This window comes from Cupressus sempervirens, chromosome 7 (genome assembly GCF_028749045.1).
Source record: "Cupressus sempervirens isolate cs-2001-9-10 chromosome 7, ASM2874904v1, whole genome shotgun sequence".
NCBI classification, from domain to species: domain Eukaryota; kingdom Viridiplantae; phylum Streptophyta; class Pinopsida; order Cupressales; family Cupressaceae; genus Cupressus; species Cupressus sempervirens.
The window spans coordinates 515129477-515273655 of record NC_143124.1 but is presented as its reverse complement, the minus strand read 5'-3'; the positions used below and the strand labels follow the sequence as shown (position 1 = coordinate 515273655).

The following is a 144179-nucleotide window of genomic DNA, read 5'->3' as shown; positions in this document are numbered from 1 at the left end:
CTTTAGCTGATAACTCCATCATATGATCAGAAATAGAAAAGATGTTGTCATGGATTAATGTCTTTCCATGAACAATGTGTTTCAAGATTACATCCAGGTTTGGAATTATCATACTCTGTATTTCTACCAATGTACCCCTAATTATTGTTTCTTCTCTCAATACCTCTACCTGCAATCTGTCAGATACTTGATCTTGATGAAATGTGTTGAGCTAGTGCTAGGGTCAAGTGACAACTAGTTTGCACTTGCCTTCAAATTAGTATCATTTTTTTACAACTTATCCTTAGTTTCCTTGGTAAATTTTGTAATATCACTTAATTTTATATTAAACAAGGAAACAATATTATTTTTAGTGCTCTTAAAAGAAATAAGAATAGTGGATAGTTCCACTTGATCAATGAAAATTTGTTGTAATGTGGAGCCTAATTAGACTCAGAGGTTTATTCAACATGGTTTCCCTCAAGATTATTTCTACAGGGATTGCCCAGGTGAGCTCCCTATCATAGAATAGGGTGGGATTGAGGGGCAATGCCCCCAAGGGGTTTCAAGGAAAGTGCCCTTGAAGACAAAAATGACCTTATATTGTAAAAGGCATTGGCTACTATTTTTCTATTATTCTAGCCCTAATTTTGTAAGAAACAAAAAGCTTGTATAAAAAAGGCTTAGGGTTAGGGATTTTTATAATGTGTGATGTAAAAATTGGTTCTTGTGATGGTATTGAGTTATAAGGTATTACAGATTGTAATCAGGTTGTAATCACTGGATCATAATAATATTGGACTTCTTGTTGGTGGATGTAGCGGGTGAACCATGTTAAATCTTAGTGTCTTGTGTTCTCTTATGTGCGATCTACTATTTTTTGATATTGGTTATATTTGCATGTAATTGTTATTTTTTTCTAAGGTTATTCATAACAAGTGGCACCAAAGCTAGATCGTCATCATTTTGTTATTTTTTTAGCCAAACCATCATTGTTTTTTTTTTTTTTTAGCAATCTTCTACAAGGTCTCATGGTTGAGTGGGAGTCTCACAGTTGAGTGGGGGCTATAGTAGATGAGGGTAAGCTAAAGGTGAAGAAGTTTAATGGGTAGAACTTTCAATTATTGAAGATGCAAATAGAAGACTATCTTTATCAAAAGGACTTATGGAAGCCATTGGAAGGAAAATCCAAGAAATGGGAAACTATGTCAGATGAGGACTGGGAGATTTTAGACATAAAGGAAATTGGAAGCATTTAATTATCCTTGGCACCATCAGTGACATTTAACATTACAAAAGAAAAGATGATAGAAGAGTTGATGGAAACCCTAGCAAAATTGTATGAAAAGCCCTCTACCTCAAATAAGGTATTTCTCATGAAGTATTTATTTAATATGAAAATGGTAGAAGGTAGATCTATTGTAGATCATGTAAATGTGTTTAATATTATTGCTAGTCAGTTATCTTTTATGAGTATTAAATTTGATGAATAAATTAGGGCTCTCTTAATTTTGTGTTCTTTGCGTGAAAGCTAGAATGGCTTGGTAATGGCTGTGAGTAACTCTATTTCTAGATCTAATACCCTAAAATTTGATGATGTGATCGGTGTTATTTTGAGTGAGGAAACTCATAGGAAATTCGTAGAGGCGTCTACATTAGGAAGTTCTTAGAATGCACAAGGCAGAGGTAGAATGGCTAAGAGAGGAAATAATTCCATAAATCATGAGAAACCAAGAGGAAAGTCAAAGGGGAAGAGGTCTCAATCCAAAGGACTGAGAGATTGTTGGTACTGTGGTGAAATAGGGCATAAGAAGATTTCAAAAGGTTCCCATGTAGTAGAAAAAGGTGTGAAATTAGGCACCTTATATCTTGTATAGATTATATTCTTCCTTTTACTTTGATTGTTTCAAAGAAAAATGAATGTTCAAGAACAGTTGCTACAGCTGAGCCAAGAGAACAAATAGTTGTTGTAGATTCGGATACAGTACTATGGGACAATAGACTTGGGCACATGAGTGAGAAAGGTATAAAAGTACTTCATTCAAAGAAATTTTTACCAAGTTTGAAATGTGTCAATATGAATTTTTATGAAAGTTTTGTGTATGAAAAACAAAAGAGAGTGAGTTTTGTGAAGATTGGGAAGGAAAAGAGAAGTGAGAGATTAGAGCTTGTGCATACATATGTATGGGGACTAGCTTAGGTATCTTCCCTTGGTGACTCTCATTATTATGTAACATCTATTAATGATGCAACTAGAAAAGTATGGGTTTATTTCCTTAGACAAAAATTTGATATATTTCAAACTTTTAAGAAATGGAAATGCTTGGTTGAAAATGAGACTAGAAAGAAATTAAAATGTCTTAGATCTGATAATGGTGGTGAGTATTGTAGTCATGAATTTAAAGATTATTGTGCTACTAATGGTATTCATAGACAAAAAACTATTCCAAGGACTCCACAGGAAAATGGAGTGGCTATATGCATGAAGAGGATTATAATGGAGTGTGCAAGAAGCATGAGGTTGAATGCAAGGTTGTCCTTAAACATCTGGGCAAAGGCTATCAATACTACTGTATATTTGATTAATAGAGGTCCCTCTACTCCTTTGGGTTGTGGTATTCTGGAGGTAGCATGGACTGGTAAGAAGGTGAGTTATTCTTTTCTCAAAACCTTTGGTTGTGAAACATTTGCTCACATAGATTTTGGAAATAGAACCAAGTTGGAAGCTAACTCAAAGAAATGTGTATTTGTTGGATATGGAATTAATGAATTTGGTTATAGGCTTTGAGATTTTGAAAATCATTTTATTTTAAGAAGCAAGGATGTCATATTCAATGAGAAAGTGTTGTACAAAGATCTATTGTAGCAATATGAGAAGAAAGAAAATGATTATGTAGTGTTGGATGATACTCCAAAAGCTGATGTTCTAGTAGTTCCTCATGATCTGCAACAACGACAACAAATACCACACACCCCAGTGAATGTTAGATGATCAAGAAGGATAAGTAGACCACTACAAAGATTTTCTCCTTCCTTGTATTCTATTTTACTTACTGATGCTAGTGAACTTGAATGTTATGATGAATTTGTGCAGGTGGATACTAAGATTCAATGGGAGTTTGCAATGAAAGATGAAATGGACTCATAAGACATGGGATTTATGCAAGTTGGCTGTAAGTAAAAAGGCTTTATAGAATAAATGGGTTTATAGCTTAAAAGAAGAGGATGGAGGTAAGAAATGATTTAAAGCCAGGTTAGTTGTAAAAGGGTTTGCACAGAAAAAAGGAATTGATTTTGATAAGATATTCTCTCTTGTTGTTAAAATGACTTCTATTCACACTATTTTATATATTGTGGCTACTGAAGATTTTCATTTAGAGCAACTTGATGTTAAAATAGCCTTCCTTCATGGTGATTTGGATGAAGAGATATATATGGAACAACCATAGGGATTTGAGGTCAAAGGTAAGGAGAACTTAGTGTGCAGATTGAAGAAAAGTTTATATGGCTTAAAACAAACACCTTAGTAATGGTATCTAAAATTTGATAGGTTTATGCATGAGCATGGATATAGAAAGCATATTATGTTTATTTTAAGAGGTTGGATGATGACAGTTACATTATTTTATGTTTATATGTTGATGATATGCTTGTAGCTGAGTCTAACATGGATCATATTAAAGGACTGAAATGCCAATTAGCACATGCATTTTCTATGAAGGATTTAGGGGCTACAAAACAAATACTTGGTATGAAGATTTTTAGAAATAGGAAGAATAGAAAATTGACATTATCTCAGGCTGATTATATTGAGAAGGTGTTGCAACATTTCTCTAGGGAGAATGCTAAAGTTGTTAGCACACATTTACTTGGTCATTTGAAGTTCACTAAGGAGATGTGTCCCAAGACACAAGAAGAGGAGGACAAGATGTCTAAGGTACCCTATTCTTTAGTTGTAGGAAGTTTAATGTATTCTATGGTATGTACTAGACCAAATATTGCACATGTAGTGGGAGTTGTTAGCAAGTATATGAGTCATCTAGGAACTAAGCATTAGAATGCAATTAAATAAATTCTTAGATATTTTAGAGGAACATCCATAAGTGTTTACACTTTTGGGGCTCTACTACTACTATACAGGGATACGTTGACTCAGATTTGATAGGGGATATTGATACTAGGTAGAGTACTATAAGTAGTGTATTTATTGTTGGTCGAGCAACAATGAGCTAGGTTTCTCGATTATAGTAGGTTAATGCTTTATCCATTATGTGTTAGGAATAAGGTGTCTCAACCTTAGATGATTCCTATTCTTTTTTTTTTTTGTAAATGTATTTTTCACAAATAATGTAATTAAGTGTGAGTGTACATGTCTAGTTGGCATGTTAATGTGTCACTCCACTTGCATCTGTTAGCATCTTGAATTATGCTATATTCCTATGACGCGTAAGAGCTATATTTGGAATATTTAATTATGTGTAAGGAAATCGTGACTAAAATGGTTATGATAGATTCCTATGACATGTAAGAACTATTTTTGGAATATTTAATTGTGTGTAAGGAAATCATGACTGAAATGGTTATGGCAGATTCCTATGACGTATAAGAGCTATCTTTGGAAGATACCCTAAGCACATTATATAAGCACTTTGAGGGCCAGATAGTTATGGGTGAGTGTGTGAGTTGTGTATTTTTGGTCGCTACTAGATGAGTCTTCCATGTCCTAAAAGAGCTTGCACTACAAGTGTATTGTAACCTTTGAGTTGAAGATAATACATTGTGCAAGTTTTGGAGGGGTGTGGTTGTTTTACCGAAAGGTTTTTCCCCACCAACATATCTCTGTGTTTGTGTTTTCTTTCTCTATCTATTTTTGTATTCATGGTTGGTTGTAGTATTGTTGTTTACATAATATTGAATCAGTAGTTGTAAGGATTTTAAATAGGAATTTTCACAATACTTTCCTGAAGAGATTAGTGTAGGAAGTTGTAGATCCAAATCTCATGGAAAATCAAAGACTCCTAGAAAGTCCAAGGCAAAATGATGGAGCTGTGATAAGACTAGGGACTTCCATAAAGACTGTAAAGAGCCAAAGAAGAAGAAGAAGGCCATAGATTTAGGTTCAAAAAAATTTCAAGAAGATGGCGATGCTTTCATTACAACCTTGGCAGCACATGCATCTGATGATGTGTCGTAGATAGACTTGGGTGCTTCTTTCCACATGACCTCTGATCAAAGCTGAATCTCAAAGTATGAAGTTTTTGATGGTGGAAAGGTGTACTTGGGTGATGATTCTCACCTAAATATAGTTGGATGAGGATGGGTCACTATCAAATTCCCTGATGGATAAGTAAAGAGGATCAATGAGGTAATGCACATCCCTAGTTTGGGACGAAACCTATTATATATAAGTATACTAAATGATGTAGGTGTGCAATTTGTTTTTTCTAAAGATGGATGTAAGATGATGAGAGGAGTTATGGTGCTTGCTAAGGGTACTAGGAGAGGTACCATGTTTCAACTTGATGCGTACATTTCTTAGTGCAATAGTTCTTCTATGTCAAAGAAGAGAGCAACTATCATTTCATCCCCACCATCTGAATGAGCAATAAAGAAGATTATGGTTATTGGTTCTGATGGCAGTGCAACATGTGTACTTAAGGGTACAAACACATTGGAAGGAAAGCTTCTTGTAGAAAAGACAATGTTGTGGCATATGAGATTTGACCACATTGGTGAGAAGGGTCTTAGAACCCTAAAGAACAAGAACCTTGTTGAGGGGTTAAATGATTGTAATCTCAAGTTCAACTTCTATGAACATTGTGTCTATGGTAAAAAAAATTGTGTTCAATTTTACTCTAGTTCTCACAAATCTTCTAATGTTTTGGATCTTATTCATTCTGATATATTTGGTCCTGTAAAAGTTCCTTCAATCTCCAAGTCTATATTTTTTGTATCTTTCATAGAGGATTATAGTAGAAGGACATGGATTTATTTCCTAAAAAGTAAGACATGAGTCTTTGCTTAGTTCAAGGAATTTAAAGCCCTTGTAGAGAATTAGACTAGCAAGAAGATTAAGTGTGTGAGAATTGACAATGGTGGTGAGTTTTTCTTAGCAAATTTTGAATAGTTCTATAAAGAATGAGGTATTGAGAGGCATAAGACAATGCCTTATACCCCACAAAAAAATGGAGTTGTAGAAAGAATGAATAGGACACTGATGGAGAAGGATAGGAGAATACTTAGTGGAGCTGGTCTTGAACAACAATTTTGGACTGAAGCTATGGCCACTACTTGCTATCTAGTTACATTAGATCTTTTTGGTAAGACACCCATAGAGGTGTGGTCTAGTAATAAGTCTTCAATTAGAGATCTTCATGTTTTTGGTTGTGAAGCTTATGGACATGTTCCAAAGGAGAAAAGATCTAAGTTGGAAAACAAAGTTGTCAAATATATTTTCATCAGATACAATGTTGGTATGAAAGGAATACAAGCTTTGGGACCATGTGACTAGTAAGGTGTTGTATAGTAGAAATGTTATTTTTAGAGAGCTAACATCTTCTCCTATTGTGCTACAACTAGATGAAAAAGAAAAGAAGGAAGATATTGTTCAATTGCCTCCTACCCCTGAGAAGACTGAGTAGAAAGACCATGTTGGGTCTAGTGATGAGGAGAGCTCTAGTTGCTCTGACAGTTCAGAAGAAGAGGAAGAACAACCTCAACCTTAGCCCTTGAGGGTATCCATGAGAGTAAGAAAAGGTTTGGTTATTCTATGTTAGATTCCAGTTGTGCCTTTGCTTTGATTACTAACACTGATGATCCTAGATCTGTAAAAGAGGCTTTGGATATGGAAGATGTAGTTTCCTAGATTGAGGCCATGGATGATGAGATGGCTTCATTGGATAAAACCAAAACTTGGGACCTTATACCTTTGCCTAAAGGACATAAACTTATTGGTATAAAATGGGTGTTCAAGAAGAAATTATGTGTAGATGGTAGTGTTGAAAGGTACAAAACAATATTGGTTGCAAAGGGGTACTCACAGGTAGAGGGAATAGATTATGGTGAATTATTCTCTCTTCTTGCAAAGTTGACATCCATTAGATTTCTATTATCTCTTGCTGCATCATATGATTTAGAGATAGAATAGATGGATGTAAAGACAACTTTCATTCATGGTGATTTGGAGGAAGATATTTATATGTCACAACCTGAGCACTACTTTGTTAAAGGTAAAGAATCTTTCTTTTGCAAATTAAAGAAGTCTCTATATGATTTCAAAAAATCTCCTAGGATGTGGTACCTTAAGTTTGATGCCTTTGTATTGTCAATTGGATTTGTAAGATCAAAATTAGATCATTGTGTTTACTTCAGAGTTGAAAATGATCTCCTTCTTATTATTGCATTATATGTTGATGATATGTTGCTATTTGGGAAGCCTAAGGGTATGATTTCTGATTTTAAATCTCAGTTGTTAGCACAGTTTGAGATGAAAGATTTTGGGGCAGCAAGGTACATCCTAGGTATGAAAATCAATAGAGATAGGTCTAATAGAAAACTTTGGTTAAGTCAGAGTAAGTATATGAAGTCTATGTTGGACAGGTTCAACATAGAAGATTGTAGACCTTTGTGTGTTCCTATTTCTATGGGAACAAAGTTATCTGTAGATGATTGTCCAAAATATCCTAGTAAGGTGGAGGACATGAGTAGAGTACCTTATGCTAGTGCAGTTGGTAGTCTTATGTATGCTATGGTCTATACTAGATTAGACATTTCCCAAGTAGTGGGAGTTCTAAGCCAGTTTATGGCTAATCTTGGACAAGTACATTGGGATGCAGTTTAGCAAGTATTCAAATATTTGAGGGGTACATCAAATTACTCCATTTGTTATCATGGTAACTCTTCTAGAGCTCTACATTTAGTTTGTATTCGTGGGTTTGTGGATTCAAATTAAGCAGGTGATATTGACAGCAGGAAATCCACCAATGCTTATGTGTTCACTATGTTTGGTGGTGCCATCAATTGTATGAGTAAGCGACAACCTGTGGTTGCTTTGTCCACTATAGAAGCTGAGTACATGGCTACTACTCATGCTTGTAAGAAAGCCATTTGGCTTAGGATATTGTGTTCTGATATTGGTGTTGATGTAAGATAGATTACTATTTGTTGTGATAGTCAGAGTGCTATTTTCCTTGCAAAGAATATGACTTTCCATGCGAGAACGAAGCACATTGATGTGCAATTTCACTTTGTGAGAGATATGAAGGAAGATGGAAAGGTAAAATTGGATAAGGTAGATACTATAAAGAATATTGCAGATGCATTGACAAAACTAGTGGGGATAGAGAAGTTCAGATGGTGTTTGAAGTCTATGAGCCTTTCGGCCTATAGTGGTTAGTTCTTGTTATGTTCCTGTTGCTCTTACAAGGTGTTTGACAAGTGGGAGAATGTTAGGAATAAGGTGTCTCAACCTTGGATGATTCCTATTCTTTCTTTCTTTTTTGTAAATATATTTTTTGCAAATAATGTAATTAAGTGTTAGTGTACATGTCTAGTTGGTATGTTGATGTGTCACTCCACTTGCATGTGTTAGCATCTTGAATTATGACAGATTCCTATGATGCATAAGAGCTATCTTTGGAATATTTAATTATGTGTAAGGAAATCATGACTAAAATGGTTATGATAGATTCCTATGACATGTAAGAACTATTTTTTGAAGATTTAATTATGTAAGGAAATCATGACTAAAACAGTTACAACGGATTCCTATGACACGTAAGGGCTATCTTTGGAAGATGCCCTAAGTGCATTATATAAGCACTTTGAGGGTCATAGATAGTTGTGTGTGAGTGTGTGAGTAGTGTATTGTTGGTTGCTACTAGATGAGTCTTCCATGTCCTAAAAGAGCTTGCACTACAAGTGTGTTGTAACCTTTGAGTTGAAGATAATACATTGTGTAGGTTTTGGAAGGGTGTGGTTTTTTTATCGAAAGGTTTTTTCCCACCGACATATCTCTATGTTTGTGTTTTCTTTTTCTATCTATTTTTGTATTCATGGTTGGCTACAATATAATTGTTTACATAATATTGAATCTGTAGTTGTAAGGATTTTAAATAGGAATTTGCACAATACTTTCCTTAAGAGATTAGTGTAGGAAGTTGTTTCTAAACCTAAGTTTCCTTACATTATAGAGGCAAAGTATGTTGCTACTATAGAATTAACCACGGAGATAATATGGCTTTAGTTCTTCATGGAAGAATTGGAACACCCACAAAGGGATAATTATTTATTCACAAATGGCCAGAGTGTCATTCATCTTGTAAAGTATTTAGTTCTACATTCAAAGAAAAAACACATACAATTGTGATACCATTTCATTTGGTCAGTTTTGGATGATGGACAGTTAAAGCTAGAGAAGATACATACAAATGACAATCCAATAGATATGTTTACAAAGGTAGTGACAAGAGAGAAGTTGAACTCCTCTTTAGCTTTAGTTGGTCTTCTAGGTTGAATAGACTAAAAGAATAGTAGAGTCCAGGGTGGTTTAATATTCTAGTGGGAGCTACAAGTTTAGTAGTACTATGATTAGTCTCCAAGTGGGAGGTTATTATTATGGAGTCTGATCAATCTCCAAGTGGGAGATTGTTGTGATGTGGATCCTAATCACACTTAGAGGTTTATTCGGCATGGTTTCCCTCCAAATTATTTCTATGGGGGTTTGGGGGAAACACCCCCAAGAAGAGGTCAAGGGGAAACACCCCTATGGGGTCTTTGGGCAACACCCTAGGTGCACTTCCTATTGCAATATAGGGTGGGGTCAAGGGGCAAAACCCTCACAAGGTTTTTCAGGGGCAACACCCTCAAAGCCAAAAATGACCTTATATTGTAAAAGGCATCGACTACTATTTTTCTATTATTCTAACCCTAATTTTGTAAGTGGCAAAAAAATTGTATAAAAAAGGCTTAGGGTTAGGGATTTTTATAATGTGTGATGCAAAAATTGGTTGTTGTGGCAGTTTTCAGCTATAAGGGATTATAGATTGTAATCAAGTTGTAATCACTAGATCATAATAATACTAGACTTGTTGTTGGTGGATGTAGCCCAAGGATTGAGTGAACCATGTTAAATCTTGGTTTCTTGTGTTCTCTAATGTGCAATCTACTATTTTTTGATATTGGTTATATTTGCATGTAATTGTTATTTCTGTCTAAGATTAGTCCTAACTTTCTCCAAAACCCTATTATCAAATTTTATTTTTGCACTCTGTAGTAGTTTTTGCTGACCATTCAATCCTTCATTGAACTTGTGAACTATGTCAACAAGTTGATCCAAAGTAGATTTATTATCATCAATTTCAATACTAAGTGCATCAATAAATATACCTTTGATATATTCTAGCACTTGATTTCTTTTCTTCTTCTCTACTCTTAGTTTGTGTTGCTTGGCCATTTTCTTCCAAAGTTCTCCAAGAGTCTTCATCTGATTGGGAGCAAGATTAGAGAGATTCTAATCTGGAATTACTATGGCTTCATCCATATCAACTTCATCAATGGAAACTTCTATCTCTTTCATTTTTTCCTTTGTAATAGGTGAAGGAATGATTTCCTTACCTTTACTTAAATCCTAAGTGATCGGTTGAGGCTTGACTTCAACTGTCATTGCACTTATTATGGAATCACTTGCAATAGAAACAACATTACTAATTAGAGAAACAACAACAATAGAAGGAGTACTTACAATTCCTTGTTGTAACTTGGTCTGGCTTGGTGTTGTGAAAAGTGGGGCATGATGCTTGGTAGATGAAGTAGTGGTAAGAGTACTCATCACTAAACTTGGTAAGATAGCTCCAACAACCAATTTAATTTTAGTTTGAACAATGTTTAACCAATTATTTATGACTCAGTTGCAGTCTCCACTAAGCTTGATGTAACTATTGCTTTGCTTGGAGAATTAGGGAGGGAGGTTATTACCTCTACTACAATCCATGTCCTCTTCATCATCATTCACATCATCTACTTGCACAACTTCCTCAATGGTCTTTATAACATGCAATTCATAAATATGTTTCCATGTAGTTGTATTGGATTATACAATAGATTCAATATCATTTGACAAAATTAGTTATGCATTGAACTTAGGAGTTAGCTATTTTTCATGCTTTGTCAATGCTTCATTCACTTCCTTGTCTGAAAAATAGAATAACCTTCCTCAAGGTTTGTTCCTAAATATCCTGGAAACCATTACAACATTATCCCAATGATGTGTTACTACCTTAAGTATAATATCTAGAACTTGACTTTTTAATTCACTTAGAGAGTATTTCCATTTTTCCATCTTTTCCACTAAGCTTCTTCAATCTAGTTTTTCTCTTCCTTACTTCTTGTTTCATATTTAAGAGATTTGAAATATGCCATACCCCGACCTTGTATGAGTCTTCTTAGTCTTTCTTCAAAGGTAGGAGCGAACTTTTGAAAAGATACATGCTACTCTTCTTCATCTTCTTCTTTGTCTTGAAGTTTGAGCTTCTTCCTTGACTTGGTAGGCCTCTTGGTGAAAAAGGAAGGTGAGGACCTTGTAGCTTTTTTTGTTATTTTTGCTTTCCCCTTTTTCTTTGGAGGTTCCTCTTCTTGTTCTTATTCTTCTTCATGTTCCTCTGCTTCTTCTTCTTCCTCTTCAATGTCATTACCCTTACCTTCTGTGAGGAGAAGAGGGGAACTAGATTTCACATTCTCCTTTAGAATCTTTTCCACCTTCTTCCTTCCTCTCTTCAAAATATGAGGAATCTTGATTTCAATGAGAATTCCTGGGTTTTTCCTCTTCATATGTTCCAAAATAAGGTTCTTTAGGGTCCTCGGGCTCATTGAAAAGAGCCTCAATGATGTCCTTAGTATCATCAATATTTACCTCATAGCCAAGAGGTGTTACCCATGCAACTCTAGGCATAGCTACCTAAATATGTACCTTGTCATAGTCTACAAGGAAACATATGTCTTGTTCAAAATCATCCACTAGTTGCTTAGGTATTCTGAACCTATTTTGCATCCTTTCCTTGAAAGTTTCAAAATATGCATCCATGATGCCCTCAAAATTCTCTCCCACTTCAGCTATAAATTCATTGATCTAATATATAATGGGTTTGTCCTTTTTCCATACTAAATTTCCCTTGGAAGGAAAAAAAATTGAACATAAAAGAATAAATATGACATAAATGATCCAAAGTTACATGGATTTCTCTTGGATGCTCAGATGCTCTCCATGTTCTTGCTCAACTGGTTCAGCTACAACGCGGTGAGGTCAAAAGAAAGATTGTTCTTGACAACCTTGAAAGCCAAGTCCATAGCTTCACATGGGACACTATTTTGTTGGTTGGAACTGTATATCTTCTGTGTAATTACATAAATTTTGAACTTAATCTCCATGTCAGTAACATCATTTAGCTTCATTCCTTTGCTATCCCACTTGACAAGAGTCTTCTTTACTAGCACAACCTGACCTAGGGCTTTTTTTGTTTTAGTTCTATCAAGCATGGGAAACTCGGTAACCCTTTGAATCATTTTATTTTTTATTTGGATGGGTTGGTTGAGCTATAATTTCATGCCGTGATCACAACTCAAGATAAACCTAGTCTACTTAATTTGGAAATCCCTCGGCATATGCAAATGTGGGTCAAACCCTTCACTTCTAGGTGTTTATGGTTGGGTTTAAGGTTTTTCGTCCACACACAATGGTTCATAAACTTGATTCAACTCTAGAGTTCCCAATTCTTGAATTGAATAATGATAAAATGATATAATATCATGTATCAAGACTACTTTTGGTGGAATTTGTGAATGTGCACCAATTGGGTCCAATTCCTCTGCAATCATTGGACAAAGTTTGAACATCAAGGCTTCATGCATAGTCTTCCTTACCAATATCTCAAAACCCTTCTTGATCTTGTTACTAGATGACGATGCCATATGCTCAGTGACGGAAGCATAAACTTTGACAAATTCACTCTAAATTTCTTGGGGGCTCAAGGATGCTCTACTCTATTCGCTCTGAAATTCATGGTGAAACATGAAACCTTTTGATTCTTCCTTTTAATCAAAATCTTGTATTTAAGTTTCCACAAATGCATCATACTAGAAAAATTAGTGACAACCTATTGAACTTGGTAGGCATGAAACGCTCAAATGAGTATTCAACTCAGAAGATACCTCCAATCTTCAACTCAATATGCATAAGCTTGGTTATGCCTCAAACTTGGTATATGTCATCTAAACTTGGTGAGAACTCTAAACTCGGTTAGGTCATGCAACCCAAATTTTCTCGGTAAGGTCATGCAACCTATCTTTTTTGAGTAAGGTCATCCAACTCGATGATCCCAATGCATCTAAAATGAAAATTTGGATCTTCTTGCTTGCTAAGTAGAACCGATATAAGATGTTTCCTTGAATCATAGTTCCAGTGATGTCTATGGATAGTCAATTTGAAATGGCTAAATCACCCAACTCATTGACTTGGGTGACATCACTTTGACTTGCATTCTCTGGAGATTTCTTTATCCATTGTTGCCTCATTTGACTTTTTATATTGTCAACCTTAGCTTTCTTTTCATCTTCAACTGTAGCTCAATTCATTCATTTTCTAGCTAGGTGTCCAAGTTCTTTTCATGAAAAAGATCTCTTTGTAGGGTTTCTCTTTCTCATGTGAGTTCTTATAAAATTTTCTCCAATGTGTCCATACTCACCAAATGAGTGAGATTTGCACCATGTGTTATAATCCCAACCAAACATAGCTTTCACAATTTGTTCTATTGGATTCCATCTCTTGGTTTTGCATTCTGAAGATTTGTGCCCATGTTTGTTGCAATTGAAACATTTTCCTTCAAACTTGGTTTTCTTTGTGTATTCACTTGTTCTATGTCCTTGTTTCTTACAACAGTAATATTTTCCACTAAGTTTTAATTTAACATTGCTCCAACTTGTTTGATGTATGCCCTATCTTTTGACAATGATTACATATGGGCCTTTTGTTCTTCTAAGCTCCTTGTTGTGATGACTCACCTTCATCTGTATAGCCTAATCTAGCTTTGCCTTTGTGTTTGAATTGAGTTTTATCATTCAATTGATTCATGCCTTTTTGATATTCCATCATCCTTTCATTGGTTTTCCTTTCTATGTGAGATCATTTTGTAATCTTCCATTATCCTCAAGTTGATAAGTTCTTTACTGGCACAATTGAGATGATTTATCAAATCTACTTGCTAAAGAGATAAGTGTTGAATTTCGTTATCCTTTTCTTCTATCTTTTTAGTTAGCAGTATTTTCTCTTCTTCTACCATGTCCTTTTGTTCCATTTTTTCACACATTTTGATTGACTAAATTTCTCACTTTCTTTTTAGTTTTTTGACTTCTTCATGTAGAGTGAGATTCTTTTCAAGTAGATCTTTGATTGTTGCATCAACTTCAGCTAAACTTCTATCTTGGAAAATGTCTTCAATTCCTTCCTCCATGTAGAGATTGTTATTCATTTGTGATGCTGGTTCTTTTCTTCTTTGCAAGGATTGAGAGAGTTGCTCCTTTATTTTCTTGAATTGTTCCATGGTCAATTGCAGATCCAACTTTTCATTTTCAATAGCTTTCTCTAATTTGTACACTTCCATTGCCTATGATCTTTTCTCAAGTTGCTAAACTTCTAATATGAGAACCAATGCTCTGATGCCAATTGTTGGAAATGTAGAATAGGCTAGGTGACTAAGGGGGTCGAATCAAGAACCAATAAAACTTTTATTTCAATTCACCAATTAATCCTTTATAGGCTAATATGATCTAATCGCATGCATGAAAGACTAAAAGCAATAAAACATTCATAACACTTGATACAATAATTGGTAACCCAAAAATATTCCAAATAGAAAGTAAACTGAGGTGGGGATGATACACACAAGCTTTAGTACTGCAGTATAAAGTTGGCTTGTTAAGGCTTACAATTGATCACTTATGGTGATCTACCCTATTAGGAGCAATAAGGACTATTAGGTTCACCTTGTAAAAGGATTTATACAATACAATGAAGTATGTACTCAGTTAAGAGATTCTACATAAGACTATTAAATCCACCTTCTTAGAGGATTTGACTAATGCACTTGTTAGGATGAACCAGAGTTGATCTCTACTCCACAACTTAGTTTGTTGAATGAGATTCCTTTGATGTAAATTTATCACCTTAATGTGATGGATGAGACTCTACTTTTCCTTATAATTCTTGAATCCTTTAGCCTTCTAGTTCACATTCATACTTATGCTCATACTTTTTACAAATTCACATTTGGATATGACAAGATATCTTACATTTATACCAATCGAAATAATTACATTATGAAGTTGGCTACAATACCATATTAAACAATCTTCACCAAGTTAGTTCAATGTTGATACTTAGGTTCTAAAGAAAACTCAGGTGATATACTGACACTCGGCAACACAATGAACTCAGCAAGCTCTAGCACTCGATTGACATTGGTGCTTGGTCCACATTGATCACTCAGGAGTAGATGTCAACTCGATTAACACTTATGACTCAAGAAACATTGTAGGACTCGATTGACACTATAGAGCTCGATTGACAATGCAACTTGGTCAACACTACTTTAGCTCTACTCAATTAATATGACTAGCTTAGTTGACAATGTCTTTCTACTTTTCTCAATTAATGCTTACTTTCTGCTTGGTTGACACTACAAAACTCAGTTGACACTATGAATCTTGGTAGCAATGTGACCAACAAAATGATTAAGTGTTTTAGCACTAATTGACAAATAGTTTGACCAGAAGGTCAACACTCCAAATGCATGAGCCCACCCATAATAAGTATTTTTGAAAATATTCATAAGCCTATCAATGAGTTGAAGACCCATGTTCTCAACTAGCATTAATATATTATTTTGGCACCTATTCATGAAGTGTGTGATCATTGTTAGTTCAAACTTCATTATTTTTTATAATCAACCGTATGTTGAGCCCTGTCTATCTTAGTTATGGATTGAGTTCTCAATCCAAAAGATCCATCAATACAAGACCTAGTTATAACTAGCAAGGGCATCCCATCTGGCATTCTGACTATTATAATAGCTAGTTCATAACATTTAGCTAGGATATTAATGAGTTCTATATCCACACATACATTCAAAAAAATAATTTTCCTAGGTCAAGTTTCCAAGCATTGTTCCTAGGTTATTCTTCATCCTTATTTGCATAAAAATACCAAAATAGTGACCTACCATAAATTGGAAAATTTTTCCCTTACATCAACTAGACTCATCAAAGAAAATAAACAAAGTAACAATAGCTAAAGAGTTAGGAAATAACTCTAAGAATTATTTTTGTATGGTTTTTTTCTATATTCTCACCTTTATCTTTCTCACCAATCATTTCCTTCTTAGTAGTTGCTTCTTTCTTAGGTGTCATTTGAGCAAGAATTCAAATTCAGAGAGAATTGAGCTTATGGGTTTTTTCATCTTGATAATGCAACTTCATAGCTCCTTAGCTCATTCTCCAAATCCTTCTACAGCTAGGAATAATATTTCATAGAGAATGACTTCTTTAAATAACATTTGGCCTTAATTCACCTTTTAATTCTTTATTTATGACTTCACATATTTGACACAAGTGGCCACTTCTCTATTTCACTCATCCATCAATGACTCATACTTTGATGCACACAAAATGACTTATTTTACTCTTTCAAATGTTTATTAATCCCATTTTTTCAATTTCACTATACATTTCATTTCCCCCCTCTAAAACATTGAAATTTGGTACTTTGCACTCCCATCTCAAGTATGTCTTTGAAATAGTGAAATTTTTCATTTTGTGGTCACCTTGTATTAGCATGCGCGATCCTACAAAAATTGCTACTTTGTGGGCTATCAATCCTTAGTTGTCTGAAATAGTAATAGAATTATACTTTGCAAAGTGTTCTTCTTGTGTCACCCAAAATAGGAAATTTTTTCTATTTGGCAATTACCTCCAATCTCTTCATCAAAAATGGAAAAAAAATGTTTTGTAGGACATTTTTAAGGAGAAATTGAAAATTTTTAGTTTGAGATGGGAATTTTCAAGGTTTACTAGCCTCCACAGAATCAACCTAGAAACCCTCAAAATGAAGAACAATCATGTCCACATCCTCCACCAATCAAAAGACCTCCTCTAGGGACCAAAGAAAATTTGGTGAATGAAATTGAAAAAGGGAGAACTAAGTTAGAAATAATTATTAGGAGGCTCAGGAATTTGTTTCAAAATAACCTAGGTAGGGCACAAATAGCAAAATCCCTTGAGACCATTGCAAGTTAGGTAACATGTGTTAGTGGTCAGTAAAATCTATGGCATAGTAAAAGAGAAGATCAAAATATATATTATGCTAATAAATTATCTTGTGAAGATTTTAAAAATAAGAAGATTACAAAAGATGACATATGTGCTTGGTTCAAAAATCTAGGAGAAAAAAACACTAAGAACTACAACTAAGAGGTTCCCTATCCATTGGTGCATTATTAAAGATATTAATAATAACTTTTGGATAGATGGTAGATGGTTTTTGATGCCCCTCCTTGTAACAATCATGTGGGTCTGAAGTATTTCTTGATGAAATTGTTTTGTGAGTTTGTCCTTAGGGAGATCCCCAATTATTTTTATATTCTTCCTTCTCCTACTAGAGGTGGGCGATAATAATTTGATAGGTCAAGGGAAGTTCATGACCTTAATGTTGTTATGGAACTTGTTGGTAAGCCCCAGATGGATCATATTATTGTTCCTTTTATTGTGAAGGAACACGTAGAGGCTAACACACTAGGCACTGTTAGAGCTTTGACTCTTAGCCTCATTCATTTTGCCACTCCTTTGATTGCAAATGAGCCTCCTCAATCTAGTGGAAGTCACTTATGCATGTAATGTGGAACTCTATGCACATTTGGTGCTTCTAGTAGAGAGGATGATAATAATGGGGTGTTGATAGACGAATTCCTCAATGCCACATTTGGCATTGATACACAGGTAAATATAAATAACCATATTTTAAACTATTTTGATCACATCTCATATGTACACAAATGACTAATAAATTAGTATGTCTAGACATTATTCAAAATTTAGGGCCAAATTATTGTTGGCACTAGTACTAATCCCTCGGCCTCATTTTATGCCACATCAATGAATTCACATGTATATTTCAATGTATTCATTGAAATTAATATCTATTTATAATGTAATCATATGAAAGGTTGACTTATGTTTCAATGTATTCATTGAAATTAATACATATATTTATAATGTAATCCTATGAAAGGTTGACTAAAAGCTTTTATCCATGTGCATTAGTTGTGTGGTGGACCATGAACTTTCACATTAGACTCTGAGCTTGGGTGTAATACCACTCATGCAAAGGTATGTTTATTTAAAAGTTAATTTGGTTCAATTGAATATGTTTATTTAAGAAATGAATGAATAACTAACTGATTTATCTTATTACATGATCATATGCAAATTCTGAGTGGTTGTGGTGATATTGATTTGGGGTCACTTAGCTTTTAGATGACTTCATTTTCTCTAGATGTATATATGTGTACTACTATGTTTTAATTTTTATGTCTCTAGTACATTAGTTTGCAGATGAATCCAATGAATGTGATTTCTAATAGATTTACATACATGTACAATAGGTAAATGTTGCACCTATGACATCAACATCGTACAATGAAGGATGTAGTGTTGCATTCACAAAGGTACCCAAATTTTTAAATTAATGATGTAGTATAAGAAAATATGTATTCTTCTGTACCATCTTAAATTGGAAGCACTCCATTTCAATGAAGGTTTAACAAATATTTATTGTGAGATCATCAATTTACCTCTCCCTTTCATTTCTTTTTCTCTTTTATGTCCTTTCTTCTAGGTGGAATTGAGGTAAAACCTAATAGATCCTATTTAAAGCTCCTAATTTCATAGTGATAAGCATGGGGTACGATCTATTTTCCTAAGGCCCTTACATTCATCCATCTTTTCCACTTGGAATCTACTGTTGATGCTGAAATAGGATTTTCCTCATAATCTAAACATAATTTTTGGGTTTTGAGACCTATTTTGGGGTCCCTAGATTGTCCCTAGGCTTTGTGCACCTAATAATTAGGGGCACACTACACCCCTGATGGGGTCCTATTTTGGCCCCTTTTCTCCAGGTCTCATATTTTAGATGATTGGGTGTTCACTTCTACAATATTTGGCCTGCAAGAATTAGTCAATTCAAATCTCTATATAAACCCTTCCATTTTCTCTATTTCTCATCCACAATTATAGCAAGACATATCATCCACAAGCTCTAGCATTCAAGCCTTCAAGCATCAATTTAAGCATTCCTCCATTGAAGATCAATGATTGAAGTGCTCAACAAATAAGACTATATCATCAAGATCTTTGTCTATCTACTTAAGATCCTTTGGCACATCTTCTACATCCTTTCATCTTCATCTTCTTGGTATCAAAGCATGTGTCAGTGCAATCAAAGCATCTGGAGGAGATATCAAGGAGGAGACAGTAATAAGTAAAGTCCTTAGAACTCTACTTCCCATCTATGCAATCAGAGTTTCTACAATTCAAGAAAAAAGATGTGAAACAAATCATAAGATAAATCTAGAGGCCATACTTGGAAGATTAACTGCATTTGAACTAGACAACTTTGACAACTATGTTCCAGCTTCCAAAAAACATTGAATCAGCATTTGAAGCCAAGCTTTCACTCAAGGAGAAAAGAAAAAAGAAAAAGGAATCTTACTCAGGAGGTGAAGATGAATCAGACCAAAGTTCAAACAGTGATCTTGAGGTGATTGAAGCTCTACTAGCAAGAAAATATTCTAGAGGTAAAGGAAAATATAAAGGTAAAGTCCCTCTAATCTATTTTTCATGTGAAGAAGTTGGTCATATTGTTGCTAGGTGCCCAAACAAGCAGAACAAAGATGAGAAGAAAGGTTACAAGTACAATGGTAAGAAAGACTTCAAATCATTCAAGGATAAAGGTAAGAAAACATGTTTTATGGCTAAAGATTCTAATGGTTCTAATGATGAAGAAGAAGATGAAATTGTCTACGTTGCTATGAAAGATGAATTTGATAATGATGAGGAAATGGCACACATTTCTCATATGAGAAAAAATGATACATGGATCATAGATAGTGGTTGTTCTCATCACATGACTAGTGATAAAACTAAGTTTGAATACTTTGAAGACTATGATGGTGGCAGTGTAAGATTTGGTAATAATGAACCTTGTTGTATAAAAGAAAGAGGAAGAATCTCTCTAACCAAAGAACTTATATGTGATAATGCCTATTGGGTAGAAGGACTAAAGCATAATTTGTTGAGTGTGGCACAGCTACTCAATAATGGATTCAAAGTAGAATTCATGCATGAAAAAACAAGACTGCTAATGGCAAAGGAAAGCTGATTGGATCGGGCACTCAAACTAAAGGTAACTTGTTCTATCTTGAACTAGGTGAATGTTCATGTTTTATTACTCAAATTGAAGAAAGTTGGTTATGGCATAAAAGGTTGTGTCATGTCAACTTTGATAATTTGGTGAAAATAAGAAAATTCAAGAAAGTAAGAGGCATTCCTAACATAAAGAAACCTGAGGTCAATCTATGCAAGAATTGTCAGATTGGTAAAATGGAAAAGACTAGTTTTAAAAGTAAAAACTATTAATCTGAAGATATCTTAGAAATTGTGCATACTAATTTATGTGGGCCCATTGGAATTGAAAGCTATACTAGAGAAAAGTTGTTCATTCTTTTTGTTGATGATTACTCAAGAATGATAATTGTCATGTATCTAAAGAACAAATCAGAAGCATTTGAGAAATTCAAATGGTACTTGGCCAGAGTAGAAAAGGAAACAGGGAAAAGATTGAAATGCTTAAGGTTAGACAGAGGTGGAGAATTTATTTCACATGAGTTCAATAACTTTTGCATTGAAAGAGGAATCAAAAGACAGGTATCAGCCCCTATAACTCCTAAGAAAAATGGAATAGCCGAAGGGAGGAACAGATCTATCATGGATTGTGCAAGAACCTTAATGATTGAAAAGAGCATTGCTATCAAATACTGGAAGGAAGCTATCAGCACTGCAGTTCATACCTTGAACTGAGTATAGCTAAAAAAGGACTCATTCAAAACTCCCTATGAGCTATGGTATGGCTATAAACCTAATGTAAGTTGTCTAAAAGTATTTGGAAGTAATTGTTACATTTTGAAAGAATCTAGAAAAGGAAAATTTGATGTGAAAAGTGATGAAGGAATATTTTTGGGATACTCTTGCAAAAGTAAAGCATATAGATGTTTGAACTTGTCTACTTACAAAGTCATAGAAAGTGCACATGTGAAAGTTGATGAGTTTACAGAAAGGACTGGAGAAGAAAGCAAAAAGAAACTAGAAGATTATAGAAGGTTTGTTTTCATTGAACCTAATACAATACTATTCAATCAGGAATTTTCTACTCTTGAGTCATCGGTAACCGAGTTATAGGAAGTTCAAACTGAGCTTCAACAACACGAGTTACATTCAAACGCTACCGAGAAAGTGTCTATTAAGTCTGAAGCACCTGAGCCAATATCTACTGAGCCAGAACAGCCAGAACCTGAAGTTGAAGTGTAAGAGGATAACAATGAAATTCATTCAAAAGGCAAGGAACCTGTATTAGCAAAATATGTCAGGAGACATCATTCAGTAGATCAGATCATTGGATACAAATCTGAAGGAACCATGACAAGAAGTAAGTTGAAAGGTAGCTATTTACTTGCTGATTTTGAACCTAGAAATATCAAAGATGCATTGGGAAATGATAGTTGGATTGAGGCTATGAATGAAGAGATAGAGCAAATAGAGAAAAACAAGACATGGACTCTTGTACCCAGGCCTAAAGATAAAAATGTGATTGGAACTAAGTGGGTATTCAGAAACAAGTTAATTGAAGATGGTAAGGTATCAAGAAACAAAGCTAGACTAGTATGCAAAGGATATGCTTAAGAAGAAGGAATAGACTATGGAGAAACTTTTGCTCTTATTGCAAGATTGGAAGGAGTCAAAACTTTACTAGCATATGCTGCTCGCAAAGGATTCAAAGTTTATCATATGGATGTCAAGTCAGCATTCCTTAATGGTATCCTAGATGAAGAAGTTTACATTGAAAAACCTAAAGGTTTTGTTGATCCAAATAAGAAGAACATGGTCTGCAAATTACACAAGGCATTGTATGGTCTGAAACAAGCCCCTAGAGCATGGTATGAAAGATTGCATAACTATCTTATTCAGATTGGTTTTCAAAGAACTAATGATAACAGTAGCTTGTATATAAAGGAAGGACTAGATAATAAGATTGTCTTGGCAGAAATATTTGTAGATGATACTATTTTCACAGGGAATGATGATCTTTGCAAAGAATTTTTAGAGCAAATGAAAAAGGAATTTGAAATGTCTATGTTTGGTGAAATCAAATTCTTTGTTGGTCTTCAAATTCAGTAGAATAAAAATGGTATATACATCACTCAATCAAAATACATCAAGGAGATACTAAAAAAGTTTGGTATAGAAGATTGTAAACTAGTTGGGACTCCTATGTGTACTGAATTAAAACTTACCAAGGAAGATGAATCAAAAGAAGTAGATCAAACATTGTATAGATCTATGATTGGAAAGTTGCAGTATGTGGTTCATACTAGACTAGATATTACCCTTGCAGTTGGTATTGTAGCAAGATTTTTAGCAAAACCAAGAGAAAATCACATGATGGCAATCAAAAGAATAATGAGATATTTGAAAGGAACTGAAGATTATGGTTTATGGTACAAATTTGGAGGTAATCTGGATTTGAAAGTATTTACTGATTTTGATTGGGCAGGAGACCTTGATGACAGAAAAATTACAAGTGGAGGAGCATTCTTTCTTGGAAAGAGGTTGGTTTCTTGGACAAGAAAAAAGCAGAATTGTACATCCCAATTTACAATAGAGGCAGAGTATGTTGCTGTAGTAGTAAACTGTTCTAATATTGTTTGATTTAAACAGTTGTTGGAAGGCATGAAGGTGGAAATCAAAGAACCAATTTTTATGTTCTGTTATAATACAAGTGCAATCAGCATATCTAAGAATCCAGTGATGCATTCCAAAACCAAGCACATTGCAATAAAATATCATTTTGTCAGAGAATTGGTGCAAGATAAGGAGATCAGATTGGAATATGTCCATACAAAGGAACAAATTGCTGACATATTCACAAAACCATTACCTAAGGATACATTCTTGTATTTAAGAGGTAAGTCAGGGGTCACTCCCCTATCTGAAGTTCACTAAAATGAAATTTTAGTGATGCATTAATGCATACCAAGTTGAAGATCTATCAGTTGATGTAGCATAATGAGGAAATATTGCATATGAATCAGTACTAAAGGTACATTAAAATTCATTTGAGTTGTGTTGTCTTTGGCATGTGTTGTCAAAGAGGGAGAGTTTTACTATCATATCTTTCTAAAAAAAATTTGAGAAGAAGAGTTTGCTATGTAATTCCTTCACAGAGGGAGATTACTAAAAGAGGGAGAGTTTTCTATCTAATAGAGAAAGTTGTTCTGACAGAAAAAGACTTGTTAGACTTGTTTTCAAATTTCATTCTGCTATGACATGTTGTGTTGCCATCAATGCCAAAGAGGGAGATTGTTGGATACAATTTTTAATTGTGTATTGTCTTTGATGTTACACAAATGTCATATCAGTCATCAGATAGAGTCTACCAAGCTCAGATGATCAGAAAAGTAATTTACAGTGTTTATCGAATGTTCCTAAACATTACAGAATAAAGTCAGTTCTTACCAAGCTCACTCGGGCATCAAAGGATTTTGTAGTAGAAAGTTAGTGTTAACTAAGCTCCCAAGGTTAATGAAGAAAATTTAATGTCTACTGAGATCACTTGGTCATCAAAGGAAATGTCGAAAAAATTTAATGTCTACCGAGCTCACTCAGTCGTTAAAGGAAATATGGCAAAAATTTAATGTCTACCGAGCTCACTCGGTCATCAAAGGAAATGTGGTAGAAAGTTAGCTTCTACCAAGCTCACTCGGTCATCAAAGAAAATGTGGTAGAAAGTTAGCTTCTACCGAGCTCACAAGGTCAGCAAAGGAAGGTTAGTGGTAACTGAGTTCACTCGATCTCCAAAGGATTTTTGCAAGGTTTGCAGTGTTTACTAAGCTTCACTTGGTTAACACTAGAAAACCATACTGAGCAATGGTTACCGAGCTGGGTCGGCCAGCGAAGGATTTTATTGTTTTGATAATAAGTTTAATTGTTTTGTGTAGTAAGAGTAGCCAACTGATGTAATGATCTTTTCAGTTTTTTTAACTTATATTTGAGCCAACTTGATAATCTAAAAGGTATATATATAGATGTTCAAGTTGTGAATTTAAAAAAAAAGTTGTGTGAATATATGGATGAGGATGGAATAAGTGAATATTGAGCAAATTTTGATGAAGGATTAGATATCCTGGAGGAGCTGCAAAGTTGTATTCGATCAATAAGGATCCAGTAAAGTAGAACAGAGATCTATAATCAACAAAAGATAAGTTGCATATCATTCAGGTCACTTCATTATTGCTTTCTAATCATTGTAACAGTGAATCCAAAATCTCTTTACAGAGTTGGTTTAACATCCATTTTGTAAATCCTCTAACAAGGTGATAGTTCAGTTGAATTATTCTTAAGACCTCTAACTAGGCCACTCCTAATAGGGTGATTAAATCCTCTAACAAGGTCACACATAACTGTGTGTATTGTAACCTTTAATAGGGTTGGCTCCTAACATGGCTCACTTCAGAAGAGTGAAAAATTGGTTACTAATTACTTGGTGGTTTTTCCCATATTGGGTTTCCATGTTAAATCTGGTGTCTCTTGTGTTCATTTATTTAACCTTTTGCATGCATATTAACTACTATGAATGCTAGATGATTAATAACTAGTTAACCTACCGAGTTACAGTATTCCTGCACTATTTATCGAGTATCAGCAATAAGTAACTATTATAGACATCTAAGGTATTTTTGGAATTGTTTTTGTGGTAACTAATTCACCCCTCCCCTCAGTTACTTCATCTATATTTCCAACAGGTTATGCATTGGCATGTTCATTGGATGTTGTTCTCAATCATGTTAAGATTTTACCTTATGGAACAAACTTTGAGTTTTTGTTATCACATTTGATTTGATGTTCGTGTTCTTGGATTAGTTGATTGGATGCTGAGATTTGATGATTGTGAATTCTAAGATGCAATATTTTGTAAAGTCAAGAAATTTCTTGATGCATATTGTGTTAGACCTATGAGAATTTTTGTGCATTTAGAGATCAATAGTCATCAATAGTTTACAAAGTTTAGTACCTTTATGTTGGTTGAATTCTTTGTTGAAATTTTTGTCTAGTGCTACATGAATGGTTTGAATGTATGGTCTTCTCACATGTTCTAGAGTTGTTTGAATGTGATTCACTAAGTCAACTTTAGAGGGTTAGCATGTGAGGGTTCAAATGCCCCTCCTCTTAGGAAATCTAAACTTCCTAGTTCTAGAATTGTAATCTATAAGTTGTAAGACTTTGACAGTCCTTCCAATTTAATAATATATAATTTATAAGCATATATCTTCCTTATTTTCCAAAATGATATTATATGGGTGACCAATGAATGTGAGGAGTTGAATAAAAGTGATAAAATGCAATTTTAGTGACCAATAGCAACATATAATCTTCTATGGTACATTTTTTTTGAAATACGTGTACATTAATGTTGGAGAGAGGCTACAAGTACATGTAACGTGAGAAAATAGATTAAAATGAGATAAACCATTATAAATCATAGAAATGCTAAATTTAGTTTATTTCAATTATATGTTGATTAGTGGATGCCTAACATTTGCATATCTCATACATTTATAATGATCAACAACAACCTATTTGGTTCAAGATATCTCTCTTGTCCAATTTTTGACAAAACAACCTACTTGGTCCAAGACATGCACACACTTCAAAGAAATCTATATGGCACACACAAGTCATATAAATGTGAAGACTGGGGGTGACGGGGGCATTAGACCTACAATTTGGGTGCAAGGTAACACATGCCTAGATAGTCCATTGATATTGGGAATCATTGTAGTAAGTTTTAAGTTTATTTTTTATTCTCTTGGTTACTCTCTTAATAATTCAAGTCACTCTCTTGAGCTCTCTAAACCATTTTTGATTTTTTTTGGAGTTTGATTGTCATCTAACATCACTTTTCTACCACTCTCTTTATATTAATGATATGAATGTTGATTTATAGCTTAGCTCTATTTAAGGCACTGGTAGGAAAGAGAAAAGGAGAGAAAATCAGTCTTGCCCCAAAAAAATATGAAATTTATAAATGTTGTACATCACATGGTTTTGTAATTACATCTAATCCAATGAACTAGTTTGATTTTCTCTACCCTTTATTGTCTTAAGTATTGTCTTGTGGTCTGACTTGCGAACCTTCCAAAGAGTCTTATTGTGTGGTTTTCCTCCTTATTTGATCAAGTAGACATCTAATGCAATGATATGGTTCAAATAATGAAGAATTTTCCTATCTATTTGCCAATCCTCAAATAAGCACAAGTTAGGGTCCTTCATACCATATCGACTAAGTCATCTACTGGTTACCACCACTACACCTATAGGGTATTATAAACCTTCACCATCTGCAACTGAGTGATCCAATTTATTTTTGCCTAGACGTAATGACACAAATATTGATTTGTCCCTTCTTCATTTTCTTCAAGAGCAATCACAACAAAAACATGGTCTACAATGATAAAAACATAATGTGTTCATTAATTTACCAAATAGTTAGCTAAAAGTAACAAAGTTACATATTAAATTTCTATTGATATATAAATATATTACTTGGTTGGAATAGATCAGACAAGTGGTCAAAATAAATCGATGATTTTGTCTCTATCATTTATAGTGCTTGTGGGGGACAATAGGTTTTGATTGGAATCAAAACTTGTAAATGTCATTTGTCCACCCATTTAGTCGACTCACATCCATCCCAATATTCATTTGTACATGATGAACAAAAGCATGCCATTTTCTATATGTGAATATTCCATGAACATGCATTAGAGCCTTTAAAAGAGTGCAGCTCACTCAATCTTTTCAATATACAACAATCCTCATATGTTGAAATGTTAGTATTATCTATCAACCACAAATATCTACAAACCATAGACTCACCTTCCTTACTTAGACCCATTATAATGTTACACTATTCAATGATACTTTTTTCATCTAGTAATGTTGCTCTATCTTTAAGCTAACAAGCTTCTCCTATGGAGCGAACGCTCTAAAATAAATTATTATTTTTGTCTCACGCATAGTCAGCAGTCTTTCACAAAAAATAATTAGAATGTTTTTTTTTTTATCGCATTCCCTGTCATTTACAAGCAATTATTTAAGATTGAGTCCACTAATGACTCAGTCTTATGAATGTTGAGTGAGATTCTCCACATCATGTGTGATTCTCCATTATTTGTGCCTTATTTAGCTCCTTGTTATCCTTTTCTCATTCAATATTCTACAAATGACTAAGTCTTAAGATTCTTCATTTATGACACTTTCATCGTGTACGATTGTCCACTGAGTCTCTGACGCATCAGTTAGCACATAAAAAATATTTGTGCTGATTTTCTATTTATTATTTAATGAAAAAGCTAGGAATGGCTTTTTCCTTCTGTAAGGTTGATTGATCATGATGCATCTTAAATTAAATACTGAGGCAAAAAAAAGAAGGGTGATGGGAAGGAAGGCAAGCCTCAAGGCACAATCAATTTCTCCTCTCAATTCTTCCACAATTCCCCCATTTCCTCCACACATCTACACAGGGGAGATTTGAAAATGTGTCTTCTGTTAATCAGCAACAAAGCACAACTATGTAAGTGGTATGATGATGTGTGATCTCCCTTTGTCATCTCAATTTTCTAATGCCAATGAAAACCACTCATTTCCCAATACTCCAATCTTTGTGTATCCATCACTACATAGGTCTAGCTACTGAAAAAAATATAATAGATCACAGCTTTTGCAGAAAAAAAAGAGAGCATGTGTGAATGAAAGCTTGCAGTGTATTCAATATCGCAAACTACAGGCAAAAACTATGGGAGAAAGGGTGCAAGCTTTAGGGAAATAAAGTATCAAAAAGAAAGGGAGAGAGGCGAGGGGCTAGAAAGTTTTGTACTTAAGTCAGATGAAGATTTGCCACTTGCAAAGTTGGGAAAGGACTATTTTCCTGCAATGAATGAGTGTTGGTGGAAGATGGTAGTAGTATCATTGCTCAAAATCATCAGCGAATAGCTTGAAGGAGATGATCAGAAGAAAGAGGCTATAAAACCTTACAAACAAGCTTGGGACTTAATGAGATTTGTGGAGAGTTCAAGTACATAACAACCCAACAGTATTGATGTGACTCAAGTTTTCAACTTCGAAGCCAATATGGTGAGTATAGTTGCCAACAATGAATTTAAAAAAACTTGGGAGAGTGCATGAGGCATCCAGAACTAACAATGCTACAAATGTCTCTTAAGAAAAATTGAAAGAAGTTGAGAAGTAGCTAAGAGACCACAAGCTACTAGAAGTTGATGAAACTGGTCAAGATGTTGAAAGAGCAGATGGGCTCATGTATGAGGCACCACAAGATTCAAATGACTGGAATGAAATTGTACCAAGTTACAGCATGCATAGAGTATGCAAACAACTTGAAAGACACAATCCCATCAATATCAAAGAATTACATATCTACTTGATAGATGTTATCACCAATTGTTTAGAGAAATTGCCTTGCATTCTGGTAAGGAGCTTTAAAGAATGGACATTAGAACACCAGGAAGATGTGATGTGGGAGGTGATTTAGATAGTTGGTAAGTGCAAGCAAGTCATGCAGTGTGGATTGAAGCCCAAATGGAAGACATCAAAGCAAAAGGTGCTCGAATCCACCAATGTACAAAACAACTAAAAATTTGAAGTCCATTTGTTTCAAAAATGGTGTTTAGCTATGTTTTTCTTTGTGTGATCTATAATTGATCTACGTAGATAAGTCCAACATGGCCATGTCTATATATACCCTGTTGTCTCTTTACTATGTCAAACTTCATTGTCTGGGCTTCAAATTTATCACATATGTGTAATGTATAGAGGTTTGAGTTAGATTTATTGACATTCTCTTGTGATGTAATATTTGCAGTGGTGTATATTTGATTGTCGCCCAAGATCTCTTATTGGAATAAAAATTATTGTTCTAATATTTGTCCATTGTTTACATATTTATGTTGATTAGTGTTGGGATCTTTTTTTATTGTTTACATATAGGTATTATGGAAAAAAAATCACATTTCATTTGTTTTATTTAATTAATAAAGAATTAATAAGGTCAGACTTGTGATTTTAAGATTTTTTCATAATTTTTAAAAATTTAACTCAAAGGAAATCATAATTCTTTCACAAATTTAAATTGTTAAATTACCAAACCATTGTAAAGCCTAATCTTTGATCATCTTATTTAGTCAATAGCTATCATTTTCCATAATCATTTGACACAGTTCTCTTGACATCCTAATAAGTAAAGTTCTTAGTAAGTCTTTTTTTTTTTCTGATGATGAAGTAGTAGCGATTGGTTGATCAATGCCCATATCTCTAATAAACAAGCCCTCTCTCCTCTAAGTTTGTAATCCAAATATTCCTAATAGGAAGGTTGCTATAACATTCCACCTTAGATGAGTTAAGAGTATCTGCATGGTAGAGAAAATGTACAAGGAACAACCCTTTTTCTTAGGAGCATAGATCAATTTCCTAGGGGTGGATTTATTCCTCATGCAAATTTGAAAATTTCCTTTTCATTTAAATTATCTACCTTTGGAGATCTATGTATTCCATGGCAGAAAAGTTTAGATAGAAATTTGTAGCATATTTCTTGCTCAGATTGCAACAGTCTTAGTAGATTGGGGATTTTAAGCAGAGACCTACTTTCAAATAATCTTCTACAACTTGTCTTTGACCTTAATTATAACATGTGGTACTTGGATCAAAATAAGTAGGGACTCATAAGTTTTACCCATACAAAAACATACTATTATCAAATTTGGCACACTTACTTTTACTTACATACAATACATCTATCAAACATTATGGATGCTTCTAATGGCAATTTACAATTATATTGATAAACTACTATTCACCTTCACAAATACCTTTGTTGTTAAGCACTTGTGGACCATCCTAACCATTATTATTTCATGACCAACAATCCTATATATCATAAGAAAATTATGTTGAACATTGTAGTGATCTATGCAATTTCATACAATGATAATATTCATAAAATACTCTATCGTCTTATCCCTTGAACCTCTTATAGGTACAACTGCTAGTTGTACTTTAATTCTTCTCCAGCTAAGGCTCTTTTGATACATGTGCGTACACCATCGTGCTGTCCCTTTCCATGACCAACCTTTGTGAAATTCTACATATTGAATACTAGTCAACCTATCCATCCTACTCAACCAACAAAAAATTCATGCATTTTTGAATTTAGATGCATGATTGTCTAACCAAATGATGTGTTGACAATATGATATGACCCTGTTATCCAAATTGTCATAAAATAATTAAAATAAACTATGTAAAAACTTTGTAGAATGTGGTTGATCATCACTAATATAAAAATGGTACTCCCTCAATATATTCTTGTCCTCCTTTATACTTGTAGGTGAATACATGAATGTTATATAAACAAATATGGAAACCTATTAAGAAGTATAATACTTTTCTTGCACCTCATTTTATGGTTGTAGTGTGTAGTTCTATGTGAAGTCCACAATAGAAACAATGATATCCAATGCAAATGTGTCCTTGTACAACTTGAATTAAAAATCTAACCATTGTACCCTATGTGCATGCCTTGCATACTCGTAAATGCTTTTCTCATGAAATATCTTCATGCACTCATTCGCTAGAATATTTTCAATCATTAAATCACATCTTTTATCCTCTTTCCCATCTTTTAGATTGAATGTCATAGTCTTATATTTTTCATAATCTACTCTTTTATTTCCAATTGCATGTGTACCACTGTATACAAGAAAACCTAACCTGTCAGGAGCACACGTAAAAAAGCAAATGTTAGTTACACATGTATATCAAAGATTCAAAGTAAAGAAAAATACAACTGATTCTATGCTTGAGTTTTACAACTTAATACAACTAAAAAGAAAGAGTCATCATGCAACCTCAGAGTAGTTCAACAAGGGCACCCACAAGAGGCCTTGTTAGTGGGCTCAATAATGAGGTATGTGGATGTGATCTCTGAGACACAATTATTGAATGAATTCCAAAATGATTTGAAATTAAATGCAAAAATGTATGAAACTAAATAGATGTAAAGAGAATGGTTCAAACAATGGTTATGGATGCAACCATGCTCAAAGCATTTAAGGATACTGAATATGGATGCAAGAAAATAAACTAAGTTAACCATGCAAATGAAACGAAGCTAGCAACTACCAAAGGTTAGAAACAATGCATGAAATTACTAAGAGCTCTAGAACTATACTAGCATGATAACAATGCAAATGAGGGAGATGAAGATGCTTGAGACAAGGGCTCTATTTATAGTCTTGAGAGAGGCCTTGAGGAGGTGGCATCTATGTGGCATCCACATAGGTGCCACAAGGGAGACATGTGGGCTAAGGAGACAAGCCATGCAAAGGTCAACATAATCCTTTTTGTGATAGAGATGGCTCAAGGTTTGCTCACACATGTGTGAGCAAACCCTTAGGGACTAAAAGGTGTGTAGGAAGGTGTTTAGGATAATTAAGTAGGATTAACTAGTGAGTAGACTTAAAAGTATGAGAGTGATGGGTGGTAAACTAGGTTTTAGGTGGGATTAGGATTAAATTAAATAGGATTTAACTTAATCACAGGATTATAGAATTTAATGAAGTGGAGGGAATTAAATAAATTGAGATTTATTTAAAAGGGGATTTATGGAGCACTATGCATTAAATAAATTTAACACATTTGAGGGGATGCATTTAAATTAAATTTAAATACATTAGGGAAGTGAACCTATTTAATTAAATGAATTGAATTAAATAAGTAGAAGAATATGACAAATATAATTGATAAATAAATAAATAATTAACATGCCAAGGGAAATATTAAATAAATTAATATAGTATTTGGGACGATTTTAAGTGTCTACAACTACCCATATGTTCATAAGTTGATAAACATTGCAAACCACCACAAATTAGGCATGTATCATTCAAGCATGACAACTTGTATAATATTTGATCATCCCCTCTTTCCTAAAATAGAATGCAAAAATACACATATATTCCTAAAAATATCAAAATGGTTAGAAAAATCAATATGCACCCGACAAAAACAAGTTGTGCATGTGTGATTTATCTTCCCACAAAAGGTTTACACATTTTAAAATATCTTTGACAACTTTAAATTTGAGAACACATACCAATAAATTTTGCAAAGAATTGTGTCCCAGTTGAATTCAAAAAATGTTTCGCATGTCAATCATGGTTTTTACTACCAATCATCCTTACAACATCTCTTTGATTAGGCAAAATATGTGTGTTATACTTCCAACAATCTTCAAAAAATGATATCAATGCTTCACTAATTTATTTATCCTTTCATGGTAGCCTACTGCTAAATGTCCATAACTCATTTTTTGTTGGATCTTCCACTCTTTCTTGTCTTCTAATGGCTTTCATTAGAGTACCTCTACCTATTTTGATTATTTTTCTTGTACTTCTAATGAGTTGAGAATTCTTCATTTGGGTGCTTACTATTGTTGATGTAAATACACATCTTGTGATATTACTATCTTTGTTGCATGACTTAGAACTGACTTTTTCATATACACTCATCAGATTGTTTACAATATATTTTTTTTTTTTTCGTTTGACTCATCCATTGTTCTTATCCCAAGAATCTTCATGATGGGCCTAAATTTCAAAATCCTCATCATTTCAATAAACAATTGACATCTTCTTGTCACATTTTATTTTTCAAAGAATAATCTCCATACGTGATTAACTTTTCTTTGACAAGTACACTTTGGAATCTTATCAAGCACTGATTGTAAAATATTAGTATCAATATTAATCAAATATCTTGGCTTTCTAAAAAAAATTGTGGAATGTGTTCTAATCTCTATTTTCAACATCAATATAATTGTGGGTCAATTGTGTACCTTCAATTAAAGATGATATACCTTGGCAATAATATGCAAAAGATGGAATATCACCTATGTGGTATGTTGGTGTTATGTCATCAACATGACATGATGGATTGTGCACACCTTTCAATGTAGAACATGGTGTATCCTCAACATGAGATGACAATGTGACTCCAATATTGGTAGATGGTGTACCTTTACAATTCATTTTTTTGTTGAGCATAAGAGTCTCATTCATTCTCTTTTCCTTTCCGTTCATGTTCTTCTTTCAAAGCCATATTTTCATTAATTGATTGCAATTTTCTTTGTTCACATAATACTCTCATTTTATCCCTTTTAATTTCCAAATCCCTCTCCTTCTCTTCCAATGTTTGAGTTTTTTCTTTCTTCCTTGGCATGATGATGATTTTTACATGCCAAATCATTCAAACATACAAATTACAATTATTTCTAAACATCAAATCACGCAAACATATGAATCACAATGATATCTATGAATAGAATATATTACAACTTGCCAAATAAAAATAAAATTTGTTGCTATAATCACAATGTACATTTCAAAAGTACACCACTAACCTCAAATATGTTGCAATGTTGATTCACACTTGAAATGGTATAGAAAATGATTGAATTTGGTACTTCCAACACCAAGAAAAGTGCTTTGTAACTTCCAACACCATGAAACTCATGTTTCTATTGTAAAAAAAATAGAACATATTACAGAATGAAGAATGTAGGCTTGTCCCAATAGTCTCATTGTTGTTTAGGCAATTTTTCTGTATTCACATAGTGCGGTTCTGCTTCATAAATACATGTTTTTCTCCCTTCCTCTCCATCCTATCCTCTATAGGTCTTCCTATAGCCCCCCTCCCCCCCCCTCTCTCTTTCTCTCTACCCCCTTCTCTACATCCTATCCCCTACTCTCAATCTCACTCTCTCCATCCTATCCCCTCTCATTTTTCTTATCCTCTCTCTCTCTCTCTCTCTCTCTCTCTCTCTCTCTCTCTCTCTCTCTCTCTCTCTCTCTCTCTCTCTCTCTCTCTCCATCAATTAATATCTCCCTTTCTCCATAAATTGTGCTCTCTCCCACTCTCTCCATCATATACTCTCTCCCTTTTCATATCACCTACTCCCTTTCTCTCCATCATATCCCCTCTCTCTTCCTACCCCCTTCTATCTCTATCTCATCCCATTCTCTCTCATGATAACTCTCTATCATAACCCCTTTCTCTCCTCCTATGCCCTTCTCTCTCTCTCTCTCTCTCTCTCTCTCTCTCTCTCTCTCTCTCTCTCTCTCTCTCTCAATATTATCCCTCTCTCTTCCTATCCCCTACTCTCTCTCTCTCTCTATCTTGTCTCATTCTCTCTCACTCTCTCTCTCCATCCTATCCCCTTGATATTCCTACACCCTTCTATGTATCTTATCCCCTACTCTCTCTCTCTCTCTCTCTCTCTCTCTCTCACACACACACACACACACACACACACACACACACACACACTATATGTCACTCTCTTTTTCTCCATCATATCCTGAACTCTCTCACTCTCTCTAGAACCATTATATCCCCTCTCTCTCTTCCTATCCCCTACTCTCCTTCTCTCCATTGTATCCCCTCTCTCTTCCTACCCCCTTCTATGCATCCTATCTCTTACTCTCTCTCTCTCTCTCTCTCCATCAATCAATCTCTCATCTCTCCATATTATAACCCCCATCTCTCTCTCTCTCTCTCTCTCTCTCTCTCTCTCTCTCTCTCCTATCCTCTTTCCCTCTTCCTATCCCCTACTCTCTTTCTCTCCATCATATCCCCTCTCTCTATCCTATACCATTCTCTCTCACTCTCTCTCATTCCTATCTCATCTCTCTTCCTATCCCCTAGATGCTCTTTCTCTCCATCCCATCCCCTCGAGCTCTACATCATATCCACTCCCTCTTCCAATCTACATAAATTATCTACTCTCTCTCTCTCTCTCTCTCTCTCTCTCTCTCTCTCTCTCTCTCTCTCTCTCTCTCTCTCTCTCTCCCCAATACTAGATAACTCACATCCCCTCTCTATATTCATATCCCTTGCTAGATCACTCTCCATCCCATCCTTCTCTCTCTTTGTCTTCCTATATCAATACTATGCTCTATCTCTCTTTATTGGACACTCTCTCTACATCCTATCTGAAATCTCTCTCTTCCTATCTTCACTCTATCCCCCCTTTCTCTCTCTCATTCCATCTTATCCATTTTGTGTTCCTCTCTCTACCTCTCCCTCTAACCATATCCTCTCTCTTAATATTTCCTCTATCATAGATACATGTGCACTCTCTCTCTATTTCACTTTATTTCTTTCTCTCCATTATATCCTCTCTCTATCTCCTTATACTTTTCATTTGCTACCTCTCTCTTCATATCACCTTCTCTACCTCTTTCCCTCTCTTTTGCCTATGCAAATGTCATTAGTAGCATGTGCACTATATATTGTGATTGCACTACAAGGGGATCAAACTATTGTTTACATAACGCTCACCTACAATAGTGCATACATGCTTCATAATGCATTCAGATTCACCAAGTCTAAGGATTGGATTTGTATTAGAGATCCAACCCAAAGGTTTGGTTGTTTCAAGCTAGTCTTATATGTGATTTCCAATAAGCATATAAAAAATGCTTGATTTTTTTGTATGCGCTCTCCATTAGGTTTCACTGTGCTTGAATATCAATAAAAACAAGTTACATTATATTGTAGATCTGTGTGTTAGTTATGTTACCATAAAATTTATTTTGAATTTAGACTATTTTAACCATTTCAACTATTTTTTTTTTGAATGTATGTCCATTTTCTCTCTAAAACCACCTTGTAGTATTTGGGGGTTAGATTTTAGCTTGTTTATTTGATTTTGCAACAAGTTAGTTTTTTATAAACTAGACCCCTTTCTAGACTTAAAAAAAAGTTTTGATTTCTGACTAGTTTTGTAATGCCCCGCCAAGGGATCCAAAGAATTTCACTAAGTTTGCCAAACAATTTTTTTTTTTAAAACATGAAAGATAAACCATTTACAACTTATACATAGTAACGGAAGCAATAGCAACAATCCAACTGAAAGTAAACATAACATACATAACATTTTACATTATTTAAAGATCCCTTAACGTTGAATCACATCTAATAATAACTATTCATCTAACATCACATCCTTATGACATAACAATGATACATCCAATGTTCTTAAACAATATACAAGTGTCCTTTCATTATTATGTTTTAGATTGCTCAATCATCTATTGTATATGTCACAGGGTAAAAAAAAGGCTTAAAAGAATAAAGCATCCATGTAAATAAAGTACATCATCATCCAATATTAATCCATGATGCAATAACATAAATGAAACCACATATCATACATGTTACATCATCACAAAAGATATAAACATCCATCATAAGAGATAACTAAGTGCACGGTTCCTCCCAACCGTTAATAGCATCATTAGACCAACGTGGATCCTAGCCATCCCTCTGTACGTAACATTCCAAAGCACCGAAGAGATCATCGGTATTATCATAGTAGGAATGTCACTCCTAAAACATCCTACTAACATGAAAAGTAAAGCATAAGATATCATCATCTAACATATACAAATCATCAGTATAAGAAACATACCAGTAAATACATCCATCATAAGGTATATCATCTATCATAATGATGAAGATAAATACCAACCAAGAATACTCCAGCCACGGTGTCTCAGACGGATCTCAAATGATAAGAGTGGAAAATACACTACCACCCGACCATGTGGAACCTAAATGGTCCACTCCCACTGTGTTGAGGAGATAATCTCAAGTCCCAAACAAGCTATCAAAACCACAAAGTATAAATCTTTATAAGTCCAAGATTCCTAAAAGTATACTACTCAAAGGTTCCAACAGACACAAAATCGACATCTAAATCCCAGAGGCACATAATGACATGTAGGAAACCTACTCTGCAAGCGGGAAAGTGTCATCGCATTTATCACGTACAAGTTACCCTGGCAGTTAGCTAAACTCCACGGGTCCATACTGATCTCATGCGGCCACTAGTATCCTCTCATACTGACGAGACATACTACGGAATGCACGGTCGCAACCATGCGTTCTCACTACTCCCATCCTAGCCTGTACAAGCACTCAAGACATGGGCAAAAACCAAAACAATTATCTTTTTAGGTTCATTTAATCCCCATTTAGTGTGTAAATGTTATCACTTATTAACCAAACTTACAATGAGTTACCTTGGCAGCCACTTAAGGCCCCAGCCCTCATTGCAAGCCACTTCCCGACACTACAAGTAGATTACCTACCCTAAGCTCATGGAATCATAAATCTCAAAATCAAAAAAGATAATCCATAATAAAATCATCAAATATGCATAAAAGCATCAAATATCCATAATAAGAATCATCAAATCTCTAAGATAAGAATCATCAAATCTCCATGAGCACCTGAAAAAGCATCCATAGAAAATCATGACCACAACAGTTCTCTATTGGCAACTGAAGGCATCACTGATAATCATAATAATCATTGGTTCTCAATAAACGAAATATATATCACAATGTCCATTGGTTCTCAACAAGCAACCAAGAATAACTCAAAATCATACTGATCGAAGACTCCAAAATGGTTGAGTCAAACATGTCACAACATGACATCATCAAGAAATAAATCAACACTTTAGTCCCATCATGGCGACTAGAAAGTAATCCAAGGATAACTGATCGATGACTCAAAAATGATTAGCTCAAGTGTCTCATACACATACATCTCAGCTTCACACATGAAGACTGATGAACAATAACAATTAGTAAATACAAACATTTCATAGAGCACACGATCACATAACCATGGTTGAGCTTATAAAGATCGAGACCAAATAAGATCAACATGCCATCACATCTCATAACCCCCAAGCTTCTAGTAACAACCTAGGACTGGTCAACACTAGTTAACCCAAAATCCAAAACAAGAAGCATATAGAATACATGATGCAAACACATGTTTTGGTTTACTAAATTCACATAGTTGAATAATGTGTAAGGGTTTTCAGTTTTCTGTTTGCAAGTTTATTTTCAAGTGTCTTAAGTTTCATCATTTGACCTACAAGTCAACCTAATTGTTCCCCGATAGCATTATCCTTCCATTATTAAGAATTACATTCTAAGAATAACTTAAGGATAAATATTCACTAAACTAATCATCATTGACCTTTAATTAAATTGTCCTCTATATTTAACCATGATCCATATTATAATTGATTAACCTTTCAACTTTTCTAAGATCATTATTTGTTATATTATAAGAGGACCAATTATCATTCTTCAAATAAGAGATTATAACTTTATTAGAATGATCAACTAATATCGGATCACAATCCTTGACCTTTTATCATTCTAATAATTCTCAATTATATATTACTAAGTCTTCACCATTAAAATATCTAAAGTTGTTATTCAAGTCATCGGAATAAGACCTATCAACTTTGGTATCAGTATTTCTACAATCTCATTAAAAGAATTATATCAATTAAATCTCCATTACATAACTTAATTATTGATTAAATCCAATTAACTATAGTTAATTGATTTAATTAATAATTTCACAACCAAACCATCAACCCAATGAATATTAATTGACTAATAACTAAAAGTCAGCCATACACAAATATTCATGTCCATAGTTCAATAATAATAACTTACTAATATTTAATGACAAACTATATTGGGAATCTTATTATTAAATCTTTAATGATCACATACTTCTTTTTCAAAGAAAACTAATATTCCCTTGACAAATTCGTATTATTATTTCAAATAAGACTCTATCGCACAACTTAATTATTAATATCATAGTTATAATATCAACTCAATGAATATCAATTGAATAAAATCAATTATACTTCAAATCCAAAAATTAATATCTTTTATAAAACTTCAATCATAAAATAATCTCCACTAGATTAACTCTAATCGAATTTATTGATAATTATTTTAACCATTATTTATTAATAGTTTGTTAGACCCAGCAAACATTAATAAATAATAAACTCATCAAACTATAAATACTCGATCTATAGAATCTTTCTATAAACTCATTAGTTAATATTTGGCTAACTCTTAACTCCATTAAGGTATATCAATAGGTTATTTAATAATTCAAATGTATTAAATAACATAATAATTCAATCTTAGTCTAATATCATTTAGAGTCTCTAAATTTAAATCATCTTCGTAGTATAAAATTACCATCTCTAAATTATTTAATATATATATTAAATAGTATTTAATATACATTAAATGAATATAAAAAGTTCACTATAAAAATAATATAATAATTCACAAATTATTATTAATCATTTATCATTTAACTCCATTAGCTTCAATATTAATATCTCAACTAAATACCTCTTATGTTGGTTGATAAATAGATTAATTATACTTCTTCTACTATTAACTAATCTTAATTAAATTAGATTAGTTAATAAATCATATAAAACTAATGCATAAAAATAAGATTCTACTAAGGGAAGATTGCAATAATATCTTTAATTCATTCCATGCTTTGATATATTATTTTTTGTGAAGTTTAAGCATAAAGAACTCTTGGTTATGGAAAATGGAGAAATATATGTCCTTGAATAAAACAGTCTCAGTATGAAGGCCATATCTCTCTAATGTACCGTTGGATCGGGCTGTACTTGAAATATGTTGGAGAGGGCCAAGTTGCGCCAATTCTGACTAGAGCGATCGAATAAATTCGATCACGATAAAAAGTTATGAATGATTAGTTCGGGTCTATCCAAGGGGTAGCGATAGGGCAGTTTGTGATGAATTAAGAATTTTTCCTAAAAGGTAATTGTTCTCTAAATTTAAATATACGCATCTAAAGATTACATCTAACTATTCAAATTTTCAACTTAGAATTTTCATTCTAATTTCTAATCTTGTTTATCTAATTTTCACAATATAAATTCGAACTCAAATCCGATTAGATCTAATTTCTCTTTAATTGGATCTAAAGTTTTCTAATATTTTCTTCTCAACCAAATAAAATATCTAGATTCCAATTTCAAATTATAGATTCAATCATAGAGAAGATTCAGACACATATAACAGACACGATGAAGATAGGAAGAAAAATAGTGCAAAAAGAACATGTGAATACCATGAATGCACCTGGACACTGATGTTAATCTGCCATGCCTCAGAAGTCCATAGAAAATCCGTTCTTTCTCCATCATTGCAATTCTTTCAAGATCCAAGCCAACCGAATCCTTCAATTGACTAGAAGTGCTAGAAGAAGCATAGAAGCATGTAGAAGCATATGAGCATGTAGAAGCATATGACCTTCTTAAATGCATATAAGCTTTGAAACTTGAAGCTTCCATTAAGCTTGTCCAAACACACTAGGAGAGCCTCTATTTAAAGACCTCTAAGATGCATCTAGAGTGTCTCTAGAAACAACTAGAAGATAAGCATGACAACCAAGCATGAGTCTTCTCCAACCTTCTAGATGAATCTTAAAGTTGTAGACACCATGTGCCCAAATAAAATGCTAACTTTTAAGTGTAGACAACTTGTGCATTCTTAGAGTACAAACCCCTGTGTTGTCTACATGACAACTCCCAAGAATTTGCCAACTCCTATGTGAGCACATATTAAAATAATGCACATTAATTAATATAATATTTACTTTACTCTTTCCAATTTTATTTATTTATTTTATTAAATCTCATGCACTAACTTTAATAATTCCACTTTTCAATCTTAATATATTTATATTTTAATCACATGAAATCTACAATCTTTTAATAATTTTAAATATATTTTCCACTTTTAAATTTTATTTTCCAAAACTTAATTTCTAAAATATTTATTAACTTTAATAAAAATATTATTTAGTCATTTATTTAAAAATGAACTCCAAATATATTATTATTAAAATAAATATTGTCACTTTCCAAATTTAAACTTTAAACTTTTATTTTCAAATTTAATTATTTTATTTAATTAATTTTTCAATTAATTAAATAAAATAAATATTAAAATATCATATTAATTTTTCATTTAATTAAACCATTAATTAAATCTTTTAATTAGGCATAATTAATAGAAAATACATCAAAGACTCGTAAGTTAAAAATATGAAAACCCATCATAGCCAAAATACATACAAAATCAAATCAAAAGTTTAAATCACGAATTACGTTATCCAACGTATTCAGAGGGTACTCAGCTCAGATACTTGTCCTAATTTTTCAATTAGAACAAATGGCTTAAAGGGTTGGGATTTGGATTTGAGAATTTATCTCCCCTCTCTTATCATTGAGATAATGTGATAGGGTATGCTCATCCTGGCAATTCAGGGAAGTCGATACCCGGTACCTACAACCTACATAAAAATCACGCATGTACAAGCACAATATATACTAAACTAAACAGGCAATGGCAGGAACTGGTGCATCGTGTAGATCCCGACTAGCAGGTGACTACGACTCCCTTTCTTAACCACATCAGACACGCCATACAAAAGCAAACACGCAAAACAAACACACACACCATACACATGCAAGTATGGAGTAAGTATCCATAAGAAAACACATGTGATAAATCATCTTACTAATCATCATTAATAACTGAAAGCAATGTAATAATCATCATTAATAACTGCAAACACTGAAAATAATCATCATGCATACATGAAATGTAAAGTCTAAGTAATCTCATCACATAATAAATTGAATCCATAGCACAATATCTGATAATCTCAAAACAATGCTGCTAACCAACAACATAAAACTAGCTCTAAAAGAGTTCAACAACGATAACAAAAGTGCGAACCAGGGGCAGGCACTACAAGTTCTTAATGATTTTTAGGTGGAGCACACAAATATTTCATGTTTTTGGGATATGTTCACTTACAAAATTTAAATATATATATATATATATATATATATATATATATATATATATATATATATATATATATATATATATATATATATATATATATATATATATATATATATAACCTAAAAATATAGAATAAACTGCATGGTGCTAGCTAACTTCTAAACAAAGCGATTAAAAAAATTTCAAAATAAAAGCAAGATTTTAGGGGGACCACACTTCACACTATGTTATGTTTTAACTAAAAAAATAGTACCACTTTTTGTGCCCACCTTTTTTGAGGGCTTTAAATTCCACCATTTAAAAAAATATATATAGTAGTCTAGAAACTAGATTCGGAGGACTAAAATTTTTGTTTCAATCATATCTTGAAAGTTTTAATGTAACTATCTTCAAATTCTTGTCAAAGTTTTCAAATTGCTGATTTTAGAAAAAAATTGGCATCTTATGCCCCCCTTTTGGTACCACAACTTTTTGCACTTACCCCATAAGCTTTTGAAATGTCAAGCTTGAAAGCCATACTTGGGCACTTGCTTTTGTCCATAGAATGTAGAATCTCATGTGTGGCTATAACATCATCTAGAATTTGACGACTTGACACAAAAATTTCCTAATAAGGACTGATGAATTTATCTTGGAGAGGCTTTAGCCTATTAACCAACACTTTAAAGGAAATTTTGTAAACGGTGTTGCAAAGACTAGAATAAGCTTTAATCCAACCATAGTTTTTGGATCTATGTATTTGGAACAAGAACAATGAAAGTATTGTTCATTTTTTGAGAAGTTTCTTAGTCCTAAAAAAATCTTTGGTAGCTTTAATAACGACATATTTGACTTATATCCTTGAATTCCTGAAAGAAGACGTAAGGGAAGCCATCTAACCCTAGAGCTTTGTAAGTGCCCATAACAAATCACATCTCTAACTTCATTTTCATAGACCAATTCATGAAGCATCACAATAGTCATCTTCATGAATGATAGTTGGGAGATTATCCTAAACTGTCGCAAATTGGTTAATGTCTTGTTTCAAATAAGAATGGATGAAGAAATTGGAGACCACTTCTCCAATTTTATCCCCACCATAAGTTTATTCATTGTTATCATTGATTATGGATCTAATAATATTTATTTTCTTGTATTTATTGGTAGATCTGTGGGAAAATGTCATATTCCCATCTTCTTCCTTCAACTATTGCATTATGAAGCAATCTTTCTAGTATGTTTCCTTGATATCAAAAATTGCTTCGAATTTTCAAAATCCTCATTGTGTCAAACCATGGTTATTCTTTGGATGCACCTCTTTTTAAAGGTTAAATGATTTCTTCTCCTCAATCTTTTTAAGCATTTTTTCCTTTTGAATATTTTGGCTTGTTTCTATCTCCATCTAGCACTTTGAAATTTTGAAATTCGGTTCCTAGGTCTCAAGTTATCAAAGGTTAATGAAGCCTCCCAAAACACGTGTTTCATCTTAAAATCTTAACCTCTCCATCAAAAGGGTTAAGATATGTTTCCAAAATATGCATTTTCAAATAAATCATTAACCATTAACCTAATCTTAAAAAGTTAAGGTTTGGGTCCCAAAACACGTGTTTCACTTCAAAATCTTAACCTCTTCATCTAAAAGGTTAAGATAAATTTTTAAAACACGTATTTTCCATTAGATCATTAATGTTAGCTTCTCATAAAAAAAGGTTAAGATTGGAGTTCAAAATATGTATTTTAGAGGTGGTTATTAACCTCTTTGTTCAAAAGTTGAAAGATTCTATATGTGGTTCAAATTGAGTAAATTATTATTGGTAAGCAATAAGAAGGCTGGTGCATTTGCAAGGTCAAGAGTTATTCCTCCAAGATTGGCAAGAAAGAGAAATTCAATTTGAAAGCATTGTGTTAGCTATGATCTCCATTGGCACTTTCTTCATATAGGATGAGTTGTTGCTTAGGGTGCATGTTGTTTTTTGTAATACCCCCGTGGTGGATGGCATAGTCTATGGAAAGATACATCCTTGTTTTGTGAACACCATCACATATACTCCATACTCAACACTTCTACACAAGCTAAGATCCATGTTTGCACATGGTGCAAGGGCTCCATTTACTCAAAGAATTTGCAGGTTTCATGCTCATACTTCTTCAATCTCTAGTCCATGACATTCAGGTATAAGGGTCAATAAGGCATGATAATTATTTGGTAAAATCTTGCCCAATGCAACGTAGAAACATGAATGAGTGTGTGACCTATTTGCAAAACTATCCCTCATTTCTACAACTCACAACATTTAATGGAAGCATAAACAAAGCATGTGAATTGTTTGATATCGTCCCCATCAATAAAACCAAAGACATAATACGTGGTTTGTTTTGACTATGTAATTCAATGCTCTTTCCCATGACTTCCAACAAAGAACATTGGTATTTACCATTGTCAAGGCATAATAATTGTTTGGTGAAGCGCTTGTGTATCAACCCAATTAGTAAGAAAGCATGGGAACTATTTGATATAATGTCCATTGACTAGTTCGAGCATAACAAAGGTGACACCTCTAGTTTAGGATTGTGCACGGTGTAAAGAGAACATTTTCAGTACTGGAAGCATTACAGGTCACACAGTTATAAAGAAGTGAAGTAATATTAGGTGTTCTCCCAAAGAAGATTCAAAAACCATTAAAAAAGCACATGGGACTAGATCTAACTTGTTTGATGAGGTGTGCACTGGAATGTGATCATTGAACCCTTTAGAAGTGAGATGAAACAATTATGTAAACCATGAGTTACAATAATCATGCATAAATAAAAGATTTAAAGCCTTTAGTGGGGGATGTTGGAAATATAGATGGAGTAATTGAGAAGGGAGGGGGGGGGTGAATCAGTTACCACAAAAACAAATCCACAGATCCCTTAGATGTCTGATATAACTAGTTATTGTTGTCACTCAATAAACATACAGAAAAATGTTGTAACTCGGTAGATGCAGTGTATGTTAACTTTAATAGATCTTAAACATTTACAGTGATTAACATGCATGCATAAAAGAAATAACATGAACACATGAGATACCAGATTTAACGTAGAAACCCAATATGGAAAAAACCACCAAGTAACTAGTTATCGATTTTCACTTTTCTAAAGTGAGCTCTGTTAGGAGCCAACCTGGTTAAAGGTTACAAAACACACTATTAGGTGTGACCTTGTTAGAGGATTTAATCACCTTGTTAGGAGTGGCCTTGCAAAAGGTTGAACAATTCAATAGAACTGTCACCTTGTTAGAGGATTTAAAAATGGTTGTTAGACCAACTCTATTAAGAGATTTAGGAATCACTACTACAATGGTGAGAAAGTCAATAAAATGACCTAAATGAGATGCAACTCAATTGCTGATACAGATCTCTATTATGTTCCACTAGATCCTGCCTGATCAAATACAACTTTGCTACTCCTCAAGGATATCTAACCATCCTTCAAAGTTCGCTCACACTTTCCTCTTCAAACAATCAATACACTTGCATGCTCACTCATTACACTTTAGAATTCTCAACTTGACCTTTCATATATACCTTACAAATTGTCATGTCGGCTCATTTACAACTTACAATTACCAATAATCATTACCTCAATCGGCTACAATCATTACTTGAAACAATTAAACTTTATTCCTCAAATTGACAAAAAATTTCTTTAGCCAACCCTACTCGATAAACACTGATCCAAAAATGATTTCCAGTGTTAACCAACTGAAGCTTGGTTAACACTACGAATACTACAAAATCCTTTGGAGATCGAGTGAACTCAGTAAACACTAACTTTCCTTTGTTAACCATGTAAGCTCGGTTAACACTGACTTCTGCCACAAAATCCTTCGACACCTGAGTGAACTCAATAGACACTGTCTACACAGAGTAGTTTCCAGGAATGCTCGGTAGACTCTGAAATTTTCTTTACTGACCAACTGAGTTCGATAGATACTGTCTACCAACTGATATGACATTTGTGTAACATCAAAGACAACACACAATTAGACAATTGTATCCAACAGGGGAGAGCTTGGATTTTTGGAGGGTGTGTGCAATCTAAACTTCACCTCTAGTTCGCACATAGGTGGCATCGCGTTACCTGAATTCTCATTCACTTGTTTTATCTACCTCACAATGTGGGCAATAACTACAAATATAGTTAAGAATTTGGGAGTTAAGTTTGAAGGGAATATGAAGTGTTTGATGAAATGTATGTCTTTCTTAAAGTCATCACATAGAAGCCACATAATGTTGAGCATTCCAATATGTGCTCCGGTATTTTTTATTAAACGGGAGGCGATCCCCCAATACTATTAGGAATCCTAGGAGCTCAAAGTCAAATTCATCAAGTGGTTAGATGTCCAAATCAAGGACTAGCAATACCAATCTTTGGGGAAGACTTGTTCCAATGTATGCAGGTAATGTGAATCAATTCAAGTATGGAGAAGAATTATCAGAAGATCTAAAGTGTGAAAATAAATAGGACATGTTTGCTGCCACCTGTGAATGCATCTTCCACCTAAATACTGAGTGCATAGAGAAGGATCCCATATGAAATATATAGAGTTTTTTGCTACTCTTTTGCACAAAGGATACTCATGGAGGAGTCATCCAATGTCTCCATACATTGTTATTCAATAAGAGAAGAATATTATGATAGCCTCCATAGGACATCTTTAGTAGATAATGGAAACATGGAGGTGTTTGATGTGGAGTTCATTATTACAACGTGCAAGTTTATGGGTCCCAAGAAAGCATCATTTGATAGTGGCAGACCAGGCTTCAACTAGATTTATCAGGAGCAATAACTTGAGTATGGTAGGTCATAGTTACAAATCTTGATAGGAAGACCAACACTATACATAAACATCGGGAGGTGGAGGATAGAAACAAATATAAAATTATTTACCAATCTCCCTTTGCTTGTAACTGAGCCTCTACATAACATTTCTAGAGTAACACGATATCAATCTTCATATACAGTTGAGGCATTACTTGATTTACAAAGTGATTCAACATTCGTCTTACAAATTTGTGAGAGGACAAATGTAGAGTAGATATAAGCACAATTGGAGAGATTGTTAACATAAAGTCAGTATTTGGTGCACTCATATATGCCTCATGCTCTTGATCTCTTCATGAAAAGAGGATATATGTTCATTAATAAAGTTATATAACTCAAGAATAAATCATTCAAATATTAAAAGGAGATCTATATGGATTGGCTATTCAATCTTCCTCTCAAAAGATGTAAGATCTAAGTTTTAGGTCATACTGAGTTAATTCACCTCACCCAAATCATGTATTTGGGAAGTAGTTATTGACCACAAAAGGGTAGTTCTTAACCTCCATCTCTATATAAGGAATCATCTTACCTTTGTTTGTAGACTTTTTGGACTTTTGAATAGGAGAAAACTTAGGTTAGAATTTTGGCAATAAGATAATATTTGGAAAGTGTATACAAATTTTATCTTTGTAATTGAAAATTCCTCTTAGGTTCTTGGTGCAAGAAAATAAAGGAAAATGCTATTTGAGTTCTCTTCTTTCAAAATCTAAATTGTTAAAAATGTTGATTCTCTTTACAATGAGCATTTTCATGGTATTGTGTAGATGTTTATGAATCTTTGGATCAACATTGTGCTAGTGGTAATTCTCAAGTGTAGATCTTGATTGTTGTTATTAGTGGTTTAAGTTAGTATAGGAAAGCTTTGAAGTCATGTGGTCCATTCATCATCAATGGCTTTCTATTGATCTTTTAAAGTTTGATTTCATCTTTATTTGAAAAACTTCAAAATTATATCATATGAGGTAGTTGCCCCTCTAAATGCAGAGGAAGGCCACATATCAAGGGTCTATCCAACTATTGTGAACAGTTTGCGACATACACTCCATTGGGCTATTTTCAAGTGACAAATTTGCTTACCAACAGATTTTTGGTGACTCTACTTGGGATTCGAACAAGAAAGATTATTCAGTCACCTGTAATGTATCAAGATGGTATGGTCGCAGGAGAATGTGTTTCTAATTTTACAACTGAATCTTGGCTTTCAGGACACACAAGAAGATATTATTTTAGATTTGAACACTCTAGCTTGGAGGTGTAGAGAAACTGCTCAACAATACCATCAAGTGAACCGGGTTCTACAACAAGAAGAAGAATTTGACAAAATCTTGCGAAGAGATCCTATTGGTCAAAATGTTGTGGTTGTTGAAAGAATAATTACTATTCCAAGAAGAAACAAGCAACATATTTTTCACATCCAAGACCAAATGAATAATAATCAATAACATGGTTGATGAAAGGTACCTTCCCTAGAATGAAGGTTGGCGACTCTATTTAGAAGATTGAATATTGGTGACTCTATCTGAGGTTCGAATTCAAAACATGATTTCATACAGAGGGAAATTGGAAAGTGATAGTGACGAGGAAAATGCTATTTAGTTCTCTTCTTTCAAAATCTAAATTGTTAAAAATGTTGATTCTCTTTGCAGTGAGCATTTTCATGGTATTGTGTAGATGTTTATGAATCTTTGGATCAACATTGTGCTAGTGGTAATTTTCAAGCATAGATCTTGACTGTTGTTATTAGTAGTTTAAGTTAGTCCAGGAAAGCTTTGAAGTCGTGTGGTGCATTCGTTATTAATGGCTTTTTATTGATCTTTTAAAGTTTGATTTCATCTTTATTTGAAAAGCTTCAAAATTATATCATATGAGTGAGTTGCCTCTCTAAACACAGAGGAAGGCCACATATCAAGGGCCTATCTAACTTTTGTGAACAATTTGCCACATACACCCCATTGGGCTATTTTCAAGTGACAAATCTGTTTACCAACATAGTAAATTTCCTCATTGATGAGATTTTCCTTCCATTTTCTTCCTTCCATATAATTATCTTGCTTGTACTATAAATAAACTTAAATAGCCAATGTGAATAAGACCTAAATAATGAGCCAATGTAAAAAATATAATGTTTACACTAACATTTGATAACTTCCAAATAATATTTTGTAATAATTTTATTATATTTTTCTTATATATTTTATTTGCAATATAAAACTTTATACTTTGTATTGATTAATCATAATGCTTATGATAAGTAGGAGATAATTTCCATAGCAAGTCAAATTGTGATATTGCTATCAGGATTTAACCGTGTGATTTTTGAGTCAAACTCATTGACCCATATTTCATGAGTAGTGATTCAATATGAATCCATCTCTCATGAGAATAAATGGAACACTTAACACTCATTGGATCTAGGTGATACTCATAGGGGTGAAGCACCGGGACTTCCCGGGAGGTCACCCATCCCAGTACTACTCCAGCCTGAGCACACTTAACGATGGAGTTTCCTCCATGGTTAAACCCAAAGCTTGCAATCCCATTTGCAAAACCTTCACCAATGTTGTGCCTTATGAACCATTCATTAGAAAGCCCCTTAAGCTCATCAATTGATAAGTAGGAGATAATTTCCATAGCAAGTCAAATTGTGATATTGCTATCAAGATTTAACTGTGTGATTTTTGAGTCAAACTCATTGACCCATATTTCATGAGTAGTGATTCAACATGAATCCATCTCTCATGAGAATAAATGGAACACTTAGCACTCATTGGATTTAGTTGAAGCTCACAGGGGTGAAGCACCGAGACTTCCCAGGAGGTCACCCATCCCAGTACTACTCCAGCTTGAGCGCGCTTAACTATGGAGTTTCCTCCATGGTTAAACCCAAAGCTTAAATCCCCATCCCATTTAAGCTTTGGGTTCAACCATGGAGGAAACTCCATAGTTATGCGCGCTCAGGTTGGAGTAGTACTGGGATGGGTGACCTCTCGGGAAGTCCCAGTGCTTCACCCTTGTGAGCTTCACCTAGATCCAATGAGTGCTAAGTGTTCCATTTATTCTCATGAGAGATGGATTCATATTGAATCACTACTCATGAAATATGGGTCAATGAGTTTGACTCAAAAATCACACAGTTAAATCTTGATAACAATATCACAATTTGACTTGCTATGAAAATTATCTCCTACTTATCAATTGATGAGCTTAAGGGGCTTTCTAATGAATGGTTCATAAGGCACAACACTTGGTGAAGGTTTTGCAAATGGGGTTGCAAGCTTTGGGTTTAACCATGGAGGAAACTCCATAGTTAAGTGCGCTCAGGCTGGAGTAGTACTAGGATGGGTGACCTCTCGGGAAGTCCCAGTGCTTCACCCCTGTGAGCATCACTTAGATCCAATGAGTGCTAAGTGTTCCATTTATTCTCATGAGAGATGGATTCAAGTTGAATCACTACTCATGAAATATGGGTCAATGAGTTTGACTCAAAAATTACACTAGCAATATCACAATTTGACTTGCTATGGAAATTATCTCCTACTTATCAATTGACGAGCTTATGGGGCTTTCTAATGAATGGTTCATAAGGCACAACACTTGGTGAAGGTTTTGCAAATGGAGTTGCAAGCTTTGGGTTTAACCATGGAGGAAACTCCATAGTTAAGCACGCTCAGGTTGGAGTAGTACTAAGATGGGTGACCTCTCGGGAAATCTCGGTACTTCACCCCTGTGAGCATCACCTAGATCTAATGAGTGCTAAGTGTTCCATTTATTCTCAATTAAATCCGGATGCAATATCACAACATAATACTTATATCAAATATTTAATGAATCATAATACTTATATATTTGGTACTGATTAATTTGTAATCACATAGATATTAATGTACCAGTAATCTATATATAACAGAAATTTAAAATAAATAATTACCTAACAGATTGTTATTGATCAAAGCTACTTTTTAATAATAAATTGTAATAGTTAAACATTAATATAAATATGTTTATGTTTTTTAATAATTATCACAAGAACATGCTCAAAATCATCTCTGCTGTCTTCCATTGAAAAATAACAGGCACAAATTTTCACATATTAAATTTATAAATGCAATAGACCAAAATTGATAAATGTCCCTTCCTTTGTACAAGGTTCAGTACCCAAGAACTAAAATTGACTGCAAATTCAAAGCTGGCCGTCTTAAGTGCATGCTTTTAGTCCGTTAAGCATATTTTAATGGAGGTTTGTGCAGATTTCGGACGTACGTTTCTGGACCACTTTCTGGTCAGTTCAAATATGTTACGGTCGTTGAAGATTTGTAGAATCTTTTTGTCTTGCACTCATAAAGGAATAGTGGAATAAATTGGAAAAGTCTAGACTGAAAATGCAGGCCACTTCGATTGACCGTGCAGCGCCGCACAGCGGTCTCGTCTGTCTTAAGACGGCGTAAAGGGGGAAAAAGTAGAAAGGAATTTGAGGCCGAAAATGCCGAATGTAAATGTAAATGTAAATGAGAATGTGATCGAGGAATTCGAGACGATAACGAGGGATGCAGAGCGCGTGCAGCGAGAGACGCTGGAGAAGATTCTGGAGCGTAACAGTGCGACGGAGTATTTGCGGAAATGGGGAGTAAGGCGTAAAGGGAGAAAAAGTAGAAAGGAATTTGAGGCCGAAAATGCCGAATGTAAATGTAAATGTAAATGAGAATGTGATCGAGGAATTCGAGACGATAACGAGGGATGCAGAGCGCGTGCAGCGAGAGACGCTGGAGAAGATTCTGGAGCGTAACAGTGCGACGGAGTATTTGCGGAAATGGGGAGTAAATGGAAGCACAGATCCCGTGGAGTTCAGAGCAAAAGTTCCTCTCGCCACTCACACCGACCTCGAGCCCTACATTCGACGACTTGCCCGCGGAGATCAATCTCCCCTTCTTACTGCTCAGCCGATCTCTGTGTTCTCGTTGAGGTGCTTCTACAAATGTTCCTACGCGCTGCAAAATTTCTCTTCTCGTTTCTCGATTCAAGTTTAAAATTGTAATTAAGATTTCATTTTGTGTGCAGATCTTCTTTTCTTATTTATTTTTCTTCTTCTAAGTTTAAATTTATGCTTGCAATTTTATTTCTTGTAAATCTTTCTACATAATTTTTATTGTCTTTTTTCAATTAAAGTTTAAATTTGTAATTTAGTTTTCATTTTGTGTAAATCTTCTTCTGCATCTTTCCATAGCCACTTTTGATAAAATTAAATTAAAAAAATCTTCTTCAACATCTGTGTCTGATTGAAGTTTAAATTTCTACATATTGACTTATATTTTGTGTGCAAATTCTCGTTCCTTCTACACAATTTCTGTCTCTTGCAGATTGAAATTCAAATCTAAACAAATCTAAACAACCTGGCTTTCATTTTGTGTCCAAAATCTTCTTTCAGCATAATTTCTCTTATTTACACAGTTTGGTTTTCATTTTATGTGCAATTCTTCGTTGCTTCTTTATAATTTCTCTTCTTGTTTTTTATTAAAGTTTAAATTTACTTTTGAGGTTTCATTTTGCTTCTTTCTCCATTAATCCTCTTCTTCTTTCTCAATTAAAGTTTAAATTGCAAGTTAGCTTTTACTTTGTATGCAAATATTTTGTCTTCTGCACAATTTCTTTTTTTTTTGGATGCAAAATCCAAATTTACATTATTGAACTTTCATTTTGTGTGTCCGAATCTTCTTTCCTCGTGTATAATTTCTCGTCTTTTTCTTAATTGAAGTTTAAATTTAAACAATCCGACATTTATTTTGTTTGCAAATCTTCTTCCCTTATGCATAATTTCTCCTTTTCAAATTGAAAATCAAATTCGTACAATTTAATTTTCATTTTTTGAAAAAAATAAATAAAAATCTTTCTTTTCTAGATTAAAGTTCATATTTACACAAATTGGCTTCTGCTTTATGTGCAGCTCTGGGACTACCGACGGGAGGCTCAAATTCATCCCTATTAACAATGAATTGCTCACAGGAATGGTGCAAACCTTTCGTATTTCTGCCGCCTATCGAGCTCGGTATGTCGTCCTGATCATACATCGCTTTTAGCTATTTTGGTCTACAATCTCTTTGCATCTCTTTGATAAATACAAATAAATACCATGTTGTGCGGTCCAGTATTCTGATGCGTAGTTTGAATTTTTTTCTGAATTAATTGAACTTCAGTTGATTTCGATTTTCAATTGCAAGAGCCAGGAAAGTTACAGAATTTAATATTTTCTTATATTCTATTTGCTGCTGCTTTTCTGATTAGGTCCTGTTAGATAATAAGTTTATTGTTTTCTTTTCCGGATCAGGGTAATTTCTAAATATTATTTTGCTTCACAATTAAAGAGTAGTTTTGATTAATGTTAAATTACTATTGGCTGTTTGCTTATTGAATTAAATGATGTTTGATAAGATATTAAATTGATTGTTTAAAGTTTCTCATGATCAATATTTTTACATATATATTAATTTTTATTTTATTTCTATTTTATATACTGAAAAAAAATATGAACATAGTATAGTCTATATGTTTACAACTTAGTCTTTGCTATTAAATCAAATGTCTTTTGAGACATTATTTTTAACCATTTGCTTTTATTTTCTACACACTTAGATTTGGTACGAGTCAATGCAATTTTGAAGTTATAGAAAATTACTTTAAAAAAAGGTTGTCTATAGACAACCAATAAAGAAATGAACTTTCACTAAAATTCAAATGTGAAATCCACCTCTGCAACACAAAAAACTTTCAGTAGTAATGCTACATAAATGACAAAAATGCAACTTTGATATCTCATAGAAATAAAAATGGCTATGGCTATATAAAAAATATAACAATAACCAGCCACACGCCTACAAAAGATATAACTAACCATCAAATTTGAAAAGTCTTTGAAGTAGCCTTTGAAGTTGCTTGGAACACTAAGGGTCAATTCTTTGTGAAGTCTTCAAAGTTGCTTGGAATAGTAAGGGTCATTTCTTTGTTGCTGAAGAATCTGCATCTTCATATAGTCTAGAAGATTGCTAGTCATGTTGTTCTTCATGGAACTCTGCAACAATTGACTAACTACAAAGAAAAGCAATTTAGAGCTAGGTGGGAGATAAGATAAGATAAATCTATTAATGTCCAACAAAAGGTCACCAAAGGTCTAAGGGACTGAAAGCATACAAGCAATAAAGTAGTTGACTACAAGACACCAAACGGTGTCTGGGAAGGAGCAAGCAGGATCAAAATAAATAAAACAACAAAGGGGCTAACAAGGAGGCAAGAACTAGGGACCCTTATTCAACTGAAAGAACTCCAACACAGAACGAGATGAATCTGGGCATGAAGGACCTCTAGTCTGTCGTTGTGACTTCCTAGAGTGATGTCGTTGAGGAGTGAGAGCAATAGTAAACCTAGTCCGGGGTCTCACAAATCGAGAGTGGCCAACCACGGGGGTATTGCTAGTGCTGGAGGTCCGCTTCACCCCCTTGGTCAGAGATAATGGGGAGAAGAAGGTGGTGATGAGGGGCTAATCTGTGACCTTTTGGGGGGTCAAGCACTGCAAAGTGGAGTCTCAGAGCTGCATCGCCTTCCTGAGATAGAGCGCTAGGCATCTTTGATTTGTATACATGAAGAAAGTTGGGAGGGAACTACACTCTCTGAATAGGCAATAGAACCTTCCTTTGATCTCATAGTATGACGAGCAGCTGAAGATGAAATGGGTCTCTGTCTCTGCCTTAGACAAGGAGCATAAATGATAGATCCGATCCTCTTTGCTCATATGATGATCATTTTGTATCCGTAACCAGTAGGAGCCTACTTTGAAAGATCCAAGGGAGATGTGTAAGGCATGGCACCAATGTCATGATAAGTAGCTAGGTCATGTAATAACCCCATCAGTGATAACCAAGAAATGCTTAGCATAAAAGGCCATCTTAGGACGTAACCCCTCGATCAAGTTACTCCAGGTCATGGTGATGTACTATCTATAAATATCTGTCTTGACATGCCCATTCAACTCTTGTGGTGATGGGAGGAGATGAGCACAACCATCCAATGAAAACTGGGAGGGAGGTGGTCAATAGTAATCCCAATAGAGCTCAACAAAGAGGTTGACTGAGTGTACCAACATCGACCCCTAGGGGAGGGATTCAAGGCAGCAATGACAACAGAGGAGCAATAGGTCAAGTAAAAACATCAGTAATGACTAGCTGTTGAGTTCACAAAGCCAGAGAAACGGTGAAGAAACCAAACCAAATAAAAAATGGCACTAAGTCTAAAAGGACGAGCTCTGGATTCTATCAAAATAATGTCATGGGGGATGAATCTATGGCATCTAATAATGCGTTTGAGAAGTAAAGTTTGAACACGCTCAATATAGTCCTAGTCCGAGTCAAGAAGAGATGGTCCCCAAACCACTAAACCATAAAGCACCATTAGTCTAACCAAGGAGTCCAGAAGGGACAACTTGGACATCGTGTCCTAGAAGTGGTGTTTGAAGCATTGTCTCTCTAGCATAGCAAGGGAGCACATCCCCTTGTTAACTATGGGCTAGATGGCCAGTCTCATATTGAAGCGATGTCCCAAAAACTTGACACCGAGATATGTGTAAGAAGAGGCGATCTCAATCTCCTGTCCTTGAAAATAAAAGTGTAGATCAGAGCTCTTCAAATGGTTGAATACCCTAACCTGAGTCTTACTCAGGTTCACAGTTGTTATAAGTCGTAGAGGGAGCCCAGGTCGTCAAGGAGCCTTTGAAGACTCTCGAGAGAAGATGCTAAAAGAACCACATCGTCAGCATATAGAAGAATAGAGATCAATACGTGGTGTAAGTAGGAACCATCACTTGGGAGTGAAGACTCTTTGAGGAAGGTCTCGAACTCATCAATATAAATGCCAAACAGTGTGGGGGAAAGAGGGCAACCTTGTTTCACCCCAATAGCGCTCTGGATAGGAGCCGAGAAACCCCCAAAGGTCTTGAATCTACCCACAATGTTCTTATATAAGCTCATAATAGCAGTTAATAAGATCTTTGAAATCCCAATGTTTTTGAGCTACTCGAAAAGATCTCCCTATGGGACGGTGTCAAAGGCCTTACAAAAGTCTACGAAACAACAGTAAACTTTCACAGAGTGATGTCGAGCCTCCTCAATAATAGCCTGTCAAGTCACGATGTGGTCCATGGTCTGGTAACCTGCATGAAACCCAACCTGGCCTCTAGCCTTATAATCTCTCCTGTCGAGCTCTCTAGTAACACTAGTGTTCAGTGTTGTGGCGTAGAGCTTGGCAAAGGTGTGATCAATCATGATAGTCATGTAGTTGCCGGGGTCCGAAGTTAGCCCATACTTGTGGATTGGGTAAATAACATGTCTCGACCAGGGGTCTGGGAAGCCAGTGTAGACCACTTTGTTAAAGAGTCTGGGAAGAAAGGAGCACAACACCGAGACACCGAGCTTGAGGATCTCCACCTAAAAACCCTCCTCGTCAGCCACCCTATTGCATCCATGTATCTGATGGCCTTAAGAATGCTGGAGGGGGTAAAGAGATGGCGGCAATGGGGAGGTGGGGTGAGGTGAAGGGGAGGTTGGCCTGGGATGTCGTACAAAGTGGAGGCATAGGCAGTGAAGGAGATGAAATTGAGGGAGAGTAAAACTTTAAAAATTTTGTAAAACATTGAGATGTATCTATAATTCTATATATTAAGAACTAATTGTCTCAAAGTATTTGCTACTACATTGCTACACAGACCAACTCTAAGTAAAGTCTTTTTCCTAATAGAAGGAATGATAAAAAAACAATAGAAAGTATTTAAAAACAACGTTCCATTTTATACTTGCTGAAGAACAGTCTCAAAATACATGTTTTAAGTTTTCATCATGTCAGCAAAAGACACACTTAACAGATTGAACCACAAATTTTTACTTATCCCCAAACAATTATTGATTATGTAATACTTTCTAGACCAAAATCTAAGCATTAGTTTCAGCTTTAAACCTGTATATTTGTATATTCAAATTCCTCCACTCCCTATTTAGCATTTTAAAAAAAAAAACTCATACATGAATATTAAATGTTTTAAGCCCTCTTCTTAGAATAACTTCAGTTGGTCTAAAAATAGTGGACAAAGACTATACTGATTTATTTGATGAAGAGAGATAAGATAAGACAAATTTATTAATGTCCAATGGAAGACCAACAAGAATCTATTTGTTAAATATTGATAAATTTGTTTTAGAAGTAAGATGGGGGGTTTCTATTTGATGAAATTGTTTATTAGTGATTTAGGGGAGAGAATCTAGTACTAAACTCATGCTAATAGTTGGGAATAAATTGTTGATTTGATATTCACACTTAGGTTGGGACTTATATTTTTAACAACATTGCACCAATAGTTACGAGTTTAAAGTTGTTATTGAATTAAACATTGAAATGTGCCATTTATTGTAATATTATAATATTTTAATACCATGTAATACCATTGTTCTTACTTTTTTTAAGTTATTTTTGATTTTTGGACAAAAACTATATTGATGTAGCATTATATTTGATAATGTGACCTTAAGAAATTTACCAAATAAACTATTACAAAAAAAGGAAAAATTAGAAAATATTTTTTCCTTTAAAAACTTCATCTATAGAAAAAGAAAAAAATAATATATAAATAAATATAAGAAAATGATTTCTGATCTATTTATTGAAGAACAGAGTGAAAATTGTACAATTGTACTTTATTCATATGGAAAAAAATCAAAGGAAAAAACATGTCTATTATAATGAACTTAATTTATTATTTCTTTATATTATACTTTATTAAATCCTTTATCGGAAATTCTCAAGACGCAAATTTATTTTTACTGAAATCTCTTTACTCAAAGCTATCACAATAAAAAAATGTTTTAGACTGCAAAGGGTGAACCCTGTAATGCCTCGGTTGGATAAAATTTTTACCATCTCGTGATCTTTAACTTTCAATAATTGAATATTTTAATCATAAAGCAAATTGACATATACTGTTGTGCTTTTAAAAAGGATAATTCTGACATAGGAACTTCACCGTCTAAAATTAAAACTGAGATAATCTAAAAGAGAAAAAGGAATTAGTCGCTCTAGTTGCAATCCAGCCGAGCCCAATAATTCATTGTTAAGGCTATCGACCAAATTGTACACACAACCACTCCAAACTTTAGCAGAACACCTTTACGTTTCATATTTGTAATGATTCCTCCTAGTCTCCTTTCAGCCCTGTCGATTACCCAATCAACCTCTTAGAGCTTCTTTTTGTAACTCCATTTTGGCCTACAATATACAATTGTCCGATTTAATCTTCTTCTCATTCCACCCACTTCCGGATACTATCATTAGTTTGGTTAGTCATGTTGGATTCTTTCTCTGATCTGCAGTGGATGCAAGCGACTGCAATTAAAGGCAGGATACTCTAAAAAAAAAGTCTAAGAAATTTCTCCTCCATTCTAATGGCCTTGTCGAAGTGTTATAAAATTAGAATAATAAAATAAAATAAATTATACAAGATAAAATAGAATCTTTTGAAAGGAAATAGGTGTTCCTGAGTTTTTTTTAATAATTTAAAGAGTTTTATTAAAGAATGAGGCTGAAAGTTCTCACTTTTATAATTATGTTCTCATATGTCATCCATCTAACAACTCTTTTATATAATTATATAGTTGTATAAAATATGAGATTTGTAAATTGAGTCTAAAATGAAATGCAGGGATGAAATACAGTAGATAAGGGGCAATTGTCTTCTGACATGACTCATGTTTCATTAGTTAGTAGATAGTAAATAAGGATATGATTTCTTAGTTCTCTCTTTGCTAAATACTTTGTAATTTCTTTTAGATTTGAATAAATTTTTAACTACCTTTTAATGAAATTTGGAAAATTAAAATTTTAAAATTGTTTAATATTAAAAATTCATTTGATCCGATATATATATCTTCTAAAATATCTAATAATACCTATTACATTTGTTTAGATATTTTAGATAGTAGTTTCATAAACCTATTTTTTAACTTTATTTTAGTGAAATTTGAAAAATCAATTTTTTATAACTTGCTTATTAATTATATATATATATATATATTCTAAAACGTTTAATAACACTTATTAAATTTGTTTATATATTTTAGACAATAGTTTCATAAAAGTACAACCCTTCTACATAAGGTCTATGAAGGAGAACTTAGTAAAATTTTTGATGTAAGCCATCCACATCAAATTTCCCTTTGCTTGGGGTAGGAATTAGATGACAATGTTTTATTGGTTAGGAGGTATCCCTGCCACTTTGTGGGGAAATACCTCTAAAATTAGTAAACATCGAGGCTCGTTTGGTTGCTGGAATATGATTTGAGAATCGGCATTCAAAATCCTGTATTTGAGATTATGAAACTTGAAATCCAGATTACAGCGTCTGGAATTTGTTTTAGGACTGTTTGGTTCAAACTCGAAAATATTTGATATTTGGAATTTGTTATTCCAAACCCATTCGGTTCAACATATGAATATGTGGTTGAGAAGATGAATATAAAAGTCATAGTGAGAGGCGGTTTTGTATCTCCAATTTATTTAGGGATCTGTGAGGCAGTTTTGTATCTCCAATTTGTTTAAGGATCTGTTCATGGTGCTTCCAACTCCACCCATGCTAGAAATGTCAACGATCTGAACCTTCTCTTCGCCGCTATGAGTCATCAGGCACCGCATTTCAAAATCTTCCTCAAGTTGATCAAGACAACTGCTTTCAAAATCTTTGACAAGTCTGTGTAGCCCCACTGGGTATTTGGCGACATGTAGAAATAGAATTCTCAACTATCACTTCTTTCCTCTGCATAGAAGTCCCAAATTCGATGTTAAATTTTACTTACCTCGCACCACTTTCGCTTGAATAGAATTACGTCGACAAATACAATTGCTTTCGAATATTTCACAAATTTTCCATTTCTGTTTGTATGTTTGGCGGCCAATTTATAACAGATGAAAATGGAGGACGCGGAAATGTATCAACAACAACAGATCCGGGTGATTGGGAAACACTTGCAAAGTTAGGCACCATAAACATCGAAACCAGGTACATATTAGGGTGTTCAATGGAAGATACATGCAGGTATATTATACAATTGGTATTTGGAAACCTTTATTATCCAGATAAGGAGTGCTTTCGAGAAGAAATTGTTCTTCAGATCTATGAAGTATTAATCATGGGCAGGCACAATCCAAGGAGCATCTGACTTCGTTGCAGCTTCTTCGCATACCTCCCTTCTCTTCATATAAAGTTACAGCGAGAGAGGCGACTGGTGCATACATTAAGGGCAATAATAGTTGTAATAATGGGCATTCGGATGTCAAACCTAATTAATTTCATTTTATTGAGAATTCTTATTTTGGAAAGAGTTCTAAAATGAGATTTAAAATATGAATTCCAAATAACAAGTATTTTGAGGGGAGATGAAATTCTTGTTTTAGGGGTTAAATGGGGATGCCAAATCCACATTTCCTCAAATTTCAATTCAGATTTTGCGCACCCAAACAACGAATTTAAAATTTTCAGAAATTGGGCATGCCAATTCTTGTCTAATTCTAGCAACCAAATGGGACCTGAAGGATGAAAATGATTTTTACTGATTTTGTTCCTCATGTTTAGAAGTAGTGGTAGCCATTTTGGAGGTGGTGACAAAAGTTTTTGAAATTTTGTTTTTAGGGGAGTTAGTGGGCAGCTTTTCTTTCAAGAAGGAAAGTTTTAGATTTGAAAAGAATGATAGAGTTGGGATTGTTTCTTTTTGAAGAGAGAGTTTAGTCTACTAACTAAAGGTGTAATTTTGGGAGGAGAGTTAAAATAAATGCTTTTAAGAAGTTATTTCTTACTGATAAAAATACTATTGTTCAAGTATGTGAGGGTCAAATTTAACTGAAAATTTGTAAATAAAAGTCGATTGACCCACTATTTTGTTATACAATTTTATTTTGATTTTGAATAAGAATTTTTGAAGTTGCATCAATTTGTTGTCCATTTTTATCTACTTTTTTGTTAGTTATATTTCACATGTGTATGTGTATTTGGAGTGCTCCTTGTGGCAAGTCTAAGTGGGCAGCAACTCCTTGTATCAAATTTTCAGTTAGATATTTTTGAAATTTTTTAAGTATTTTAAAATAGGCAGTCCCGTAAGTTTTATTGTGCAATATAAACCTCAATGGTAGTGCTTAGTATATTTGCAGCAGATCTGGGAAAATAACATCCCACAATAATGATAGCACTTCAAGATTACATCAATTAGATGTTCAATACAACAAGATTAGACCAAGAGCAGAATAGGGTGAGGAGTTCTCACATTGAATTTGCAAAGTCGAATAGGGAGGATCTTTCACCCTCGAAATGAAAGATAATAGAACTACAACAATAGTTCATAGATATAAAGAAAACACCGAATTTGCATATCTACAATAACCTATAAACTAGTATTAAATACCCCTTCGTAGAAACTCCCATGGGTTTACAAAAAGTGCCAATAAGACCAACACCTATGAAAATAAAATAAAAATGAGCCTCTTTCTGAATTCATCAAAGGTCCATTTATAATATTATTTAAATTTAGGGACCATTAATTAATTAAAATACTTTGTTAAAACTAGGGACATTACAAATCCTCGCTGCCCAATGATTGCTTTCCCTCAAGCAATTTGTCATCACTTGGAATGCATTCAGCTCCAGGATTCCAAACTAGGTGTGGACATAGACCTAGCTATATCTGTTGAAAGTTCCATGTTGCTTCAGGATTACCTGTACATAATTGGATTCCACGGAGATGAGTAGATCGTCACCAAGCCTCTATTGCGCTACTTTGATATAAACATTACTATATATGAAAGAATTAGGATCCCATGGAGGGCAATCATAAATCACATTGGTGCTCCAATCCAAAACCTTAATGTGATCATGTACACCAATCTCTTTTGGAATCTCATAACTTAGGTAAATCTTGATTCTTCCATGAGGATGGTCTTGCACAAATGCATATCTAATGCCTTCACTGAATGCATCACACTCCAACATTGTCATTATACCAATCAACATTCTCATAGTACTTGTAGGTACTACCACCATGTCAATCAATAAATCCACTGTACTATTCATCACTTTTATGATGCCAGTTGACATTGTCACCCTACTGATCAACACTTTCCCAGTGCCAATTGGTGCCACCACACCAGTCGACATAGCTACCATAATTGTACTAGTCAATACTATGACTATGCCAATGAAGAGTAACTTTGCGTCAAGATCTTCTTGCTTCACTTTGCTATAAACATTGTCACGCACAAAGTTATCAGCATCCCACAAAAGCCAATCATAAAACACATTGGAACTCTGATCCAAAATCTTCATGCAGTTATGCCCATAAAAAGGATCACTAGTAGTGTCTATTCCATACAACTGATTAAACAATGTTGTCTTCTAGACAAGCTCCATGCAAGTATCTTCTTCACCCTTGCTTTTTCCATGTAGGCTTAGGTTTTCTCCACTTGTAGGGGTAGCAACAAATTCTTTCATATTCTTGTGTTGCACAAAATCAAAAGTCTCTCCATAGAAACTGAAACCTTGTTAGAGTAAAATATTTTAAACTTAATTATTTTATTAAGTTACCTTTTACACCTTAAGATTTCACTTTATGCATTGTTCATATCTAATAATTATTAATCATTAAATGTTTACATTTTAGGGTTTCCCTTTTAGGTTTTGATCTCCTTATATTTTTATAAGGATTGATCCTTTGTATCATGTAATCCAATTCCATTGTTTGTGAAATAGATCTTTCCATTTTTCAGAGTCATTTTCTTGTCTTTTCTCCATTCTTCCTTGTGACAAGTTATTTTGCATGGAGGTGTTCTTTGGGTTTTGAGAAGTTATATTTCTCAATTTCTACATGGTATTGGAGCTTTGACTTGTGATTGCCCGTTCTTGTTTTTTGAAAATTTTTGGAACTTAAAGGCATTGAAGATTTCAAAGGTTTTTTGATTGGATATGGAGGTGAGCCTTTTTTCGGAGTACCTTGGGCTCAAACATACCTCATAGATGGATTCACAACATCTAAAAACTCCTATTTTCACATAAAGCAAGTCAGTTTTGGATGCAGTTGCATTCTGAGGCACTCTTTTTTTGCTCCCAATTCTTACAACCTATGCACACTTCTTGAGGTGACAATTTCTGATTTGTTTTATCAAATTTTTTCTCGCTTTATCAGAAAAGTACATTTTGTTAAAACAAAAAATGGCAAAATTATTATTTGAGACCTGCAGGTCCCTACTGATGTAGGCCTATGGGCCCCTAGCTTAGTGAGCTGCCACTGACAGGTTCCCCAAAGCTCACTAGCTCTGTCCGTGGTCAACCAAATCGTCCACCAAGCTCTGTCACCCAATGGCTCTTTGTAGCCCACCACCTCCACTCGGTCCAATGTCTACTTCCACTCGACGCCCACCTCCGTCGATTTTCCACCTAGCAAGGCAATTTTTTCTGTGTGCCCAATGGTTTGCCATGTTTTTACAAGTAGTTTTCCTCTGTGATTTTTGGGTACATGCATAATTTTTCTGAGTTATCTATCTACCTTTGTTGAGTGAGTGTTCCTTAAATGACATTAGACTCATGATTTATCTAGAGACTTGATGCAGGAGCAATCTTGCATCAACCAAGAATATTTCTTATTTTTCTATACCAGTTTTTTTTTTTGCGTAGTAGTCGTTGTTGCTTTGGTTTTTAGGTGGTGCACAATTGATGTCATGTCAAGGACTTATTCTTGAACGTTGTCTTAAGTGTACATTATTTGATGTTTCATACTCTTCCAGTTCTATGTAGTGCTTTGTGGTCTCTGTTTCCCTACAATTTCATCTAGTAAGGTAACCTATTCCTGTTCACGTAGTTTCTGGTGATGACGTGGCATCTTGTGTAGTTGGTATCCGACTCCTAACTCTCGTGTGGACCTATCCTTAAGTGCATGTGATCTTATGTTATCCTTTTCTTAGGTTTGTGGTTTACTCTTCCAAGATTGGACCTATAATGTAATTAAATGCTTGACTAGCTGACTTGTGGCTTAGCTGACTATATAAGAAGCTTGGTTAGATGTAGGAAGGTATCAAGATCAATAGGAGTAGAAGATAGAAGATGTGAGCTTGGACTCTAAATTGTGATTCATGTTTAGTACAAGGCTGCAACCCATAAGTTCTCATAGTCAGGCATGTTATTATTGTATATATGATGTTAAATAATTACACCTATTGAATGCTGCATATGCCTCTTGTTTCTTGTTATATACTTGATTAAAGCTTTCATGGGTTACTCTTAGCAAAGGCAGCTTGGTGGTTCCTTTCTAGAGATACCTCAGCCTTGCATTAGGTGGTATCAAAGCAAGATTCTTTCTTAAGACTTGGATCGTGGAGAACCTTGTTGAATTTGGTTGTAGGGTGGCAGATCTAAAATCTAGCCTATAACTTGCAAAAGGTTATGATGTTGCAGGAGCTATTTGTCAAAATGGATTGTGGTAGAGGAAATATTGATAATGCTATAATAGGTATGTTGAGGAAGATTGCAATGAGACTTGAAGTTGTTGAGACAACGTAGAGAAGAGGTGTACATCTTGAAGACATTAGTCATGATGAAGAAGTAGCATCACATCCTAATCCCAAACTTGAGGTTGAACAAGCTAAAGAAAGGCTTTTGAAAGTTTTGGTTAGGGTGAATGCTAGAGTTTCTATTGAATTTGCTTGCTATGATGGAACACTTGAGACTAATGTTGTATCGGATTGGATCTTTAAGATGGATAAATACTTTAAGTATGAAGGTGCTTCTAATAATAAGAAGGTTAAGATAGCAGTCACAAAGGGCCATGCTTCACTTTGGTGGGATCATTTGCAAATTTAAAGACGGAAGAGAGGAAAAGAGAAGATCAAGACGTGGACTAAATTATTAGAAAGATGAACAAGAAGTTTCTCCCTGTAGATTACCAAGTCAATTTGTTGAGGAAGATTCAAAATTTGAAACAAAAAGACATGAGTGTCAAGGAATATACTGAGGAATTCTACAAGTTGGATATTGGATCTAGGCATGTGGATGATGAAGTTGAGAAAGTGGCTAGATACTTGAATGGTTTGCGAACATCAATTCAAGAAATTAGCTATATTAAGATGGGCATTGTGGAAGAAGCATATCAATATGCTCTAAAGGGTGAAGAAAGATTGGTGGAGAGACATGATCAAAGACAGAGAGGAAGAGGTGGAAGATTTCAAAGGAACATAGATAGAACCTTTGGAGAAAGTAGCAGATCTGAAGTGCAAGAAAAAAGAATAATCTGAATGGAAAGATGACAATTCTAGTAAGAGAGGTGACTATACCAAAGGTAGCTAAATTGGTTACTCTAGGAATAGTAATAATGGTAAGAGGGATGAAAGATCTTGGTTTAAAGGTACTTGTTATAAATTTGGCAAAGAAGGACATGGAGCTTTTGAATGTACTATTTATGGTAAAAAGGTTGGAGGAAGTAGTAGAGATGTTTTGTCTTGTGAAGAAGTTTCTGAAACACCTAATGAACCTGAGAATGGTGAGAATCTAATGATAAGAAGAATCTTGTGGAATGAGAAATCAGATGAAGGACCTATTTTGAGGAGAAGTCTATTAAAAACCGTATGTAAAATTGATGGAAAATGTTTCTAAGTGATCATTGACAGTGGTAGTTTAGACAATTTGGCTTTTGAGGTATTGGTAAACAAGCTGAAGTTGCAAAGATTCATACATCTGAACCCTTATCATGTTTCTTGGATTCAGGATGAGCATAAGTTGTTGGTAAGTGAATAATGTCTTGTAAAATTTAAAATTGGGAATTACTATGATGAAGTCTTGTGTGATGTTATGCCTATGGATTGTTGTAACATTTTGTTGGGTAGACCTTGGTAGTATGATAGACAAGCATTACATGATGATAGATTGAATTAGTATACTATTTGGACAAATGGGAAGAAGCAAATTTTGTTAGCTTTGATTTAGAAACTTGATGAGAAAAATTGCACTATAGTAAGAGTTTGTTTGGTGGATGGAAATCAATTTCTCAAAGATATGAAAGAATAGAACATACGTCTTTCTTTGATTCCTAGGAAGATTGGAAAAAAGACGAACTTGAGCATGCAGTTGAGATAAAAGCTTTGTTAGATGAATTTCAAGATGATATTTCTAAGGATGTACTTGTTGGACTACCTCGTGTGAGAAGTATTAGTCTCTATATGGACTTGATACCTGGAGCTAGCTTACCAAATGAAGCACTGAATAGAGTAACCCCTATGGAGAATATTGAATTGAATCGACAAGTGCAAGAATTTCTTAAGAGAGGTTTGATAAGAGAAAGCTTGAGCCCTTGTGTAGTACCTGTTGTATTGGCACCTAAGAAAAATGGAGAATGAAGAATGTGCATTGATTCTAGAGCTATAAACAAGATCATAATAAAATATAGGTACCTTTTCCTAGGATTAATGACATCATGGATTGTTTGAGTGGAGCTAGATACTTTACCAAAATTGATTTGAAAAGTGGATGTCATTAAAGCGTAATAAGAGAACGAGATGAATGGAAAATTGATTTTAAGACTAATGAAGGTTTTTATGAATGATTAGTTATGCATTTTGGTTTAACTAATGCACCTAGTACTTTCATGAGATTGATGAATGAAGTTTTAAAGAGATTTGGGAAAAAATTGTGATTGTACTCCTTGATGACATACTAATTTTCAATAAGACCAAAGAAGAACATCTTGAGCATATCAAACAAATGTTACAAAGGTTAAAAGAGGAAAAGTTGTTAATTAACTTGAAGAAATGTTCTTTTACGAAAGAGGAGTTGGTGTATGCTGGCTTCATGGTTTCTATCGAAGGTTTGAAAATCGATCCTGAGAAGGTAAAAGCTATATTGGAATTGCCTACACCTGAGAGTGTTGGAGAAGTTAGATCATTTCATGGGTTGGGAATTTTTTTATAGAAAGTTTATCAGAAATTTCAGTTTAGTAAATAATGTTATGACAAAGACTATGAGAGGAGATAAAAAGGATTTCAAGTCAGCACAAGGAGAAAATAAGAGTTTTGAAACATTAAAACAAAAGGTTGCAAACTTACCTATAGTTGCTTTGCTTGATTTCACTAAGGCTTTTCAAGTAGACTATGACGCTAGTGAGAATGTAATTGGAGCTGTTTTAAGTCAAGAAGGAAGACCTGTAGCTTTCTTTAGTGAGAAATTGAATGATGCAAGAAGGAAATACTTAATTTATGATTAGTAAGTCTATGCTATTGTTCAAGCTTTGAAGAAATAGAGACATTACTTGATGCCTAAGGAACTTGTCTTGTTTATGAATCATAAATCCTTGTAGTACATTGGTAGTCAAAACAAACTGAATCAAAGACATATGAAGTGGGTAGAGTATTTGCAGAATTCTACCTTTGTGTTAAAACATAGAAGTGGATAATCAAATAAAATCGATGATGCTTTGAGTAGAAGGAGTTTTTTGATAGAAATGAAGGTTGAAATGCTTGGTTTTGATGATTTGAAGACTTTGTATAAAACTAACCTTGATTTTGTAGAACCTTGGACACCTTACAACCATCATTTGACAACTGAATAAGATAAGTGGATTGACTACGTTATTCAAAGGAATTCAACTTTGCATACCTAGAGGATCTATAAGAAGTAACATCATTAAATAGAAGCATAGTTGTGGATTTGCTAGAAATTTTGGAATTGATAAGACATTGAAGTTGATTGCTGAAAGATACTATTGGCCCCAAATGTGTAAGGATGTTCAGAAATTTGTGAGAAGATGTGGAGTTTGTCACTTGTAGCTAAATGAACTAGTTAGTATTTGGGATTGTATTCACCTTCACCTATTCCTAGAAGAACTTGCAAAGATATAACCATGGATTTTGTAATTGGATTTCCTATAACTCATGAGGTTTTGATTCTATCTTTGTGGTAGTGGACGAATTTTCTAAAATGGTACATTTCATGCATTGCAAGAAAATGATTGATGCAATACATATAGCAAAACTATTTTTCAAAGAGATAGTGAGGTTGCATGGATTATTGAAGACAATTAATTTAGAGAAAGATACTAAGTTCACTGGATACTTTTAGAAGCCACTTCGGAAGAAATTAAATATTGAGCTTAAGTTTAGTTCTACATTTCATCCTCAAATTGATGGACAAACTGAAGTTGTGAATAGAAGTTTGAATAATTTGTTGAGATGTTTGGTTGGACCAAAGCCTATAAATTGGGTCTTGGTCTTGACACAAGATGATTTTGCATACAAAGATTCTGTAAACAGAAGTACTAAGAAGACAACTTTAAAGATCATAAATGGATTACACCCTAGAGGAACTACAAAAGTGGGAAACTTGAGTAAGGAAGAAAATAATAGTGGTGATGCTGATGATTTTGTGAGTTTCATAAAAGATTTGCATGATGATGTAAGAGATACCTTGCAAGAAAGTACTCAAAAACATAAATAGTGAGCTGATCAGAGGAGAAGAAATAAATCTTTCAATGAACATGATTAGGTAATGGTTCATTTGAAGAAAAATAAATGTCCAGTTGGAACATACAACAAATTGAAGATGAAGAAGTTTGAGCCTTGTAAAATTCTGAGAAAGCTTGACAGTGGAAATAATTTTTAAGTTGAGTTGCCTGAAGATATAGCTATTTCACCCATATTCAACATTTATGATATCTTTGAGTACTATGATCCTTAAAGTGAGTTAACTATTTATCTAGATTATCTAAAGAAGAAAGAGGAAGGCATTGAATAGATCTTGAACATCAGAATAAGTAGAAGCATTAGAGGAAATGAGTATATGAAATACCTTGTTTAGTGGAAAGGAAAACTAGTTGAAGATAGTTCATGGATATCATAGGCCGAACTGGAACTTATGATTCAGGTCTGAACACACTTGAGTCTTGATGTGAACATCAATTCTCTTCTTACCCAGGTGTCTAATGCAGGAGCATTTTGGGAAAACGAGCAATCTTGCATCAACCAACAATATTTCTTGTTTTTCTATACTAATTTGTTGTTTGTCTAGTAGTTGTTGCTGCTTTGGTTTTCAGCTAGTGTATACTTGATATCATGTCCAAGACCTATCCTTGATCCTTTTCCTAAGTGTGCATCATTTGATGTTTCCTACTCTTCGAGTTTTGTGTCGTGCTTTGCAGTCTCTATTTCCCTGTTGTTTCATCCAATGCGGCAAGTTGTTCCTGTTTATGTAGTTTCTAGTGATGATGTGGTATCTTGTGTAGTTGGGAGTCGACTCCTAACTCTCATGTGGACCTATCCTTAAATGTATGTGATCTTATGTTATCATTTTCTTAGGTTGTGGTTTACTCTTCTAAAGCTGGGCCTATAATGTAATTAAATGCTTGACTAGCTGACTTGTGGCTTAGATGGCTATATAAGAAGCTTGGCTAGATGTAGGAAGGGATCAAGATCAGTAGGAGTAGAAGATTGAAGATGTGATCTTGGACTTTGAATTGTGATTCTTGTTCTATATAAGGTCGCAACCTGGAAGGCCTCACAATCGGGCATGCTGTTATTGTATATGCAAAGTTAAATAATTACACCTATTGAATGTTGCATATGCCTCTGTTTTCTTATTGTGTATTTGATTAAAGCTTTCATGTGTTACTCTTAGCAAGGGTATCTTGGGGGGTTCCTTTCTAGAGCTACCTTAGTGTTGTGTCAAGGTAGATCACCTCCTGACATTGATATGTATTTTATGTGCATTTTGAACTTGGTTCCTTGACATGTAGCTCTTCTTGGCCACTTTTTCAATTGCCTATCACCTCACCCTTGTTTGTATTAGGGGGGTTTCTCCTATTGGTTCTTATGGTTCCTTGGTTCAATGGAGTGAGCTATGTATATAGATTTGTTCCTATGTACTAGGAAGTTGCAGTGGCTAAGTACCTATGCATTTCAGTGAGATGGATCATTTACCATAAGGACACCTTTTTCATTCCTATTTTAAAGGGAGCCTTCCATATTCATTGATCATCTCTTCAGACTTTGGTGTTTTCCTCCGGATTCGAGTAGTGTCATCTAAGGGAACTCATGTAGATTATAGTATTCTCTACCTAGTCATGTTTCATGTTTGATTAATGAGCTCTTCAAGGTTTGGTATTTCATGCCATTTGTATCTTCGACTTCAATTATTTGCCTTTGTTTGCCTCTTGATTCAAGTTATGTCATCTGAGGGTACTCATATAAATTATAGTCTTCTCTATCTGGTCATGTTCATTTCTAGTGAATATTTTTCACATCATTAGTTACTTTTTGACAGAGCTTGGTAAATTCTTCATGCTTCAGTGGCATTCTTCATGATCATACTTTTGTTCCTATTTTCCGAGACATTCTCTAGTTTGGAGGCTTATGTAGTCATTCACTAGTGCTTTAAGCATTCGTTTCATCTCTTCTTGGAGTAGAGGTTTTTCCCATGAGGTTTTCTCTGTCTCTCTCTTCTTTATAGAGATTTGGTTGTGATTGGTCCCTTATCAAGCCTTGTTGTCAGGACCTAAGTTCACTTTCTACATTGTAGTTTTCTTTTCTTTTCATTCATTGTTTGTAGCTGCATTGTCACTCATCTTAAGGGGGTGTTAGAGAAAATGGTTTTAAAATTAATTATTTTATTAAATTACCTTTTATGCCTTCTTAAGATTTCACTTTATGCATTATTCACATTTAAGAATTATATTAATTATTAAATGTTTACATTTATGAGTTTCCTTTTCAATTTTGATCTCCTTTTATAAGGATTGATCGTTTGTATTCTGTAATCCAATTCCATTATCTGTGAATGACGCAGGGGCAGGGTATATTGAAGGTGAAACTCTCAACTTAAACATATAACAAGCCTTGCTTAGAGTTACACACACTGTAGCAATATAAATAGTACATGAAACAATGGAAACAAGATCATATAAGGTTAGGCAATTGGCAATAACATTGATGTAATAATTAAAAGAAGTCTATCGGCATGCCCGATTAAGAAGCCTTCCAGGTTTCAGCCACATACAATGAATTTATGAAGTTATAATAAAAAAACGCATCCTATCTAGCTTCTCAATATTTCATAATATCCTTTACTACCTCTTCTATCTCTAACGAACTTCTTATATAGCTAGCTAAGCCACAAGTTAGTTAGTCAAGCATTTCATTACATTCTAGGCCTAACCTAGGAAGAGTAAACAAGAAATTATGCTAAATGAAACATAAAATATTGTGCACTCAAAGGAGGATCCAATGTTTCCAAGGAATCGACTCTTAACTTCGCAACACATTACGTTAAAATAAGAAAATGTGCTAAAAGAAACAACATGCCTCGTTAGAAGAAAACATGCCAAAATAGAGACCACAAAGAACGCTTCACAATTGGAGAAATACAAATGATCAAGGCTTGCGCTCTTAGGAGGAGGATCAAGGATAGGTCCTCATCAACATGTTGACTGCACATAACACAACACCAATAACAACAACAACTACTTTAGGAATAACAGACTGGTATAGAAGACAAGATATATTTTTGGTCGATGCAAGATTGCTCAAAGACCCAAGATGCTCCCATATCAGACACCTGGGTTAAGAAAGAACTAATGTCCACATTCGACACTGTTTGTACTCTGACCTGAATCATAAAGATCCAACTGAGCTTGTGTAATCCATGAACTATCTTCAACTAGTTTGTCTTTCCACGGAACAAGGTATTCCATGTAATCCTTTCCTTTAGTGCTCTTGCTTATTCTGCTATTCAAAATCTGTTTGATGCCTTCTTTTTGCTTTCTAGGATAATCCATGTTACTATCATTCTCATTTTCTAATTCATACTACTCAAAGATATCTCTTGTGTTAAATATAGGCAACATATCTATATCTTCTGGTAATTCCACTTCATATGCATCTCCATTGTCAAACTTCAAAATCTTACAAGGTCCAAACTTCTTCATTTTCAACTTACTATAGGTACCAACTGGAAATCTATTTTTCTTCAAATGAATCATAACATCATCACCAACTTCAAAAGATTTGTGTCTCTTCCTTTTATTAGATTTTTGTTTATACTTCTGATTACTATCTTCCAAATTTCTTTTAACTTCCTCATGTAAAGTTCATGACAATTATAAAGTCATCAACTTCAGCACTCCTTTTGGTCTCAGTAGGCAATTCTCTCAACTTCATGGTTCCTTTAGGATGAAATCCAATAACAATATGAAAAGGTGTTTTCTTAGTACTTCTATTCGCAAAATTATTGTCTGCAAACTTTGCTTCTACCAAGACTAAATCCCAATTAGTAGGCTTATCCCCAACTAAACATCTTAGTAAGTTACCCAAACTTTTGTTCGCTACTTTAGTTTTTCCATTTGTTTGAGGGTGAAATGTAGAACTAAAATTCAACTCTGTATTCATCTTTTTTTAAAGTGTTCTCCAGAAATAGCTAGTAAACTTAGTGTCTCTATCTGAAACAATAGTCTTAGGCAAACCATGCAATCTCACTAATTCCTTGAAAAATAACTTAGCTACATGCAATGCATCAGAGGTCTTCTTACAAGGTATGAAATGTGTCATCTTCGAAAATTTGTCAACCAAAACAAAAATAGAATCATTAGATCTCTTATTTCTAGGCAATCCAAGAACAAAATTCATGCTAACATCTTCCTAAGGTATATCAGGTATAGGTAAAGGTGAATACAATCCCACATTCTGACTAGTTCCTTTTGCTACATGACAAATTCTGCAACCTCTAAGCATTTGTTGTACATCCTTGTAAATTTGTGGCCAAAAACATCTCTCAGAAATTAGTTTAATAGTCTTATCAATCGCAAAATGTCCAACAAGTCCACCTCTACGTTTCTCTTTTATTATGTTCTCTCTCATAGATTCTCTAGGTATGCACAACTGAATTCTGTTGAACAACATATCCTCTTAAATGAAATAATCAGTCCACTTATCACTCATTGTCTGTTCCTTATAAACTTTCCAAGGTTTTGCAAAATCCAGATCAATCTCATACAAACACTTAGAGTCATCAAAATAGGGTACCTCTACTCTCATCTCTACCAACAAATTTCTCCTTAAGCTCAATGCATCCGCAACTTTGTTTAACTGTCCACTCTTATGCTTCAATGAAAAGGAAAAACTCTGCAAGAACTAAACCCACTTCATATGTCTTTGATTCAATTTATTTTGACTTCCCAAATACTGCAAATCTTTATGGTCAATGTACAATACAAAATCCTTAGGCATATAATGTCTCCATTTCTTCAAAGCTTGAACAATAGCATAAATTTTTTGATCATAAACTGAATATTTTCTCTTAGCATTATTCAATTCCCACTAAAGAAAGCTACGGGTCTTCCTTCTTGAGTCAAAACAACTCCAAGTGCACTTCCACTAGCATCACACTCAACTTGAAAAACTTTACCGAAATCAGCCAAAGCAAGTGTAGGTAATTCTACAATCTTTTGTTTAAATGTTTCAAAACTGTTTTGTATCCATTCTAAATCCCTTTTATCTCCTCTCATGATCTTAGTCATAGCATTACAAATAGAATTGAAATTCTTGATAAACTTCCTATAAAAACTTGCCAATCCATGAAATGATCTTACCTCTCCAACATTCTCAGGTGTAGGCCAATCACGAATTACTCTCACCTTCTTCAGGTCCGTTAGCCAAAATTACTAAACCAAGGTACATAATCTTCTCTTTCATAAACAAACATTTCTTCAAGTTAATCAACAACTTTTCCTCTTTCAATCTCTGCAATACTTGTCTAATATGTTCAAGGTGCTCTTTATTACTTTTATTGAATATCAAAATACCATCAAGGTATACTATCACAAACTTACCCGAATTTTTTTTCAAAACTTATTCATTAGTCTCATGAGAGTACTAGGTGCATTAATTAGAGCAAAGGGCATAACCAACGACTCATACAAACCTTTATTAGTCTTAAAAGTAGTCTTCCATCCATCTCCTTCTCGGATTCTAATCTGGTGATATCCACTTTTCAAATAAATCTTTGTAAAATACTTTTCTCCACTCAAACTATCCATTATGCTAATCATCCTTGGCAAAGGAAATTTGTATTTCATGGTTATCATATTTATAGCTCTAGAATTAGTGCACATTCTCCATTATCCATTCTTCTCAAGTGTCAATACTGTAGGTACAACACACACACTCAAACTTTATCTAATCAACCCTTTCTCCAACAACTCTTGCACTTGTCTATTTAGCTCAATCTTCTTATCAAGTGTTAACCTATGTGGTGCTTTATTAGGTAAACTAGCTCCAGGCATCAAATCCATACAATGATTTATACTTCTCATAGGAGGCAAACCATCAGGTACATTATCATAAATGGTGTCATGAAATTTTGTCAAAAAAAAGGTTCAATCTCAGGTGCATGTTCTAATTCATCTTTTTTCTCAGTTTTTCTTAGAATCAAAGCATAGCAAACATTCTATTCTTTCATCTCTTATGCAAACTTATTACCCTCTACTAAACATACATTGATTGTAGTCTAGTGATTTTCACTCAATTTCTCTACCAATGGTAGCAATATTTGTTTCGTTGCATTCACCCAAATAGTATACCGATTCAATCTACCATCATGCAAAGCTTGTTTATCATATTGCCAAGGTCTACCGAAAAGAATATGACAAAAATCCATAGGCATGATATCACATAAGACTTCATCATGATACTTCCCAATTTTAAATTTGACAAGACATTGTTCACTTACAAGTAATTTATGCTCCTTCTAGATACAAGCAACATGGTAAGGCTTAGGGTGTCTCAACCTCTGCAACTACAATTTGTCAACCACTTCTTCAGATGCTAGATTATCAGAACTTCCATTACCAATGATCACCTTGCAACATTTTTCGAGAATCTTACATCTAGTCTTGAATAAACTTCTTCTCAGAATAAGTTCTTCATTTCATAAGACTCTTCTCACCATCAAGTTCTCACACTTTTCAAGCTTATTAGATGTTTCAACAAACTTCTTTCCAAGCCAAAGTATTTCTGTTATAACCTCGAACCTTCTTTCCAGAGTTCGTACATTCAAAGGCTCCGTGACCTTCTTCTCTGCATTTATAACAAGTACCATTAAACCAAGATCTTTCTTCCCTTTTTCCATTATTGTTATTCCTAGAGTAGCCAATATAGTTCCCCCTAGAGTAATTACCTCTTTTACCAGCAAGTTCACCCTTCCATCCTTCATCTTGCACTGTATTGTTAGATCTACTACTTTCTACATAAGTTCAGCCTCTTCTTCTTTGAAATCTACCACCTCTTCCTCTCTGTCTTTGATCATGTTTCTTTGTTAATCTTTCTTTAGCCTTTAAAGCAAATAGATATGCTTGCTCCACACTATCCCTCTTAACATAGCTGATGTCATCTTGAATTGATATTCTTAGGCCATTCAGGTATCTAGCCACCTTTTCCACTTGATCATCCACATGTCCAGATCTGATATCTAATTTGTAGAATTTCTCAGTAAATTCCTTTACACTCATGTTTTTTTCTCTTAAATTTTGCATCTTCCTCAACAAACTAACTTGGTAGTTTGTAAGGAGAAACTTCTTCATCTTTCCGAGTATTTTCATACATGTCTTGATCTTTTCCTTCCGTATCTTCTATCTATCAGCTTACAAATTGTCCCACCAAAGAAATGCATGACTGATGCAGGAGCTTCCAGTGGTGTAAGGGCAATCCTGTATCACCCAAAAATATGCTGAGTGTTAGTTTTTGTTTAATGTGTTTGTATTTATGGATACCCATTTGGGCCAAATAGAGATTCCAACTCTCATAGTTCCATTATTGGTTTTCTAGGTTAGTATTTTTGAGCACCTTGAGATATGTACTAGTGTAGAAAATATGTTATTGTGTAAGTTGGAGGGATGATTGTAATTGTAATTTAAAACATTCTAGAAAAAGAATCAAATCAAAAGGCTTTACAGTTTGAAAGTTATTGAAGTTTTAAGTTGTCTTGAGATTCCCTAAGAATACTTCAAAGTCATATTCTAGGTGCTAAATGGCCTTGCACAGGCCCAAAAATGGGGGACGGATGAAGCTGGTCTACAGGGCTATAGAGTGCTTAGAGAGCTTTCTAAAAATGTAAACAATTCATCAATCAGAGTCCCAGAGCAAAAGTTATGCCTCCTAAAAGTTGAACTAACATTTCTGGATTCTTCTAATTTTGCACCGACTTTTGACGTGTCTTCTAGAACCTTCTACTTTAGCAGTAGATGCCAAATGACATTTTCTAAAATTTATTCCTAACTCTAAACCTAATTCAAGTTACTTAAGGTCATTTCTTGCATTGTAAAGGTAGTTTTTGTGGAGTATGGGAGAAGGTACTATGAGAAGGGTTTTTTCTCCAGAATCTGATAGCATTGTAAGCCTATAGGGCATGTAGTTGAGTCTATTTTCACTGAACTGAATGTAATATCATATCATATTTGATAATAAAATTCTCCTTTTTTTGTTGTGTTCATTTTATTGTGAGTTGTGCCCTCATCAATGACCTTTCAACTTTGTAACCGCCATCTTAACCTTTTTTATTATTAGGAGTACCTTTATACTCAAAATAATTTTACATTTTAGAGATCCAATCCAGTACCACATTAGTCTCAAGTTTCCCATCATAAAAAGTAACTTCAATAGCAGGTCTAGTATTTGCTCTAGACAAAACTCTCAGAAACCTTTCTCATCTTGTTCAACCTCAGGTTCAAGATTAGGATTAGGTACTTCTTCCTCGTCACTAACATCTTCAAGATGTACTCCTCTTCTCTAGGTTTTCTCCACAACTTCAAGTCTGTTTGCAATCTGCCTCAACATATCCATTATAGCATTATCAAAATTTCCTCTACCACAAACCATCTTGGCAATGGCTTCTGCAAGATCGTAACCTTCTACAAGTTATAAGTCACATCTCAGATCTGTCACCCTATAACCAATCCAATAAGGTTTGCCACATTCCAATCCACAAGAAAGAAAGAACTCTAGTACCACCTGATACAAGGGCATGGTATATTCAAGCTGAAACTCTCAATAAACATACAACATGCCCTTCTCAGAGTTACACACGGAAGCAATATTAATATTACAATGAAACAATGAAAACAAAATCCATATAAGGCTAGGCAATTGGCAACCACACTGATGTAATAATTAAAAAAAGTCTGTCAACATGCCCGACTGAGAGCCTTCCGGGTTTCAGCCATAGACAATGAATTTATGAAGTTATAATCCAAATTCTCATCCTATCCTACTTCTGAATATCTCATAATATCTTCTGCCACCTCTTCTATCTCTAACCAAGCTTCTTATGTAGCCACCTAAGCCACAAGTTGGCTAGTCAGGCATTTAATTACATTATAGGTCCAATCGAGGAAGAGTAAACCAAAATTGACGCTAAATGAAACATAAAGCATTGCGCACTTGAAGGAGGATCCACACGTGTCCAAGGAGTTGGCTCCTCCTAACTTTGCAATATGTCAACATAAGAAACTGCGCCAAAAATAACATGCCTCACTAAAAGGAAACACACCAAAACAAAGACTGTAAAGAACGGTTCACAACTCAAGAAATACAAACGATCAAGGCTTGGTCCCTTACAAGGAGGATCAAGGCTAGGTCCTCATCAACATGTTAACCATGCATAACATGACACCAATAGCAAAAATGACTACTTAATGAACAACAAAATGGAATAGAAGACGAGATATATTTTTAGTTGATGCAATTTTGCTCAAAGATCCAAATTCTCCTGCATCAATGAAATAGATTTTTTCATATTTTTAGAGTAGTCTTCTTGACTACCATTCCATTCTTCCTTGTGATAGGTTATTTTGCATGCAGGTATTCTTCAAGTTCTATGAAGTTGTATTTCTCAACTTCTACAAACCTTGGTATCATGATATTCCTTTATTATTACTAAGAAGTGATGAAGAATATCATGGATCAAATCTTGCAACTTAAGATCTAAGAGGAGGTTACTTTGATATTTGCACAGTTCTCTAGTATTGTAAATCTCTCGCCTAATGGATCACCACTGATGTCATCAAGGCTCTGCAGTTGCCAACAACCAAGTACAATATCTCTAGCATGGTGTCATCATCATATGGTTCTCAAGGAGCTAATATTCTCAAATCTCACTTAGACATACTGCAATAGCCAGCTTGATTCATTTTATATGGTATCTCAACAAATTAGGTTGACCTAAGGCATCCTTATAAATTGGAGAAAGGATCCTCTATATAAATCTTGAAGGAAATTGATCCACCTTACACAAACATGATTCCTATACATCTAGATGAATGCCAATACCATCATTGAGCTCTTTGATAATCTTTTGTAGTGCCTCCAACCACCACTTTCCATCACTATTAGGCACCATATTGATCAAAATCCCAAAATCTCTCAATCATCCCAAACATGCTAGCAAGATCACCAACTCTGATATCATTGTAATGTCCCAAAGGCCTCCTCAGTTGTATGATGACCAATACCAACTCCATGTGACTACTTTTCCTTTAGCGACAACTTGGTACAACCATACTAGCACCGTACCACCTCCCCACCACCTCTATACTATCTTTGAATCAGCACCATACCACCTTTGTACAAGCTTCGTACTAGCACCATACCACTTCATAACATCTCTATACTACCTTAGTACTATCTCTTGATTCAATTGTACGATGGTCTTTCCACACAATAGATACTATGCTATCCGCACTTGGGTACCAAAATGTAAATTGTGGGCTAGATCGCCAATGCCAGGAAGATAGATCTCATATAGAAATAAAGATTCACACATGCAAGAGGAAATTCGTAAATAATGACATCACTTCAAATTACATCAATTAGATTTACAAGATTTGACCAAGAGCAAAATAGGGTGATCAGTTCTCCAGTTGAAACTACAAAACCAAATAGGGATGATCTTTCATCTCCAAAATGGTATATAACATAACTCCAACAGGATTTCATAGATATAAAGCAAATACCTAATTTGCACACCTACAATAACCTGCAAGCCAATATCAGATACCCCTTTAGAGAAACTCTCAAGGGTTTACAAAAAGTACCAACACAACACAACAATAAAATAAAAATAGTCCCCTTTATTAATTAATTAAAGGTCCACTTATAATATTATTTAAATTATGGGATCATTAATTAGTAAAAATACTTTACTAAAATTGGGAACATTACATATCCTCTATGGAAAGACTAGAGAAGTTTTGTTGAATAACACTTTTCAATTGCATTCTCAACAAAGGATATGAGTGGTTTTTCCCATGCTTGTTGTACAATAGTTAAATGAGAGATGGTGTGTTTAGTAATCTTCTTAGACTTGGAACAAGAGATTATAAAGAGTTTGGAATGCCATTTTGAAATCTAAACTCGTCTAGTTTTCACATTGTAATTTCTACAGGCTTACCAATGTGAAAATACCAAGTTTAATTATGATTCTTGAATTGTGACTATCCCATTATGAAAAAATATAAATTATCAAGCATGTTTTAGTTTTGTGATAGTGTTCTTAGCTCATCATAAATTGATTCATAATTTTGTTAAAACCTTTTAGCTTGAACATTTTACTCAACATTATGCTCTTTGGAGGAATTTACTTTTTCTTCCAACAAAATCACATGAATCTAGTATAATTTCGTAGTGAAGAATCCTTTTTATGTTTGAAGTAAAGAAATTTTACTATATGGATTATTAAAAAAAAACACATGAAATAGCCATGGTTATTTGTAATACATACTATGCAAAATATTTGAAATCTTATGTTAGGGTATAACACATCTTTGGTTGACATGATTCCTTTTTGAAATTGGAGAGCAACTTTGCATATAGAATATGTACACTCTCATTGGGGATGGGTGCGCCATAATTGGGGAATGGGTTTTTTAGGATGGGAAAAAGGGGCCTCAATTTAGGGATTGCAGGTGGACAATTCTGTGAGGGTTTTTATTTTTTTGTTGGGGGGAGGTTGTAGGGGTAGCACGAGGGCGCTATAAATACTATATACTATACCTATGGTACTTAAAATGCTAGTTATGAAAAGATGTATAAGACTATTAAGAAGTAAAATACTAAATAGAGTAGCATGATATCAAAAAAAGTAGAAAATATCAACATGTAGTGAAGGGAGGCTTCTGATCATCCATCGGTAGGTTGGGCCACATGTGGTGATTAGCAACACAAATGGGGACCTAAAAATGATGTCCCCATATCCCAAGGATGCTAGCATGTGTATGTGTGTTGGGGGGGGGAGGGGTGCGGTGGTGCACCTTAGGACTTATCAAAGTCCTCACCAAATTTTGTTGTGCTTGACCCTTGATGGGTCCTAGATTAATAAGAGTTCAATAGTACTCAAGGCAATGCCCAAATGTATCTTGACAAGTTTGTGAAAAGTGTCAAAGTTGCATTATCTAGGTGCAAAAGTTTTTAGGTTGCCCTAATTGCTTGTAGAAGTCAAAATGTAGGTCAAAGGCCTAGAAATTCTTGGAGTAAGGTCCACATGGTCTTGGAACACCATTTGGTATCATTCTACACCTTTTGGAGGTATTGAAACAAAGAAAATGCAAAAGTTGCCTAGAAATTGCAAAAGTTGCCAAAGTTGCAATCAACTTTTCAGCAACTTTTTGCACAATTGTGGAAAATGCATTTAGTTAGTTTCCACCACTCAAGAATCAGTTGGAGAAGTTTTAGAATGTTTATTAAAGCCCATCCAAATCATTGTGTGCAGTTGGATGTGTAGATACCAAGTTGACAAGTGATCAGAAGACATTTTTTGATCAAAACTTGCACAAATCATGATATTTTGATGTACGGGATTGATTTTTCTTTTATTTTATTTTCAGTAGATAAGAGTAGGAGTTTTCTAACTTCTGTACATATTTTGGAGTTGGTGGGATCAATTTTGATAGGCCGGAGGAAATTTCTTTGAACTCTACCTATCACAGGAAATATTTGGGTATTGTGAAAATAATGGAGTCTAGATTCATATTCCAAGGTTAAAAATCCATGGCATTGTGGGAAATGAAAGTAGACTCGACTGTATATTATGTCATTTTTGGTTGGAGTTGAGAAAGTTTCATTTGCTATTTTTGCCAGCTAGCCCAAGGGGAGTCATAGAGAAACCCAACTAGGTGGCTGATTGTGAGAAGTGCTTAACATTTGCAGGGGTGAATTGAAATTTGGGAAATCCCTTTGGGTTATATTGGAGAAGTGTCTAAAGAGTTTGTAAACTCATTTACAAGAATGGGTCAATCCATCTAGAGTTATTTTGAAAGCTTACTTTGAAGATTGGTCAGTATAGTCCATAAAACCCTTATAAACCCCGACTTTTTGGGTTTGGACATGGTCAAGACCAGTCAAAGATTTGAAACCTAATAAATCTTAAGGATCATCCAAAAGGATTTTCTGAATGGTAGTCTTTTTAGGAGTGTTATGAAATTTGTGGAGAAAAAGACCAAAAACTGATATAGAAGGCCTAATTAAAGACCTAGTAGGCCTAATGAGGTATTGGGGAAAAATGATGAGATCAGTAAGAAAAACCCTTCAAGAATTGAATCCACAGTACTTGGAGAAGCAAGTTAGTCATGGGAAATAAGCCTCCAGAGCCCTCCAAGACTTCTAGGTGATCTTGGGGGCATGAAGCATATAGGGAGCACTAAAGCTTTAGTAAAGAAGCAAGCACAATTGGTAGGAAACCCTTGTAGTAGGTTTGATTTTCTAAGAGATCATTAACTTTCTAGGTATGACCTATATGGTATAAACCCTAATAAGGAGAAGTTGTTAAGGTAAGGTGAGAAGTTAGGGGTGTTTCCTATCAGAATGGTATCAGAGCTTCGTTGATTTGGGAAATGTGAGGGTGTATGTTAGACCAAATATCTTTTGGTGAGTCCATCATGGTGACAAATATAGAGTTAGCTAAGAAAGTGCAAGATCAGGAAGATGAGAACCAAGAGTTGAAGGAAAAGATCGTGGTCCTGGAAGCCAAACTTGGGGAAGTGCCCCATAAGGCTGAGGAAGTGACAGGTAAGGTCACTAAGAATGAATAGCAAGAGAAGCTCAAGCAGGTATTTGTAGAAGATGAGGTACCTACCCTTGATCCAGTGTAGAATGAAAGACCTTACATCAAATCTATTAAGGCTTTAATTGGTAAAGCCCTTGAAGGAGTGCTACTATTGAGTGGGAAGATGGATGTAGAGCAAGTCATAGAGTGGATTGAAAAAATGGAAAATATTTTAAATGTGAGAACATCATAGAGGTCCAAAAGGTAAAGGTAGCCAAAGAAAGGATAAGGGGACCAACATTGACCTAGTGGAAATTCATCCTAGATGAAAGGGTGAAAGAAGGGAAAAGCCCTATAGTCTCTTGGAAGGGGATGGTGTCTAAGTTAAGGGAGACTTACCTTCCTAAAGATTTTGAGATTCAATTGCATGCCAAGAGGTTATGACTTGAAACAAAAGGATAAAGATGTGATCACATATACTGAGGAGTTCCATTGTGTAGGAAGCATAAAGCATCAAAGTAGCTAGACACATCAATGGAGTGAGGTGGAATATTTAAGAAGAGATTAATTTGTGGAGACCACACATTGTACACAAGTGTTACCAACTAGCACTCAAATTAGAGGGAAAACTCAAGAAGAAGTAGGAGTATAACTCTAGAGGTAAAGGAAGAGGAAGGGCTACAAGATGCCAGAGGCACTTTTGGAGGTAGAAGTGCAGAGTCAAGAGCACAAGGAGAAGCCAAGCTTACTAAACAAGGTGGAACCGGTAACCTAAGAGGTGGATAGAGAAGAGGTAGAGGAGCAAGCAACAACTCTAGAGGAAGGCCAAACAACCAAGGAAGAGGACCTTCATATTTTACAACCATGAAGTGCTACACCTGCAACCAATATAGGTATCCTTCTTATAGGCATCTAGAGAAGAGATCAACTACACAAGGAAGTGAAAGAAGAGTGACATATGCACAAGAAGAAGAATCTAGTAGCAAGTCAGGTGAGATACCCTTGACCTCAGAGGAAGGAGAAAATTTCATGATTGTAAGGACACTCATCAAGGAGCCTGTGAAGGAGGAGCCAAGTTAGAGAAGACCACTCTTCAAGATCAAATGCAAAATAATAAAAAAGGTATGTAGAGTGATTATAGATTTAGGTTCAACTGAAGTAGTCACTAAGTTAAACTTGCATAGGATACCTCATAATAACCCCTATAAGGTCACTTGGTTAAAGAAGGGACTAGATGTGGTAGTTAATGAATAAGCTTGGGTGGAATTTAGTATAGACAAGTACCAGGACAAAGTTCTCTGTGATATCCTACACATGGATGCCTTCCATTTTCTATTAGGAAGACCATGGCAATTTGATAGAAAAGCCATGCATGATGGGGAAAAAAATGCTTATAGTTTCAAGAAGGATGGAGTTGCATTCAAAATCCAATCATTATTAGATGAAGGGGAAACCAAACTAGTAGGTCCTAAAATACTAATGGTAAGAGAAAAGTAGTTTCTTAACACTATGAGAAGAGGAGAAGGAGTAGGGTATGCTATAGTGGTTCAACCAATGGAGTCTAAGACAAGGGAGAAGGTAGATATTCCTAAGGAGGTACAAGAGATCCTTGATTAGTTTGAAGACATGATCAGTGATAGTCAACCAACCACCCTACCACCTAAGAGAAATATAAGTCTTCAAATAGATTCATCCCTGGGTCATCTCCCCTAATAAAGAAGCCTATAAGATGACACCTTAGCAGCATGAGGAAATTGCCAAATAAGTGCAAGAATTGTTAGATTGTGGGTTAATTAGAAAAAGTGTGAGTGTTAGAATGATTAAAATAACTAAGATGGGGGGGGCGGGGGGGGGGGGGGCGGGCATGGCGGGTGAATTAGTTATCATTAGGTCCAGATGTACCAATTCAACTTTTACCAACTTAAACAATCTCATTAAACATCTCAGTCTATATAGAAACTTATAAACAATTTAATAGTATTTAACTCTCTATTATGTGTTATGTGTATGTGTGCCGACTAACAGTAAAATAAATAACTGTAAAAATAACATGCATAAAGTAAGATTCACACAAGTAAATGACACTAAGATTTAAAGTGGAACCCCAATTTGGAAAAACTACCAAGTAACATGCTACCACCTTTTCACTCTTCTACAGTGAGCTTAGTTAAGAGCCAACCCGTTAAAGTTTATTAAATACACTATTAGGTGTGCCCTGTTAAAGGATTTAATCACCCTGTTAGTAGTGGCCTTGTTAGAGGACTTTGGATCATTCCATTAGAATGTCACCTTGATTAAAGAATCTATAAAATGATAGTTAGGTCAACCTTGATTTAAGGATATTACTACCACAATGGTTAGAATGTAACAGGTAGGTTTGATTTGTAAAACACAACTCACTTTACATAGTCAGATCTTCATTTGCTCATATGTTGTTTCATTGATAGACCTCCATTATCATCTCTATCACTGATCTACTTGACATCCCTTCAAGCAATCACACTTCACTAATCTTCTTACTTCTCTTATGCTACTATGTTCTTCACAGGTTCTCCTTAAGATTGTCAATCAACAATGGACCAAACTTAGAGAATATCTCTTATGCCTCCTTAAATAAGTAATTTTTATCTTTTATCTCTTAATAACCATAGATCTTAGGGTTATGTTAGATTCATCGAATCCTTCCATCATTTTGTTCTCCTCTTTTCTTGAAACTTCTAGAAACTTCTGAGCAAATCCTTTCCTTTGATCACATATCAAACTCTCTTCATGCATTATATACACCAGCATATAAATCCATATCATCCATGTGTTTTGACTAATCCAAATATTTAATTTTATTGACCTCAAACTTGATTCTTTCACAAACTATAACTTTTTTTGTCACTCGACAATCACTAAGGGCCTGTTTGTTCATCGGCATAGGAATAGAAAATTAGAATAAAAAATTAGAATAGGAATGAAAATGTGGAATGGGAATGGAAAATAGCAATCCCATTCTTGTTTCATTAACTTGGTATTTGATTGGGAATATGTTACTCCCTTGTTTGGTTGTATAAAAATAGAATAGGAATAAGGTTAACTTTTGTATTTTAAACAATATTTCCCTTAAATTTTTTTGTTTTAGTTTATTGTTTTTTAGTTAATTTTTTCAATAATGGTAAAAAGGTTAATTTATTTTCATTTTTATTTTACTTATTGAAGTTAATGAGAAATATAATTTATTTCATTTTTTTAAACAAATAGATATAATAAAAAATGGTTATTAAAAAGGTTTTTAAAAAATAAAATGTTAGATAACAAATTTAAAAAAACAACAAAATAAAAAAAATAAAAAATAAAAAAAAATAAAAAATTTAATTTTAAAAAAAAAATCAGATCGGGAATAGGAATGGCCCATTCTAATAACAACTATTTTTTGGAATGGACATATGCTCATTTTAGGGGCAAAACTGGAATATGTTTGCCTATTCCCAATTCCGATTTGGGGTACCAAATAGAGAATACATTTCCTATTCCAATTTTCCTATTCCTATTCTAGCAAACAAATGGGACCTAAGTTCTTATGCCTGGTCATCACTATGTAGCTCAACATACACTATTTGTCTTGCTTGGCATTCACTATCCCGCATGATCGTTATGGATGGTTGGTCAATACTAACATTTCCTTCATCAACTTGCTCAACAATAGCTATCACTCGACTTATACCGTTTGTTCGGCTTCTTCTTAAGTTCCTTAATCTTTTGATTCAACTCCTTGATTGATCGATCAACACTGGTACTCGGTTAAGCTTAGAGTTATACTCAACTTCTTATCATCTCACACAACATCGATTCACTTGTCTTCTTAACTTCATGTAATGATTAAGGAACACATCATCTTGTCAATGACTAACTTATCAAGTGCCCATTGCAATTTTATGATACTTAACTTCTCTCTTCTTAATAATTTGACTAGCTCACCTTACTATCACCTTTTTTCAAATCTTCTTTATCAATCAAATGATATGACACTCTACACTGTTAGTAAATGTATCTCCAACAGGTTTGACATCAATGACAATATAACAATTGTTCCAATTGTAGTTTCCGACAATCTCCCTCTTTGACATTGATGACAACACCTCTAGCTGCTATGCAACCCAAAATCTTCATTACGTCTCCTTTTGAACTTGTTCTATTAGCTCCCTTTGTGTGTGTGTTCTCTCTTTCTTAGTTTCATTCTAATTCTCATCCAATGCAATCTTTGGATGCTCCCTTTGACATCATCTGTACTAGTAACACTAGTTTACTACTCCCTATTTCATTTCAATGCATACTCTTTCTTTGTCATATCTCCCCTTTGCTTGGATGGTAACTCAACAATATATTATCCCTCAACTCATGATATCAACTCATGGTAATTGCATAACTTCTCCCTCTTTATATGTAGCTTGTATGGTAACTTGAACACATTTGGCATCCTCTCCCTCTTTTACAACAATGCCAAAGATATCAACCATTCACATACATCTACTCTTTGCTCTAGCATAAATAACAACTTCATGTCATTGCTCTGTCTGATATAGAAATATCACTTCCACTTGTTTACCTTGACTCCTTGTAGTCTCATCCACTCCATGTTTCAGTTCATTTTTTCACAAACTTTAGGCAGCTCTTAAAGTGTGACCTCCCGCATCGATCTGTAAGATATTCTGATCATAACAAGTGATTCAATAGTTCATCTCTTCTCAGTTTGCCTCAGGTAGGGGGAATGACCGCTAACATGCCTCTTAGATACTCAAAAGCATCCTTATATAGTGCCTTTGTGAATATGGCAGCTATCTACTCCTTTGTGTCCACATATTCCAATCTTACTTATTTGTCTTGTATCATCTCTCTCAAGTAATGATATATGATTGTAATATGTTTAGTCTTTATGTGAATCATAGGGTTCTTTGATATGTTTATATCACTTGTGTTGTAACAAAAAATAACAACAAATTCAGTGATCTCTTCCTTGATACCGTTCAACAATTATTTGATCCGCACAATATTAGAACAATTGACTTTTTCAACAATATACTCATCTTTTGTTGTAGATTGTGTGATGCCTTTCTTCATTTGATAAACTTACAATCCAACAAAGAATTTGATCTTTCAAAACATTGACATCTCAAATTCCTTCATTTGATTGGAAAATGACTTACACATTAAATCTTATCCTCCAAATATGATATCACCAACACAAATTTCAGCTAGCAATATCTTGCTTTCAAATTCACTTTTTAGGTACAGATTGATATTGTTATTTGTTCTTGCAAAACCAATTTTGACCAAATAAGTGTGTAACCTTTCATACTATGATCTAGGGGCTTGTTTCAAACCATATAATGCTTTGTGTAACTTACATAACATGTTCCTCTCACTAGGATCAATAAATCCTTCAGGTTGTTCAATGTAGACTTCTTTCTCTAAGATTCCATTTAGAAATACAAATTTAACATCCATTTGGTATATTTTGAATCCTTTCTAAGCAACATATGCAAACAAAGTTCTCACTCCTTCCAACCTTGCAACATGAACAAAAGTCTCACTATAGTCAACTCCTTGTGCATATCCTTACAAACTAGTCTTGCCTTGTTCCTTGTGATTTCACCTTTTGCATTTCACATTTTTTCTAAAAATCCACTTAGTTCCAATCACATTCTTATCCTTTGTCCTTGGTACCAATGTCCATGTCTTGTTTTTCTCGATTTGCTCAACTTCTTCATTCATTGCTTCTATCCTTTCTTTATTCTCTAAAGCATCTTTAACTGATTTGGGCTCAAACTCACATAATAAGCATGTATCATTCTTCAATCTTCTTCTGGTCATGACTCCTGAATCTTTGTCTCTAATAATTTGATCTGGTGTATGATGTCTTCTCACATACTTTGCCAAGACAGTTTCAAGTCTCCTTTCTTCATGTTGTGTTCCACTAGATTTTACTTGTTCATTTGGATTTGGTGTACTTGCCTGCAACCCGACATCCTCTATCTAATGGTTGACAGTCTCTATCTATAACTCATCTCCTATAGCTTGGTGCTCAACATTCTGTTGATGCTCAGTAGAGCTCTTCTATTGAACTTCGGTAGTGCCTGGCTACTGATGCTTGAGAACCACCTTTTTTGGTGCAGGTAAAGTGCTAGGTTCACCTTCATAAACATAGACAAAATTTCTATAGTCTTCAGGATCTTTCTTGCATTCTTCATTCTTTTCTACAAATTCATCAACTCTAACATTGTTACTTTCTAGAAATTTTTTAGCGTTAGAGTTCAAACACTTCTAAGCTTTGATTTTAGTGGAATATCTTAGGAAAATACCTTCATCACTTTTTGCATCAAGTTTTCATTTTTTTGCATCTTTCAAAATATAACACTTTCTTCGAAAGACTTTGAAATTATTTACATTAGGTGCATGGCCATACTGAAGTTTAAAAAATATTTTCTTTGTAGCTTTCTTCACTTAAACTTAGTTAAGAGTATAGACTGCAGTATTTACAACTTTTCTCTAGTACTTTTGTGAAACATTCTTTTCCATCATCAATGTCCCTGCTCAGTCCATGATTAATCTATTCATTCTTTCAGCTATACCCATTCTATAATGGAGTCCTATGTGCACTCATTTGTCTCTTGATTCCTTTGTTATTGTCGAATATGTTGAACTCATCTGATATGAATTCACCCCCTTAATCTGATCTCAAACACTTTAGATTCTTTTATGTTTCATTTTCAACTCTAGCCAAATACCACTTAAACATTTGAAATGCATCAGATTTTTCTTTAAGAAATATCATAATCATCATTCTAGAAAAGTCATCAACAAATAGAATCAAATATGTGTCACCATAATAGCTTTGCACTTCAATAGGACCACATAAATCAATATGAACCAACTACAAAATATCATTTGAAGAATAGGTCTTGCTCTTAAAACTAGACTTTGTCATTTTACCCGTTTGACATTGTTTGCACATCACCTTATCAAGTTTGTTTAATCTTGGTAACCCTTTAACTCTTTTTATATTATTAATGCTTACCAAATTATCAAAGTTCACATGACATAGCCTCTTATGCCATAACCAAACATCCTCAACTTGTACAAATAAACATGTGTCTTCATATTTGCTGTGCACATCCAATTAGTTCACCAATAACATTAGAGGAGGTGTGAATCAGTTACTACAAAAATAAATCCCAGATCCTTTAGATGTCAATACAAATCAAAACTCTGATTAAACTGTATTTTGCTATAACTTGACAAACACACATGCACTTGGTTTACTCTAGCAAATATTGTAACTCGGCAATAACTAAAATAACAACAGTAACTCGTCAAATGCAGAACTTGAGATATTTTCTGTGATTAGTTTTAAGATTAACTTAGTTGCATACACAAAATAAATAGCATGAACACAAGTGACACTAAGATATAACGTGGAAACCCAATTTGGGAAAAATCACCAATTGCAACTACTTACTGATTTTCACTCTTCTGAATTAAGCCCTATTAGGAGCTAACCCTGTTAAAAGTTACAAAACACACTGTTAGGCATGACCTTGTTGGAGGATTTAATCACCCAATTAGGAGTGGCTTTGTTAGAGGTCTTTAGACACTTCAATCTAAAAATACCATCTTGTTAGAGGATTTTCAAATAGCTATTAAGCCAACTTGGTTAAGAGATTTAAATCACTGCTGCAATGGTTAGAAAGTAACAATGAGATGACCTAACTTCTGATGGAACAAAATTGTTGATTACAAATTTCAATTCTGGCTTAAATACTTGATCCTTCTTGGTCGAATGTATCTTTGTAGGTCAATAAGGATATTCTGCTTATCCTTCTAATTTGCTTTCTCTAAGCATCATCAAATCTTCTATTATGTTTCACACATTCAATCCTCAATTTGACCTTATTTTTATATCTTACACATTGTCAAGTCAGCTTGAATACAACTTAGAATACTTAATATTCATCTCCTCAATCGGCTAGAACCAACAATTAAATCAATTGAGCTCAATATGCGAAAACAAGAAAATCTTTCATTAGCCAACCATGCTTGGTAGATACTAACTCAGAAACGATTTTACTGTGTTAACCAAGTAAACTCAATTAACACTATATATTCACAAACTTTATTTGGCAATTAAGTGAGCTCGGTTAATAATGGTTCAATCCAACATTTCCTTCTTTAACCGAGTGAGCTCGGTTAACACTCAACTTTTGTAAACTTTCCTTTAACGACCGAGTGAACTCGATAGATATTGACTTCTGAACTTGTCTAACTCTGGAATGTTTGATAGACAAAGGAAACTATCTTCATCGCCCGAGTGAGCTCGACATACACTGATTGACAATGATATGACATTTTGTGTAACATCAAAGATAACACACAATTAATCAGTTGTTTTCAACAATCTCTCTCTTTGGCATTCATGGAAACACAACATGTCATAATACAATGAAATTTTAAAAAAAATATTAAAGTAAGGAACATATCCTTAGTTTTATTCTGATTCTCATCCATGAGAACTCTCTCTATTAGTATGAATTCTCTCTACCTTCAATTTCTCCCTTTGTCAGCAAAACTCTATCTTCAACATCTTCTTTTGATAGCAAACTTCCCTTCTTTGATATCAAACCAAGTTTTTTCTCTTTGACATCTCTGAAGTAATAAAATTTCTATGAGATATGACAACAAATTTCTCCCTCTTTGACATCTCATGCCAAAGACAATGTTCAGTGAATATCAATGTACCTTATGTATTGATTCATTTGCAATGTGCCTTGTCAATACTGAATCAACTATTTAATCTTCAACATGCTCTGGTTGATGCATCACTAAACTGTATTTAGTGAGCTTTGGATAGGGGAATGACCCCTAACTTACCTCTTAGATACTAAAATGCATCCTTAGGAAATGGCTTAGTGAATATATTTGCAATTTGCTCTTTAGTATTCACATATTCCAATCTTACCTCTTTATGTTGTACTAGTTCTCTCAAAAAATGATATTTTATAGCAATGTGCTTGGTTTTGGTATGCATCACAGGATTTTTGGATATATTTATTGCATTGGTGTTATCGCAGAAGATAACCATTGGATCCTTGATTTCTATCTTCATACTTGCTGACAATTGCTTGAACAACATTAGAACAATTAACTATTGCTGCCACATATTTTGCCTTTGCTGTGGACTGAAAAATACAATTATGCTTCTTGCTTGTCCAAGACACCAGTCACCAAAAAAGAATGCTCCACCACTTGTGCTTTTTCAGACATCAACACTTCTTGCCCAATTAGCATCTGTGAATGCTTTAAATCCAAGTTGCCTCCTTTTTTGTACCATAATCCATAGTCTTCAGTACCTTTCAGATATCTCATGATTCTTTTGATTGCCATCATGTGATTTTCTTTGGGATTTGCTAAGAATCTTGCCACCATACCAACTGCTAATACAATATTAGGCCTTGTATGCACTACATTCTGCAATTTTCCAATCATTGATCTGTATGTGGTTTGATCTTCCTCTTTGGAATCATCATTTTTGGAAAGCTTATGTCTAGTAGACCTAGATGTTCCAATAGGTTTTGAATCTTCCATTCCAAACTTTTTTAGTATTTCCTTGATATATTTGGATTGAGTAATGTAGATACCATCTTTTTTTTATTGGATTTGCAATCCAACAATTTTTTAAATCTCTCCAAACATGGACATCTCAAATTCTTTACTCATTTTTTTTGAAACTGCTTTGCATAAGTCATCATTTCTTGTAAATAAAGTGTCATCCACAAATGTTTCTGCCAACACAATCTTCTTGTCTAGTCCTTCCTTGATATACAGATCGTTCTTATCATTTGTTCTTAAAAACTAATCTTTATCAAGTAGTTTTGAAGTCTTTCATATCAAGCTCTGAGAGTTTGCTTGAGACCAAACAATGCTTTGTGTAATTTGTAGACCATATCTCTTTTGTTAGTATCTAAAAAACCTTCAGGTTGCTCTATGTAGACTTTCTCATCAAGAATTTCATTCAAGAATGCAAATTTACATCCATTTGATAAACTTTAAATCCTCTGTGTGTTAAATATGCTAGTAAAGTTCTAACACTTTCTAATCTTGCAACAGGAGAAAAAGTTTCATCATAATCAATACCTTCTTCTTGAGAATAACCTTTACAAACTAATTTTGCTTTGTTTTTTGAAACTTTTCCATCTTCATTTAACTTATTTTGAATACCCACTTTGTGCCAATTACATTTTTATCCTTGGGTCTAGGAACAAGAGTCCAACTCTTATTCTTCTCTATCTCTTCTATTTGTTCATGCATATCTTCAATCCAAATTTCATTATCCAAAGCATCTTTAACATTTCTAGGTTCAAATTCAGCAAGCAAACATGTACTGTTCAATTTGTTTCTTATCATTGACCCATCGGATTTGTCTCCAATGATCTGATTAAGTGCATGGTGCCTTCTAACATATCTTGCTAACACAGGTACTTTGGATTTATAATATGTTTCAATAACCTCTTCATGATCTTCTATATCTAGCTCGGGTCCCACTATCTGTGACTTAAGTCCATCAGACTCAGTTTTCTCTGGCAACAACTCAATAGCTTCTGACTGCAACTCGGGTCCTGCAGACTATGACTTGGGTTGTACTAGTTGCAACTCGGTAGCTTTTGGAGATTTTTGGGACTTGGGAGGTGAGGCTTTCTGACGTCCAAATAGATTTGGCATTATATCAGGTTTATAATAAACATACTTTCTGTAATCCTCAGGTTATCTGTTGCTTTCTTCTTTACTCTTTTCAGCAAATTCATCAATTCTCACATGTGCACTTTCTATGATTTTATGAGTAATTAGATTCAAACACTTGAATACGTTACTTCCGAAGGATTATCCTAAGAATATGCCGTCATCACCTTTGACATCAAATTTACCTTTCTTAGATTCCTTCAAGATATAGCATTTGCTACCAAATACTTTCAAGTAACTTACATTAGGTTTGTAACCATACCATATCTCATGAGGAGTTTGATTTGAGTCTTTCTTCAATTGTACTCTATCCAAGGTATGCACTGCAGTATTGATTGCTTCCTTCCAGTATTTGATTGCAATAGTATTTTTTATCATTAAGGTTCTTACACAGTCCATGATGGATCTGTTCCTTCTTTCAACTATACCATTATGTTGAGGTGTACCAGGGGCTGATACTTGTCTCTTAATTCCTTGCTCAATGCAAAATTCATTGAACTCATTGGAAATGAATTCACCATCTCTGTCTGATCTCAAACATTTCAGCTTTTTTCCAATTTCTTTCTCTACTCTTGCCAAATACTACTTAAACTTTTGAAAACTTTCAGATTTTTCTTTTAGATACACTACAGTCATCACTCTAGAATAATCATCAACAAATAGAATAAAATATTTATCTCCACTGTAGCTCTCTATTCCAATAGGTCTACATAAGTCTGTATGAACTAGCTCTAAGACTTCTTTTGAATGATGGTCTTTGCTCGTGAGACTTGTCTTTCCCATCTTATCAATTTGATAATTCTTCCATAGACCCATATCAGGTTTCCTCAAACTAGGAATGCCTCTTACTCTTCTATTTTTGCTTATCTTGACCAGATTATCAAAGTTCATATGACACAACCTTTTATGCCATAACCAACTTTCTTCTACTTGAGCAATAAAACATGAACTTTTACTGAGATCTAAGTAGAATACATTACCTTTTGTTCATTTGCTAGACCCAACCAGATTTCCTTTTCCATTTAGTAGTTTGACCTTCCTATTCATGAATTCCACCTTGAATCCAGTGTTATTCAACTGTGCCACACTTAGTAGATTATGCTTTAATCCTTCAACCCAATGAGTATTGTCACATCTAAGTTCATTGGTTAGTGAGATACAACCTTTTCCCTTTATGTAACAAGGTTCATTGTTTCCAAATCTCACACTACCACCATCATAATATTCCATGTGTTCAAATTTTGTTTTATCACCATTCATATGATGTGAGCAGTCACTATCAATAATCCATGAATCATTTTTGCTAATATGAGAGATAAGTGCCATTTATCTCCTTCATCATCAGATTCATCTTTTGCCACAACATATAACATTTCATCATTTTCACTACTATCTAAATCTTTAGCTATAAAACAAGATTTCTTACCTTTGTCTTTGTAGTGTTTGTAGTTTTTGAAATCCTTCTTGCCTTTGTGCTTGTTGTGTTTCTTTTCATTTTTGTTTTCTTTATTTGGGCACCTTACAGCAATGTGTCCAACTTCCTCACAAGAAAATAGATTAAAGGATTCTTACCTTTATACTTTCCTTTGCCTTTGGGATACCTTCTTGCAAGCAATGCTTCAAAGGCTTCAAGATCACTGTCAAAACTGCCTTCCTCTTCACTTTCAAATTGTTTGCTTTTAAATCTTTTAGCTTTCTTCTTAAGTGATACCTTGGCTTCAAATGAAAACTCAAGATTGCTAGAGCTAGGATTATAATTATCATAGTTCTCTAGTTGAAATGTTGTCAATCTTCCAGCTAGAACATCCAAATTTATATTATTTTTTTATGACATCTCATCTTTTGAATAGTAGACACTTTGATTGCATAGATAGGAAGAAGGGTTTTGAGTACCTTGCTTACCACTATTACATCTTTAATTATTCCTCTAGAGGCTTTCAGAGCACTTACTCTAGCTTTAATTTTTTCTAAATATTTTGCAATGTTTTCATCCTCTCTCATTTTCATTTAGTCAAATTGTCCTCTAAGACTTTCTGCTTTGGCTCTCCTTACATTGTCATATTCTCCATAGATGGCTTTTAGCTTGATCCACATTTTATAAGCAATTCGACAATCTTTGACCTCATCAAATTCAACATAGTTGAGAGATGAAACAATACCAATCATGATATTATGACTCATCTTCTCTGCAATTTCTTCAATGGTCATAGTTCCGATAGGAGCCTTGTATTTGGTGTCTAGATTTTTTAACCCTGAATCTCTAATGGTTGCCAATTGTAGTGTCATGAGTTCTTGTCATGCCTTGAAGTTATCTCTGTTTAGCTTTGGAATCTACCTTTTGTAAGACATCCTGATCTTGAACTTAGGTCTTTGAAACCTTTTCTACAAGCACCAAAAGCTCTAATACCAATTGTTGGAAATATAAAAGGAGTAACTGAGAGGGGAGGGGTGAATCAGATACTACAAAAATAAATCCCAGATCCCTTATATGTCAATACAAATCAAAACTCTGATTAAACTGTATTCTGCTTTAACTCGGCAAACACACATGCACTTAGTTTACTTTAGCAAATATTGTAACTCGGCAATAACTAAAATAACAACAGTAACTCAAAAAATGTAGAACTTAAGATATTTTCTGTGATTACTTTAAGATTAACTTAGTTGCACACATAAAATAAATAGCATGAAGACAAGTGACACCAAGATTTAACGTGGAAACCCAATTTGGGAAAAACCACCAATTGCAACTAGTTACTGATTTTTACTCTTCTAAAGTGAGCCCTGTTAGGATCCAACCTTGTTAAATGTTATAAAACACATTGTTAGGTGTGACCCTATTAGAGGATTTAATCACCCTATTAGGAGTGGCCTTGTTAGAGGTTTTTAGACACTTCAATCTAGAAATGCCACCTTGTTAGAGGAGTTTCAAATAGCTCTTAAGCCAAATCGGTTAAGAGATTTAGATCACTGCTACAATGGTTAGAAAGTAACAATGAGATGACCTGATTTTTGATGCAACTGAATTGCTGATTATATATCTCAATTCTGGCTTGAATACTTGATCCTTCCTGATCGAATATATCTTTGCACCTCAACAAGGATATTCTGCTTGTTATTCTAATTCGCTTCCTCTAAGCATCATCAATTCTTCTAGTATGTTCCACACATTCAATCTTCAACCTGACCCTATTTTTATATCTTACACATTGTCAAGTCAGCTTGAATACAACTTAGAATACTTAATATTCACCTCCTCAGTTAGCTAGAACCAACAATTAAATCAATTGAGCTCAATATGCCAAAATAAGAAAATCCTTTGTTTGCCGACCATGCTTGGTAGACACTAACTTAGAAACGATTTTCCTGTGTTAACCAAGTGAACTCGGTTACCATTGCATATTCACAAAGTTCCTTTGGTAACCAAGTGAGCTCGGTTAACATTGGTTCCATCCAACATTTCCTTCATTTAACACTCAACTTCTGCAAACTTTTTTTTGACAACCGAGTGAACTCGGTAGATACTGACTTCTGAACTTGGCTAACTTTGGAATGCTCAATAGACACAGGAAACTATCTTCATCGCCTGAGTGAGTTTGGCATACACAGACTGACAATGATATGATATTTTGTGTAACATCAAAGATAATACACAATTAATCAATTATTTTCACAAGCCTCTTATGCCATAACCAAACATCCGCAACTTATACAAATAAACATGTATCTTCATATAGGTCTAGGTGGAACAAGTTACCTTTTGTTTGCTCCAGACATCCAATTATTTCACTAGTAACATCATAGTTCTTTGCCCTCTTGTTTTGGAACTCTATTCGGTAGCCACCACTGTTCAATTGTGCCACACTTAAAAAATTGTACTTTAGCCCATCAACCCAATATGTATTGTCACATCTAATCTTATCATTCAGTATAATTTATCCTTTACCTTTGACATACCATGGTGCATCATTTCTAAACTTATCAGTACTCCCATTATAATGTTCTAACTTCTAAAACTTACGTGTATCACCAGTCATATGGTGTGAGAAACCACGATCAATTATCCATTTATCATTTTTCCTTACATGTAAAATCAATGCAGTTTTCTCACCTACATCATAATCATCTTTCATTGCAACAAAAACTACTTCTCCATCATGATCAATAGAATCAGTACTAGAACCATCTTATTCAGTAATGTAGCAAGATTTCTTACCTTTGTATTTGTAGTTGTTCTAGTATTTGTTACCTCGTCTGTCTCTATTGTCTCTCCTTCCTCAGTACTTGAAGTCTTTTCTTTCATCCTTCCCATCTCTTTCACACACCTTGCAGCAATATGAACAACTTTGTTAAATGTGAAACATATTATAGGGAGTTTACCTTGTATTTACCTTTTCCACTTGGTACCTTTTGGCTAGTAATGCTTCAAGTTCATCAAGGTCATCACCTGATTCACGGTCACTTCCACATGTTTGCTCTTCTTCTTTCTTCTACGTCTATCAAGGGTTAGTTGTCCTTTAAAAGAAGATTCAACACTAGCAAGGCAATAATTATCAAAATTTCACAGTTCAAATGTAACGAGTCTACCAACTAGACTATCCAAGGTCAGATCATTACTAGGTGTACATGTTAGTTCTTGAATTGTAGATACTCTAATTGCATGGATGGGAAGTAAAGTCCTCAATACCTTACTCATCATAGTCGTATCAAATATGTCTCCTCCAGCCCCTCTGAGAGTATTCACCACCTCTTTGATTCGGCTACAATATTGTGCAATGGTCTCACCTTCTTTCATTCTCATGTCATCAAATTTTCCTCTCAAGCTTTCTGCCTTAGCCCTCAACACATTCTTGTCTCCCCCATAGATTTGTGTCAACTTATCCTACATTTGCTTTGCAGTAGTGTAGTCCTTTACATCATCAAATTCAACATAACTTATAGCTACTGCCAGTGAGATCAGTGAGATATGTGCTCCATTGCTAGACACCATAAAGGATGGTGTGAAGGCTAGGTTTAGATGGAATGAACAAGCTAACAAGGGGTTTGAAATACTGAAAGAGAAGCTATCTTCTCTTTCAGTATTTCAAACCCCTTGTCAATCTTTTTGAAATATTGAAAGAGAAGCTATCTTCTCTTTCAGTATTTCAAACCCCTTGTCAGTCTTCTCTTTCAGTATTTCAAACCCCTTGGTCTTCTCTTTCAGTATTTCAAACCCCTTGTTAGCTTGTTCATTCCATCTAAACCTGGCCTTCACACCATCCTTTATGGTGTCTAGCAATGGAGCACAACTTCTCTTTCAGTATTTCAAATCCCTTGTTAGCTTGTTCATTCCATCTAAACTTGGCCTTCACACCATCCTTTATGGTGTCTAGCAATGGAGCACACATCTCACTAATTGCCTTCATGGCTTTCATTCCATTGTGTGCGGTTGGATGTGAAGGTACCAAGTTGACAACAAGTGTACACGAGACATTTTTTTTATCAAAACTTGCACAAATTGTGATATTTTGAAGTACATGAATTGATTTTTCTTTTCTTTTGTTTTCAGTAGATAGAGTAGGAGTTTTCTAAGTTGTGTACATAGTTTGGAGTTGGCGTGATCAATTTTGATAGGGTAGATTAAATTTCTTTGAACTCTGCTTGTCTCTGGACATATCTGGGCAATGTGAAAAGAATGGAGTCTACATTCATCTTCAATAGTTAAAAATCCATGGACTTGTCAGAAATGAAAGTAGACTTCCTGTACACTATGTCATTTTTGGTTGGAGTTGGGAAAGTGCCATTTGCTATTTTTTCCAACCAGCCCTAGGCGACTCCTGGAGAAACCTAACTAGGTGGCTGATTTTGAAAAGTGCTTCACACTTGCAAGGGTGAATTGAAATTTGGGAAATGCCTTTGGGTTGGAGAAGTGTCTAAAGAGTTTGTAAACTCATTTACAAGAATGGGTCAATCCCTCTAATGGGATTTTGAAAGCTTACTTTTATGATTGGTTAGTATAGTCCTTAAAACCCTTATAAACCCTCAGTTTTAGGTTAGGACATGGTCAGGACTAGTCAAGATTTGAAATCTAATAAATCTTAAGGATCAACCTGAATGGTAGTTTATTTTTAGAAGTGTTATGAAATTTGTGGAGAAAAAGACCAAAAATTGAGATAGGAGGCCTAATTGAAGACCTAGTAGGCCTAATCAGGTATTGGGGCAATTGATGAGATTGGTTAGAAAAACCCTTCAAGAAATGAATCCAAGGTACTTAGAGAAGAAAGTTAGTCATGAGAAAGAAGCCTTCACACCCCTGCAAGACTTTTAGGTGATCTTGGGGGCATGAAGCATATAGGGAGCACTAAGGCTTTAGTGAAGAAGCAAGCACAATTGGTAGGAAACCCTTGTAGCAAGTTTGATTTCTTTCCTAAGAGATCATTAACTTTCTAGGTATGACCTAGATGGTATAAACCCTAATAAGGTGAAGTTGTTAAGATAAGGTGAAAGTTAGGGGTGTTTCCTATCAAGGGGGAGGGAGGGGTCCCTGTGGACCATTGACATATAGTCAAAGTTTAGCTATGCTAGTGGAAATTGTTTACTTTTAGGATCTAGTTTGAGTCATTGAGTTGTGAAAGTTTAATATTTTTCACCATAGCTGGAGTAAAGTAGAAATATGACAAATGTATGAAGAAATTTGTCTTGTATTTGATGATATTGTATGTGAGTAATTTACAAATAAAGATTATGATGGAGATAGTGAGAGGTTGTGTAAACTTGAATGATAAGAATGCTCTAGTGAGATACACACAATATTGAAGTTTTTTTAAGGATATGTAAGTAGACCTATAACAAATTGTATTCTATTATTGTGAGTTGGAAACTCTTTAGGTTGTACTTATGGATAGAAACGCTAACATAAGCCTGGTGTATGGTGAACTTTACATGTTGATGAATATGTGATAGAAGTTAAATCCATAAAATGCTAGTTGGACGTTTGCCCTATGTGGCTCTAGGTGTTGCCTTATCCTGACGTGAATGGTATTGAACTTGCATGCTAAGCTAGACATATGCAAACCAATGTGTTAATTATGTATGTCTCAAAGTAGCATTGTAGGATTAGAATATGTTGTTAAAGCTCTGGGTGTCAACCATTAGTGTTGTATGGCATGGTTGAGGAAAGTGAATCTAGCTATCTTGCATAGAATTGTGTAGACCAACTAAATTAATTCTTTCATTCATGTGAACAAAGTCAGTCAACTAAAAACTCATGTCATATGTGAAACCTCGTATCAAGTTTATTTAACAATACAAGGTATAGCTGGGGTACCAAACAACGATTTCTTGAATTATTATGAAAAATCACAAGCTGTGTGAGAATTTCTACAAATCAAAGACCATTTCTTATAGAGCAATCACCTCCAATTCAATTGATGCACAAATGAATGCTTAAGTAAACTTTGTCTAAAAAGCCATATGTTATGTTGAATAAGTGTGGTGTTGTGTATAGGGCAATTCACCCTTCTTGGAGAGTGATATTTTCTTTATGTTGAATAGACCTATGGGTGTCATAAGAGAAAGTTGTAGTAGTTGCACCCCCTTTAGATTTGTGTCCTTATTACACTAGAGAAACTTATATAAGACTTAGAGGTATCAATGTATAGGAAAGATTATGCATAGGCCTTTAATCAGATTGCCTTATTCACTTATTCGCTCCAACTTTGCAACTATGATTTGCAAGGCCTAATTAGACTGCCTTTTAAAATCGCACATTATACAACAAGGCATTCAATGAAAAGGAGGCATGATCTAACAGCACGCATGTAATGGAAGTTGTGAGTAGGTATATGTACAAATTAAATAAGGAACATTAGAGTATTGTGAGAACAAATCTATGTGACACTTCATATCATGGTGTTGTTGTACCAAAGACCTGGTGAATGTAAAACTTTACACATTTGCAAGGATTTGTGGATTCCACAATAGAGTCCTAGGCTCAAATTGCAAGATACCTCACCAACTGCTGAAATCGGGCGAAATTCTGCATTTAACTGGCTGGGAGCGACATACTCCATATGAAAGGATACCCACTAGTCATGGTAGCCGGCTGAACATTATCCCCTTCCTTCTTTCTTTAGGAAAAAAAAATTGAATTTATCGATGTTTCAAGTGAGTATGTATCTTGTACAGTGATGTTTTCAAAATTCGGAACTTCGAAGAAATGTACTTTAATAGTACTACTACCTCCGCTATCTTAAGTCACTTGCTATATGACACATGTCATTACATACTAATTATAACTATTAATATTTTGAAAATTAGTTTTATAATATATATGATACGTCATTACATACTAATTACAACTTCTAACATTTTGAAAATTAGTTTTAAAATATAAGAAACTCGCAGAGATATTCTATTATAAAATTGAAATTCAAGATATCTATTCACTACAATTGGTATATCCGCACTACCCCACCATCCATGGTCCCTATCATCCTTTCCTCCTTGCTGTCCCCAAATTTAGACCCTTGCTACTCCTTTCTTGAAACCCATCGCTGCATCTATACATTGAATAGTCTGTTCTTTGGTAGTGTCTTGACTACCAACAAAAATTAAGTTGATTATAATTTCTGCATGTCTGGAGCCATATGTTTTTGCTTTGTTTTGTCAAAATTAACTTCTGGATTCTTTCTTTTTGGAGGGGTAAGTAGAGGGGAAGAAGTTTTGACGGTGGTTGTGATAACACCACTGCCATATTATATAGGACCTAAAGAATAATTTGCAGATATTGCGACTGACGTCTTACTGGTTGAATGTTTGAATGGTATATAGTTCAAAGCGTGGGTTGTTCGTTTTTGTTTTAATGTAATTACAAATATGACAAGCAATCTAATCTCTAGCATTCTATTATTATTATTATTTATAGCCATACTTTTCCCTGCACTTGCATAATTGAGATGAAACGAAATTATATCAATGCCAATGAAAAGGTTAAGTCAATGGGACCTGAAAATATAAGATTCTAATAAAAATTATTAATCCATTGCCTTTTATCAATCTGCAGATTATTTCCAATCAGACCTGGGGGAAGAGTTTTTGAACTTATTTATGGTAGCAAACAAATTCGCACTGAAGGGGGCTTTGTAGCTTGCACTGTGATTTCACATATATTTGGTAGTGAACTTTATAAGATGTTTAGGGAGAGAAGCCAGGTTTTTCCATTCAGTCCAGATGAGGTTGTATTTGGGAATGATCCTCAACAATCCTTGTATTGCCATCTACTATGTGCACTGCTATATTCAAATGAGGTAGAATATTTCCGATCAATTTTTTCTTACTCCATAGTGGATGCTCTCCGGACACTCGAGCAAGTCTGGCAAGAACTTTGTTCTGACATCAAGGAAGGGAGACTTAGTGAACGAATCACAGTGCCTTCTATGAGAGCGGCCGTTTCAAATTTGCTTAAACCAAATCCAGCTTTAGCAGGTCACATCTACGAAAAATGTAAAGACATGGAGAATTGGCATGGAATCATCCCACGGCTTTGGCCCAGTGTCAAGTATATCCATTGTGTCACTACTGGTGCCATGGAACCATACCTAAGAAAATTGAGACATTATGCAGGCGATCTACCATTGATGAGTGGAGATTACGGTGCCACTGAAGGTGGATTTGCAGCCAATGTGAATCCCACATTCCCACCAGAGAATGCAACTTTCACAGTGGTACCCAACCTTGCATATTTTGAATTCATTCCACTTCACTTGCATCTTGAAGATCGGAAAACGGTTCAGAATGTATCTAATGTCCACCATACTCAATTTGAAACAGTGGGTCTGACAGAAGTGAAAGTTGGGGAGGATTATGAGGTGGTCGTCACAACATGTGGTGGTGCGTTCGATCTCCGCTTTTTTCTTCAGTTTTCTGCTTGAGTTTTCTATTTGCCTGGGAAAATTTTGATTTGTCAACCAAAATAAATAAATATTGAATTATACATCATACATTCGTTATTATTTTGAATTCGATTCTCTTAGAGTTTTTAAATCAATTCTTTGTTGGATCACACCCCACGCTACAATGGTCAAGATAATTGAAAATTACAGATTGTGAAAACTTGAAGTGCTTTTTATAGAGAGATTCCTTCTTAATATCTCTCGATGAATACAGGACTTTACAGGTACAGGCTCGGTGATGTTGTCAGAGTGACTGGATTTTACAATTCTACTCCCCAATTGTCATACATGTGCCGTAAGAACCTCCTTCTTACATTAAACATTGACAAGATCACAGAAAAAGATTTGCAAATAGCCGTTGAGAAGGCTACCAGAGTACTCGGGGAAGAAAGTGTGGAGCTGGTTGACTTCACAAGCTATGCAGATATGTCAACTGAACCAGGTCACTATGTAATATTTTGGGAGCTCAGTGAAAAGGTAGAAGGAAGTGTTATAAGTAGATGTTGTTCCATGATGGACGAGTCTTTAATTGAACCGGGCTATGCTGGTTCTAGGAAATCCAAGACCATTGGGCCGCTTGAAATTCGTATTGTGGAAAAGGGTGCATTCCGAAAGATTTTAGATCATCGCTTGAACCTCGGAACGACAGCAAGTCAGTTCAAAACCCCCCGCTGCGTCAATTCTCACCAAGACTTGCTTGGCATTCTCGACAACTGTGTAATCCACACGCATTTCAGCACATACCTCTCTTAATTTGGTACAGGGTCCAAATCATATTTTATTTCTATTGTTCTCGAGAGGGCTTTTGGGCTGTGTGGACTAATGACGTTAGGGATGTTCATGGCCTACAAGGAAGGCTTGGAATTTGATGCTGTATGGAAAGTTTATTAAATCAAAGTAGTATAATATTGAATAGAAGATTGTTAATGTTTGCCATGTCAAAAATAGTTTATAGGGCTTCTAGATCTTATTATTTTTGTGTTGTTTAAGTGTTGGCTTTCTCTAATTTAGTGTAATAATAAGCTCTATTGTTTCTACATAATTTTGATTGAATATTTCTTTAAAATTATCAATGTCAAATTTCATATGTATCTATCTTGACGTGATTTTGTGTATTAAGTGTACTACAATTTATTTATTTTCCAATTTTCAACTATACACAAGATACGAATCTCTCTTCCCAAACATTTTTATGTTCTTTTTCAACTCCCTCTTTCATAATGAAACTACATTCAACCTTTCCTTTGTTTCCCAAAAAATACGAGGTAGATCAATAAAATTTGAGCACAATTTATCTATTTGCAACAAGGAAGTATTACTTTGATGTACAACGTCAAATTCCAACCTCTACTTTTCAACCCTATGATCAAGCACTTTCATTAGGGTATTCACTCTCTTTATCAAAATTTAAATTTTTACTTCGTCCCTTTCAAACTCTAAATCCTCAATTGTACCAATATAATGTTCAAAGATTGGCAAGATTGGAGAGATTGGTTTGATGATGATATGTTACATTCATGATTGAGTTTGTCATTGATGTCAACATAGCATGTTTGATGTCTTCTATGGTATATGACAGAAGAACAACATAAAGATTAAGTTGGTAGGGACGACTAATTGAGCATGATAACCAATTGAGGTTATGAGAAATACTTTTGAGTATCTGGTATATGCAGTTAACGTCGGAAGTAGAAAGGACAAGTCTAGAATAAGTTATGTAAGTTTTGGTGATGTATGTTTTGAGATAGAGTTTACAGCGGCATGTTTTGGTAAACCTGTTATATCTCTTAGCAGAGTTGATATCTTGATGATCGAGGGTGAGGACATGAAGATGACATGTTGAGGATGTTGTGGCTAAGCTCGCTCGTCATAATATTGCGTGTACAACAAATTATTCAAGTTGCAAGGTGGAAGATTTTTGTTATTGCTTAGTATAGAGTGTGTGCACCAAGTTGTGGTGCCAAAAACATGACACCCATTTTATTTTTTTTAGTTTTTAAAAGCGCGTACGCGCTTTTAAAAACTTTTATTTTATTTTAATAAATGGGCTGCAAACCCGCAACCCATTTCATTTTGCAAAGATTTCCTCCTCACAGCGCGTACACAAGTTGAAAGAATTGAAGACTTTCACCACCTGCCTCCTCAACATGCCTCCTCGTCGTCGACGTTCGAGATCGAGATCACATCATATGTTTTCTACTCTTGTTTTTTCATTGTTTTGTAGGTTTTTTCCAATTTTGCTTTAAATTTGTTTATTTATTTAGACTGCAATTGGTTTCTTAATAGGAAATGTGGATAATGAAATGCCAAATCCCCAACAAGATTAAAACTAGAACCCTCCACAAGATCCAAACGAAAACCCTCCATAAGATGAGAATCGAAACTCTCCACAACAAGAGCAAGAAATTTTGCAACCTGCAGCGATTGGAAGACCTCCTAACACACAAGACAACATAATAAATGAAATAAAAAGAGGGAAAAATGAATTAGAAGCACTCATTGGTAGGTTGAAAACTTGTGGACAAACCAATCCAATGAGAGCACAATTGACATCCTCTCTTGAGTCCATTATGACCCATGTAGCTTCTATTAGTGGTCAGTTGGATATTTGGCGTGTTAAGAGGGATGAACAAAGAAGATATTATGCAAACAAATTATCATATCAAGATGTAAAAAAAAAAAAGAAATAGCAAAAGGTAACATTTGTGCATTGTTTAAAAAGCTTGGTGAACAAAACATTGTTAGAGAGACAACTAAAAGGTTCCCCATCCATCAATACATACATGATGATATTAGAAATAATTTTTGGGATAGATGGTGAATGGTCTTTGATGCCCCTCCTTGCAATAATTATGAGGTTTCAATGTATTTCTGAAAGAAATTATATTGTGAATTTGTCCTTGGGGAGATCCTTAATTATTTTGATAAATTTGAATCTCAGGATGGAGGTGGGGGGTCATCATTTGAGAGGCTGGGGGCACGTGTGATCCTAATGTAGTTAGGGCACTTGTTTTCAAGCCACAGGGTGAGCATGTGATTATTCCTTCAGTTGTGAAGGAACATGTAGAGGCCAACATTCTAGAGACTAGTAATACTTTGACGTAGACCCTCATTCATTGCACGAGTTCATTAGTTGAAGAGGAGCCCTCTGTGCATCGCAGTCACATCTGCACATCATGTGGATCCTTATGCACATTTGGCAGTCATGTTAGAGATGGTATGGATGATGAGCTAGTCACTAATTAGTTCCTAAATGAGACATTTGGCATTGACACAAGGAAATTACAATTATAATAAACTAATTTGATCACATTTCGTATGTATAGTGAATGACTAATTAATTAGCATGTATTGACATTGTTCAAAATTTAGGATTAGAGTATTGGCGGCCTTAGTAGAGATCCCCTGACCCCATTTTTTGTCTCATTGACTAGTCCAGAGGTATCTATCGATTTAATCATTTAAATTAATACATATATTTATTAAGTAATCATATGAAGGATTGACAAAATTTTTTTATACATGTGCATCAGTTCTCTACTGGACCATCGACATTCACTAGGGACTCTGAGCCTAGGCGTGTTACGAGCTTCGTAGAGGTACATTTGTTTCATGTTAATTTAATTCATTTGATTATATTTGTTTTATGTTTCATGTTACATGTAACTTGTATTGTATGACATGTAGCTCTTGATATCTGAGACTCATCTTCGGCAGTCCATCGATCGTGGAGTTGCTACAAAGATGGCTAGTTCAGAGCCATTGACTGAGGAATGAAATAATTTTCTTGGTTTTAGTTGTTGTTTATAATAGTTAGTATCAAAATTTCTAATGTTATTTATAAGTGATTATATTGATTGAATTGTTTTAGGGCCTTGTTACACCCGATCGTCCACGAGCCTTTGAGGTGGACTTACAGAGTGACTATTTGATGGATGTAAAAAAATAATTAATTTTGTGTGTACATACATTTGATTTCAATGTATAATAATTATTGATTCATATCTACTTTGTTTGTATCAGCGCGAGTTAGAGAAGAGCCTAAATAAGAGGACGAGTAAGCATATGAGGAAGACCCCATCATCCCCATCATCTCCCTCCACATGACGATCGAAGACCTCTAGGGATTTGTTTCCTTCCCCTTGTGGGAAGGAGAAGATGTAGTTGATAGACACATTTATAGGCATCAGTGGACATATATGTTGGATTTTATTTCAGTGAACATATTTGATATACATTTGATGTATGTATGACATTTTATATTTGATGTATGACATATATTTGATGCATGACATTATTAGAGTTATGACATTATTGGTTAATATATGATATGTTTGTTCATGTATGACATTATTGGTTATCATAATATATTATGTGTTTGTTAATGTATGACATTATTGGTTATCATAATATATTATATGTTCATTCATGTATGACATTATTGGTTATCATAATATATTATACGTTCATTCATGTATGACATTATTGGTTATCATAATATATTATCAAGGTTGCATGGGTACTTGTACCTACACCCTTGGTACTCGTACCCACATACCCAAGTACCAGGAACACGTATCATAAGTACCAGGTACTCGATGGAGAGCATCATAGCTAAGGACCTTGATTGAGATTTTTGATTATTATTTTATTCAATTTTTTGTTTGTGTATCAGCTCGTCGTTTATCAAGCTTAATTCAATACCTAATTAGTTCAAAACTTTGATAGAATATTGATTAACAATAAACTTTATCATTGTTCAAGCATAAGTTTATTATTTCCAATATGTCATCGTCATATGATTTATGATCTTATTCATGTTTAAAGTTTTTCTTCTCTATTATTTGTTTATTAAGCTTAATTCAATACTGAATCAGTTTGAAACTTTGATACAATATTGATCAACAATAAACTTTATCACTGTTAAAGTCATAAATTTATCATTTGCAATATGTCATTGTCATATGATTTATGATCTTCTTGTTCATGTTTAAAGTCTGCCTTCTATGTTATGCATCTAAGCATTTATCATAAATTATTATTACGAACATATAACAAATCTGAAAGTGAAAACAATACATTACATTTGCAAACTTTATCCCTATTCTTGATTTGAAAAATCATTGTCATGACTGGGCATATGCACCAAGTTGTGGTGCCAAAAAGGTGACAAGGAATTTTTTTTTGCGCGCACGCGCTATAAAAAAATAAAAAAGTATATATGATGGGCTGCAAACCCACAGCCCATCATTTTCATCAGCATTTTCTTCTACTCCTACAGCGAGTAGCGCGTACGTGAGTTGAAGACTCAACATTTGCACCACCATTTGCCAAAATGCCTCCTCGTCGACGAAATCCAAGACCACAAGCGCACCCACGACGACGTCGTAAGTGATATAAACCTAACTTTGCATTGTTTGATATATTTTTCATATTGTTTTGTAAGTTTTTTATATTCTTTTGTAGGGTTTTTACAACTTTCATTTAGATTTGTTTATTTATTTGAATTTCAATTGATTTTTTATCAGGAAATGTTCATAATCAACCAGAAAATCCACAAGAACATCAAAACCCTCAAGAACCCCAAAACCACAACCCTCCTCAAGAAGAAGAACAAATTCCACAACCCGAACCAATTGCAAGACCTCCACCAGGCACACAAGAAAATATAAGAAATGAAATAGAGAGAGGCAAAACTGAATTAGAAAGAATCATTGCTCAGTTGAAAGAATCCGAACAAACCAATCCAATGAGGGCTCAATTGGCATCATCCCTCGAATCCATTAACACTCAGATAGCCTCAGTTAGTGGTCAGTTAGATATTTGGCGGGCTAAGAGGGATGAACAAAAAAGATTTTATGCAAATAAATTGTCATATGAAGATGTTAGAAAAAAGGAAATACCAAAAGTAGTATATGTGTATTATTTAGAAAACCTGGTGAGCAAAATACTGTTAGAGAGGGTACTAAACGATTCCCCATCCATTGGTGCATACATGATGCTATTAGAAATATTTTTGGGATAGATGGTGGATGGTTTTTGATGCCCCTCCTTGCAACAATCACGAGGTCCCCATGTATTTTTTGAAGAAATTATATTGTGAGTTTGTCCTTGGGGAGATCCCCAATTATTTTGATATGTTAGACTCCCAGGGTAGAGGTGGGGGGTCATCATTTGAGAGGCCAGGAGCATGTCGTGACCCTAATGTAGTTAGGGCAGCCATGGTCCATCCACAACGCGAGCATGTGATTATTCCTTCAGTTGTGAAGGAACATGTAGAGGCCAGCACTCTAGGGACCATTAATGCTTTGATGTAGACCCTCATCCATTTCACGAGCCCATTAGTTGAGGGGGAGCCTTCTATACGTCGTGGTCACATGTGTACTTCATGCGGATCCCTATGCACATTTGGCACTCATGTCGGAGATGGTGCAGATGATGGGCTTGTCACCGATCAGTTCCTGAACGAGACATTTGGCATTGACACACAGGTAAATTACTAATTTGATCACATTTCATACGTATAGTGAATGATTAATTAATTAGGATTTATTGACATTGTTCAAAATTTAGGGTCAAAGTGTTCCTGGGCCTAGCAGCGATCCTCCAGGCCTATTTTTTGTCCCTTCGACGAGTCTTGAGGTATGTATCAATTTAATCATTTTAATTAATACATATATTTATTACGTAATCATATTAAGGATTGACCAAAAAAAATATGCATGTGCATCAGTTCTCCACATGACCCTCAACCTTTACCACAGACGTAGAGCAGAGACATCATATGAGCTTCACACAGGTACAGTTGTTTCATGTTAATTTAATTCATTTGATTATATTTATTCCATGTTTCATGTTAGATATAACGTGTATTGTATGACATGCAACTCATGATGTCGGACACACCTCCTCATCTGCGACAGTCTGTTGATAGTGGAGTGGCCGCAGCTGTGGCTAGCTCACAGCCACCGACGGAGGTATGAAAGAATTTTCTTCATTTTAGTTGTTGTTTATAATAGTTAATCTCAAAATTTCTAATGTTATTTATAAGTAATTATATTTATTGAATTGTTGTAGGGTCTTGTCACGCCTGATCGTCCACGAGCATTTGAGGTGGACTTACAGAGTGACTATTTGTTGGCGGTAAGAAAATAATTGATTTTGTGAGTACATATATTTGATTTCAACGTATAATAAATATTGATTCATATCTACTTTCTTTATATCAGTTGGACTTAGAGAAGAGCCTCAACAAGAGGTCAAATGAGCGTGTCAGGAGGGCCCCGTCATCTCCACTATCTCCCTCCACACGACGGCAGAGGACGTCGAGAGACTTGTTTCCTTCCTCTCGTGGGAAGGAAAAGATGTAGTTGAGATATTTGATACATATATATAGAGACTTGTTTCCTTCCCCATGTATATATATATATAGGCATTTGAGAGACATATTCGATACAAATTTGATGTACATATGACATTCTATATTTGATGTATGACATTATTGGTTAATATATGATATGTTTGTTCATATACAACATTATTGGTTATCATTTTATATTATATGTTTGTTCATGTATGACGTTAAATTAGATATGTTCATGTATGACATTAAATTAGATATGTGCATGTATGAAATTAAATTCAATTGCTAGAGAGTTGCCATTATGTCTACCAACTAGTAGATGTTCTTTTTTGCTTTATTAGTATTTCTCAAAAACTGCAAAGAAGCTGTTTTTGGTGAATAGTTGTAAACAATTGTGATCATCGACTTCATGTACTCATGGCTTTGGCTGCGAACACTTGTAACTTTGGCTATAAGCATCCATGGCTTTGGCTATGTGCACTAGTGGCTTTGGCTGTGAGCATTTATGGCTTTGGTTGTAGGCACAATATAGCCTTGGCTGTAGGTTGTCTTTCTTGCTGCATGTCGAAGTTACCTTCAAGAATATCATTAGTCTAAGATCATTACAATTAAAATACTATGACATAATACCTTGGAAATAATAGTCTCTAACCCATTACTTTATTTGTTAAAACATCATGTAGTATCTACTGTAGTCCTTCTACTCAAATATGTTTTCAAAAATACTTAGTATGGCAAAGAAATGTCAATGGAAAGCTTGTCAAATAGGATATTGAAGAACTAAATGTGGATAGTCATTAGTACCCATCAATAAGAACACGAACATCTTTCTCAAGCAAGCCATATGACATTAGCAAGTAATTTATAAATTTCCTTTGCAAATAACTAGAAGATGCTATGAATCTTAATACAGAGTTAATCACGAACTCATTATTCCATCCAAGAAGCATATATCACCCTAAGCCAATTAACCGACAGGATAAAAATTAATTCAATTTCAACAAAATTTTGAGTATAACAAGCATCTTAGGAATTCTTACAAGAATTAACACGATGTTCATTTCACATATTGTAATCATATTCAGTTTTGAATGGCCATTTGTGTTACAAGCATAAATGTTCTTTAAGGTCTTTTAATTCTAGACATGAATTTTATTATGAAGCTTTTTTATGACAACTCACTCAATGCATATATTGTTGTTCCACATTATGCTAATTTGACTTTCATTGGTTGATTTGGGTCTAGACATGACGTTATTCACTACCTTTTTTATATATTATTTTTTTGTATTGAGGTTCTGGCCTGAATGAATGTATTAATCATCGAAGTTGTGAACCTTGGTCGAGATCCTTACAAATATATTTTCAAATTGGACCTCAAATAGTTTTCTCAGTCACCCCTTGTACACAGATACTGAAATTGTAGTTAATTACAAAATTAATACTGAATTAACACAAGTTTAATTGAGAAGTATTATGTTCCTCAATAGGCTAGATTATTATTGACTGGGAAGCTTTATCTTAGAGCAGTTGGTTTCCTAAATCTTTAGCGCAATGACAGTCTTGTGGAATGTGGAATTAGGTCTGCTAGCTAAGGAACGTTCTTTAAAAGGTAGAGGAAACTCAAGACTCATGTGTTTCCAATCAATATAAATGTTTAAATCGCTTCTCTAATTTTTTCTATTTATGATCTTCTTAAAACTTAACTTTCTAAATGCATTGATGGGGAAATAAAGATCTTCTAGGAACTAAAGGCTAATCATGTTTAATACTTACTATTCTCTGTCTTTATCTAATAATTTAAAAAAGATTGTACAAGTGTTTTCAAAGAGCAACACTTGTCACTAACATCATAAGAAGGAATATCCAAGGAGTCTTACCACTGATCCCCCACCACCAAATTCAAGAGAAAACAAAATTCCACTACTAAAGAGATAGTAACAATGATCATCCCTAGTCTCTCCCTTATCACAAAATGATTATCATCAAAATTTGCATTTCCAATTGCATCATGTGCATTGAAGCGATAGTAACATTTTCACTCTCTTACCTAATGTCTCCCATTTCTGAAACTCCTAGGGAAGGGCAAGGCCATCTTCTCAGTACTTCAAAATACAACGAGTTCCATTTTTTCACATATTGATAATCGTTGACTTAAAGTATAGTCGAAGTATTGACAACCCATAGATATGCCCCGTCAAAGATCGCAGCCCTGTGGCATTTAGTGACCCTTAGGGACATTTTGGTTCAGTGTGCCTGAGAACGTTCGTGCACTAAAGGGGATAGGAAGAGATTGGGGATAGGGTTTACCTGGCCACCCGGAGCTAATGGAGCAGACAGTTTGATCCCACGACGAAAGATGAGAGAGATTTGGCAGTTGGCAACTTTGTACTGGCCAACACTACAAGTTTTAGCATCACCCGAGATGGCATTGTAGAATGAAAACGGAATGTGATCTCCAAAAAGCGAGAGAGGTTATTGTAGGTCTCTACAACACAGTCCTGTAGGAATTGGAATCTCATCCATATCTCGCATGAGCTCCGAGATATGCCCCGTCAAAGATTGCAGCCCTGTGGCATTTAGTGACCCTTAGCAACATTCTGGTTTGGCGTGCCTGAGAACGTTCGAGGATTGAAGGGGACAAGACAAGGTTGGGGATAGGGTTTACCTGGCCACCCAGAGCTAATGGAGCAGACAGTTTGATCCCATGACGAAAGATGAGAGAGATTTGGCAGTGGGCAACTTTGTACTGGCCAACACTACAAGTTTCAGCATCACCCGGATGGCGTTGTAAAATGAAAATGGAATGTGATCTCCAAAAAGCGAGAGAGGTTATTGTAGGTCTCTACAACACGGTTATGTAGGAACTAGAATCGCATCCATACCTCGCACGAGCTTCGAGATATGCCCCATAAAAAATCGCAGCCCTATGGCATTTAGTGACCCTTAGGGACATTCTGGTTCAGCGTGCCTGAGAACGTTCGAGCACTGAAGGGGACAGGAAGAGGTTGGGGATAGGGTTTACCCAGCCACCCGGAGCTAATGGAGCAGACAGTTTGATCCCACGATGAAAGATGAGAGAGATTTGGCAGTTGACAACTTTGTACTGGCCAACACTACAAGTTTCAGCATCACCCGAGATGGCATTGTAGAATGAAAATGAAATGTGATCTCCAAAAAGCGAGAGAGGTTATTGTAGGTCTCTGCAACACGGTCCTGTAGGAATTGGAATCTCATCCATATCTTGCACGAGCTCCGAGATATGCCCCGTCAAAGATCGCAGCCCTATGGCATTTAGTGACCCTTAGGGGCATTCGGGTTCGGCGTGCCTGAGAACGTTCAAGCATTGAAGGGGACAAGACAAGGTTGGGGATAGGGTTTACCCAACCACCTGGAGCTAAAGGAGCATACAGTTTGATCCCACGACGAAAGATGAGAGAGATTTGGCAGTTGGCAACTTTGTACTGGCCAACACTACAAGTTTCAGCATCACCTGAGATGGCATTGTAAAATGAAAATAGAATGTGATCTCCAAAAAGCGAGAGAGGTTATTGTAGGTCTCCACAACACGGTCCTGTAGGAATTGGAATCGCATCCATACCTCGCACGAGCTTCGAGATATGCCCCATCAAAGATCGCAGCCCTATGGCATTTAGTGACCCTTGGGGACATTCCGGATTGGCGTGCCTTAGAACGTTTGAGCACTGAAGGGGATAGGACGAGGTTGGGGATAGGGTTTACCCGGCCACCCAGAGCTAATAGAGTAGACAGTTCGATCCCATGACGAAAGGTGAGAGAGATTTGGCAGGTGGCAACTTTGTACTGGCCCACACTGCAAGTTTCAGCATCACCCGAGATGGCGTTGTAAAACAAAAATGGAGTGTGATCTCCAAAAAGTGAGAGAGGTTATTGTAGGTATCTGCAACACGGTGCTGTAGGAACTAGAATCACATCCATACCTCGCACAAGCTCTGACATATGCCCTGTCAAAGATCGCAGCCCTATGGCATTTAGTGACCCTTGGGGACATTCTGGATTGGCGTGCCTGAGAACGTTCGAGCACTGAAGGGGATAGGATGAGGTTGGGGATAGGGTTTACCTGGCCACGTGGAGCTAACAGAGCAGACAGTTCGATCCCACGAGGAAAGGTGAGAGAGATTTGGCAGTTGGCAACTTTGTACTAGCCGACATTGCAAGTTTCAGCATCACCTGAGATGGCGCCGTAAAATGAAAACGGAGTGTGATCTCCAAAAAGTGAGAGAGGTTATTGTAGGTCTCTAAAAAGAGTGTTTAAAAATTGAAAAACAGCGGGGGGTCCTTTGTATGGTTTGGGAGTTTGACTGTTAAAACTAGAAATTGTCCTAGTAGTAAGTGCTGGTAACAGTTTTGAAATTTGATTGTTGAGTGTTGAGAAACCTCAAGTTTTGGATTTTTCTTGTTGGTTTGAGTCTATAATAACCATTTCCATCTGAAAAGTCGAGTGTTGAAACCATTTAAGAAGTATTTGCATAGTTTTCCCTAAAATTTGAGTGCATAAAAAGGGGTATGTGATTGCTCCCAAGGTGGATTTAGTGTTTTCTCCAAACAAGAGTTGAATTTTATGTTTGAAGTCATCTAATATAACCAAAGTGAAGGTGTTTGAACCATTTTGGGGTTCTAGAGACGTTGCAAAGTAAGAGTTCTAGAAAGCCCTAGGGTAAAGGGGCTAGAAAGGAGGGTTTTGTAAAAACCATTGTAAAGTTGATCATGAGACCAAAAAAATAGAAGAATCCTTGCATTTGAGTCGTGTCTTAAGAATTTTTTGGGTCATGGGAGTTCCAAAAGTCAAGGGATTGTGAGTTGCTTTGTAAATGGCCTCAAACTAGGCCTAGTTGGCAGACTGAAATAGCTAGTTTTGAGTGATATTTTACAAAAAAAGTGTAGTTGGTTTTGGAGTATATTTTAGAGTGAGGAAAAGGGTATTTTAATCACCCAATATTTTAGGAAGTTCTGTGGAAAATTTTGGAGAAAATAACAAATTAGTGACTGGCAAGGGCTAGTTGGAACAAGCCTAGAAGAGGCAAAATTGAGAAAGTGTAAGATATGAGTTTCTTAGAGTGTGCAAGGAGTTGGAACATGTTAGATGAGATGTTTTGAGATGATCCAAGGTGTTGAGGCCATGATATGATGCCAATGACGAGTTTTGGTACTTGCATAGAGTGTTCCAACCAAGCTACAAATGCATAGGATAGGACCTTGTAAGGTACTTGCAAATTATGGTTCTAATGCCGACAAAATAGAACTCCCACCAAACTTGGAAATTTACCTTATCTTTAATGTCAAGGACTAAGTTCAATATAAAGGGCCTACATTCATAGAAGGACAAACAAAATCAAAGGTTGAAGAAGTCACTATCCCATTATAATCTCAGCCAAAAGCTGAAAAGGTTATGGATTCAAGAATCAAGAAGAAGACTTGTCATGGCACCTATATGGAGCATCTTATCAAATGGAAGGATCAACCAGAATCTAAAGTAACATGGATAGATGAGAGTGATTTTGGAAAGAAAGGTATTCCTACGAAATTCCTTCAGATTTATCCACCATGAGTTCTTTGTCACATGGGGAGAATGGTGCAAGAGCATCTAGTGAGTTTGAAAATTTTGACCTAATTGGGGCTCTAGACCTAGTAGGTCAAGTAAGAAAGAAAAGGACATCTATGATTTGGGTTGGTGAGTGGAGTCTTGTGATGATTAGGAGAGTTTGGAAATATCAAGTTGAGGACCATATAATAACCCTAGATATTGCATTGGGGTTTGTGCCCAATTTTTCCTAGTAGAGAGAAAATGCCTTCATTTGAATATTGGGGTGATTGAAGTTGACATAGTCAATTGGTGTGCATAGATCCTAGGGAAGGGGATAGTTGGGAGATATCCTCTTGGGAATAGGGTCAGGAAGAAACCCTATAGGATCAGAAGAAGTCATTGGTTAGTTTGGGCATAGTGGCCTAAACTAGCAGGGTGGGTCTCCTTACATTACTATTGGTTAGAGAATTCCAATTTTTATTTGTTCAAGGCTAAGAGACATACAAAAAACTACATTTTCAATTATGATCTCAAGGCCTACATGGCAGTCCAAGTACATGGATGGATGATGAAATAATTATTCTTGAATTGGCTAGACCACATTGTAAGAACAATTCCATGTGGGGTGTTTCTCTCAAAAAGGTGTCTTCTAGTATTTGATGATCATGGAATCCATATGACATGGAAAATAATTGATAAAGTAAAGAAGTTGGGCATAGATTGTGTGTCACTTGTAGCGTATACCATCTATAGGTGTCAATCATTGGATGTTAGTTTTTTCTCACCATTAAAATCTTACTTAAAACATATTTGGAATGTGTGGTTGGCTAGGAACCCTCAAATCAATATTGGTCATGAGGAGTTAGGAATGTTATCCAGCAAAGCCTTCAATTTGGCACTTACACCTGATAATATAATGAGTGGTTTCCATAGGATAGGGATATGGTCTTTGAATAGGGAGGTTCTAGTGAATGATATAGGCCCAAGAAAGTGCTTCATTGTTGATGAGGATGGAAAATAGGGATCTAAACCACAACCCACAAGTAGTGGATCAGAAGAAACAACTACTGTAGATGATGCAAATATTGATGAGTTGTAAAGCGAGGGGGAGGAAATCACTATTCAATCCTTCCTAAAAATCAATGGCTTATTAGATGAACCAATTAACACTTTGTTGAGGAGTTATGGACAAAATATGAAGGGACTAGGTACAATTGCACCTAAAAATACCCAACTAGAAAACCTGAACCAGCTAGTGGAGTATTATAGGAGATAAAACCTTGAGCATACAACAAACATTGATATTAGATTAAGCTTGCTAATGCAAGATTCACAACCAGATTGGTTGTAGGAGGTTGTCACAAACCTTGGGTAACCAAATACTTGTGGGGATGAAAATGTTTCCCTTTTAATTCCATCCCCACCACATGTTGACCCCAAGGACGTCATCTAATGCTTTGCAAATGGTGGCAACCATGATGAAATAAATAGTTAACAATTTTTTGATACCTAGGCCCAAAATGACTATGATGGAGATGTTGATTTTATACGTTACATGCCACTAGACAAAAAACAATATAGTGGTTTAGCCAGTAGATTCCTATAGCTACCAAAGAAAAGGATACAAAATTCTAAGGAACAAGAGAGACTAAGAAGTTATTTGAGGCTAATGCACTTTAAATGAAGGAAATATTATGATATACCTTTACATGAAGAAATATTTGAGGCTAATGCCCAACATACCTCTTCTCCCATAGCATAAATCACATTCTGATATGTTCAATGCTCTAATCCCTAGATTAGGAAATATTCTTACTTAATAAGTGTAACCCCAAGCATTGTCACCATAGTTGGCAACAAATGGTGAGAGTCCCAATCAACTAGTGAAAAAAATGACTAAGTTGATGGAGCTGAATCCTACATTACACACATCTCCTAGTAGTGGATAGGAGGATGTTGGGATTGGGAGCATAGCACCTATTCCCTTTCCCAGTTTTATGGACAATTGATGGGAACTCAAGTAGATGGGAGAAATTCCAATTTTTTTGAAGCGATAAGTTTTGTGATGTATTTAGAATATCTAAGATAGACTTATTTTTTATGTGAACTAAACCATTCTTACATTACTATTTAAATGTATTTGTATTGTTATAATAGTTTGATTGTTGGTCATGGTGTACTACTAGCATACCTAAAATTTTAATTATTTTTTTTGGTAAATTAAGTCGAGAGATATCTAATTTAAAATATGTAAAGTTTAGAAATATAAATAGTTCATCATAGAGATATTATAGAATTAATTTATTTTAAATAATAGAAATAATCATAACAAATAGATAGAAATAAAAAATAATAATTTTATACAAATTTTTTAAATTTATTTTAAATAATTAAATAATAGAAACATCATAGAATTAATAATTCAGTATAATCATAACAAATAGACACTAAACAATCCCAAATTCAAACATACGAAGGTCCAACTAGAATAATGACTTTAAATAACCAAATACCAAAGTCAAACAAAGGAAATGGGACTTTTACCTTAAATGAATAAATTACATGAAGAAGGGTGGCTGGCTGTTTGGAAATCTACTTATTTTTCTTCTCTCCCTCCTGTCATCCAAGAGAACATGCAATGAAAGAAAAATATCGTCACAATAAGAAAATATGAAAAATATTGTTCTAGCTTTAAAAAAATTGGAGACATCAAAACATAAAATCTAGATTCTAAACAAATAAAAACATAAAATCTATGATTTAAACTAAATCTCATCACTTACGCATCATAACAATACGGTCCACCTTAGTCATGTGGACAGTCTTGGGGAAGAGGTTGCAACAATGTATTTGGATCCAGTTGATCACTCTTTCTCTCTCTCCCTCTCTCTGTATTCAATCTAATGAGCCAACTGGATCTACTCGACATTTTAATGTCTCAAATATTGCCTCGTGGTCTGACTGGCAAACTTTCCAAAGATTCTTATTATGTGGTTTTCCACCATATTTTATCAAGTGGACATTTGATGCGACAACAAGATATGAATAATGAAGAATCTTCCTCTCTGTTTGCCAATCCTCGAATAACCACAAGTTAGGGTTCTTCATAGAATATCGTCTAAGCCATGTGTCGGTTACAACCACCGCATCGACATGGTACTCTAAACCTTCACCATCTATAACCGAGTGATCCAATTTTTGTTTGGCTTGAACACAACGACACAAATAATAATCTGTCCCTTCTTCATTGTCTTCAGGTGCAATAACAACAAAAACATGGCCAGCAGTGACAAATGTACAAAATACGGTCATTAATTTAGAAAATACTTGCGTAAAAGTTATAAAGTTACATATTGAAATTACAAAGATATATAAATATATATATTACCAGGTTGCACTAGATCAGACAAGCGGTCAAAGTCAATAGACGATTCCATCTGTACCATTTCCAGTGCTTGTGGGGGATGATAGGTGTCAATTGGGTCCAAAACCCGTATATCCCATTTGTCCACCCATTCAGTCGACTCACAGTCATCCCAATTTTCCTCTGCACATGATGGACAATAGCATGCCATTTTTCGTGTGTGGATACTCCATGAACCTGCACCAGAGCTTCTAAAAGAGTGCAACTCACTGGATCCTGTTAGTGTGCAACAATCCTAATATGGTGCAATGTTAGTATTATCTATCAACCAAAAAAATTTACGAACCGTAGACTCACCTTCCTTACCTGGACCCATTGTAGCGTTACACCACTGGACGATGGATTTTGCATCTGTCAATATTGCTCCATCTTTGTACTTTAGTTCTTCACGAGCTAAGGCTCTTTTGATGCATACGCCTGCACCATCGTGCTCTCCCTTTCCATGACCAGCCTCTGTGAAATTCCACATGTATTGAATTCTACACAACTTGTGCATCCTACTCAACCAATAGAACATCCATGCATTCTTGAATTGAGATGCAAAATTGTCTAACCAAATAATGTGTTGACAATATGTGATGCCCCTGTAAGCCAAATCTCCATAAAATAGTTGAAAAAAACCATGTATGAATTCCGTAGAATGTGATCGATCATTGGTGATGTAAAAATGGTACTCCCTCAAAATCTTCCTGTCATCCTCTGTACTTGTAGGTGAATGCATGAATGTTATGTGAACAAATATGGAAACCTATTGAGAAGTATAATACTTTGCTTGCACCTCATTTTGTGGTTGTAGTGTGTAGTTCTCTGCGAAACCTACAACTGAAACAATGGTATCCAGTGGAAACGTATCCTTGCACAACTTGAATTGCAAATCTAGCCATCGAGCTCTATGGGTATGCCTTGCATACTCGTAAATAATGTTTTCATGAAAAATCTTCATGAACTCATACACTGGAATCTTTTCAATGACTAAATCACATCTTTTACCATGTTTCCCATCTTTTAGAGCATATGTCACTGTCTTAAATTTTTCGTAATCTACTATTTCATTTCCAATTGCATGTGTACTATCCATATGTTGACAAGTTGATAAAAGTTGCAAAGAACCACAAAATAAGCACGTACCATCCAAGCATGATGTCTTGTAAAATTGTTGGCTGTCCCTTATTTCACATAAAATGTTGGATATGAATTCCCTTGAAGATCTTGGTGGCTCATTTATGTCACAATCCTGCAAAACAAACTAAGAATGCAAAATTACGCATATATGCCTAAAAATATCAAAATGGTTAGAAAATTCAATATGTATCCTACAACAACAAGTTGTGCGTGTGTGATTTATCTTCACATAAAAAGGTTTACCCATCTCAAAAAATCTTTGACTTATTCGAATTTGAGGATACATACCAATAAATTTTGCAAAAAATTGTGTCCAAAAAATGTTTCGCATGTGGCTCACGATTTTGGCTACCAATCCTCTTTCTTACAACATCTCTTTGATTAGGGGAAACACGTGTGTTATTTTTCCAAAAATCTTCGATCAATGATTTCAAGGCTTCACTAATTTTTTTATCCTTTCGCGGTAGTCTACCGCTAAATGTCCATAACTCATTTTTTGTTGGATCTTCCAATCTATCATGCCTTAGCATGGCTCTCCTTAGAGTACCTCTACCAATTTTTAATGTTTTGCTTGTCTTTCTCATGAGTCAAGCTTTCTTCATTTGGCTACTTACTATTGTCTATGTAAGTACTCGTCTTGCGATATTACTATCTTTGGTGCGTGATTTAGAACTCACTTTGTCATAAGCATTCATTAGATTCTTTACAATGTTTTTTTCATTTGAATCATCTATCGTTCTTAGCCCAAGAATCTTCATGATAGGCCTAAATTTTAAATTCCTCATCATTTCAACAAATAATTTACATTGACCTGTAATATTTAATTCATCAAAAAATAATCTCCATATACGATTAACTTTTCTTTGACAACTATGCTTGCTAATCTTGTGAGGCATTGATTTCAAAATGTTACTATCAATATCAATCAAATATTTTGGTCTTCTAAAACAAATTCTAGAAGGTGTTATAATCTCTTCAATTCACTCAACATTTTGAAAATCAACATAAGGTTGAGTGTATTGCATACCTTGAACTGAAGATGATGTGCCTTGGCAATAAGATGCAAAAGATGGAATATCACCTACTTGATGTGTTGATGTTGTGCTTTCAACATGACATGATGGAGTGTGTATATCGTCGGATCTACAAATCGGTGTCTCTTCAACATGAGAGGATGATATGACTTCAACATTGGAAGATGGTGTAGCGGACGATATGACTCCAACATTAGACGATGGTATAGCTTCACAATTCAATTGGCTTCTTGAGCGTAACAGTCTCATTCGTTCTCTTTGTCTTTCCAATTCTTCCTCTTTGTTTCTTGGTACTGGTGGTTCTTGATCCTCTTCGAAAGTCAATTCTTCATTATTGCTTTGCAATTTTCTTTGCTCACGTAGTAATTTTATTTTATCTCTTTTAATTGCCAAATCTCTCTCCCTATCTTCATTTGTTTGATTTTTTGGTTTCTTCCTTGGCATGATGATGATTTCTACATCTCAAATTATTCAAACATTTGAATTACTTAAAATGTGTAAATTACAAATTATTCAAATACATATAAAAATTATAATTATTTGAATGAATACACAATATATATATATAACGACTTGTCAAATTTCTAACCATTTCGAAATAACATTTCATTGAAACATACAAATTTCAATGAATTCACTATATATTAAACAACATGTCAAATTATAATCAAATTTGTATCTATATATCAACAAACAATATTTAAAATAGATTGCACTAACCTTTTCTATACAAGGAATATTCAAAAAGTCTTCAAATCGTGTATCCAATGATTGAATTTGGTGTTTGCTAGCTTCCAAAAGTGTTTGCCACCTTGAAATAGTGTTTGTTAGCTTGCAATAGTGTTTGCCACCTTGAAAGAGTGTTTGCTGTGTTGAAACCCGCAATTTCTGTTAGGATAACAGAGTACAGAACAGAACAAAAGTAGAGAATGAATGAAACGTGCTCCAAAGTTGCTTTTTGACCATTTTTAGGTGATTTCACATAGTGCGTATGCGCTATATGTGAGAACACATCACTCTCCACCCTCCCTACTCTCTCTCTCCCTACTCTCTCTCTCTCTCTTCCTACTCTCTCTTCCCTCTCCCATCCCCTACACACTCTCTCTCCCCTCTCCCATCCTTTACTCTCTCTCGCTCTCCTTCTCCCACCGCCTACTCTCTCTATCTCTCTCACCCTCTCTCCTCTCCCATCCCCTACTCTTTAGATCTCTCACACACACTCCCATCCCCCTCTCTCTCTCCTCTCCCATCCCCTACTCTCTACTCTCTCTCTCCCATCCCCTACTCTCTCTCACACACTCTCTCCCATCCCCTACTCTCACTCTCTCTCTCTCCCATCCCATTCTCTCTCTCTGCCACCTCCTACTCTCTCTCACACTCTCTCCCATCCCCTACTCTCTCTTACACACACTCCCATCCGCCTCTCTCTCCCATCCGCTACTCTCTCTCTCTTGAGCTTCTCTCTCTCTCTCTCCCCTCTCCCACCACCTACTATCTCTCTCTCTCTCCCTCTCTACTCTCTCTCCCATCCCCTACTCTTACTCTCTCTCTCTCCAATCCCCAACTCTCTCTCACACTCTCTCCCATCCCCAACTCTCTCTCACACTCTCTCTCATCCTTTCACTTTGTCTCTCTCATCTCATACTCTCTCTCTCTCTACCACCTCCTACTCTCTCTCACACTCTTTCCCATCCTTTCACTCTGTCTCTCCCATCTTGTACTCTCTCTTTGCCACCCACTACTCTCTCTCACACTCTCACACTCTCTCCCATCCCCTACCCTCTCTCTTTCACACACACACACACACACACACACACTCCCATCCCCCCTCTCTCTTCTCTCCCATCCCCTACTCTCTAGATTTGTCACATGCACTCCTATCCCCCTCTCTCTATCTCCCTCTCCCTACTCTCACACTCTCTCCCATGCCCTACTCTCTCTCTCACACTCTCTCCCATCCCCTACTCTCACTCTCTCTCTCCCCCATCCCATTCTCTCTCTCTGCCACCTCCTACTCTCTCTCACACTCTCTCCCATCCCCTACTCTCTCTTACACACACTCCCATCCGCCCCTCTCTCCCATCCGCTACTCTCTCTCTCTCTCTCTCGGGCTACTCTCTCTCTCCCCTCTCCCATCCCCTAAACTCTCTCTTTTGCAAATACACACTCCCATCCCCCTCTCTCTCTCCCCTCTCCCATCCCTTACTCTCTATTTTTCTCACACGCACTCTCATCCCTCTCTCTCCTCCTCTCCCACTCCCTCTCCCACCACCTACTATCTCTCTTTCTCTCCCTCTCTACTCTCTCTCTCTCTCTCTCCCATCCCCTACTCTTACTCTCTCTCTCTCTCCAATCCCCAACTCTCTCTCACACTCTCTCCCATCCCCTACTCTCTCTGACACTCTCTCTCATCCTTTCAGTCTATCTCCCTCATCTCGTACTCTCTCTCTCTGCCACCTCCTACTCTCTCTCACACTCTTTCCCATCCTTTCACTCTGTCTCTCCCATCTCGTACTCTCTCTTTGCCACCCCCTACTCTCTCTCACACTCTCACACTCTCTCCTATCCCCTACTCTCTCTCTTTCACAGACACACACACACACACACACACACACTCCCATCCCCCCTCTCTCTTCTCTCCCATCCCCTACTCTCTAGATTTGTCACACACACTCCCATCCCTCTCTCTCCTCCTCTCCCACTCCCTCTCCCAAGTCACCTACTATCTCTCACTCTCAAGTTCTCTCTCTCCCTCTCTACTCTCTCTCTCCCATCCCCACTCTTACTCTCTCTCTCTCCCATTCCCAACTCTCTCTCACACTCTCTCCCATCCCCTACTCTCTCTCACACTCTCTCCCATCCTTTCACTCTGTCTCTCCCATCCCATACTCTCTCTCTCTCTGCCGCCCCCTACTCTCTCTCTCACTCTCTTCCATCCTTTCACTCTATCTCTCCCATCCTTTCACTCTGTCTCTCCCATCTCGTACTCTCTCTTTGCCACCCCTTACTCTCTCTCACACTCTCACACTCTCTCCCATCCCCTACTCTCTCTCTTTCAAAGACACACACACTCTTATCTCCCCACTCTCTTCTCTCCCATCCCCTACTCTCTACATTTGTCACGCACACTCCCATCCCCCCTATCTCTCTCCCTCTCCCTCTCCTACCGCCTACTAGATCTCTCTCTCTCTCAAGTTCTCTCTCTCCCTCTCTACTCTCTCTCTCTCTCCCATCCCATCCCTTACTCTCACTCTCTCTCTCTCCCATCCCCTACTCTCTCTCACACTCCCATCCCCTAATCTCACTCTCTCTCTCCCATCCTGTACGAGATCTCTCCGCCACCACCTACTCTCTCTCACACTCTCACACTCTCTCCCATTCCCTACTCTGTCTCTCTTACACACATTCCCATTCCCTCCCTCTCTCTCTCCCTCTCCCTCTCCCTCTCCCACTGCCTACTTTCTCTCCCCCATCCCCTACTCTCTCTCTCCCCTCTCCCATCCCATACTCTCTCTCTTTCATAGACACACACTCCCATCCCCCCCTCTCTCTCTCCTCTCCCATCCCCTACTCTCTAAATTTGTCACACACACTCCCATCCCCCCTCTCTCTCCCTCTCCGACTCCCTCTTGCACCACCTCATATCTCTCTCTCTCTCTCAAGTACTCTCTTTCCCTCTTTACTTTCTCTCTCCCATCCCCTACTCTCACTCTCTCTCTTCCATCCCCTACTCTCTCTCACACTCTCTCCCATCCCCTACTCTCTCTCTCTCTCTCACCCCCATCTTGTACAAGCTCTCTCTACCACCCCCTACTCTCTCTCAAACTCTCACACTCTCTCCCATCCCCTACTCTATCTCTCTTATACACATTCCCATTCCCCCCTCTCTCTCTCTCACACTCCCTCTCCCATTGCCTACTCTCTCCCATCCCCAACTCTATCTCTCTTACACACTTCCATTCCCCCTCTCTCTCCCTCCCACTCCCTCTCCCATCGCCTACTATCTCTCTCTCTCACTCTCTCCCTCTCTCTCCCATCCCCTACTCTCACTCTCTCTCTTTGCCACCCCTACTCTCTCTCACACTCTCACACTCTCTCCCATCCCCTACTTTCTCTCTTACACACACTTCCATCCCCCCTCTCTCGCTTTCCCACTCCCTCTGCCATTGCCTAATCTCTTTCTCTTCCATCCACCCTCTCTCTCCCTCTCCCACTCCCTCTGCCATTGCCTACTCTCTTTCTATCCCATCCCCTACTCTCTCTATCTCTCTCTCTCCCCTCTCTCATTCCCTACTCTCTCTCTTTCACACACACCCATCCCCCCTCTCTCCTCTCCCATCCTCTACTTTTTCTCTCACTCACTCTCCCTCTCCCATTGCCTATTCTCACTCTCTCTCACTCACACTCTCTCTCTCTCTCTCTCTCTCACTCTCACTCTCTCCCTCTCTACTCTCTCTCTGCTACCCCCTACCCTCTCTCACATTTTCACACTCTCTCTCTTTCTCTCTTACACACATTTGCATCCCCCCTCTCTCTCTCCCTCTCCCACTCCCTCTCCCATCGCCTACTCTCTCTTCCATCCCCTACTCTCTCTCAAGCTACTCTATCTTCCCCCTCTCCCATTCCCTACTCTCTCTCTTTCACACACATGCACTCCCATCCTCCTCTCTCTCGCTCTTCCTCTCCCACTCTGTCTCCCACCACCTACTCTCTCTCTCCCCCATCCCCTACTCTCAATCTCTCTCTCCCAACTTGTACTCTCTCTCTCACACTTCCTCTCTCTCCCATCCCCTACTTTCAATCTCTCTCCCCCATCCCATACTCTCTCTTTGCCACCTCTACTCTCTCTCTCTCTCTCTCTCTCACTTCCTCTATCTTGCATCTTGTACTCTCTTTGCCACCCCTACTCTCTCACATTTCCTCTATCTCCCATCCTATACTCTCTCTGACACCCCTACTCTTTCTCACTTCCTCTCTCCCCTCTCCCATCCCCTACTTTCTCTCTATCTCTCTCACACACACAAATAGCCATTCCCTCGCCCCACCCCCCCTAGCTCTCTCTTGGTTTTGGTTTGCAATTTAGGTCTCAATAGTGCGTGCGCACTACCTCGAATTCAATAGCATTTTAATAGCACGTGTGCGCTATAGGGCACACGCGGTATTCAAAGCTTTGCATTAAAACCAAGCCTAAGGCTTGGTTTTTCCTTGGAGATCCAACCCAAAGGTTTGGAGTTTATAAACAGGTCTGAGATGTGTTTTCCAGCAAACATACAAAAAATGATTGTTTTTTCTTGTGTGCTCCCCTTCAAGATTCCTTGTGGTTGGGTATTGATAAGATTAGGTTACATAACATTATAGGTCTCTGTGTTAGCTATCTAACCATATAATTTATTTTTAATTTGAACTATTTTAAGTCTTTCATCTATAATTTCTTTTGAATGTATGTTCATTTTTTGTCAAAAACCACCATGTACTAATTGGGCTGTAGATTTTAGCTCATTCATCGAATTTTGTAACAAATTAGTTTTTTAGAAACTAGACTCCATTCTACACACTTTGAAAAAAAGAAGTTTTGATTTTAGATTAGTTTTCAATCATTTCTAGGGGGAGCACACAGATATTTCACGTTTTTGGGATGGGTCTAATTAAAAAATTCATTAAAAAAAAAATACAAATTATAAAATTATCCGAAAAATCTGGGATAAACTACATAGTGTTAGGTAACGTTTGACCGGAGCGATTAAAGAATTTCAAAAAAAAAGTTAAAATTTTAGGGGGGCCACACTTTGTACTATGTTATGTTTTTTTGGAATAAACAGTACCACTTTATGTTGCCCCCTTTTTTGAGGACCTAAAACTAAACCATTTTGAAAAAAAATTAGTAGTTTAGAAACTAGATTCAAAGGACTACGACTTTTGTTTTTGTCATATCTTAAAATTTTGAGCGTAACTATCTTCAAATTCTTGTTGAAGTCCAGAATTTGCTGATTTCACGAAAAAGGTGTCCACTTATACCCCCCTTTTGGCAACACAACTTTGTGCACTTACCCGACTCATAAATTCAGGTTTCCTATAAATATAAAAGTATAATTAAAAATAAAGTTTGACATACCCAAGTACCCTTGTCCCCTATTATAAAAAATAGTTGTACTCATACCCATATCGGTACCCTAAGTACCCCAAGTACCCCTGTCCCCATGCAACATTGTATATTATATGTTTGTTCATGTATGACATTATTAGTTATCATAATATATATGTTTTTTTTATTGTTTACATTTTAAGTGCATTTCATATATTTCATTTTAATGTAAATTGTATCTAAAATGATGCAGAGTGCTCACACCAAAAGCTAATGGATTCCCAACAAGAACACTTTTAAGGAAAACTACCTATGGCATTGAGTGACTCTTAGAGACGATTTAGATCGGGCATGCTCGAAAATGTTTGAGCGCTCAATGGGATGGGAGGAGCTTGGGGCTAGTGTTTACCTAGACACTAGAGCTAACGGAATAGAGAGTTCAATCCTATGATGATAGGTGAGAGAGATTTGACAGTTGACAACATTGCATTGGCCAACACTACAAGTTTCAACATCACCCAAGATGGCATTGCAAAATCAAAATGGAGTAAGATCACCAAAAAGTGAGAGAGGTTATTGTAAGTATATGCAACATGGTCCTATAGCACTTGGAATCGCATCCATACTTTGCATAAGCTCTGAGATGTACCCCGTCAAAGATCGTTGCCCTGTGGCATTTAATGACTCTTAGGGACGATTCGGTTTGGCGTGCCTGAAAACATTTGAGCACTTAACGAGATGGGAGGAGCTTGGGACTAGTGTTTATCCAACCACTCTGAGCTAACGAAATAGATAGTTCGATCCCACGACGAATGGTGAGGGAGATTTGGCAGTTGGCAACTTTGTACTGACCAACACTACAAGTTTTAGTATCATCCGAGATGATGTCACAAAATCAAAATGGAGTAAGATCTCCAAAAAGTGAGAGAGGTTATTGTAGGTCTCCACAACACGATTCTATAGCACTTAGAATCACATCCATAGCTCGCACAAGCTCCGAGATATGCCCCATCAAAGATCGCTACCTTATGGCATTTAGTGACTCTTAGGGATGTTTCGATTCATTGTGCCCCAAAATGTTTGAGCATTCAATGAGATGGGACGAGTTTGGGGCTAGGGTTTACTCGGCCATCTGGAGCTAACAAAATAGATACTTTGATCACGCGATGAACGGTGAGGGAGATTTGATAGTTGGCAACTTTGTACTAGCCAACACTACGAGTTTCAACATCACCTAAGATGGCGTCGCAAAATCATAACGGAGTAAGATCTCCAAAAAGTGAGAGAGGTTATTGTAGGTCTCTCCAACACAGTCCTATAGCACCCAGAATTGCATCCATACCTCGCACCAGCTCTGAGATATGCCTCGTCAAAAATTGTTGCCCTATGACATTTAGTGACTCTTAGGGATGTTTCAGTTCGACGTGCCCAAGAATGTTCGAGCGCTCAACGGGATGAAACGAGCTTGGAGCTAGGGGTTACTCAACCACTCGGAGCTAACGCAATAGACAATTCAATCTCACGATGAATGGTGAGAGAGATTTGGTAGTTGACAACTTTGTGCTAGCCAACACTACAAGTTTTAGCATCACCCAAGATGGCGTTGCAAAATCAAAACGAAGTAAGATCTCTTATGATTGTTGTAGGAGCACCCCCCTTATGAAATCATGTAATCAAGTTGTTTGGGTCATTTATGACCTCTTCCTAGTTTTCTTTCCATGTTTTCAATAAGGTCATGATTTTAGACTCCTAGATTTGCCATTAACCCTTTTGTATGGTCCATTAGCAATATTGGGTGTTTTATAAGCCCGTTGCTCAATGAGGTCACAAGGCTACAATTTTTTTATTTTGAATGCATATGCTTGTCATCTAGGGTCTAATAGTTGTATTAAGTCAATTAGGACTCATTTATAGAGTTAAAATGCCTTTTCAGCACAAAAATGTAAAAATGCAATAAAAGTTGTAAAAGTTGTTATGCAACTTTGCAACTTTTTGCATAACTAAGCAAAATTATTTCTAATTATTCCCCCAATGGTCACAACCTTTCAAATTTGGTTGGATCAGTTGGGGAAGACCTTCATATAGCCCTTTTAGGTGGGTGGAAGGTATAATGTAAGATTTTGCTTTGAAATCAATAAAATATAACCTGTTTTGTTGCATTCTGGGCTATTTTTCTTCATGGTACGAACCTGTACAGAAAAATAGGTGTCAAAGCTTGGTATGGTTGGATGCATATTTTAGTTACCTTTCTAATGGAATTGGTTTGAGGTTGTAGAACTCAAGTTATTCCTATTTTAGTGTTGACAACCTGAAATTTAAGGGTTTCAAAGGTTTTGGTGGAAATCACATTATAACTTGAGATTCCACCATAGGAATTTTATGGCCTTTGGTGGAGTCCTTGTATTCTTAATGCTCTTTGAGATTTGTGTGGTTTTAGTTGCAGAAATGCAAGTACAAGGGAGAAAGATGATGCCCTAGGTGCATGTAGCATATATGCACCCACTGTTTTTCTATAGTCAACACTTGAGACCTTAAAACTCATTTTTGAAGCTTCAAACTTGGAATTTAAGCTATTTGGAACATTCCTCAACATGTCCAATTGGTTTGGTGGTTCTAGCACATCTAAATAGTACTTCCTTTGCAATAGTGGCCTAATAAGCCCTTTAGCCTTAATTGTTGTCCCCACGGGTTAATGCAACATTTTTGTGTATGCAATGTCAGCACTTTGGAATCTGACAATATATCAGGAGTAGGAGGTGTCTTCTTGGTTAGTTTTTGCTTCCATTCAACATTTACTAAGTTGTAGGCCATAACCTTGCTTCTTGGGCTACTAGGAATCCAAGAGGTTAATGAAGGAACTATGACTCTTTTTCGATTTGAGGCCTTCAAATTCAGTCCGTATGCCCCTGATAATGTAAAAATAACATGCCTTAAGTTTGAGTTCATGGGTCCATGTCTGGAGTAGGTTTCATATGTTAAGCCTTTATTGTTGTCAAGGTGCAAGTACGGGGTTTTGGGCCTTGTTTAGGCTTTCAAACTTTGTTTAGGTGTCCTTGTGGGTTGTAGTCTCCCAACCTTCATTGTTAGTACCTTGCCACTTGCATCAATGATTCAAGGTGACCCTGCACCACTCTTTCTCTCTCCCTCTCTCTCTATTCAATTTAATGAACCAATCAAATCTGCTCTACATTTTAATGTCTCAAGTATTGTCTTGTGGTTTGACTCGCGAACTTTTTAAAGAGTCTTATTATTTGGTTTTCCACCATATTTTATTAAGTGGACATTTGATGCGACAACAAGGTTTGAATAATGAAGAATCTTCCTCTTTGTTTGCCAATCTTCGAATAACCACAAGTTAGGGTTCTTCATAGAATATCATCCAAGCCATGTGCCAGTTACAACCACCACACCGATATGGTACTCTAAACTTTCACCATCTATAACTGAGTGATCCAATTTTTATTTGGCTTGGACACAATGACACAAATAATAATCTGTCCCTTCTTCATTGTCTTCAGGTGCAATAATAGCAAAAACATGGCTAGTAGTGATAAATGTACAAAATGTGGTCATTAATTCAGAAAATACTTAGGTAAAAGTTATAAAGTTACATATTGAACACACACACACACACACACACACACACACACACACACACACACACACACACACACATTTATATATTACCAGGTTGCACTAGATCAGATAAGTAGTCAAAGTCAATAGACGAATCCATCTCTACCATTTCTAGTGCTTGTAGGGGATGATAGGTGTTAATTGGGTGCAAAACCCATATATCCCATTTGTCCACCCATTCAGTTGACTCACACTCATCCCAATTTTTTGCTGCACATGATGGACAATAACATGCCATTTTTCATGTGTGGATACTCCATGAACTTGCATCAGAGCTTTTAAAAGAGTACAACTCATTTGATCATGTAGTGTGCAACAATCCTTATATGGTGCAATGTTAGTATTATCTATCAACCAAAAAAATCTATGAATCGTAGACTCACCTTCTTTACCTGGACCCATTGTAGCGTTACACCACTGGACGATGGATTTTGCATCTATCAATATTGCTCCATCTTTATACTTTAGTTCTTCACGAGCTAAAGCTCTTTTGATGCATGTGCCTGCACCATCGTGCTCTCCCTTTCCATGACCATCCTCTATGAAATTTCACATATATTGAATTCTACACAACTTGTGCATCTTGCTCAACCAATAGAACATTCATGCATTCTTGAATTGAGATGCGCAATTGTCTGATCAAATAATGTGCTGACGATATGGTATGTCGTTGTTGGCTAAATCTTCATAAAATAGTTGAAAACAACCATGTACAAACTTCGTAAAATATGATCGATTATCGCTGATGTAAAAATGGCACTCCCTCAAAATCTTCCTGTCATCCTTTGTACTTGTAGGTGAATGCATGAATGTTATGTGAACAAATATATAAACTTGTTGGGAAATATAATACTTTTCTTGCACCTCATTTTGTGGTTATAGTGTGTAATTATGTACGAAGTCTACAACCGAAACAATGGTATTCAGTGGAAATGTATCATTGTACAACTTGAATTGCAAATCCAGTCATCGAGCTCTATGTGTATGCTTTGCATACTCGTAAATAATATTTTTACAAAAATCTTCACGAACTCATACAATGAAATCTTTTCAATGACTAAATCACATCTTTTACCTTGTTTCCCATCTTTTAGAGCATATGTCACTGTCTTATATTTTCCATAATCTACTATTTCATTTCCAATTGCATGTGTACTATCCATATGTTTATAAGTTGATAAAAGTTGCAAAGAACCACAAAATAAGTATGTACCATCCAAGTATGATGTTTTGTAAAATTATTGACCGTCCCCTATTTCACATAAAATGTTGGATATGAATTCCCTTGAAGATCTTGGTGGCTCATTCATGTCACAATCATACAAAACAAAATTAGAATGCAAAAACACACATATGCCTAAAAACATCAAAATGGATAGATAATTCAATATGTATCCTACAACAAGAAGTTGTGTGTGTGTGATTTATCTTCATATAAAAAAGTTTATCCATCTCAAAAAATTTTGACTTATTTGAATTTGAGGATACATACCAATGAATTTTGTGAAAAATTGTGTTTGAGTTGAGTTCGAAAAATATTTCACATGTGGGTTGCAATTTTGGCTACCAATTGTCCTTCTTACAACATCTATTTGATTAGGGAAAAAATGTGTGTTATTTTTCCAAAAATCTTTGATCAATAATTTCAAACTTTTACTAATTTCTTTATCCTTTCCTGGTAGTCTACCGCTAAATATCCATAACTCATTTTTTGTTGAATTTTCCAATCTCTCACGCCTTAACATGGCTCTCCTTAGAGTACCTCTACCAATTTTCAATATTTTTCTTATCTTTCTCATGACTCGAGCTTTCTTCATTTGGGTACTTACTATTGTAAATGTAAGTACTCGTCTTGTGATATTACTATCTTTGGTGGATGATTTAGAACCTACTTTGTTATAAGCACTCATTAGATTCTTTACAATTCTTTTTTCATTTGAATCGTCCATTGTTCTTAACCCAAGAATCTTCATGATAGGCCTAAATTTTAAATTCTTCATTATTTCAAAAAATAATTGGCATTGAACTGTAATATTTAATTCTTTAAAGAATAATCTCCACATACGATTAACTTTTCTTTAACAAGTACACTTGCTAATCTTGTCAGGCATTGATTTCAAAATGTTAGTATCAATATCAGTCAAAGATTTTTGTCTTCTAAAATGAATTCTAGAAGGTGTTATGATCTCTTCAATTCCCTCAACATTTTTAACATCAACATAGGGTTGAGTTTTTTGCATTCCCTTAACCGAAGATGATGTGCCTTGGCAACAAGATGCAAATGATGGAATATCACCTACTTGATATGTTGATGTTGTGCTTTCAACATGACATGATGGAGTGTGTACATCATCGGATCTAAAAATTAGCATCTCTTCAACATGAGAGGATGATATGACTCCAACATTGGAAGATGGTGTAGCTTCACAATTCAATTGTCTTCTTGAGCATAACAGTCTCATTCGTTCTCTTTGTCTTTCCACTTTTTCCTCTTTATTTCTTTGTACCGGTGGTTTTTGTTCCTCTTCGACAGTCAATTCTTCATTAATGCTTTGTAATTTTATTTTTTCATGTAGTAGTTTCATTTTATCTCTTTTAATTGTCAAATCTCTTCCCCTCTCTTCATTTGTTTGAGTTTTTGGTTTCTTCCTTGGCATGATGATGATTTATTTATGTCAAATTATTCAAACATCTGAATTACTTACAATTTGTAAATTACAAATCATTCAAATACATATAAAAATTACAATTATTTCAATGGATACACAATACATATTAAACAACTTGCCAAATTTCTAACCATGTCCAAATAACAATTCATTCAAAGGTACAAATTTCAATGAATTCATTATATATTAAACAACATGTAAAATTATAATCAAATTTGTCTCTATATAACAACAAAGAATATTTAAAAATGACCGCACTAACCTTTTCTGTAAAAAGACTATTCAAAAAGCCTTTAGATAGCATATCTAATGATTGATTTGGTGTTTGCTAGCTTCAAATAGAATGAAAGAATGTTCAAAAAACCTTCAAATAGTGTTTGCTAACTTCCAACAGCTTGAAACCCATGTTTTCTATCGAAACAACAGAATACACAACAGACAAAAAGTAGAATATGGATTAGCAGGGCCCCAAACTTACTTTATGACCATTTTTTGGTATTTTTCACACAGTGCACATATGCATTATAGCGCATATGCACTATGTGAAAAATAATCTCTCCCTATCCCACCATCCTCCATCCCCTACTCTCTTTCTCCCTACTCTTTCTCCTCTCCCATCCCCTACTCTCTCTCTCTCTCTCGCTCTCCCACCACCTACTCTCTCTCTCTCTCCTCTCTCCCATCCCCTACTCTCTCTCAGTCTCTCTCCTCTCCCATCCCCTATTCTCTCTCACTCTCTCTCTCCTCTCCCATCCTCTACTCTCTCTCGCTCTCCCTCTCTCACTACCTACTCTCTCTCTCCCATCCTCTACTCTCTCTCTTACACACACTCCCATTCCCCCCTCTCCCTCTCCCACCACCTACTATCTCTCTCCCATCCCCTACTCTCTCTCTCTCTCTCTCTCTCTCTCTCTCTCTCTCTCTCCCTCTCCCATCCCCTACTCTCTCTCTATCTCACTCACACACTCTCATACTCCTCTCTCTCTCTCTCTCTCTCGCTCCCTCTCCCTCTCCCACTCCCTCTCCCACTGCCTACTCTCTCTCTCTCTCTCTCTCTCTCTCTCTCTCTCTCTCTCCCCATCTCGTTCTCTCTCTCTGCTAACCCCTACTCTATCTCTCTCACTCTCAAACTCTCTCCCATCCCCCCTCTCTCTCCCCCTCTCCCACCACCTACTCTCTCTCTCTCTCTCTCTCAGGCTACTCTCTCTCCCCTCTCCCATCCCCTACTCTCTCTCTTTTACACACACACACACACACACTCCCCTCCCCCCTCTCCTCTCCCATCCCTTACTCTCTAGATCTCTCACACACACTCCCATCTCCCCCTCTCTTTCTCCCTCTCCCACTCCCTCTCCCACTGCCTACTATCTCTCTCTCTCTCTCTCTCTACTCTCTCTCTCCCATTCCCTACTCTCACTCTCTCTCTCTCTGCCATCCCCTACTCTCACTCTCTCACTCTCCCTCTCCCATTACCTATTTCCTCTCCCTCTCACTCTCTCCCATCCCCTACTCTCTCTCTCTCTCCCATCCCCTACTCTCACTCTCTCACTCTCCCTCTCCTACTCCCTCTCCCACTGCCTACTATCTCTCACTCTCTCTCACACACTCTCACACTCTCCCATCCCCTACTCTCTCTCTTACACACACTCCCGTCCACCCTCTCTCTCTCTCTCTCCCTCTCCCACCACCTAATCTCTCTCTCCCATCCCCTAGTCTCTCTCTCTCTCTCTCTCTCTCTCTCTCTCTCTCTCTCCCCCCCCTCTCCCATCCCCTACTCTCTCTTTCACACACATACACACACACATCCCCCCCCTCTCTCTCCTCTCCCATCCCCTACTCTCTCTTTCACACACACACACACACATCCCCCCCTCTCTCTCTCCTCTCCCATCCCCTACCCTATCTCTCACTTGCTCTCCCTCTCCCACCGCCTACTCTCTCTCACACACACACACACACACTCTCTCTCTCTCTCTCTCTCTCTCTCTCTCTCTCTCTCTCTCTCTCTCTCTCTCCCTCTCTACTCTCTCTGCCACCCCCTACTCTCTCTCACACTCACACTCTCCCATCCCTTACTCTCTCTCTCCCTCTTATACACATTCCCATCCCCCTCTCTCTCCCTCTCCCACTCCCTCTCCCACTGCTCTCTCTCTCTCTCTCTCCCATTTCCTTCTCTCTCTCTCTCTCTCCCATCTCGTACTCTCTCTGCCACCCTCTACTCTCTCTCTCTCTCTCATCCCCTATTCTCTCTCTTACACACACTCCCATCCCCCCTCTCTCTCTCCCTCTCCCACTCCCTCTCCCACCACCTACTCTCTCTCTCTCTCTCTCACACACACACACACACACACACACACACATCCCCCCCTCTCTCTCTCCTCTCCCATCCCCTACCCTATCTCTCACTTGCTCTCCCTCTCCCACCGCCTACTCTCTCTCACACACTCACACACACACACACACTCTCTCTCTCTCTCTCTCTCTCTCTCTCTCCCCTCTCTACTCTCTCTGCCACCCCCTACTCTCTCTCACACTCACACTCTCCCATCCCCTACTCTCTCTCTCCCTCTTATACACATTCCCATCCCCCTCTCTCTCCCTCTCCCACTCCCTCTCCCACTGCTCTCTCTCTCTCTCTCCCATTTCCTTCTCTCTCTCTCTCTCTCTCTCCCATCTCGTACTCTCTCTGCCACCCCCTACTCTCTCTCTCTCTCATCCCCTATTCTCTCTCTTACACACACTCCCATCCCCCCTCTCTCTCTCCCTCTCCCACTCCCTCTCCCACCACCTACTCTCTCTCTCTCACACACACACACACACACACACACACACACACACACACACTCCCATCCCCCCTCTCTCTCTCCTCTCCCATCCCCTACTTTCTAGATTTCTCACACACACTCCCATCCCCCCTCTCTCTCCCTCTCCCACCACCTACTCTCTCTCTCTCACACACACACACTCTCTCTCCCATCCCCTACTCTCTCTCCCCTCTCCCATCCCCTACTCTCTCTCTTTCACACACACACACACACACACACTCCCATCCCCCCTCTCTCTCTCCTCTCCCATCCCCTACTTTCTAGATTTCTCACACACACTCCCATCCCCCCTTTCTCTCCCTCTCCCACTCCCTCTCCCACCACCTACTCTCTCACTCCCTCTCCCTCTCTACTTTCTCTCTTTCCCATCCATTACTCTCACTCTCTCTCTCCCATCCCCTACTCTCTCTCTGCCACCCCTACTCTCTCACACTCTCTCATGCCCTACTCTCTCTCTTACACACACTCTCATCCCCCCTCTCTCTCTGTCTCCCACTCTCTCTCCCACCGCCTACTCTCTCTCTTTCTTCCCTCTTCCATCCCTTACTCTCTGTCTTTCACACACACACACACACACACACACACACACACACTCCCATCCCCCCCCTCTCTCTCCTCTCCCATCCCCTACTCTCTCTCTCTCTCTCTCTCACACACACACACACACACACCCATCCTCCTCTCTCTCGCTCTCCCTCTCCCACTCCCTCTCCCACCGCTTACACACACACACACACACACTCTCTCTCTCTCTCTCTCTCTCTCTCTCTCTCTCTCTCCCTCCCCCCATCCCCCACTCTCAATCTCTCTCTCCCATCTCATATACTCTCTCTTCCACCCCTACTCTCTCTCACACTTCCTCTCTCTCCCATCCCTACTCTCTCTCCCCTCTCTCATCCCCTACTTTCTCTCTTTGTCATCCTTACTCTTTCTCACACTCTCACACTCTCTGCCATGCCCTACTCTCTCTTACACACACACACACACACTCCCATTCTCCTCCTCCCCCCTCTCTCTCTCGCTCCCTCCCTCTCCCACTCCCTCTCCCTACTGCCTACTCTCTCTCTCTCTCACCCCTCTCCCCTATCCCCTACTCTCAATCTCTCTCTCTCTCTCTCTCTCTCGCATCTCGTACTCTCTCTCTACCACCCCTACTCTCTCTCTCACACACACACACACACACACACACACACACTTCCTCTCTCCCATCCCCTACTCTCAATCTCTCTCCCATCCCGTACTCTATCTCTGCCACCCCTACTCTCTCCCATCCCCTACTCTCAATCTCTCTCTCTCTCCCATCCCATACTCTCTCTCTGCCACCCCTACTCTCTCTCACTTCCTCTCTCCCCTCTCCCATCCCCTAATCTCTCTCTCTCTCTCTCCTTTCTCTATGCACTATTTAGGTCTTAATAGTGCATGCGCACTAAAGTGTGTATGCACTAAAGTGCGCACGCACTATTAAGACTCAAAATTTAAAAAGGTTTAAATAGCGCATGCGTGCTGTAGGGCGCACGTGTTATTTAAAGCTTTGCATTCTACCAAGCCTAAGGCTTGGTTTTTCTTTGGGGATCCAACCCAAAGGTTTGGAGTCTGTAAACTAGTTTGAGATGTGTTTTGCTACAAACATACAAAAAATGATTGATTTTTCTTGTGTACTCTCCTTCAAGTTTCCTCGTGGTTGAGCATTGATAAAATCAAGTTACATGACATTGTAGGTCTCTGTGTTAGCTATATAACCATATAATTTATTTTTTATTTTAACTATTTCAAGCCTTTCAACTATAATCTCTCTTGAATGTATGTCCATTTTTTTTTGTCAAAAACTAACATGTACTAATTAGGATGTAAATTTTAGCTCGTTCATCGAATTTTGCAATAATTAATTTTTTAGAAACTAGACTCCATTTTACACACTTTGAAAAAAGAAGTTTTGAGTTTAAATTAGTTTTCAATCATTTCTAGGCAAAACACACATATATTTCACGTTTTTGGGATGTGTCTAATTAAAAAATTCATAACAAAAAATACACATCATAAAATTACCCAAAAAATTTGGGATAAACTACATAGTGTTAGGTAATTTTTGACTAGAGTGATTAAAGAATTTCAAAAAAAAGGTTAAAATTTTAGTGGGGCCACACCTTGTATTGTCTTATGTTTTTTTTGAATAAACAATACCACCTTTTGTGGCTCCCTTTTTTGAGGACCTAAAACTAAACCATTTTGAAAAAAAATTAGTAGTTTAGAAACTAGATTCAAAGGACTACTACTTTTGTTTTTGTCATATCTTAAAATTTTGAGCATAACTATCTTCAAATTCTTGTTGAAGTTCAGAAATTATTGATTTTAGAAAAAAAAATGTCCACTTATACCCCCCTTTTGGCACTACAACTTGGTGCACTTACCCTATAACATGTTCTTAATGAGGTCCTATAATAATTAGTTGAGAAGGACTAACAACCGAATCAAGAATTGTTTTATGGACTCAATATAAAGGAAAGACATTTTCCTTTATCATGACGTATGTGGATATGAGGATATGTGATTTGAAAATGTTTGGAAAGCAGCAAAGGATACAAAGTTGAGTAGAGCAGTGTGGAAGTGAAGGAAACTTCATTGCTGAGGTTTTTTTAAGTGATCTGAGGTTTGGTATTTGGATGTGAGGTTTGTGACCTTGTCTACAAGGTTTGACAGTGATTGGTCCGGTTGACAGGACAGAGGAAAGTATAGAGGAAAGAAGAAGATACCGGTAAATTACTTGTTTGAGTTGTGAGCTCTTCTTGTATTTGAGATTGCATGTTTGGGCAATGGGCTCTTCTTGCATACATTATGCCACAACTCCTAACAGGGTTGGAATCTTCTAACAGGGATTCAAAGTTTCCTAACAGGGACTCATTGTACTAAATGTTGTAACATTCTCCTAACTGGGTCCATCTTCTAACAAGGAATTTTATATTAGTACATCATCTTGTGGGCATCATTCCCATCGAGGTTTTCCCTCTGATCAAGGGTTTCCCTAGTCAACATATCTGGTGTAATTGTCTATGTGCATCTTTGTATGGTTGTTTACTTTGATTGAATAAGTTTGTTTAATGAAGATAAGTGTTTTAATTATTGGATAAGTGGTCTAATTATGCCAATGTCTATGTTTTGGTTTTACAATTGACTTGTTCAACAAATGGGATAATCAAATTCTTTTGCACTTTTGGTTCTTCTAGAGCAAGGAGTGTATATCTAATAATCAACTATATGTCTAAGCTTTGTGATTCTTTATAGCATATTTATGATTTCTATCTTGTGAATTCCACTACCAACTTATCAATTTGGCATTTACACAATCTTCTACTCATGTCTTTATGTTGTATCTTTTCTTCTTACTCTTCTACTAGTTCTTCTACTTTTATTTCTACGTTGAATCCCAATTATTTATGTGTTAAGTTTGAACATTTTTATTAGATCAATGTCTTCTCTTCCTTTGGGTAACATAGTCACTTCTTTCTAAGATCCTAATGTATCACTTTTTAAGACAAGTTTTAAAGATCTATAACTTGTTTATATCATTCAACTACCTAGTTCTTCATATAAGATCAAATTATTTCTTCTATTGCAACTCATCCACTTTAAGTTACTCCTACTTGAGGAGACCAACTAGACAAGTCGTGCAAAGAAAAAGATTCCTTGAATTGATTCAAAATATTCTCAATATATGAATCACACTACGAAAGATAACTTCTCATATAAGAACTCAAATAGTATGCAATCACTTAGTTGAAAACTGCAAAGAACTAAACTCAAAAGAAAAGATTAGCATTCCAAATTGTTAAAAAAGTCTTCTTTTTTTTAAATCTATATCTCTCAATAAACATTATATATCATCTTATATAGAAAAAATTAAAAAGGTTGTACCTCTCTAGAATGTCTTTTGACCTTAACAATAAAATTACTATAAATAAAATATAAGAAAGGCCTAAATCATTTTCTAATGAGCCACAAATGAGCTTGAGTGATATGATTTATGTACTCCTGAATCACATAGGTGTCTATATCATTTATGATGTCCCTTGCTAAAAATCAATGGTTATTCATCACTTCTAGGCTTTTCTAGGTCTCATCTAAGGCAAGGTCATTTTTCTTTGCATTCTCTAGTGTAGCTTATAGTGGCAACCTACATTCTATTGTCCACTAACTTCAATTTTTTAGTGTCGTATCATCATCAAATAATGCTGGAAGACTGGATATTGCTTAAGTATCCAAAAAATCCTCAAGTCCTCATAGTATTCCTTATTTTTCTTTATCAATTCTTTAATGATTGTAATGGCCTCATCAATAGAGGATCTTCTATTGTGTATCTCGTGTTTTTCAGTTACTCTCTCCCATGCCCTCTTGTGTACTTTCAAAGTAGCGATGATTATGAAATGGGAAATCCAAAAAAATTCCAACTAGACCATCAATTTGGTAAACCTCTTTCAAAATTTCACAAATCCTATTACAAACCTAGTATTCCTTATTTGAGAGCTCAATTATTGATTCTCCATCTTTAGTTTCTCAAAACAATTTGTTGAGAATCTCCCCTTGATTTAACAGTCCTACAGACTCCTTGCGTACTCCATTAATTTGATCTCTCAAAGAATCATCATCTATGGCTAATATTTCACTCTTGAACATTTAAATACCATGTTCCTTAATCAAATTTTATATCTATGATTCGTTCGACCTTTCTACACTAATGCTAATGCCTATAGTAACTATGAGTTTAATTTCACCCAATTTTATTTTCATTATGTGGCCAAATACCTTCTCTATATTACAATAATGTGTGGTTTCTTGTGTGTAGGATACAAAGACCAAATAAAAAATTATTTCTCATCAGGGTTATATTTTGATCCTATGTATACTTCAATCACTCATTATTGACTAATTTTATGTTTTGCGTCGCTATTTCATAAGAAACTATTAAAACATAAAGAAAAATTCGTGTTCTAACCTAGAAAAATCATCACAATAGTATCTTCTAATAGTTGCTTTCATTTCTCAGTGATGATGGTGTCCACTTCATTCTTGAAACAATTAATAATATAACAAGGGAGACTTTTGAAACGGTAGTGGCTATGTAGCCGCGAAAACAACTAACATAACAAGGGACACTTTAAAAAAGAAGAAGCTGTGTCCCCAAAATCCCCTTTGTATGCTTTTTGGTTTTCGTGCCTTTTGAAACATATTTATCCTCTCTATTTGCTAGTTTTTTGCTAATGTCCTCTTGTGTGTCCTTTTTCCTATTAGGGTGGTGGTACGTTTGTATGGGGTCGAGTCTTTAATGAAACATCGCCTTCGTTTGTATGGACCCTCCGACCCAAAGGGGGGCATTGGTACTTTTTAAATTTTCTTTATTTAAATAATATTATGATCGATTCATTAATTAGATATGGATTTAATATTAGGGGTGTTTTATATTTTATATTATTAATCATTATTATTATTGAATAATGTATTTCTATAGATAATATAAGATTACTCTAAATGAAGAATTATATATATATATATATATATATATATATATATATATATATATATATATATATAAGTAAGTTTGGAGTTTTAATAATTTTAGGAGGGGCATGATCTGCTTTACTTTTTCTTCATCCATATTGTAAATAACATCATCATGGTGGAAAGGCACATGGGTACACCCACTCACATTTTAAAGTTTTTTTTAACATTGTCAATAGAGCTTCTGGGATCAAATTCTGTACTTGGAACAACTGTATTCATGTTGTAGTGTCTTGATTGATCTAAAATGAGTCCACACTCTTTAGTAAAAACTATGGTAAAATCTCCAAAATATAATGCACCATACATCAATGACTTATTTCCATATGAACTTAGGTTCATGACATTTGAATAATCAAGAAACTTGACAATATCTATATATAAAAATCAGTCCAGCATAGTCTTGGGCAATAGAAAAGGAGTCTTTTCAAAACCATATGCTCAAATCATAGTGTAGTCAATGAAAAAATACTAGTCACCCCAATTATGACCTATAATTGTACTTTCATAAAAATCATGGGGCCATAGAAATCTTATGATTTTATTAGAAAGTGAATAGTCACAAGGATAGTTATAAACTCTATAGTGTCCACCCTAACGACCTGATTTATTATATATTGGATTTACATTCCATGCTTGAGATATGAGATATGATGTTATTTTAGATAAGATTATTCTCTAATGACACGTTTTATATACTTTCATGGATGTGATTATTATGATCTCTAACCCTGCTAACACACCTAGTGTTGCATTCTTGTATATCACAATGTTATGTAATATATGTATACTTTTTGGTGATGTAGACATGTGCAGGAACAGGTACAAAAGCCTCTATGATATTTCTTGATTCAGAGATAAAACCCATGGTCCATAGGCACCTGAAACCTAGAGTTCCTAATAGGATTCAGTCACCTTATTTTGGATTTTGGGGAAATTATATATTTGAGATGTTAATGTTTGATGCTTTACTTTGGTTTTCATCTAATTTTTATTAAACCAATTTGCATAATTACTTGTGTATCTATGGGTGCACACATATATGCTCAAGTAAAAGTGTAAATTTGCATTGATGTATGTGTTATTATAAGGATTGACAAGTCTTGCAAAAATTATAAATTACAACTAGAAAAAATTAAGTAATAAAAGAACCTTTGAGATTGGAACCCTTGACCTAGGGAGAAAAAAAACTTACCACCCATGCTTTTGTAAATTAGCTTTCTAAGATACCTTGAAAATGGAAAATTTAGGAAGTCCATTTAATTAATTTCTAAAAAATAAATTAGAATTACTAAACCAAACCTACTCACTAAAACAGGTAGTTTTAGATCGCATGGTGGGAAATGTAGGTCACTCTCATCATATATTTGTAGGCTGTGCACCAATGTCAGGCATATTTTTAGGGAACACTAGTAGAAAGTTTAGGTGTGTTAAAAAATAGAGCAATTTCCATCTTATTTGACTCATGAGCTACTGATTCTTTCATTTCCTCTACTTTAGTAGACTTATGCAAGTTAGAGGCTAAGGGGAAAGGTAACAAGTGACATTTCTATGGATTTCATAGTCGGATTACCCTTGAAACCCTGAAGACATGATGTTATCATGTGGTAATTGTGGATAGACTCACAAAGGTAGCACACTTTATTCCAATTCAATCTTCTTATACAACCAGCTTGGTAGCTTGAGTATTCCCAAAGGAGGCAGTTAGGCTTCATGGGTTATCTAAAAAGATTATTTTAGATAGTAATCACGTTTTCACCTCAGAATTATAGACATCCCTCTAGAAAGCTTTAGGCACACAACTAAATTTAGTTCAACCTATCACCTAGAGACAAACAAGTAGATGGAAAGGGTAAACCAAGTTTTGGAAGATATGTTGTGGATGTATATTATGGATCGATAAAGCCATTTGGAGGATTACATATATCTTGTATAATTTTCTTACAAAACGAGTATCAAAACTCTATTGGTATAGTACCCTTCGA

At 35.6% G+C, this 144179-nt stretch overlaps 1 protein-coding gene across 1 annotated transcript; it reads left to right on the top strand.

Moving 5' to 3' along the window:
• The first annotated feature begins 51219 nt into the window (after positions 1-51219).
• On the top strand, positions 51220-103853 carry LOC149547790 (jasmonoyl--L-amino acid synthetase JAR4-like). The gene is made up of 4 exons (XM_089791841.1): positions 51220-52059; positions 53038-53139; positions 102038-102864; positions 103141-103853. Exons 1-4 carry the CDS (start codon positions 51770-51772, stop codon positions 103677-103679), a joined length of 1758 nt encoding a protein of 585 aa, XP_089647967.1. The 5' UTR covers positions 51220-51769; the 3' UTR covers positions 103680-103853.
• Positions 103854-144179: the final 40326 nt, after the last annotated feature.

What these genes read in the sequence shown, in the direction of transcription:
- LOC149547790 (XM_089791841.1), top strand. Translation starts at nt 51,770, where the DNA reads ATGCCGAATGTAAATGTAAATGTAAATGAGAATGTGATCGAGGAATTC. An exon ending in ATCTCTGTGTTCTCGTTGAG is followed by an intron (nt 52,060 to 53,037) that starts GTGCTTCTACAA and finishes CTTTATGTGCAG; the next exon opens with CTCTGGGACTACCGACGGGA. An exon ending in GGTCGTCACAACATGTGGTG is followed by an intron (nt 102,865 to 103,140) that starts GTGCGTTCGATC and finishes CGATGAATACAG; the next exon opens with GACTTTACAGGTACAGGCTC.